Consider the following 144,179-nt stretch of genomic DNA (forward strand, 5'->3'; position numbering starts at 1 on the left):
GAGGCAACCACTGATTATTTAGTAGATTTTAAAGAAGATTCAAATGGTGGTCTCACAATCATTTTTATAAAATCTAAACAGTGATAAGCTGTTTCAAGTTGGCTGCATGATCAGCCCGGTTGGTGTTAAGCCCAAGACAACACCCAAAGAGTTTGACAATTATGCTTACAAAATTGTTGATACCAGATCCTGGTGATGGGGGCCCAACACCTAATCAAATCCTCTCATCGGAATACCAGATGGTAAGAACTTTTGAAGCAATTTCTGCTTCAAAGCCCTTTCTTGGATTAAGTACTACATATAGGCATATGACTAAAGTTTGGGAGGAGTGCACAAGAAATCTTAATTTTTGCTATTTTATGAAAACTGCATGTTTTTTCCCCTCAAGATGTATAAAAAGGAAAATTTTCAGTCTCCATATGGGACCACCTTTGATATAAAGGAATCAGGGAGAATGATGCTCTGAGCTATCTACATTTGTTAGGATTTAAGTAGAATGAGAATGAAAAGCCTAAGGGAGACAGATTTTTCATTTATAATTTCTAACATGAAACATTTTTAAAAGATAAATAGTTCCTCTTAATAGGGTCACCAATCTCAATAATCGTGCTTCCCTGAAATTCTTTTAAAATGTACTTTCCGGTTTGGATTTCCCTTTGTATGTAGTTCAGAACAAATTTTGGAACTTCAAAAATGAGACTGTATCCACAGTTTTAACCCAGTTCTTTCCTTTCACAGGTTAATGTGCTGAAACTCAGGGGGTTTGGTGATTTGCTCAGGGACACAGCAGAAATGTCAATTTAAAATTTGGGCTTATGACTTCTAGTCCAGCGTTTATTTGCATTAGATCCTTCTACTGCATTATGCTTCTTCAAGCCATGAGTTGTTGACAATGGAACTTGAAGAAGCCATATGAAACCTTGGTTTATACTTCAAGAAGTTAACATAGTTGCTCCCTACTTAAACATATCCAAGACTGCAACAATTCAAACACATAGACAGATTAACTAGTAATGACATTACACGCAATTATTACTTTCCATTTTGCATGTCACAGACTTAAATAGCTCTTTGGGTATACTACATGCAATTTTAGTATAAAATAATGTTTTATTCAGAACTTTCTAGAATTCACCTATATACGAAAATCAAACCCCTCAAAAAGTGTCCTTTGAAAAATCTAATGAAAGCTCCAACCCCCCGGAAGGACAGCATAGTAATGTAGGAAGTGTGAGCCCAGAGACCTATGTTCACTCTGTGCTAGCACAGACAGACATACAAGTTGGGGGTGTTCATAAGCTTTGGTGCTGTGTTAAAACAGTCACTGCAAGATGAACTCTCTTAACTGACATATCTCCTTCTTCTCCCTCTCCCATTGAATGAGATTCATGCAGGAGGATCAAGATGTCCTTGGAGAGTGCCACAGTCTGGCTGGGCACAATTCAGGAGCCACTTGTCAAAAGAAACTAACTTTATTTTTAGAACCACACAAGATAAACAAAACAGCTCCTCAGGAAAAAACCCTCAGAGCCCAACTGCCACCACCGGCTTCCCACAAGCCACACACCCCAACAACCTCTTCCTCCCACAATCCTCCTGCTCTTGAGGCCGATTGGCTGGGTCACATGGGCGGAGCCAAAAAAGTCCCCCAATGAGCAGCTCCGTGGTCTGAAAGGGCAGGGAAACAGCCCAATGAGCATCACCGCAGAGGAGACAATCAGCTAGATGTTGCTGGGGCTGCTGTGAGCCAATCATCAGCTGGCAGTCTGAAAGTTTGCTGGGGCCCCTTCAGCTGTGGCTCTCAACAGGAGAGAGCCTACAGTGCTAGCGTTTATGTTCATGATCCTCCATCATCCCTTGAAGCACACTGTTGGTGAACGAGGTCTTACATTCACACCACTCAGACATTTGTTCTTAGTGGTGTTGATATGGAGGACAAAGATTATTTTTAGAAATTCTAATAATGGAATTTGTTTCACTTAAGCACTTAGTAAATGTCATAATCTCCTTCCCCCCCCCCCCAAAAAAAAAAATTGAAAGCTAAATCTTAAACAACCGCTTACAAAAACATTTTTTCCCTCTCTCAACTGAATATAGAGTATTAGGTTTCTGGACATAAAATTCTATTTATAAACTTTCCAAGTTGTGGAAATATTAACTGTTGCTTTGGGCTTCTAGTGTTTTCTCAACTTTGTCCATCGACTGCATTGGTGTCTGGGGACTCTTTTACAGAACTTATGCTAACTCCTACTGTGTTTTTTCGCTTTTGGCTGAATCACATTTGCTAATATTATAAACAACTGCTTAGCTTTATCTCTATTCCAGCTTAACAGGCTACACAAAAATCTCATTCATTACAATGTGTTGAAGTGGAATTTTTATGGTTCACCTAAAATTGTTTGCAAGGATCTGGCAATATATTATTCTTGTCCATGCTACTTTCTTTTGAATCAAAATTTATTACACCTCTAGGGACAAATTTTAATGTTATTTTTTTGGCATGTTTCTAGATTTAACTTTTGGCCTACAGATTTAATTTTTTTTTTTTTTTTTTTTTTTTTTTTTTTTTGGTTAGCTTATACATTTCAGAAACAGAATTTGGATTATTTTTTTTTTATCTAACATATAATAGTCATTCTAGTATTTGTTGCATGGTCTCAGGAGGCTTACTTAGAATTTCTTTTTTTTTTAAATCAGGCAAATTATATTTCAAATGTATTGAATCTAAAAAAGGATTTGCCATACTGATGGTAAAGATTAAAAGGATTGTTTTCTTTCATTTTTTTTTTTACTGAAATGAGTGAAAAACAATTGTACTAAAGAGTAGCTGAATTTTAAAGGTAATCATTTTGTGTTTCATCCCATCAGAGAGAATGTTATTTATATTGATCCCAACTTTCCTTCTGTAATTCCCCTTGAATTTGTTTTTCTTTCTTTTGAAGAAATTTGAAGAACTCTTGTTAACTTTATTCTTCCTCCTTCCCTCCCCTTTCCTATCTTAAGTTTGAAAACTACCTAGACCTTAGTAAGTACATTGAATCTATAATACTTTAGAAGATTCAGAGTAATCTTTACTAAAAAATTGTAATAGTTCATAAATGTATAATTAGATAATTTTGGAAGACTGTTTTTTTTGTTTGTTTTCTAACACATGAAAAAGTCTGACTTCATGAATGGAATGTTGTATGGAGTATGTTACTGGAATTCTGCAAATACCACTTATATAATCTGTCTTAAAAGTTAGTATGGAAATTGCTCAGGATTATTTATAGGCATTGACCTCCTATTTATACATCTTGGTAAAACAACACACTTTTTTTTTAAACACAAAGATACTAATACTTTGTATTGCACTGATTAGTCATCCACACCAATTAATGATGTTTTGTATATTAATTTTGCTACCTTCTAGAGAGTTCTTTATATAAATTGAGTAAATTAATTTCTTTTTTAAGGACTAATTTTTTATATACAGCAGCTATGTCACACTAGTATGTAATTAATTCTCTGTCAACATACATATTACTTATTTGGATGTATTTTTGTAAGCAAAATATTTATCTCCACAGCAAAAAGTACTTCAATGAGATGCCCTTTTGGAAAAATGAAAACGTGCAGGCTATGTGGCTGAAATGTTTCCTTTTTAATATATATGAGTATTAAATTTTATTTCTAGTTTAGTTTAAATGTGTTCACCAGGAGCACTTCAGTTTGCAAAAAAAATATTTTAGCTGGTCAAAATAAATTAAATATTAAAAAGAAAAGATTCCTTTTGATTTTAAGGTAATTTTAAGATGTACTGAAGGATTTTATACCAAACTAACAGATTGAATGCTCCCACTGCACTAAATAACTATCAATCACACGGATAAGCTAAGCAGACTTATTTCATAAGATGTTCTGTGTTGATTCATTTAGTCCTATAAATTCAAAAGTTTAATGTGCTGAACTGTTTATAATTATTAATTATATTTAGATAAATTTAAACAAACTGTAATAGCATATTAGTGTCCCTCTGAAACTTTCTTTTACATTTTTTCATAGCTATCAAAATTTGATATCTGGTTATAGATAAGAACAAGGGCAGCAGAAGACCAATGTTCTCCTATCAGTTTGTGCTTTGAATGTATGATGGTAATGAACTGAACTTACCAACTTATAATACAATTTTCATTTTATTTTAAACATATTTTTGCATGTTATAAAAATATTGATCACAGTGAGCTTTACCAATTGTTATTGCTATAAAAATGAATGCAGAAACAATATTTTTAGTGGAAATAAATTATATAGTCATTCTTTTTTCTTTCTTTTTTTGTTTTTTTTAAATCACAAGAGAAGAACCTCAGGTGTTTGGTCATTGGCAGAAAACCAGTCTTTGAAAGAGGCATTTTACAGGTGAGTTCCAGTCTATTTCCGTGAAGTTATCCACTTGGTTCAGGAACACAGACTTCTGTCTTTGTCACCCCGGCCCCATAGGGTCTCTCTGTTCATAGACAGTTCTAACGTGAAGACAGTTTTTCATGATAGAAAAATGATGAGCTGGAAAACAGGACAGTCTTAGTTCATATGTGGTCTTTTCCAATATGAAGGGACACAGCGACACACTTCTTCACTAAATGACAGTCCCTGCTCACAGTGCTTCAGTCGGTTGCATGGCCTTCTGTAACAACTAGGAAAACAAAAAGGAAAACATTCATCAAAGACCAAGGCAATGAGTTCATTATGCTACTAATGTACTAATTTTTTTTTTGACTAAGTTTTCTAAATTTAAACAAGAAAAAAAAAAAAGCTTACTATTTTTTTTTTCCAAAAAGTCATTCATAGGTTGACAAATGTTTAAGTTTGTGCTTATAATCACAAAATTTTAGAGGAATGGAAAAGCCTTTAAAAGCATGTCTTGCTTGCTGAGGTAATAAATGGAAGGATGGGATATTGTAAGCATTAGTTCTTTTGAAGTGCCTTCTGCTTTGTGGATGAAAGTAACATAAGACAGAAATTATGAAAGTGAATATTTAAGGTCTGCTGATTTACTGTGATCATATAAGCATAGCAGAATTCACAAAAGTCTGGGACATGTATGGGACCCAGACTTCCAGGCAATTAAACCCAGCCATCTTGACAGAACTGAGGTCCTCAGTGAGCAGCCCACCCTCACTCTTATGTTTCTACTTGGCAGCTGGCTGCATGATGGTGGTTAACTCTCCTTTCTCCACCTGGGCTCCATGTGAAACAGATTAGCCCAAGGCAAAGGAGGAAGAGGGGAAATACTGACCGTTGGGGGTCCCTCTTTTTCCAGCCTAGATTTCCAAATTCTAGTGGTGGTGAAAGAACAAATTACCAATCCGTCAATCTGCTGGCAGCCCTGCTGCTCAAATAAACTGCACTGTCTTTGAAGAACTTTTTGGAATAAGAGTGTGCCTAATACGTGGAATGGGTACATAGGAAAAAAAATGCAAGACAACTTGAGGTGGAAATCAAAAGGGCACTCTACGAATATGTAGACACTTAATACTGAATTGCATCTCTTTTGTTGTAGAAAAGAAAGCATATCTAGTTAACATTTTAAAACACTTCTAAAACCCAAATTCATAATCATAAAATCACTGATATTCTTTTACTACAAAGTGATACAATTCTCAATGACTAGTGAATTTTGATGATTAAAGCTATAGATGAAAGAAAACAGGCTCTGCCCTCCACACTTTTGGAATGCATATGCTCCATTTGCTACCACAAAATCTGGAACGGTAGACTTAGAAAGAAAAATGAGCATATGAAATAGCTGCAGTAAACAGAAAGTCATCAGAAAGGATGCATCCTATTTAGAGAAATATGATGATAGAAATTTTTTCTACAAAATTAATATAAGAAATCTGCAGGAAAATATGATTGCTCGTTTTATAGACATAAAAACTGTAGGTTTTTTTTTTCAATATGTACTAGAACCACTTAGGAAGGATTCAATATAAAATATAGTTTAATAAGGTTAAAAAAGTCTTAGTATCTATATTCTTCTAGGATAGTAGTGTAATTTCAAAATCTCTTTCTGGTAATTAAAGTAGAAATATGCAAGTAAAATTGGAACATAATTATTGCTTAAGATAGTCTAAAGTGCCTTATAAAAGCCCCATAAGGCACTCTGTAACAATAAGAAAAGGTAAAATATGATCAGTGAGATACATAGATTCATTGAAGCCTCTTATTGCTGTAACTAAAATGCTGGGGTAGACAGATCTTCAGAAATGTAAATTAAAATGAGAGCACAAAACTCTTTTATCTGTTGAAAAGGCCATTATCAACCCATATTTAAAGAATGAATAGAAAAAAAAAGAATCCAGTGAAAGCAATTAAAAACAAATGGTCTGAAAATGTAGTGGACAACCAGGAAAGCACAAACCGCATGTCAGACAAAGAGGTGAGCTTAAGAAAGAGGTAACAGAAAGGCCGACTACAGAAAGACAAAATTATCCACTGGATCTGGCAACTAACAGGCTACTGGTGGCTTAAACATAACCTGAACACAGAGGGCGTTAATCAGACTGAATAAATGGGAGATAAAAGTGGTGAAAGCCAGGGCCACAAGCTTAGCTTCTGAGAAGCGCTGAAGTATGCTCAGCATGGCTGTAAGATGCTGGTAAAACAGAAGGAACTGCAGAAGTTTCACAAATGAGGGAAAAGGAAGATAGAGTTGAAGATATCAACATTATGGAAGCAAGAAGGCAGGACTAACGTGGCAAGGATGAAGGAATTTGGGAGAAAATGTCAAAAGTCTCAAGCCTTATTTAAACAGCAGTTCACCATGTTCTCTGAGACTAAAGAAGAATAAATTCATAGATTAACATTGAGTGCAGTAAGCTCATTTATTTCTTGATGAAGAAGAAAACAAAACCAAGGCTTAAGAAATGAGTCTTGAGTAACCATTAATAATATATTAATTCATTTCTCAAATTCTGTTAAATACTTAGTGTAAATATTTTCATTTCTGGATAAAATTCTATCCTAGATGGTACCATCATATCCCTTATGTGTAAGTTGTTTTCTTTTTCTTTCTTACTTTTTGGTACTTAAGTGACATATCTTTTTTAAAAAGACTTTTTTATTAGTGCATTATAGTTATACACATTAGTGGACGTTGTAATTACATACTCATAAATGCACACAACATAATTTACATCAAAACTGACTGTACCTAAAACAGTTTGTTCTAAATTACATCTTAAAGATTTCATAATTTCTGGCAGGGGCAGGTCTGGATGGCCCAGATACATTTTTAAAAAATACTACACAAGTCCTCCGACTCATGTTAAACAACACTACCTTATCCTCTGGGGCAAAGATTTAGTGTATTCTGAGCTTGGATCTGCTTTTGGTCCCCAACATAATGGTCTTCCTTTTTTTGGGAGCAAAGTTGGTCCTATGAAAGTTTAGCATTGGTTAAAAAATATTTTTATTTTATTTTTAGTTGTAACTCTGACAATATGTCTACCTAGAGGCCTGTTACCATTTCTGTCTTCAGTGAAACTTTTGTCCCCAATAAAGAATTACATTTTTTTTTAACAGATTGAGTTGCTGTTGTGTATTCCTGGTTATCAAAAATAGTCATGTAGCTTTGGGATTTTGAATTGGTGAATATTCATGACATGTGGAAAAGCATCATACACACACTATGATCTCAATCACACAAAATGGGATGTTGTATCTGTCTACACAGGACCTGGAGGGATATGTCCAACTAAGCTGCTTTTGACTACATAACTTTGTTCTTTGTTTGTGTTTTATTTTTCCTGTAATGCACACATTAACTTAAAAAAATCTATCTAAACATTTTTTTTTAAATCATAATTTGTCTTCCAGACCTTATTGGCTTCATTCTTATAAACAAGTGCTAGTTTGGTTAGGAAAGGTGCTCTTGGTTGAGAACATGTTTCTAGTTAAGAGGAATTCATGCTGTTTATGAAGATCTCTTACCTGCACGTCTGATGTTGGAACTTCTTTCCTTTTAAGAGGCATTTCTGGGGATTTTCTGTACATTCACAGGCACATTTTCCAGGATTTAGGGGTTGATTTCTTGGGCAGGTTCTTTTACATACACACTGGCATGTGTTTTCATCAAATTCTCTGTTGGCCCCACATGAGCTGGGGAAAAGTTTGTTTTTACAGACGCACTGGCAGGAGTCTCTGTCTAGTTCTTTATGGGGTCCACAGCTGGCCGGCTGAAGCCCCCCTTTGCAGACACACTGACAAGTCTCTTCATCCAGCTCCTTGTTGGGCCCACAGATGTCGTGGATTCCATCTGCTGAGTCTAGACAAACACAGGACATCTTCACTGTACCTTACTTGGTTTTGGGTGTGATGTGAAACAAGTGTATTTAAAAACATTTTCCTTTTTATGGTTTTCATTAAAAAAATGTGCACAAACATGAGCATGTTCCTTTACAAAGAAGCCAAAAATAATACTAATATGAAGTAAGAAGTGTCTTGTTTCATAGTCTCTTATTTCAAAGAATGATGATCTGAATATTGTACATGAGGTTTTAATACTAAAATGTGTTAATCAAAATATAAACCATATATGCACCAAAATAAGATTCTACTTACCATCTCCAGCATTTGAGGAAAAAATGAAATCTTGCTGAGCCAGGCATCTACAGATGTGATTATTCCATATATAATTTGTGGGGCAAGTCTTGTTGGTTGCTTGACACCTTTGGAAGAAAGAAGTTAGGGTAAGCAATAATCTAACCAGCTCATTGAAAGGATTATTGTATCTTTCTCACATACATATTGCTAATCAATACATGCTTATTAAAAAAGCTTTAAAATACATAAGAATATATAAAATGAAATTTGAATGTTCCCTCTCAAAAACTACCCCTAATGACATCTACTGTCAAATTCTAATACCAAAGGTGCTCATTGTTAGTTATGTAGTCTTAAATGCTTCCAAACTTTTATCTTTTTAAGACAGATACATTTATTTGCATAATCACACAGTACTTTGGCTTCTGAAAAAGCATGATAAAACCTTTTATATCATTCGGAATTCTCCCTTTTGTCCCACTAAACAATATGAAATGGACATCTTTATATCATTTCGTAAAGTCTTCTCCATTACTTTTAGTGGCTGCATAATAATCCATAAATAGGCTGCACTGTTTTTATTTAATTAATCTCTTAGGATAACTATTTAAGTTATTTCCAGTTTGGGGCAATCTCAATGCTGCAGGATGTAATACCCACACTCATACTTTCTTACTGATTTACTTGTGAAGCAGAGATCTCCACGGGTGTAAAAATTCCCTTTCTTACTTCCTTCTCTCTTATCTTACGTCTTTGTTTTAATAAAATTATGAACATGTGGGCTTCAACCAAGTACACCAGTCACTCCTTTGATGTTCCAGCTGTCCCACTGTTGGCTCATTGGGACCTCTGCAGGTAGGTGCCTGTATGACATGAGCCCTTCAGTTCCACAGGTCTGCTCTCTGGGATGAACAGGTATTACAAGCTCATCTCACTTATTTTTCCCCCCATCCCTGTAATCAACCATTCCTTCAGGGATCTCTTATTATTTTTCTTTGGAAAATAACATTTAGAGGCTATCCTTTGTGATTGGGTGTGTCCAGTGCCATCAGATGACATTACTTTTAGATCTTTTCAGGGAGGCGGAGCTAGAAAATGCAGGTATATTTCCAGAATGTTCCCCAAGTTAATGTTTATGCATTAGAAGGATTCTTGGCTTTTAATATTCTAATTTCAGAGTACATACAAACTTCTAACTACATTGTCATGAACGTTGGTGTAGATACCAAGTGGAAACATTTATTTATCCTCTTGAATCTTTCATCTCAATACAAAGTCATAAACAACATGATGTCATGGGGGAATGTTGAGTTGCCCTGCAAGTTGGCAGAACACAGGGTCACATGTAGACCTCTTACAAAGTGCACCGAGTGTAAACAAGCACACTACATGCTTTGGATGTTGCTAGGAAAATGTGCACAGAGTCAGATTCCATGTGATTATACGCCTTTCAAAAATAGATATCTCTTACAGCACAATACAAAGGAATTTTTGACGGAACTACTAAGCCAATCTGCCTTGTGTAACCTTGTCTTCCTTCTGTTTGAACACCACCTCTGACGGTTTATCAAAGTTTTATTGTTCATCAGTCTCTACAGCAGCTCTAAGATACACAGAATCTCCATTCATTCCTCTCAATTTCTATTTGCCTAAAACTGTCCCTTTGTCCTTCCTGCACATGGTCACCTACAGCAAATGGCAATTGCTGCTTTAATCCTCACTGCCTACTCCCTTCTTCACTTTCGTCAAGAGACATGTCTCCTTTGGTTTGGTAGTCTATAAGAGGGTGTTTTCTTGAATTTATTGCTTTGTGTTCTTTGCCATACTACATCATAAATAGCTTCTCATATGGCATTCAAACAGCATAAGTAACTACCTACAAAGCAACTGTGTTTTAGTAACAGTTATAACTGCTGGATGACTAGGAAACAATGTTTAAATATTTTAGATCCTACTGTGATAGTTTGTTACTTTTCTATAGATAATCATTGTTTTGTTGCTTAATAGAAAATCAGCACTGTTTGGAGTTAACTTACAATTTATTATAATTTTCCCATTTAAAATGTTAATAAATGTACTTGCAATGCATGTTTTTGGGAACAGATTATTGATTTTAAGCAAGAGATTGTGTATTATGTCCATCTACAACTAAAAATAAATAAATAGAATTTTCAGGTAATCCCAAAGGCAAGTGTCTATTCATTACAGGATTTTTCCTTTATTTTTCTGGGTTAATCGTGAACATATATTGTTTCAGATTAATTTACAAATACTTATCACTTTCCAAATGCAATGTCCACAGTTTAATATGTATATTCTTTATCATCCTTCCATCAAATATGAAGCAACTTACAATTAGTTTTATAACAGTAATTCAATGAATTCTGGTGGCAAAAAAGGTCCTATCATTCTCCTATAGATGGTGGTAAAACAATTTTGGCCATATTGCCTCCGTGTTGACCTCTACATGGCTTAGATAACACACTGCTGCACTTGCTTTGGGTGGGCACAATATTATGGTGGTGGCAGTGGCAAGACATTATTCATTTTGCCAATGCTTAATTTTATTGCCATTGCCTAAGGCAGTGTTTTTCAGTTGTTGGCTGTAACCCATTTAGTGGATCATGAAATCAATTACATGAGTTGGGAAATACATTTTTATTGTAATAGAATAACATATAATAAAACACAAGCTACTAGACTTTATGTGGTAAAGACTTCTCTGAAGTTTTTTTCAATTATACATAAACACACACACACAAATATGCATTGTAAACACTACATACACACCCTCCCTGCCTTCCACATGTTGTGCATGTGTATTTGGCACAAGATCAGATCCACTTATTTTTTAGTTGTAGTTTTGAAAATTGAGAAAACACAGATCTAAGCTATTCAAATGACAAAAAAGTGACGAGAATCATCTCAGTTGCTAGCCTATGTGATACTAGTGAATAATGAGATCCTCTACTTCAGGAATATTCATTAATATTCCCTGAGTTTAAATATGCATAATTTTTTCCTAAATAATATTGAAAATAAAACAATTTCCTGTCTCTTACACAGGAACAAATACCGAATTTCAACATCTTCAATAGCATAAATTCAAAAGCAAGAACTTTGTGTGTAGAAACAAATATAGGAATCTAATTCTAGAAGTGTTATACTAACCAGCAAGATGTCTAGTTTTATGGTATTAGATAATGATTTCATGGGGTTATACTAGCTCTTTTGCCTTTGCATGTTCATGTTGAATAGAAATACAGACCTCAGAGCAACACTTTCAATTATGACTCAAACGTTTTTGGCAACACAAACTTTACATTACCACCTAATTATAGTTTGCTCAAAGGGAAATAAATATTTTAGTCACTAATAGTCTTAAAACTTAATTTGAATTTCTAGAAAAGTATGACTCTAGTGGCTTTTCCAAAAATGGGAAACTCTTGCTCATCAATATTAATACATTTTAATGTTGAAATTGGAAACCCTGCTGAATTCTATTGAATTAAAGAAACATGTATTTATGTAGAATACATTTTCATAATTTCTAAATGAAGCTCTCTGCTTTAAGAGTAGCAATTTCTTAGCATTTATGCTTCTCGTGTTAAAAAAAGGAGTCAAAATTTCTAAAATATTGCTTTTTCAAAATGAAAGGAAATGTTTTCACGGTGGGTAGAAGGTTTAGCACAATGTGCTTATCGCTTGTGTGCTTTAATCTCCAAAGAATTCTCATGCTATTGAAATTTCTATTCAGAAGAAATTATTAATATGTTTATACATATCAACATTTTTTATAAATAAGTTGCTTTGTACATCATATTTATAAAAGTATACTGACTCAAAGATGCATTTTTGTTTGCAAAGCAAAGGGTTGCACAACTATTTGCAAAGTAGATCTATGCTGAAAATCATGTTAACAAATAAACTTTTGTATTTCTTCCCTCTGAAACATGATTGTGATTTTTATGAAGGATAAGTTACTATTAGAAGACTTATCTCAGTAATTATCTCAAAACTTTATTCAACTTTGGTTTGGTAGCTACTGATTTTGCTGATTAAAATCAGAGGACAAGAATTTAAGGGTATATGTATTTCTCAACATGGAGAACAATGCATTCAATAATAAAGTCAATCTTATTTTGCCATTTATCTCTCTTTTGTTAGATCATTTTATAAACGTTGGATAATAATTGCTAGTGTTTATCCTTTGAACCTTGCAGTAGACTATTTCTTGCATGATATTTTTATGACTTTCATATTCTCTACTTTCGTCACTGGGGTTTTTAGATACTTGGAGATTCTCTGGCTCCCCAAATCCACATCTAAGGAACAAAAACACACTACCACCTTTTGATTGGCACTGATTAACACTGAGATGGAATGTTACTCTTTTTGAAACAACTATAATCTTTGCAATATAGTTCCTTTTAAATGAATATGTTTTTTCCAACTTTGTTGAAGCACAATTGACAAACTGTATGTACTGAAGTGATGGTTTGATATGTATATACAATGTGAAATGATGACCACAAATGAGGTCATTAATATATACCTATCACCTTATATATTTGGCTTTTTATTTTGGGGGATGAGAATGATGAGATCTACTCCTTTAGCAAATTTTATTATCAATACATTATTATTACCTGTCATTATCATGTGGGTGATAACTGGCCTCTAGAGCTTATTTGTCTTATAGCTAATTGCAAGTTTGTACCTACTGATTAATATCTCCTTATTTTCCCCATTCCCTGAACCCTGGGAACCACTCTTTAATTATTTTTTTCTCTAAAGGAAATAAGGTCTACTCTTTTAAATTCATATATAAACAATATCATGTAATATTGGTCTTTCTGTGTTGGCTTATTTGACAAAGCATTACATTATGTAATAGCATTAACAGGATGTGGCAAGATCTTTTTAATATTTCTAATTTAAAATATTAACTGCAAGTTGATTTATGTTAAAGTACTTATTGATCTATGTTACTAAATTGCTCCTTAACATACATCATTAGATCATCAAAATGAATGGTAACATAAATTTAATATGAATTTAACCTGTAACACATAATGACTTCAATAAGAAAATGATTTCTCTGGATATGAACTGTATTATTAATCAAGTACTTTCTATTGTGGTTCTTTTAATAATGTATTTTCATAAGAACCCAACAGATTAAAATTTTACTGTGTCACTATAATCCAGTTATGATCCTCAAGTAGCTATACTACCCTAAAGCTTATGAAATGTGGGAGGTAATCCATTAACATTAATGAAACCATGTTTGAAAGCAGCTACTACTCTTGAGCTCTGACACCCTCCTTCAAAGCATCCTCACATCAATCTAATAGGATATTAAAGATGCTCTGTATTTCATCAAGAAAACACATATAGGGAACAACAGCTTTGTTCAAAATGTCTTTGAATTATTCTGTGCATTTTGAATTTGTTATGCATGGCTTTTAAACACATACTGATTTGCTTATATTTTTGCAATATTCATTATCAGTGAATAGAAAGTAGTTAAGCAAAAGCTGCCTTTAATTAGGGGCTTTAGGTTTAGTAGCTCAGTGGTAGAGCATGTGCTTCAGATGCTTGAAGTCCTGGGTTCAATCCCTAGCACCAAACCAAACCAAAGAACAACAACAAAAACCTTTACGGTACTAGGCATAGAAATCAGAAATACATTAATCTTTTAGTTCTGTATAAATAGTTAAAAATAAAAAGGTACAATTTTAACAGAAATTTACCAAAATAAAATGCATATACTTTTCTTGACTTGCATTTAATTTTATTAATTTTAAGGAGCTTGTGCTTATATGTTTATGCTACTGTTAGCTGTGTATCATTAGTCTATGAACAGAAAAAATGTCATTAGTCTATGATAGAGCTGGGCTTGTTTGGATTAAAAGGAAGAGATGGGGGTTAAGACTAATTATGAAAATTCTGTTTTTAGCAATTTCACTAGACTTTATACTAAAATGTCTAATGAAAAAGTTACACTAGTTTTAAAAAGTTGATTGACATATCTAATATTTTCCTTTTTGTATGTTTCTAAATGACTGTTTTTAAGCAGCAAGCTGCCACTGAGAAGCTCACCCACTGTCTGAAACTTGGATACAAAACATGAGTCACTATGGGGTCATCAATTTGTCAAGTACAGAACTGCCTGAGTTTTTAACTGGATGGCCACCAAAACTGGGGCATGGGAGAACAAGAAGAGCAGGACAAATATCAAAGTCTATATTTTTTCTGCTTTTTAAAAATTTGCTTAGATATATAAGGTTAAGAGAAGTGTTATTTGGTTTAAACAAATAAATCTAGTAATTACTGTATTATCAGCTTGTTAGTTTTTGTTTCTGCATTTTAATTCAAGCTAACGGTTTTAGACCAGCAGAGTTGTCTTTACTACATCAAAGCCACACCTCATGAAGAGGAAAACAAACCTGAAATGACAACAAAAAACATTAGAGGGCATCAGAGTGTTGACCTGACATTTAAATAACTGGTTGGTGTCAGGAATATGGGCAGAGGAGAAATGAAGAGGTGAATGCAGGATTTTTACAATAGTGAAATGATTCTTTATGATACCTTGAGGGTGGATATACATTATTAGACATTTGTCCAAAATTTATAGAATGCATAACAAAATAAGAAACTTTAATGTGACCACATCAGTACTGGCTCATCAACAGTACAAAACATACTAAACTAATGCAAGATGTCAATAAAAATGGTGAATATATTATTAGACCAATTCCAGCAGTCATTTTCTAAATGTTTTAGTAGACATTATTTTTTGAGCAGTTTCAGATTTATGGAAAAATTGAGTGGAAAGTACAGCGCACACCATTATAGACGGTGCACACCATTATAGACTCACTGCTCCCAGTTTCCTAGAACTTTGTTGTCCTTTCTCCAGTCTATCAGCAAGCCATAGGACTGTTGAGATCTTAATGATCATCTTTTGAAGGTAGAAACCAGACAAGCCAAAGGTAGGCACACGGCATTGCAATTACAAAACAATATAATGCTTCAGGGTCTAAAATCTCTTGCATAAGTTCCACTGGTAAATCTATTTATATCAGAGAATTGATAAGTGTGAGACAATATTTACAAAAAGAGCTTTGTGGAAAAGAAGATGAACAGACACCAAGTAAGATTTCAAAAATAACTGCACATGAACTTAAGGATTTTAAATTTGCAATGAAGATATTTTAGGACCAGAATTAAATGCACATTACAAAGTGCTGGAAGTGAAATCTTTTCTGATCAACAGGAGTGGGCCCATCTCCTGATTTAGTTATGGCAGCTCTGTTCTTTCTACATTTGTGTTCTGATATGCCTCAGTGAATTAATGTTATCAAGCTATTCTGTTCATTTCTATTTTAAGAAAAACAACACTGTATCATCTTCAAATTGAAAGAATGGAAAATTGAAATGGGCAAAAGAAAACTTATAGATATTCAAGCTTCTAAGCATTTGGAATGAGAACCCTTTACAGATTGACAGACACTGAACACTCAGTTCCAAACCTAAGGTTGGCTATAAATCCACTCTAGTTCTGGGAAGAGAGATGCACCTTATAAGAACAATGATTTCCTTAAATCTCAGTCAGTATAACTTCTTATAAGCAAATATTTTTTACTTAAAATTTTAGTAAATAGTGTGCACATTGTTATAAGAAAATGAAAATCAGTAAACAAAACCACAAATTAACCTTCAGGACAGATTTACCCATTTTCCTCATCTTTCTTCACCCCTCTCTTTTCTCTTTCTCACCAATATGACTCTTCCCTAGAGACAGACCTAATTCATTATCAAGTTGAAATAACATATCTTCTGTTTTTATATCAGTAAGTTGGATTGTTAAAAATAATCCAAGACACTGTAGCTGTGCTGAAACTTGTCTCTCCTCCACCCGCAAAACTTCTTAAGCTACCAAATCCTCTGCAAAAAAGTTAAATTTCCCAGGCTGGTGCTCAAAGCTTCAGAAGCATAGTCTTAGCCTTTTAAAATTTAACACCCTATTGATTTTGCAAATTAAAACTCAATTATATTATGCTGTCCTGTTAATTGTTCTTAGAATGTATTATTTTCTTAGTTTTTAGTGACATTGTCCATGCTAACAAATGAACCCATCAATAAATTTACCACCATTAGTTTCAAGGCACTTGTCTCCCATTCCTATGTGATAAGACTGTCTATCTGTCTATTGTTCCCTCTCTCCTTTGACTGCACTCGTTTAATGTGCAGCAGACAGACTTCTGTACAGTATATTCTCATAGCAAAAATAAATAAATAAATAAATAAATAAATACTTATTTAGTTAATGGAATATTAATAGCCACCAAATGAACAAACTAGATCTACAAATAGCAATATGATTACATCTCAAAAACATAATGTCAAGAGAAGAAAAGCAATGGAGATATTTTAGCATATAATTTGGAACATGCAAGTCCCTACTGTATAATCTCTTGTGTTAGGATAATTCACTCCTCTGTCATAAACACAGAAAAGAAAGAAGGAGTGTAATATTATTTCAGTTTAGGGGTGACTTCTGGGAATAGATGAATGATGACTTGGGGTTTGGGTTATATGTTAAATAAATATGAGGAAATATTTCTCTTTTAAAAAGTTTTATTCTAATTTATTACATACATAGAATGCACTACAATTCATATTATACATATAAAGCACATAAATATGATGAAATACTTCTTAAATTTCAATTTGGGATGTAACGATCCTTTTTTTTTTTGTCTCTTTGTATTTTCCTATATGTTCATTTTTTTTTTTTAATTTAAAGAAGTTAAAAATGCAGTAATGACCAAATCTCCCCACCAAATGGATTATATGTAAAAAAAACTTAGTCTGAATCTCTGCTTTGCTACTTTTTTAGTTGTGTGTTGTTGGGGGATATTTACTTTCTCCCTCGGATACAGTTAATTATGTAATAGGAATAAATAGAAATTTATCTCTGCCTCTCTACTTTGCCTCCTTCCCAAAATGCGTTCTTCCTCTCTGAACCTAGTGTGGCGGGTTATTAATAAGTAAACATCATCTGCATTTCATGCCCTTCAACTAATGGAGATGGTCCTTGTCCTTCTTGAACTTTCTGAATATCTGACCCCCCTCACCACTTCCTCCTTCACGGATAGTCTAGCTTTTTTGCCTCAATTGGCTTTCATAGGATCTTCTTTCCCAGTCTTTATCCTGTCTGCTCTTTCTCCGTCTCCTATCACTCTTTCTCAGTCTCCTGCATAGAACACTGCTTCTATTTCTTGAATATTGATTTCCTCATAGCCTCCTCTGCTGCTGTTCCTCTTTTCTTACTTCCCCTATTCCCCTCTACCATTCAGATTTCTTACAGATACTGCAAGCACTCAAACTATGCATGTAACAACTTAATTCTTTTTTTTTCAAACTGTTTTTTCCTACTGCTACTGGTGAGTTGTGTTCCCTGTTATTTTGATGGTCACCTATATGGCTTCATCTTCAGCTTATGCCCTTTGAGTACTCCCCATATGTAGCTCCTAAGTCACGGGCTCTCTTACATTTGAAATGTCTTTTCATCCTCAATCCAACTGGCTAGGCCCATGGCTTTTTTACTTCTCTCTTGTAGTATTATTTTAAAAGTGTCCTCACTAATTTTCCTAATTCCTGTTTAGTTCCCTCTAGTCCATATATCACACTGCTAGCAAGTTGTCCTTTTTCAAATAGTAAAGTGCCGATTCCACACTCTGACATGTATTTTTTAGCAGTTCTCACAAGACTTGAAGGAAAGGCATGCCCTTAGAGTGGCACATGTGATTGTGAAGACGTCTTTATACTCAGGTACATCTTCTCTCTCTCATTTTACTATGGTAGCAAATCCAGCATGCTTCCTTTACCTCACTCATTTCAGTTGTATGTTTATATGGCTGAGTTGTGTGTGGGATTCCTGAGTGGCCATCTTACCTTTCTATTTTCCTTTTCTACAGTCTTGCACACCATTATCCTCCAGCAGGCTCACAAACATTGTGTGTTGAATGACTGAATGAAACACAGCCTAGGGTTTTATACACTGATTATGCTAGAAATATTTGTGTGTTTGTACTCTGGTACATGAGTTCTGTTAGCTAATCAATTGCATGACTCATTTTTCAACACCCACAGTTCCTAGTACGATTTTAGAAGGATGGAAGGCTCATCATAAATATCTAATGAACAAATGAATGTAACTACTTCTATCAAGTAGAAAAATTCAGGGTATTACTGCTTAATCATACATGGCTCACTCTTAAAAGGAGAGTCTGTGTAGAAGGGGCCATGGAAATACATGGAATTCTATTCAAAGAAAAACATGAGGAAAGAATTGGAAAGAGAATTACCTGTGAGAATCTCCATATGAATATTGATATCTAACTGCTATATTAGAGATAATCTCTACTACTATGAAATTCATGATACATTTTGGTGATACTATGGAGATTTGAAAGTTTTGCTGTTAATACCAAAAATGCTATGAGATATTGGGGGGAAAAGATGGGCTTTAGAGGTAGAATGACTTGAAATTTTATCTTTCACTGACAATGTTTTATCTGATTAGCATTATGCATTTTAAGTAACACACCTGAGATTTAAATTTCTAATTTGTAAAATGAGAATAACTATAGCAGGTATCATTATTCAGTGCTTACTGTATGTCACACACTGTACCAACAGCATGGATTACTGATTGTGAGGATTAAGTCAGACTAAACTGTATAATGTTATATATAACATTTGCAATTATATACAGTTTTATTGGTGAAGAAAATTTAGTCACAAAAAGTGTTATAGGACTTATTAAAATCTGAAGATCTAGTAATCCAAGAATGAATTGTCCAAACAGGGAGTTGCTACAGTGTCTATGCACTTAAAATGTGCGCTGTGGTGTGTATCATGCATGAAGCCACTGCCAGGACTTATATGAACATGAGACAATATGTGGAAGAAGCTTGGTGCTTACCAATATTTGGCAAAATACAACAGTTATAACATAAATATAATACTTATCATCCACGTTTGACTGTGAGTGCTCTGAAATTAGAGGCAGCCCAACACATGTTAGTTTTCTCACAGTATCTAGTATATTTGTCTATTTCAGTGACTCTACAAATATATGATTAACTAATTTTATTAATGATTCTTTTAATTATATAATTTCGCTTCATAAATAATGCTAAACAAAAGGTGTGCTACTCATTTAATTTCATAATAATGCAATTAATATTCCATACACTTGAAAAGGCATGTTTTGTCTGGTAAGAGCAAAGGATGTTGCAGAACTAGGACTCTGTCTATACAGCATGGAATTTCAAACATACAGAAGGGAATTCTGGGAAACCCTACACACACCAAAGGAATCCCGAGTCTTAAAGATTTGACTTAATGTCTTAAATATGTTTGATATGAAGATTTTACAAAATCTATAATATAGACCTAAATTAACTTCAAAATTATAGTTAATAAAAGGGGACTTTTGCTGGGTGCAGTGGTGCATGCCTGTGATCCCAGCATCTCAGGTGGCTGAGACAGGAAGACTGCAAATTTGAAGTCAGCCTCAGCAGCTTAGCAAAGCCCTAACCAACTTAATGAGACCCTGTCTCAAAACAAAACAAAAAGGGCTTGGGATGTTCCTCAGTGGTTAAGCACCCCTGGGTTCCATCCCTGGTACCAAAAGCGGGGGGTGGGGGTGGGAGTTCCTCTTGGTTTTTAAAAATCAAATTTATTTTTGATAAATAATTCTTACATATTAAAATGCTCCAGTTTTAATTTCACAGTTTAATTAAATTCATGTAGCCATATAATGATGGTCACAATCAAAATACAGAACACTTCTGTCATCCCTCAATGTTCCTGGCACCTTCTAGTCATACCCATTATCCTAGTCATACCCACTGAATTTCTGTCAACCTAGATTATATTTGTCTTTTCTAGCATTTCATGTAATTTAAATCATGTAGCATATACTCCTTTTAGTCTATCTTATTTTACTAAACTTCATATAATTGAGGTCCATATTATGCATGTCAACAGTTCATTCTTTTTTATTGCTTAGCAATGTTCTACTATATGGATATACTGTAATTTGTTTATCTATTCATTTTTATAGACATTTGGGTTACTCTTATTACTGAAAATAAAGATCTGTGTACAATTTAAATTTTTAATAGTGGAGCTATTAGGAAAAATTCTAAAAAATTAAAAAAAAAACAAAAAAGAATCCTTAGGGGTTGATTATGAAAAAGGTTGAGCAATATCACAATAAGAGAAAATAATTTCAAACAATATATTGTTTTATATTTATGTAACTAACTACATGTACAATTATATAGTTATCTATTTTAAAACATTATATACTATATATGTTACATATAAACTACTTGTTTGCATATGTATATATTTATACACATCTACATATTTATTTACATACTTGTAATATTACATGTATTTCTGACTGTAGGTGGGGCTAAACACACACACACACACACACACACACACACACACACACAGGAAAACACAGGAACCAAGAGATAAATCAGACCTGGATCATAATGATTACAATAAATCTGCTCTTTATGACTGCCATTTGGATGCCAGACACTATGCTAAGCACTGCATAAGCATTCAGTATTTCACTCAATCCTAGCTACATTTTTAGATCAACAATCTGGAGTTCAGAGATATGAACAGTCATCAAAAGCCAATTAGTGGCAGACCTGATTTCTGATTTCTACCTGGCTTACTCTAGAGTCTTCTTGCTAAAACTTTCTATCTCTTCTTGAACTCAAATAGTGCCTAGCATAGTAGTTATATGAACAAATGATGATGAAAGCATGAGTAACACTTGCTCAATGTTTAAAATGAATATAGACAAATAAGTTTTTTTTCCAACTAACAAGCATTTATTGGTCAATATAGAACACTGTTAATTTCACAGCTTTGGAGGGTGCTGCCTGTTTCATCTGTCAAATAAGATGATACTACTGACTTCACAGATAATTTTTGAGAGATCATGCATATAAAGGTCTCAGAACACTGCCACAACTCAGTTATTCCTGAGTATTATTAGCTGGTTATTAGTGGGATATAAACCTACCTGAAAGGTTCTCACAATCCAGTTTCCCATGCAACATTCATAGACCCTGATACAGTCATGTGAGGACAAAGTAAATCCAGTAATTGCTATGGGTATTCAAGAAGCAAAGGTGGCTGCGGTATTTTGATGAGACAAATGCAGGAGAAAAGACCTTGACCTGAACTCTGCAAAACAGATTGGGCTTTGGAAAGGCAGAAAAGAAAGGGGACTCATTTGAAGCCAGGGCCAGAATAGAAACAAGATACAGAGCAGGAAATGAGCTTGGTATTCAGGGAATCGGGACTTTGTGAAACACAGACTTGGTGAATAACATAAGACAAAATGAGGAGGAAAGGCCTTTAGCAGGAAAGGATGGTGCAAAATTTGTATTCAATTCTTTGAGTAGTGGACAATCACTGTTTCTGGTCAGATGAATGAAACAATGCCTTTAAAAGTTTACTTATGGTATCATATAAGAATGGGAGAAAGTCTTGGTACTAAAAACTGGTAACAACACTGCTGCATTAAATTAGACATACACGCAGAAAAAAGTGGATGCAGAATGAAAATGATATATGTTTCCCTTCAAATAATCAATCATGTTTGGAGGGATAAAAGAAGTCACCAATGACCAGAGTGTATTTCAAGACCTCAATGAATATGAGAGAGAACACTGCTATGAATAACAGAGAAATAAAAGGAATTTAATAAATCTTTAATTTTGTACTTGCAGCTCGTATAACTATAGAGCAATATAAGGTAAGTTTAGATAAAGTTACAGAAGTCAAGAATATGGCCAGAGCTTCAAGTGCAACTTTGGAAAACATGAGCACAAAGATAAAGGCCCAAGCTCTCAGAATAAATGAGCTGCCAAGGGAAACAGGGCCAAGGCAATTAAACAGAAGTCTTAGGATTTCAAGGATGAAATCACACGTAAAACATCTGCTTTAGTTCAGGTGGTAGTGGTTCCTGCTTGTATCAGCATGAATTTATTCACAAATATCTATAAGATCTTTTCTTACATGTCAAGGAGGACAAAGATCTGTTAATCAAAGGAGGCTACCCTAAAGTGTCCCTAGACAGGGCCTCTTATCTGGCACACTAAGACCTGAAAAGAGATTCAGTGGGGAAGATTCCTCTTAGCATATTATGATTGCTGTTGAGTCACCTTCGGTTCAAGGTTTTCTGAGATTATTTGTAATATATATGTTTGTCCATTGATTTACTTATCCTCTTGTTACCAATGTCAGAAATATGTAAGATTTATTTATATGCATGTTCCCCATGCCCTAGAAATCCTAAAGAACAAAGAGCCACATTCCTATTTTGGGGTGGAGAGTCTCTAGGTTTCAAATGGCAGTGCATAAACTATTCAACATAAACTATTGACAGAGTCAGGAGTGATGCTCTCTCCAGATCCTTCTGTATGATGAAATACTGCTATTTGCCAAATTTAAAAATAAGATGGAAGGTAACTTGAATAATAAATAATAGTCTGAATGTTAATTTGAACAATATGATGAAAAAATTCTTTCAATTAATCCAGCACTATTTCAGTCAATCTTTCCTGGAATAAGAAATTGGAATTACATATTTCAACTGAATTATAACCATATATAAGAAATTATAAGAAAGGTAACTGAATGTAAATAGATGTTCACTTATTTTTTATAATTATCCTTTGCTTTGGACGTAAGTTTTATCAGGGATTAAATGATTTGAATTTTAACATCATGTATGAATTAGTGCAGTTGATTTCATGAACATTAAATCAGTTCAGCTACCTTACTCCTAGAATGAACAATTGTGAGATGCATGTTATTCTATGGAACTATTTCTTTATATTGTGAACTATTTTGCCTATAAAATGAGATTCCCTGTTTCTACTTAATTTTATTTTCAGAGCATATTATAGAAATTTTGTCTTTGTTTTGTATTTGATGAAGAGTATAGCAAATTTCACAAAACTTCTTTTAATAAACTTGTGTTCACTTAAAAATAATTTTATATTAGTAGAGGATGCAAAAAATAGATTTAATTCATACTCACTGTGGTAATGTTGCTGGCAGGGAACGTCTAATAATTGAGTGAACTTGTCTGTAAACATCCAGTTTAGACATGCATCGGCAGGAAGTGTGATTGGCAAAACTGATTGTTACTGGTTTGGGGCCTTGAGAGAGAGGCACTGTAATTTCAAACAACTACAAAGAAGGGACAAAAAGAAGAAAAAATTATATAGATTGCTATAAAGCACTTTTATGGTAAATGTTGGTGTCCAAAAAAAAGAGTGAGATTAGCTCTTTATGATTAGGTGGTACTGCATAACATGCAGGACACCACTGCTTTTTATGATTACAAAGTACAAACTGTTTTGCTCCTAAAAAGTATCTTTTATCAGAATAATAAGTAGTTTATAGGTTTATCTCATGTTACTACTAGTTATGAAGCATATTAGAATTATGATAACCAATTAATGATTATAAAGCAGAGATGTGACAGACCAATGAATATGTTCAAGGAAAAAAATTATTCCAGAATCCAAGATTACTCAATATCCAAGTTCAAAATATTCTAGGGATTTAAAAAAAATGGCACAAATCAACTTTAGTAAATATCTTTGTGATTTAAGAGCAAAGTTATTGGCCACACTACCTAGAAATGCCTGGCTAAGTTCTATTTTATGTAAACTGAACACACAGACATAAACTACATAGATGTAAAATTAATTTTCATTCCATATTAAATTTCTCCCTCAAAGTAGATTTACGTGTCTCAGATCTCTTACTGAATTTATTATGTTTAAAAGAAAAACAAGCACATTTATTATTAAATAAAGCTGTGTTTCTGAAATCTTGACAAAGGTCTTATGAAAATCAGCTTACAATAAGGCAGGGAATTTATATGATTCCAGATTAGAGTCTTAAAGTTCAGTCTTATTTATAGGAACATCACTTGTTCTCCAAAGAAGAAAGAATTCTAACAACAAAAACACCCCAAAGTTTTTAAGTGAACACACTAATTATTAAGTAAAACTAGTGGACTTAAATTTCTAAGATTCTAAAATTCTAAATCATTATCAGTAAAAAATGGTAAAAGGGAAATCTTGTCCATGAAATGCTTGATGAGATCAATCTGTAGTAATGTAAGGATAGTTAAGCCAGGTATTATTTGGTGCCTCAATGGCAGTCTGAGCAGTGCTAAACAGGGGATATAGACTGAAGGGGTCTTGAACCTTGGCTCCTTGCTATAATTTCATACTATCAGTTGAGGATCATTGAAAATACTGAAGGGACAGAACTGGTTGTCGATTTTGTCCACACCAGTAGGGAGACTTTTTAGAAGAATATGACAGGAGGGAAGACTGTCATTTGCTACAACATGGATGGAATGGAGATCATGTTAAGGGAAATAAGCTAAGCAGAAGGACAAGTACCAAACGATTCCACATATCTGTGGAATATAAAATAGCTGAGCTCATTGATTACCAGAGACTGGGGAGGAGAGGGGAGAGGGAGGAATAGGGAAAAGCCCATCAATGGGATTAAGTTACAGTTAGGTAGGAGCAACAAGTCATGGCGTGACATGGCATAGTAAAGTGACTATAGATAGTGACGGTGTATTGTTTATCTCCAAAAGCTAGAAAAGGGGTTTTAAATGTTTTTGCCATAAAGAAATGATAAATGAGGAGAGAGATAGTTTAACATGATCACACAATGTATACTTGTATTAAAACATAACATGGTACAGCATTCATATGTGCAACTTTTGTTTTTACATACCATTTAAAAAAGTATAATAAGGGGCTGAGGTTGTGGCTCAGTGGTAGGTGCTTGCCTAGCATGCATGAAGCACTGGGTTTGATCTCCAGCACTACATAAAAAAATATACTAAAGAAAGGTGTTGTGTACATTTACAACTAAAAAAAAGTTTAAAAAATAAATATAATAAGTGGAAACACCTAAATCTTAAAAAGCACCACATTTTATTCATTTGAATTGTATTCATTACATATTCATTAAAAAATTCAATGACTTTATAAGCGTAAGGACAATAGGTTTCAGGAGAAATTGGCACAAGGTTGTACACAGGCAGGGTACTTTTATTAGCTCCCACACTTATAAATTTTTGAATTTGGAAAAGTGATTCAACTTTTTTTCTGCTGTATTTTCCCTTAATAATCAGTAAACCAAGGATAACAATCCTGATGCATTATTTCAAGGGATTATTATAAAGATTGTATAACCTACTGTATATGAATGCAATGTGTATATTGTTTGCTATAAAGATGAGAGTTGTTATTATTAACACAAATTCTCAAGATACTATGCATTTTCCAGAATACTGTCTGTCTATAATACACAGATAGTCTCAATGTATGACTGCAATCTATGCCAGAATTATGATTTTGATCAGTTTGTTCTAAAATAACATTTGTTCATGCGGTTTGGATGAAACCTTTTATTGGTGAAATGATGCAATGGCAGAAATCTTTTGCACTAAAAATAACTATTTTATGAGAAGGAACTCTGGAGGAATTATATAAACTGCAATTTTTCTGTGTCTTAGGACATCTACAGAACCTACATTAAGAACTAGTACTATAGTAGATATATAAAGCAACTTATAAGAAATTTCTAATATACTTATAAACTTGTTATTTATTCTTTTTTTTTTTTTGTTGTTGTTGTTGTTGTTGCAGAGCTAGGAATTTAACTCAGGGCCTTGCACATGCTAGGCAAGCATTCTAACACCAAGCCACATTCCAAGCCCTTAACTTTTGTATTCACATAATTTATGATTTGTGCTATTTATGCCTTGAAATAGTGTAAATGGCAGGAAGGTGTGCAGGTCGGCAAATAAAACCCCAAGGATTTGTCTACTAGGCAGTTAGATATATGTGTCTAGAGCTATAGGAGAGGTATGTAAGTGTCATAAACATTGTTAACTGAAGTCTTGGACATTGGTGAAACTACTTAGTGAATCTTTGGAATGAAAAGTGTCTAAGAATAGAAACCTGGGGCAGAGGAGCATTTAAAGGTTGAGAAGAGGCAAATGAACTGGTAAATATGTATGGGGGAGAACATGGAAGAGCAGGGTGGGTGCTGTTAAAGATACGGAAGGCAAAAAAGAGAGAGGAGGGCTTCAAAAAGGCGTCACAGGGTCAGCTGCCTCTGGGAAACCAAATATATAAAAAGCTGAATGGAGACAGGTCCCAGAAGTGGCCCTGAGGGTTGTGGCTGGGCCAAGAGTGCAGGAGAGGAGTGGCAGTGGGAAAGGAAGGATAAGGAGGGAGGCCCCATAATATGGGAGGGAAAGGGCTTAGATGGCTCAGACAATGAGGAACAGTTTTGCTTACAAGAATTCTTGCAATCACTGCAAGATCTGGCATTGTCTCCTGTGACAGAAGACCATGCAGGGCCTGAGAGTGACGGGTAAGGCATCATTTGAGATAACAGTGACTGCAGAAGAGTTGATGTTTTCCTATCCCTAACCCTGACAGCATTACTTCTGCTCCCAGGGATATCTCCCATTCTCAGTTCTACCCTGGCCTGTTTTCCAAAGAGGAAAGAGGTCACGATGAGTAGTATCAGTGATCTTGGGTAAACATCATCCATTATAGTGTGGATAACGTCTACAATTGGGATCTTCCCACAAGTATCAAGTATGTATGTAGGAACAAGAGCTTTGAAGAATGTTCTAGTGAGATGGAAAACAGTTAGCTGTATATCAAGAAAACATATTCCTGGAAACACAAGGCCATCCTTCACTTTTAAAGTTTGGAAGAGATTATATTGGTGAATTCACTGAAAAAAAAGGAGACAGAGAGAGATAAAGAGGAATTAAAAAGAAATCACTGTTCAGAGGTTAAGTTGAAGGGATTTTATAAGCTTAAAACTATAATACAGTTTGAGAGAAAAATTTACTTGTAGGCTAATTAAAATTAGGGAAAATGGTCTTAATTACTGATGTCTAATCTCTTATCTGGCTCTACACAGACAATTGTCCAACTCAGTTAATTTCATCCAAAGGAATAAATAGGCTGTTTTTTTTTTTCACCATTGAATTTTTTTTTTGTAAATAAAATTACTACTCTTTTTAATAAGCATAATAAATTCCATTTTGTTGTTGAAAGACCAATTTGTTGAATTTTGTATAGCTATAATTAAATACTAATGTTACTAAGAAAGTGTCCAGAGGTATTTTTTCCTAATCAGATAACATAAGATTAGGAAATATAAACTTTTTTAGAAGCCATAAAATAATTAATAATTAGGAGTGTCCCCCTTTCAAAAATAAAGATACATGCTTTTCAAATAACTGTCAACTTCTCTACTTGGTTATTCTCTACTACAGAAGAAGAACTAAGAACATAGTTTCAAGAAACAGATGACTTTACTTATGAGTCCTGGATCAGAAATTTTTCTAACTTCTCTAAGCTTCTGTCTAAAATTGGCATAATCATGGTGGTGACTTCAAAATGGTGATGTTGGGATCCCTCCTCTTCTACCTCTTCTTCCTCCTCTTTATCACAGGATCATCATCACAGGCCAAGATTAAGTTGAATCTTTGTTAAAGGAATTCTGAGGTTTTAAATTTGTTTAAAATCTTTCCTGTGTAGTTTTTCAATGATTATCTACAGAATACTTAGAATGTGCCAAGCTCCTTGCTAGAATCTGAATAATATTTATCAAGGACTCTTGCCCTTATGCAGCTCATAGTTTACAAGAATGACAATGACAGCAAGGGTGAATTAGATATGCATGCACACACTCATGCAAGCACACACATACACACAGATAGATATGATGTTAGAAATTTTAAAATACCACATAGTTTAAAATAAATGCTGTTTATTAAGCAAGAACCTGCAATTTAACTTCCATGTGAAATGTGTTCTTGCCATTATATGAAAATCTGAACCAAAACAATAACTAAATTTTCTCTCAAAAGAGTTAAGATCTACTCAAATATGTTGGTATTCAAAATAATAAGTAGATTCTTTTATATTTTAATGAAATATGAATCATTATGCTATTGTCAGACTGTCTTTCGCTTTAATGTGTGCACAACAGTATTTTCTATTGTACACTTAAGTTTATAGAGTACATAAATTATATTTTATTTTCAGCATTAACTAATAATCTCATATGTTTATTCAGTAAATACTGATGTCATAATTGACTTGATAAATCAATTATGATATTTTGAAATATTTTCCTAAAATGGTTTTATACTATAAAGTGAGTAGTTCTTAACCAATGCATGATATTCATTTAGGATTTAAGTAATAATAATATAATTTATTATGGAGACTAATTACATAGTTTTCTATTCTAAGAGTATATGTTTATTAAAATAATTTTTGCTTTGGGAGCAGATCAAAAAGATTTATATAAAGAGGGTACTTTCAGTTGGGTACACTGGCATATGACTCGGGAGGGTGAGGCAGGAGGATTACAAATTTAAAGCCAGCCTCAGCAATTTAGGGAGGCCCTAGGTAACTTAGCGAGATTCTGTCTCAAAAGAAAAAAAAAGGCTGGGGATGAAGGTCAGTGGTTAAGTGCCCCTGGGTTCAATTCCTGGTACCAGGAAAAAAAAAAAAAAAAGCACTTTCAATGAGGCTGGAAATTGAAAAAAGTCAGATTGTTTTCTCTGTAAAACTATTATAAAGAAGTGGAAATGGAAAGTATTTCCAACAGTAGTTTCCCAGTTGTTACCTACTGGCACTCTTTAATACGAATATTTAATAGTCAGTTCTCATCAACAAAAATGGACTTTAAATAAAATCGTGTTATAAAACAATAGGTTGTTTACCCCAGCATAGCAACAGCTATAAAACAACAATTCCTGTTTCTACTTATTTTATAGGCTATTCAAGAAAAAGGTGTACAACTCACTGAGAATATTCTAGGAAACAGTGTAACTACTAAATTCAAATGCTTGTGTGGAGACAAATATGACTACCAAATTCCTGCCTTTAAAACATCTTTATACCTAAAATACAATCAATTTATCTTCTATGATATTTAATTTTAACTTAAATCATCATAAATTAATTTAAAATCAATTTAAATATTCGATCTAATTTCCTAGATATCAATGAACAATGAAAAATATAAAATAAAAATAAATATCCCAACTTTGAGTTCATTAGATATAAAAATATATAGCCCTTGGAGGGTGTGATCAGTAATTGCATAATTTGATGAAAAGATTATAAAATGTTTAAAGAAATAATCCCTAAAAAATGGAGAAGGTAAAACCTGAGGGTTCATGTAGTATTTCAACTGGACAGCACATGGACAGCCATCAGGGGCCTATGGAACTCAGACTGGGCCTGGAAATGAACACGATTGTAGATAGTGTAACAAATTTACATCTGGCACTGAATTAATTTTAACACTGTTATGGTTAAAATGCATACACAGTGCTATAACTACAGTCAAAATCCCAATTCAGGAGTTTTAAAAATACTGAATAAAATGTGTGAACATCATCATACCTTCAGTTGGACAAAAGTGGCATTCTTTACAGAGGCCTTAATAATTTTCCTACGGCAAATGTTGTTCCTAAAGAAACTCCTGATGACTATTATTGCTGTAGAGTTCTTTATTCACATCAAAATGAAACCTGATGTCCAACCACTGTGCTTGCCAAATATAAATTTGCTAAGGATATAATACACATCACCTTCTACTTGCTGAACACATGTGAGCAGAATAAGTTAACGTTTCAGACTGTCACAACATTCTATCTAATTAACGGAATAGCTCTGACAACAGTGCAAAATAGTTATCTCCTAGTTTCGTTATATGGTAATGTATTTTACTGAGGTTTAAATATATTTTGCTATAAAATTTATGAAACATTAATTTCAAGTCCAACATAATCTGAAATGTCTTTGATAATATATGTGTTTACATTATTTCTTTAAAAAATAATGAAAAGTAGCTTGGGAGGTTAAGGCAAGAGGATTGCAAGTTCCAAGCCAGCCTCAGCAAATATGAAGCACTAAGTAAGACCTTGTCTTTAAATAAAATACAAAAGAGGGCTAGGGATGTGGCTCAGCGGTCAAGTGCCCCGAGTTCAATCCCTGGTACCAAAAAATAAAAATAAAAATAAAAAATCCCCAAAATGCCTTTTAATGTTTGAAACAGAATGTTAAATAATGCTGTTTCTGTATGTTAGAGTGAGCTTCTGGAGATGGCTAGCTTCTTTAGTCCAGCACCAATAACCATGTACTAACTCCAGGACCCAATGGACCCCATGGAGTTAGTTTTCCTTTATCCATCCCTATCTTCAACACAACATAAAAGTAAATATTATCATTCAGAGAATGTTTTAATCCAAATATGGGGCTGGAAAGCAGGTGACTTTTCTTTCGTTTCTACATTAATCACCAAATAATTTTCTTTCTACAAAATTTGCCATTTTTTTTTTTGGTTTTATCTCCTACAAATACAACTTCTCATAAGAAAATGCACTTACAACATGTGTTTATGGAAGAGGTCAAGAAGACAGCAATTTCAAAGTCCACTCATGAATTAGTTGTGGGAGACTTTGAAGCAGTTGTTATCGATTACTTCACTTAGGAATGCTTAGTGCATATGGTTTTACTTTTCAAATAATAGCTGGCTTCCTCACACAGTATGATAACTTGCCCTTCATTGAGCCCCCTGAAACATTTTTATGAAGCTTCTATTAAAAAACAACAACTTGAGTTTATCATTACTTAAAGTACAGTGTCCTTAAAATTTATTTGATTCCAATCGATGACTGTTGGTTAAAAAAATGTGTCTGGAACTTCTAACAACAACAACAAAAATAAATAAAACAACTATTTTTCATTGACTTCAGAAAATTTAATAGTAGGAAAATTCTTTTATAAATTTGAAGAAAATCCTCAAATACTCTCATTTAAACTACACTGATAATATAATAATTTGAAAAAAAAAAACTTAAGCATGAGCTTTTTTGAGTTGCTGAATTAGTAAAAATGGAAACATCAATGAACATTGCCTTTGGGAGTTTCCTACCTTGCTTTATAAATTTCCTTGAATGCAGTTCCATAAACCTTTGTATTTCTCTTTTACAAAACCTAGACTACTTTTAATTATTTTATTAATGTTTATTTTCTTGGATAATTTGCAAACTCTATTTACCTACTGCAAAACATAGTATGAAACGCTACTTAATCAAATTCAGGTTATAATTTTTCTTTTATTATTAACAAACACATCTGAGTTGATTGAAGAGAAGAACATGATATCACAAAATTCAAAGGAAGAAATGACTGATAAATATTGGCTCTCCCTTGGCATTAGCTTTTGCTGTTCTGAGGAATGACTTCTCTATTAACAAGCACACAAGGGCTTTGAATAACCTTTATCAATACGATGCTTCCTTCTAAATCGAAACTGAGAGACCCATTCACTTAGCCAAATTCTATAATTATGTGATCAACATTCTTCTGGGATCTATACCTAAATAGATTCCGATTCTCAAAATCAGCATATTCAAAACCCGACTTTTGATGTTGAATTAGTTGCCTTTCACTCAAGCATTAATTCTAAATTCTCCGAATCTTCACTATGTACCAACGATTGCTGTTGCTCACAACAATAACCAAACATAATGTTTTCTTTGATGTGATTTAGAGTCTAGGGAATAAAACTATCTGACAGATGAGATAATGATGCTAAAATGTGAGGAATAAAGGGTAATATATGAGCATGAATGACGACATGGAGGTGATGTTTATATCTAGGTCTAAGGATGAGGAGAAATTAACTGGATAAATGAAGATCTGGGGATCATTTCCACAGAGCAAAGCCTTTTAAGAATGTGAAAGTGAGAGGTGCTGACATAATATAAGAGCTAAGAATTTGGGTACTGATGAAAAGTAGCTTTTAAAGAGAAGAGCAGTAACAAATGAGGCTGGAATTTAGGGAGCAACTAAATCATGAACCACCCAATAAATATAATGTGAAGGAATTTTGACTTAGAGAGGGTGCCATTCAAAATGTTTAGCACCTAGTGTGTTTGCACCAATCAGAACAATCAGATTGCCTGAGCAATCCAATTAGCAAACACCAGCTAATCAATACACTGGCTGTGTGCTAGCTCAGTTCCAAGCAAGCAATGCTATGGAAAGTTTTAGAAAAAAAAATCACTATTAAAATATGGCTAACATGGATTGGAATAGAATGACATTAGGGACCAGTTATTAGACTGGTCCAGGTCTAGGTGAGGATTAACGTGGTCTATGTCACAGTGGGATCAGCAGAATGAAGACACGAGATGCATCCTAGAGATGTTTGGAAAGCTTTTTAAAAGAAGATCAAGTTGGTTTAACTAAATAGATGAATGACAATGTCATTTTCAGAAAGAGACTCTGGAAAAAATAAGATTCATTTACTTGTTTGTTTGTTTGAGGAGAAGGTGCTTGGATGTAACTCCGGTGTGAGACAGATTAGTGTCAAAACTGTTTAGGCAAAAGCCAAATCACAAATTCAAGTACGTAGTATGGTTATCTGGAGAGCAGTCTACTAAATAATACTTGAGAGTCTTCAAAATGAGTAGATGAAGACATATAATGTGAGTGTGCAGAATTGGATGAGAGGTGTCCTGGGAAAAATGTTAATTTCCACCCCTAGTATCTTTAATCTCCAAGTCCACAAATGCAAGGGAACTTGAAATGCCTCTGATGCTCCTTCCAACTGATGAAATAACATCCTCTCTGTTCTCTTTGCCTCTGTTTCTCCTCTTCCAAATCTGTCCTCAAAGCTGTCCCCAGCTTGATAGTGTAACAAATCTGAGTCGTCAGTTTCTACAAAACATCTATCCCAGCCTTGGATTGCTGGCCTCTTCCTTCCTCTCCAGTATCATCTAATGTACCTAGCCCTTGAAGTCACTTTTTGTGCTTCCAATACTATGAGCTTCTTTAATTGTTGGGAACCAACATGCATTCTCTGTCGCAGGGTCTTTGCATACACCTTTAAGTTAGTTTTAAAGACTAATTTGCAACTACATGGAAAAATGCAGTCAAAGGAACTGAGGCAGTAATTTTAACTTTCAGTCCCATTAATATTATATTAAAATAAGAGTAGCTTTAGCTAGCTATGATCAACTAAGATGTACATGAAATTAAAATGTGACTTGCTGTCATTCCACATCATACAATCAAATTTAACATCACATTTTTCAAAAATTCCATTTTTCATTTTAACCATCAAAACATAGTTTTGAATGTAATCAGAATACTGATGCTAGTCCACTTATCATAAGAATGGAAAAGTCTTTAAAGCAACTACAGTTTTGTCTTTCTGGGATACGCTTGCATCAGGCCAGCCCACAGTATTGCCTCTGTGCAGGCAGTCAGCACCCACATGACTTCAACCAACACTTTAACATCGTATTGGATGGCCTTTATGGATTATTCAAAATATTTGAGATTTAGTGTCAGAATTATCTTCCTTGCTTTTGAAAGGAACACAATAATTTTTTTAATGTAATGGCTTATTTCAACACTATGCCACTGTTTCACAGAACACATGGATATAAGTATACATTTTGGATATGTAATTTGTGTTATATACAACCAAAAGATATAACCATTTAAAAGAATTTTAGTTTTAAATGAAAATGCTTATTCTTGAAGGTCAACTCATGCACACACACATATCCATATATTGTACACACATGCATAAATATATACATATATATAATACATACACATACATATAATGCCCACACGAATACACACACACACACACATATATGTATATATATAGTGCACACATATATATCCACACACATATACACATTCTGTGTACACACACACACACATACACTGCTATTTATCATTTTCTTCACTAGGTTTTGATTCCACTATATATGAACAAAGTTCATACAGCATCAATTACTTTCTTCATGATACTGTTTTATCCCAAAACAAAATATTAGACCTTTACTTCATTCTCCTAAGAAATATTAAAAACTCTGACTTGAACAAAACTACTTCAGTGGGACCAGAAGTTTTAGTCCCACGTTCCCAGAGTCAAATGCTGTTCCTGAGAGGGCTCTCAGAGCTGAAATAGGAAATACCTACCGTCTTGCTGAGGTAGCCTGTGCTGGTGTTCATGCACTGTAGCCCCTCACTGTTGCAGCAGCCCCCACATCTGTAGACGGACACACATGGAGGTTTAAAGAAGGTGTTTGTTGCTGCTCCAAACTCCTTCCCCACATCTATACACACCTCACGTGGCATGCATTGAGTCTTTCTCCACTCATTATCAATACCTGTCGAGTCACAGGGAAGTCTGTAAGTTACACAGAAGCCACCAAGGGGGAAAAAGCCCACAGCAGTTGGAAGCTACTCACATTTGATTTCAGATTTTATGCTTTAAGTACAATATATAAATTTAGGGAAATAGCTGCCATGATCCTAAATTGCCCTGTAAATAGGAATATGATCTAGCTAATACCAGCTAAGGATATTTTCCTAAAAAAAATCATTTCTAAAGCCATGTAACAAGCAAAGTTAGGACTGCATTTTTTAAAAAACATTAAATCACTATTCCACAGCAATTATGTTTGATTTTTCTTATTTAAGAGAATGGGAATTTAATGTATGGATGCTTATAAGATTGCAGAAACAGAGTCATGTTCATTTGCTGTTATATACTGCTTTGTGGTCTTGAAGCAGATGTAAATGATATGATTTTATTTTCTTTTTAAAAGGAAATATAAAAGGAAATGTAAATGAGAAGTTGGCTATGGTTTTGGATTCAACTCAAAAATCATTTTCAGGCAGGCTACTTGACAATTTGGGGTAAAATCATGGCAATAGCTATGTGAAATGCAAGGTTAATTTCCACCCATCAGTCTTTGTATCTAAACTAACTTTATTTTTTTTTCCAGGAAAATCAAATTTCCTATTCCTTTCGTGCTTTTTCTTGGAATTTTTTATCATTTTTTTTAGTGGCTTCCTATAACACTGTTGACTCTTTTACTGTATTACAAATGATGTATTTCCTAAGTGATCTAGTTTATTTCTCCCATATTTTCCCTAAAATAAAATTTTGGGAAAAAAAAACTATAAAAAGACATAGACTATAGGTTATTCAACCATGAAGTCATTTTTGTTTGTTTTTGCTCTCAAAATACTTTGTAATATCAAACCTTTCAAGTAATGTCTAACAACTAAAGGGAGCTATTTTTTAAAATTAGCTCATCAATTGATAACATGCTCTTTTATGCAATATTGCAGTGTTTTGTGAGATGTATGCTATATATTCCATCAACTTCACAAAATCCAGCTCTGATCTAGCCATCTATCTACAAGGTGGGAGACAACAAATAACATTTGAAAAGGTGATCCAGGTTTGTTTTTAGAGAAATTAAGCATTTCTAAGTTCAAATCAGAAAGAAAACTTAGGTAGAGTTATTTTGTAAGATATAATATACTTTAAATGATTAAACTTGCCTAGTGTGTAAACTATATGTAAATGTTTTAAAATTTATTTTTTTATTTTTTGGTACCAGGGATTGAACTCAGGGGCACTTGGCACTGAGCTGCATGCCCCGCCCTATTTTGTATTTTAATTAGAGACAGGGTCTCACTGAGTTGCTTCATAGCTCACTGTTGCAGAAGCTGGCTCTGAACTCACAATCTCCTGCCTCAGCCTCCCAAGCTACTGGGACTACAGATATGTGAGACCACATCCAGCAGTTTTTATAATTTGACAATGGGATATTACCCCAATTTAAAAAAAAAAATGTGTTTTTTAATACACCTGTGCCTTTCTAGCTTTGAATTTCAAGAAAACTTAACACTCCAAGTGAAATTAAACAATGTTGTATATTTAAAGTATTTTTAATTTTCTATTTTCTTGACAATCATGCCATAAGGTATAAATGCTGAAATTAAAGGGCCATGCTGGCAGCCTTAAATAATTTGATATATGAGGCTCAGTATATAATTTCTTTCTCACACTTACTTTTCAGGATCTCTGCATTATAATGTGCTGCAGCAAATTTTTGTGTCTCTTCTGTCCTTGTGTTGAGGTTGGGTTGTTCTTTACTGTGTTGCCAGCCTCCTTTCCTTAACTGACACTTGTACATTTTCCAGTATTCTGGGTAGAGAACAGTCATGAGCTCATCTACACTCGACACAGACCGCAACTGTTCCTCCAGATCTTTGCCTGCATATGCCTGTCAAGGAAAAATGCAAGATTAATTACTTATCAGTCTCAGGATATGGAAACAGATACATTTAAAAAACCTTTAGGCTTAACGTTATCTATGCTATATTTGCTAATAAAAATATTGTCAATGACTCCTCACCTACTTTAATTTCTTGGTAAAATTATATTTATATTTTAATTAGTCTGAATTGCAATTAGCAATATATACTTTGTTTTTAAGACAAAATTTTTGATATGTGATGTTTTTGGGAAAGCATTACAATTCTTATTTCACATATAGGGCACAATTTTTCATATCTCTGTATATAAAGTATGTTCACACCAATTTATGCCTTTATACGTGTACTTTGTTGTTCTTTTGCGCATTAAAATTCTTAATTGATTTTAATGATTTTCAAAGTGGCTTATTTTATTTATCATTCTTTTACATAATTGGCAAATTTGTTAGCTTAAAAATGTATTCAAGTTTGTACTGCCCACTTACATAAAAACTACACTGAAATTTATTGTTTCCTTTTTAGTTATAAGCATTGATAAAATATAATTAAGTAGGATGCTAAAAACTTAGAGATCTTACTTTCATGGAAGCTTTTGAAGAATAAAAAAAATCACGTAAAATAAGATTTCAAGAGTAGTGCCACAATAAAATTTATATTTTAGCAAAACCTCCCAACATTTCAAAAAAATTTTATAAGCAAAATTAATTTTGCTGTGAAAAAAACATGAGATAGTTTAAAGCAGACTAAATCCACTTATAAATTGTTGCTTATTATAAGTATATCCAATTAGGGAGAAAATTCCATTGCATTTAATTAATTACCATATCTAAGAAAAAATTAATTTTTCTAACTTATGCTTTAAAATGAGAAAAAGTGGAACTTTTTTTGATTTATCTATCTTTGAAGTAAAATGCAACAGTAACTCTTTATTTTATATTGCAATGATCAGTCCATATTTTTTTAGCAAGCACAGGAATCCATTGGAGAATTGTTAAAATTGCAGTTAACTGCTTTCACCTCCCCATAAATTTCTGGGTAGGAATCAAGACTCTATGTTCATTTCAACAAGTTATAGTTCTCCTTCTCTAACTTTTGAAGAATAAAATTAACATATTTTTCTTAACAATTGAAATATTATTTAATTGAAAGTCTCTCACACTGCATTTTAAGTAATTCAAATTATCCTTATAATTTTTGTAATACATTTTCTTACATAATTACAAAACCTCCTAAAAATAAGGCAATAGATTATGAAATGTGTTCCTATTAGAGAATGAAGTTGGCAATTAATATTGGGTGTCCACTTTCTCTACCATTTACTGTGTGATTTGAGAATGTCATTTAATTTCTGTTAGTTCTACGTTATTTATATTATAAAAGTGCTGATATCAATCCATTACTTTCTGTCATATGTAGGAGGGCTCTTGATACACCATACAATTCTACAAAATAGTAAATGGAGAGGAGATCTTAGTAAGTAACATAATATCGTTATCAATTTCCCAATTAAATATTCATGAAATATTTGCCTGAAGAAAATCTTACATATTACATAAAACACAGGAATCAAAAGTGTTTCAGAATCTAAAAGAAGAACTACTTTAGAGAAAGATTATAAAAGTACAAGTTTATAAAAATAACACATGTAAGGGGATGAACATGTTGACTGTGGTGATCATTTCACTATATATAAAAATACCTACATTTATATATATGAACATCATATTGTACAGCTTGTCTTTAAAGGGTACATTTTTATTGTATAAATCACATCTTAAAGCTTATATTTAAGGCACGTAATTTTTTTTATCAATCATACCTCAGTAAAATGGGGTGGATGAGGGACAGCTATATTTGTGGTCACTGCTACCTTCTGTAAAACATCATGGCTGGGTTTTGTTAGCCTTTGCTTGTTCAATAGCCTCAAAACACAAGGAGCAACAGAGGACTGCGTGTAACTGGAGGGTGGCTGGAGCTCTTGCCTTTAATACTCAGCTAGGATTAAAGTTAGGCTGTGGCCTAAGATGATCACATCCATTTCCAGAGTAGGGCTGAGTGCTCCCTCCACCCAGAGGAGCTCCAACACAAAACCAGCACACAGCTCAGAGCAAGATAGCACGGAACATTAAGAAATGGGATGGTGATGAAGGATATTCAGCTAATTATTTCTTGAAGTTTTAAGACAGAGAAATTACTCTTGTACTTAAAAAATAAAGAAATGAAAAACACCACTGTAATATTTATATCTCTTATAGAGAAAACAATCTCCCTCAAAAGATCAACAGGAGAAAAATATGCACATAAAATTCATGAGAGAGACAAATGTAACAAAAAATGAAAAAAACAATAGAAGATAAACATTAGCATATCTATATTCTTGGGCTGAAAAAAGGTCTTCCTAAAGGTGGTTATTAAAAATGTATAATTTATGTATGGTGGAAAACATTGTTGAAAAAAAAACAAAGAAAATGAAATAAGAAAGCTTTGCAATATATATAATAGATAAAAAAAGATTAAGTTCTTAATATATCACAAAAACATGTTAATGAAAAAATTAACTAAAATTAATAGAAAAATGGGCAGAGAATTTGAACAGAATAATCATAAAGAAAAAAAGGTAAAAGTAATATATATTGGATAACAACAAAAGTGAAGGAGCTATAATTCTTTCCAACCCTTGTAGTAGTATACATGAGTAAAGTTATTCATAAAAAATACTGTATTGCAACTTAAAAGGACTTTAAACATTCCTGATTAAGATAAGAAATTCATTTTAGAATTAAACTTCCCATCCAAAGAAGTGATGAAATTCTTTTAGATATATGTACAAACTCATTGTGAGGCTGTCTATATGATGATGACTATGACAACAACCAATATAAACAATAAAAAGTGATTAAATAATTTATGGAAAAATATAAATTAGCAGAGAAATTAATATAACAGTATAAAATGATAATAACAGTTATATACTTTAGTCATGAAAAATTGTTCACAACAGATTCTTTGAAAAAGTAGGGAACACAACTTATAAATTACACACACAAACAAGGATCAGACATAGAGTTTTATATTGGTACAGTCTTTTCAAAAAATGAAATTTACATATGGATACATTGTCTTGAAAGAAAAGCTAGTTAGCAATAAAAATTATCGTCTTCAAATTGTAGGATGGAGGAAATTATGCTCTTTTTATGTACTTCTGTATTTAATTTTAAATATAATTTTATAATCATAATAAAATTTTTAAAGTAATCATCTTGCATGGAATTAAAGTAAGCATATTGCATGGAATTAGTTCTCATTTCACCCTTTCACACACATATATATTGTTTGCTGCTCTTATATTTGCATAGAGCAAGCATCTGACATATTATTTAAGTTATAACATTCATTGGCAAAAGCAGAGATTATGATATTGAATAAAAATGTCTTGAAGACTAAGTAATTCATTATTTTTTTCAAACTAGATGATAATTACTGTATTATATTTATGTGAAATAAAAACAAGTTTTAGTACCAAGAGACCCAGATTTCTATCGTGAATGAGAAGATCATATTTAATTGGGAAGCAACAGACGTCATATCTTCAAACCTTATTTTATTCTGTAAAATAGAAATAATGATATTTCTATCATATGAGTTTTTGTAATGATTCAAATATAAATTTGATATTGAAGTATAATGTATGTTTATTTGAGTTCTTTTGGATAAATATAAAGGAGTGAGACAGCTGGATCATATAATAGGTCCATTCCAGTCATTTGAGGAATCTCTATACTGCTTTCCACAGTGCTTGTATTTATTTGCAGTTCTACTAAAATGTATAAATACACCTTTTTCCCCCACATCCTTGCCAGCTTTTATTATTACTTGTATTCATTTTTAATTATTTTTTTATTTATATATGACAGTGGAATGTATTATAATTCTTATTACATATACAGAGCACAATTTTTCATATCCCTGGTTGTATACAAAGTATAGTCACACCAATTCATGTCTTCATACATGTACTTTGGATAATAATGTCCATCACATTCCACCATCATTTCTAACCCCAGCCCCCTCCCTTTCCCACAACTCCTCTGCCCTATCAAGAATTCCTCTATTCCTCCCATGCTCACCCTCACTACCCCACTATGAATGAGCCTCCTTATATCAGAGAAAACATTTGGCATTTATTTGAGATTGGCTAATTTCACTAAGCATTATCTTCTCCAACTTCATCCATTTACCTGAAAATGCCATGATTTTATTCTCTTTTATTGCTGAGTAATATTCCATTGTGTATATATGCCACTTTTTTTCCATTCATCTACTGAAGGGCATCTATGTTGGCTCTACAGTTTAGCTATTGTGAATTGTGCTGCTATAAATATTGATGTGGCTGTGTCCCTGTACTATGCTGTTTTTAAGTCCTTTGGGTATAGACTGAAGAGAGGAATAGCTGTGTCAAAAGGTAGTTCCATTCCCAATTTTCCAAGAAATCTCCATACTGCTTTCCATATTGGCTGCACCAGTGGGCAGTCCCACCAGCAATGTATGAATGTGCCTTTTCCCCCACATCCTCGCCAACACTTATTGTTGTTTGTATGTATAATAGCTGCCATTCTGACTGGAGTGAGATGAAATGTCAGAGAGTTTTGATTTGCATTTCTCTAATTGCTAGCAATGATGAACATTTTTTCATATATTTGTTGATTGGTTATATATCATCTTCTGAGAAGTATCTGTTCAAGTCCTTGGCCCATTTATTGATTGAGTTATTTGCTTTTTTGGTGTTTAGCTTTTTGAGTTCTTATATATCTTAGAGATTAGTGCTCTATCTGATCTGTGAAGGGTAAATATTTGCTCCCAAGATATAGGTTCTCTATTCACCTCATAGATTATTTCTTTTGCTGAGAAGAAACATTTTAGTTTGAGTCTATGTCATTTATTGATTCTTGATTTTAATTCTTGTGCCAAAGGAGTATTATTAAGGAAATTGGGACTTAATCCCACATGATGGAGATTAGAGCCAACTTTTTTTTTCCTATTTGACACAGGATCTCTGGTTTTATTCCTAGGTCTTTGATCCATTTTGAGCTGAGTTTTGTGCATGGTGAGAGACAGAGGTTTAATTTCATTTTGTTTCATATGGATTTCCAGTTTTCCCAGCACCATTTGTTGAAGAGGTTACCTTTCTCAATGAATGTTTTGGATGCCTTTGTCTAATATAAGATAATTATAATTTTGTGGGTTAGTCTCTCTGTCCTATATTCTGTACCATTGGTGTACCAGTCTGTTTTAGTGACAATTGCTTTGTAGTGCAGTTTAAGGTCTGGTATAGTGATGCCACCTGCTTCACTCTTCCTGCAAAGAATTGCTTTAGCTATTCTGGATCTCTTATTTTTCCAGATGAATTTCATGACTGCTTTTTCTATTTATATGAGGAATATCATTAGGATTTTGATTAGAATTGCATTAAATATGTGTAGTGCTTTTGATAATATGGTCATTTTGATAATATTAATTCTGTCTATCCAAGAGCAAGGTAGGTATTTCCATCTTCCAAGGTCTTCTCTGATTTCTTTCTTTAGGATTTTATTCTTGATGGCTGCTATTCTAACTGGAATGAGATGAAATTTCAATGTAGTTTTTATTTACATTTCCCTGATTGCTAAGGATGTTGAACTTTTTTTTATATATTGATTGGTCATTTGCATTTCTTCCTTTGTGAAATGTCTGTTTAGTTCTTTTGCTGGTTTATTAATTTGTGTGTGTGTTTGTATGTGAGCATGTGTGCATGTGTATTAAGCAAAAAAGAATAGCAGGTAGATTTTCTTCTGTTCTGTAGGTTCTCTCTTCATGCTCTTTTTTGTTTGTTTGTTTGCTGTGCAGGTGCTTTTTAGTTAGAAGTCAATCCACTTATTTATTCTTGATTTTATTTATTGGGCTTTAGGAGCCTTCTTAAAGAAGTCAGTGTTTGCACCAACATGTTGGAGAGTTGACCCTTTGAATTGAAGAACCAAAATCAACATACTATAGTGATACATGCATACTGCTCTTTATAGAAGCCCAATTCACAATAGCTAAGATGTGAAACCACCCTAGGTACCCTCAATAGACTGCTGGTTTAAGAATATGGAGTTTTACTCAGTCATAAAGAAGAATAAAATCATGACATTTGATGGTAAATACACACGGAACTGGAGAACAGCATGCTGAGTGAAATAAGCCAGATTCACAAAGTCAAGGGTCAAATGTTTTCTCTTAAATCTGTAATCCAGAGAGCAATATGGAATTAAAAAGGGCGGGGGATCCTCATGAAAATTCAAGGGAGAACAGTGGAGCAGAGAAACAAGAATGAAGAAGAGGAAGAAGAGATGGAAAGGGGAGAAGCAAACTAAAGAAATTAACCAAACTATGACATGTGTACGGGTGAACATCACAATGAATCCCACTTTTATGTATAATGCACCAATTGTAAAACTAAATCAATTAAAAACAAAAAAAATTACTACTTTCTGGGTAGGCAAAAATTAAGAGTGATAACAGACAGAAATGTGGAGACAGGTTTTTTTTTTTTTTAATGTGGAGAAAGGTGTACTTTCAAAAACTATTGTAGGAAATGCAATAAGGTGTTATTAACTCATTAAAGCAAAAATCAGCTAATGTTTATAACACACAATGATCAACCCCCCCGCCAAAAAAAAAAAGAAGTAGAATCTACTTTTGCAGTCAGAGAGGGAATTATTTGCCAGTATAACATCCTTTGAAAATAACAGCACAGTACAGAGGTTGTTTTTTTAAATAGCTGAAATTTTTACACCATTGTGAACTAAGTACTTCATATGTTCAGGTGTAATATTTCTTTAGATCTCTTTTCTGCATTTTCAAAAGACTAGTCACCTAGGAATTCATCATTGTCAGCTAAGTCATATGGCTGTGCAGTGAACAGCCATCCTAGAGAATAAAGCTAGAGCTGGTTAGGGATACACAGTAGTAGCAAGCCACAGCAAATTCACTTCATATTCTACTTTTCAGGAATTTGCAAAGGCTCTATTAATCCAGAAAGAGTTCTGACGAGGGACATATCAAAATCTTTCAAGTAGAAGAGCTTGCACATGAACGTCCAATTCCTTCTTAATGCACTTCTGAGTCTTTATCTTCAATAATGTTTTCTAAAATGGTGAGGTCCTTTGCTTGAATATTAAGAAGTATTCCTTTTATGTTCCAAAGGGGTTTGCTATAGTTCAAAAGAGAAAATGCCTTACAAATGGATATTCAACTGGCATAAAGCCTGGAGCAATCTAAAACTGAATCTAATTTTTATTCCAATGTGGATGAATCAATTAGGTGGTAATAAAAATAATTGTGACTTTTATGACAATCAGGAAAGATGCTATGGAAGGCAAAGATGAATGTGCAATGTCATCAGCCAGAAGATACAGAGATAATATTTGATACACGGTGATGTCTTGCATTCTCTAGTGAAAGCTACTTGTTTGGCTTTTATTCTGAAATTAAATTCTGTTGACTCTACTTTCTTGTACAATGGCAAAATGATCTCAGAAATATTAATGCTAACCTTTTTCCAGATATTATTGCAAAAAGGACACTGAACAATTGAGACCAAAATTAACAAAAGCAATTGTTCCACCCAGGGATGACTTTCCACTCCCTGACCCCCATTCCCCTGGGATGGGAACAAAAATTGTCACATTTTTTTGTTTTCATAACTGTGCCAGGCCTGCTGCTAAACACGCTGTAACACGCAGGACAGTCTAACATGTAATGGTGCTGCTGTTGGTAAACAGTGCAGTTGAGTAAGAGTGGGTTTTTCCAGGATAATTTAATTATATGTGTCATTTATTAGCCTCTGAAGAACAGGCCAGAAGGTTGAAAATTTGCAAGAATTTCACTCTGCAAAATACCTTACAGACATTAGAATGACTGTATGAATGAATTTAAAGTATCACTAGCAGTTGGACTTAGTAACTGTAATATTCTTGGTGAGATTTATGTATTGGTCAGGGTAATATATCATTTTCTTTTTATATAGGCATTTCTCAACAGTGTTTCATTGCTTCATGAGAATGTGATGCTTGATATGTAGTATTCCTAGGTAAGTAAAGTCAATGTGTTTCTCAATTATTTTCATTCCATGGTTTATTATTTCAAAACAAGTTTTACATGTTTTTAAAAATATATATTTATAAAATCATTTTGAAATTAAAATCTGTAAGGGATTATTAAAATATTTATGTTTTATCAAAATTGCTTTTCTTCTTGGACATTTTAAAGACCAACTGAAGCTTATGCTATTTTCTACTGAAAGTAATATGAATAACGTGATTTTAAAAAATTTAATTAATGAAAACTATTTATTTAAAAATGTGAGTAAATCCTACATATCCAGCTTATGACTTTTTACAAATTGAATTCTTATAATCAGACCCAGGTCAACGTATTGAATCCTGACTATATCCAAGCTTTCTTTATTCCCTGTCTCTTCTAACGCCCCACCAAAGGGGAGGGGGTAGCATTTTTTGATTTCTTCTCATGTAAGTCTTTAAAAAACAAAACAAAACAAAAAAAAAACTCCTTTTCTAATTCACACAGATGGAATTACAATATGCAGTCTTTAGATTTGGGCTCCATTTCTCAACCTTTTATTTCTGAAATGGATCCTTATTGAAGCAGTTAGATTTGCTGTTCTCTGGTTTTCCATTTTATGAACTACTGAAATTGATCTAGTCTAGGCATCATGTATCTTTTTCTGAAAATATCATGCATTTTAGGGTATTTATTATCACAAATGGAATTGATGGCTCATGGAAATAAGCATATACTTAGCTTATATGTATATGGCCAAACCATTTTTCAAAGTAATTTTGCCAATTTATATGCTGAGGGCTACAGAAGAATCCCCTTGTGCATATCTTTGCCTATTGCTGGTATTATTGTTTTTAATTTTCATTCATTCCAATAGGTACATTGTGATAATCATTGCGGTTTAATGCATAGCTCCTATATTGAATACTCTTTTATCTGTTATTTGGATATTGTCTCTTTTAAGAAGTGCCAACTAAAAGCTTTTCATTCATTCATTTCTGTTGTTTATTCTGTTATTGATTTGTTGAGAGTTCTTAATATAGTCTGGATTTAAGTTTTTCTCAGATGTGGGTATATAGGTTGAAAACACATTCCTCTGCTGTTAAGTTGTATCTTCACTCCACTCAGTAGTGGTTTTTGATGACCAAAAGTTCTTATTATTAATGATGTCTGAATATGTTCTTTATGGTTAATGTTTTTGGTATATTCTTTTAAAATCTTCAACTATCTCAAGGTAATGGGACATTCATCACAAGGTAAATATTATCCTACATTTTCATCTAGGAGCTTTATAATTTTACTTTTCATATTTGGGCCTACTATAAACTTAGAACTAATTTTCTTAGTATAGTGTGAGGTAGGGTTCAAGATCCTTCTTTTTCTCATATTTAACTCGTTCACCATCATTCACTGAAAATTCTCTCCTTTGGCCACAGCACTGAACTGGTCCCTTTGCTGTGAAACACATGCTGAATTTTTTTGGACTTTTAAATTTCTTTCTTTTATCTTTTTTTCTACCCTTATGCCAGTGTCACACTACAACAGATTTATAATTAACCTTGATATTAAACATATTATTCGGTTTACATCTGTAGTGCCTCAAGTTTTAATAACGTCACTGATTTACAAAATTTTGAAATTTCATTTCCTTTCTCTTATATGACTAATCTGTTATAGCTTCTGAAAAAAAAAAAACTTGAGGCACTTGTTGTTACTAATTAATATAAGTGAAATAAAAATCCTAGTGCCTTGTATATGCTGGGTGGTGGAGAACAGTTACACAGTAGTTTGTAATATAGTAATAGTAGTAAATACATGGACAATAATTACATTAAAGGAAATTCATTTGACTTTAATAATTACATTAAATGATATCCATAACAAGTTCAATTCTCTAGGTATAATTTATTATTAATTTTTAAAACCTATATTCCTTGTGAAATATTAATTTTTCCCAACCATGCGTACATGTTATTTAAAAATGACATCTAGCATACCCCAAAATACATTTCTAACACAATGTCTGTCTGAATTATGAGTTTTCTCAGAATACTACGAACATATATTTTGGGCATAGATACACCTGCATTTGAATCTTAGCTTTTTTTACTTACTCTATGTGTGTGAATTTTGAGGTTCATCTCACCTGAAATATGGGGAGAAATGTAACAGTTAAATGAGCTACTGTGAAATAAGGTATGGGAATAGCCAAATGCTTATTTATGGTAAGTCCATTTTTAAAGTTCTTTTCTAAATTTATTTGTATTTTAAGTTTGTCTTTTTCCTTTTTTTTTTTCTCCTCCTCTGGTTAAGGTTGAGCTGAATGTACCAAATCAACCACTTTTATATAGACAGTATTTTCTCCTCTAATGTTTCTATTTAAAAAAAAAAATTATCAGTCCTCAATTATTTTCATTTAATTATGTCCCTTTATACAGAAGAGCTGTGTCTACTTGCTGAAAAGATTCACACAGGAGACATGTAATAAATATGCCAAACACTTGAGCTTTTTCTCAGATGGGTATAATGTGATCAAAGACAAGGTAATTTCAAGAAATCATTGGGCTCCTCATTATCGCCAAAGGGTCTTCTTTGTGGGATCTAGAGACCTGGATACTCAGGGGCCATTACGACTATGAGGATGTAGGAGAAAGAATAGAGACAAAAAGATTAATAGAGAAAAAATATACTGGGAAAACATACCCTGACTTCTCAAGAGAATAAATAGACAGAATCAAAAGATTCAGAAACTGGAACTGCAGCTCCTGATTTTTAGTGATTTCTAAAGTGGTTGCCATACAAAAATGCAACAGCTTCCACTATTTCTGCAACTGTTACATTTTGGCAAAAGAATCAGATGCACCCTGAATTGAGACATTCCTAAGTCCTCTATAGTCCAGAGGGATTGATGTCATGATCATACATTTTTTTAAAAATAAAAATGACAACAGTAAATACCATCTTATACACTTAAATACAATGAATGCATTTTAGCCAAAAAGCAAGAGCCTCCTCAGGAGTTTTCCAGGGTTTACTGAGAGTGTCTTCAGTGGTGATTAAGATCAAAATAAGAGCTGTCATAAGACCTGGCATAAATGGTGATGGTGAGTGAGATTAGAAGCCTACACATTCTTGATGTTTACACTTTAATTACCTTGTAGGAATTTAAGGTGACACCTGTTTTTCTTATTATTCTCATTTCCAATGCATCCCTATGCCCACATTTCCAATGCATCCTATGTCACTGTTGTTAAAGAACAGTTATAACCATTTCCTTAATTCCTCTAAAGTCTCTCTTGTATCCCATTAACTAATGAACAAAGTCCATATACATTTTGTTGTTTTGGATTTTCTTTTTAAAATAATTTTTTAGTTGTTGATGTACCTTTATTTTTATGGAGTGCTAAGAACTGAACCCAGTGCCTCACACATGCCAGGCAAACACTCTACACCTGGGCCACAATCCCAGCCCTGGAAGTCTTAATAAGTTTTTTTAAAGTATAGATGATGATGATGATGATAATGATAACCCCAAGCTTAAGTTTCTTCATTAATAAAATGTAGATAATGAAATGTACCTTGAGAAGCTGCTGTTAAAATGTTTACAATGATATTTGTAAAGCATAAAAGAAGGTGGCAGCAAAATAATTAGTCACCTGCCTCTAATAAAATATTTTAATTAAATGCCAAAGGAGAGAAATATTATGATTTTATGACTTTTACTAAATGCCAATATGTGCCAAGGAATGTTCTAAGCATGTTATTTGGAAACACAGCCTTTTTTCTCATAAAGTTTATAAGTTAGGCATTATATGTTTATTTTGAAAATGATCAGTCCCTTGAATTCATTCTTTCCAAGGAATTTGCAAATTTTAAGGCATACCTGTTTTGTATGTTGCAATTAATTACAGATGAATTTCTTGTTGCTTATGTGCTTCTGTGTCTAAAGGATTCCAGATTAGTTACTAAAGTGGCAGAGAGGGGAACTTGTTGCTATGAAACAATGTTGAGTAAAACAAAGTTGAATTATTTAACCAGAAGTACTTTGTCTAAAAACATAAAAGTTCATTTTTGCTTTCTACTAACCACTGAGCTATGAAATTTCTCTGCAGATAAAATCCTTTTAGTAATTTTCTTTCGAAGTAACAAAAATATAAAGTCTATATATAATTTTCTCCATAAATTAATTTACGCATCTACTTATATTCTATAATACAGGCTTTGGACCACAATTATACTCTGGTTCTGGAAGGAATGTGTGTGTGTGTGTGTGTGTGTGTGTGTGTGTGTGTGTGTGTGATGTGCAGTGGTAGACTGCTGGAATATATTGAAGTTATATATTTAGTAAATAAGCAAGCTGGAAAAATTGAAGACTGCCACCATATCTAGCTCATTATTGAGAATTTTAAAAATTCTTTATTTTGTTTTGGGTAATGGGGCACTTCACCACTGAACTACATCCCCAGACCTTTATTTACCCCTGCGGTAAGTGTATCTTATTATTTTTAAATTCTTTTTAGTTATATATAACATCAGGATACATTTTGACATAATCACAATCACAGAAGCATGGAATGTAACTTGCTTTAATTCAGTTCCCAGCACTTCCCACTTCCTCCCTTCTCCCTCCCCTTACCCTCTTCCCTCTAATCTACTGTTCTATAATTCATAGTATTTTTATTAGATTTTTTTTTCCAAGCAGGATATTCCTAAGTTTCTGAGATTCTTGCTAAATTGTTGAGGCTGGTCTTGAACTTGCAATCTCCCTTGCCTTAGTCCCAAATCCTAGGATCACAGGAACTGGGAATACAGGTATGTGCCACCATGCCTGGTTTAAAAGGTTTTTGTTTGTTGTTGGGTTTTTTAAATCCCCCACCCCGATGTTCACCCCATGTCAGTATCACTTAGGCAGTTTTGGCTAAAGAAACTACCTTCGGGAAACCAGACACTCCTTCATCAAGCCAGGTTCTCCTAAATCCTTACCTGCTTACTTCAGGAACAGCTTCACAACCCTCTGTCTAGTGTCAAGATTGCTTTATGGAAACACCATGCCAGATGCATTTCTCAGTTTTGTGCTACTTCTAAGTTAACCATGATATCTCAGTTAGCAATGTTATTTAAGTTAATAATGATTCCTCTATGCAATTTGCCTTTTATATTTTCAGCAGGTATATCCTTGTAAATAACACTACAGATAGGGGGAGCATTAAGGAAGAAAAATTCCTCCTTAAAAAAAATGAAATGTTTAAAACCATGCTGATGAATTCTAGTAATAAGTATTTGCTGCAAATATCCTGGTACTGACAAATCATAATCTAGATAAATAAGTACTGGATTGAAGACTTAGCTCACCTTTAACACCCTCACCTACCTCTCAGAAGTATGTAGATGAACAAAAGTGTATTCACATTAATGAAACTTTTGATCAGTCTTCATAACCTGAAGCTTATATTTCAGTTTATGAACAGTGCAACTGTAGGCCAAATTTTATTCCAATTTTAAAGTAACCTCTGAATGTAAGAGTTAGAGTTAAATATTTGCATTCTATAACGCCGTGTATCAATAAATTGAACTCCTGATTAAAGTTTCACTAGAAGAAACTATCCATTTAAAGGATACAAAAACTTTAAACATTTGACTCTCTTCTACTTCTGTATGTAATTAGCTTTGTGACCCTAAAATATGACCACAGCATTAGCAAACTCGGTTAATCTAATTCAGGTAGTTACATTCAATGTTATTACTAATGTTTGTTGGAACCTTTCTGTATGGCAAGTGCACTTAACCAAACTCAATTTCATTTTATGATAAATGGAACTAATGTTCTTTACTTTTTCCCCTCCCTCAAAAACAAATATACTCTCAAAAAAATCAAGGGATCTAGTTGACTTCATTGAGAGAGGGGGTGGTGGTGATGGTGTGGGTGGTGGGCATCTGTCCAGGGGAAAGGCAAGCCAATCATATTTACTCACCAATGAAATTGGTATTTATTGGATGTTTAAATGGAAGACGTGCCATGAAAAGTCTAGAATGAAATGAGAAATACTTCCTCAGAAAGGACATGTGACATGCACAAAATATAAGCAGAGAGACGGCAGTAGGTACCATGAAGGAACGACAGTAAAGTTCTTTGGGATTTCTGAGGAAGGGCAGTATTTCTGGTGATGGCAGACAGGAAAGGCTCTTGAAGCAGCTCACTCTGGAGTTCTTCTAATACAACAGAGAGCAGCTGTGTGTAGGTGAGGAGCAGAGGTGCATACACCAAACAAAGCCATTTTCATACAAATGATATGACACTACTGTCAATTGCTCTGAAAATATATAATTTTTTGATTTTTCAAAATGGGTATATAAAAACTTAGAAATCTTGATTGTAGTTAGTTTCATGCTGACAATGTCTCTTTTCTGAGGCAAACTGTAGGCAGGCTCCTCTGAGGCCTTTTCTTTGGACTTCAGTGTCCATCTATGAAGAATCGAGTTGCTTCAGTTTAGATGCTGAATGTTCCCCAAAGGCCCATGTGCCAAAGGTCTGGTCCCTGGTGTGGTGTTCTTGGGAAGAAGTGGGCCGTTGAGAGAGGGGGAATCTAGTAGGAGGACTTTAGGTCATTTTGGGTATGCCCTTAAGGGGAATTGGGACCCTGTCCCCTTCTTCATCCTGTTTTGCTTCCTGGCTCATGATGAAGTAAGTAGGTTTCTTCTGCAAAGAGATTCTGCCATGATGTGCTGCCTCACTACAGGCCCAAAAGCAACGGAGCCATTTGGTCATGGACTGGGCACCTCTAAAACTACGACCCAAAATAAACCTTTTTTCTTTATGTTAACTTCCTCAGGCCTTTTGCTATAGTGATGAAAAGCTAATACGTCACTAATAGCATGAATCCTAATTCAGTTGAGAGAGACTCTTCCCATCCTTGATATTCGACCGCCCTGAATATCTGATCAAATCATGCAAATTTCTCAGCTCCCCAGCTTCCAGGTGATATGTGATACTGCTGACCTGCCTTCAGAAAGTCACTAGTTAAGTGCACTTATCAAGAATTCCCCTACTCTTAGTAATTTTCATCTGTATCCAAACTGCTTGTTGACTATAAATTCATTACTCTTACCGTATTCAGAGCTGAGCCTGGTCTTTCTCCCCTGTAGCCATCAATACTCTGACACATACTGCAGTAGTCCTGAATGAAGTCTTTGTTTCCATTATAATAAGTGTCAGAATTTTTTTTAATACTGCTCACCATCAGTTCATGAGTTTCTTGCCAATTTATGCTCATCCTAATTCCATACCATCTCCACTTGCTTTGATCTCCCATGTCTGCTTTCAGTGGACAAAGTTGCCTCATACATCATAGAGGGAATAGGAGATTAAATAGAGACTCCTATATACAAATCCTACCCCCCAAGCTCCTCCTCCTTTGAGGACAAATAATCAAATGCTTCTCCCCAACCTCTCCAAAGCCACTAATACCACAGGCACTTGGATCATGTCTGTTCTTGCTGTAGCAACACCTGACTCCTTCTGTTATTGCCCTCTCTTCAGCATTCTCTCTCTCTCCTCTCTCTCTCAAATATAGTATTCTATTGGCAGGGAGACTTGTATTTTCACAAATTAAAAAAAAAAGCCAGAATATGCAAATAAAATACCGACAACCAGAAGGAAAACTCTGTGTAAGTCCATATCCTCAATGAACTGCTACCATTTTTGTTTTCGGCTCTCCTTAAGAGCTTAAATTTTTGAATGGACAGCCTATACTTCCACTAGTCTCCATTTCCCAGCCCCTTCTCAGCTCCTGTTCCCACTACTCTACTGAAACTCGGTCCCCCAAACTTCCATTTGAAGTCTTCTTTGAACCACCCACCTTACCTCTATTCCATGGGGCACTGTGCTATTATTATTCTATTAAAACCATGTGTTCTTTCTCCCCCTAAGACCATGTCCCTCTACTATTTCTTCCCCTTTAGTGTCTATTATTATCAGCAATCCATGTTGATTTCTCCTATTCATGATCCCAAATTTGAATTCCAATAGTTCCTTTATTTTCACCTTATATTCATTTGTGAATACTCCCATTCATTCCTGACCCTCCCCAAATGATCAATCTGAGGACTAAAAGGTGTATATATGCAGCCCAACTCTTTCTTAAAATCATAAGCCATTATATTTCTCAAGAGCTCATTCCTAAAATCTAAATACAGAATTCATCAGTTTCCTCAGTCCACTTATGTCCAGTTTTTCCCATCTAATTAAATCTTACTAACCATTATTCAAAAGCCTGGGAATGACACCTACTATATCCTTTTCCCTTACTCCTAAATATATTGTATCATAAAATCTCAATAATCCTACTTCTAAAATATGGCGAAGCTCCCATCAGCTTTGGCCTGATTCAGTTGCTCTGTGGATCCCTCCAATTCTCTCTCTACACAGAAATCAGAGGATCCTAGATGGACACCCATTGAATGATGCCGCTTAGCGTCTAATCTGAGCTGGTGGGTTACTATCACAGGCCCTGGATGATCTGGCCCCTGATCAACCTCGAGGTGTCTCCAGTTTCATCTCACAACATTCCTACCCTCACTCATTGAACTTCTGTGTCTTAAAAAGTCCAAGTTTAAGAATTAAAACCTTATCAAAATCTGCTCCCTTTCTTGGAATTATATTGTCCTGGCACTGTGGCTGGTGCCTTCCTTAAGATTTCAACTTAAATGCCAAATAATCAGTACAGCATTCCTCCCACTGTAACCAAATGTCCTGATTCACCTTCTTGTTTCCTTCATATCATTTCAGACATTGTAATGCTAGCTCATTTATTTTTTATTTTATTTCCTCTTAATGACACTTCTGTGTGGCTGATTTGCTGCCTACTATAGACACACTCTCTTGCAGTACAACTGCCATATGATATTCACAGAAGGAATAAATGAAAGAAGGGTAGGTACAAGCAAATTCCCTTCATTTTAGATGTTATCAAGTAACTTTATAGCTAATACTTTCCTAAAAAAACAAAGTACAACAGAAAAAGGTTAATTTAATTCAAATTGTGTTAATTTGCCAAAAAAGTAACTATTTATAATGACATACTTATTTTTTTATTTATTTTTGTTCTTGTTGGGGGAACATCTACATTAGCATGTTTATAGTAGCACTATTCACAATAGCCAGGATTTAGAATCAACCCAGGTGTCCAAGACATATTTATTTTCTTAAAGTAAGGTTTCATTTTAGAAACTGTTCCCTATTTGGTCTGAATTGAGAAATAAAAACTAAATATTATTTACTTTTCAGAACAAATACTAAAAAATAGCAGCATATTTGCATTTTAGCTAATTTTTCCATCACGATAATACTGAAGCTCTTAAACTATTTAAATTCAAAGGTAGGGAAACAAATATATAAAATTTATATTCCTTTAATCTGATTTTTCTTTATTTTCAAACTCAAAATCAAATATAATAGTTGTGTATTAGAAGTTTTAAAATACTCTAATTAAATAGAATGAAATAAAGAAGAAAATAAAATGGATGGGAGAAAAGAGTACATGAAAGTCTGATTTAAAGATGCTTCATAGAAAGTAACAAAACAATATTTTTAAAATGTGAATATTAATTTATGAAAGTTATATTCATGAAAAAACCTTCATTTTACATTTTTTACATGTAAATTTCCAAAACACTTAATTTTTTCCTCTGTACAATACAAAGAGAATTAAATTAATAGATGGTCTAAGACATGTATTCTAAAAATCAGAAGTTTGGGGATAAATAGGAAAGATATAATTATATTGCACTAAAATATAACACATCTAGCTCCCTTTATCTCTCACCCCACAAAACATAAGGTTATCGAAATCATCACAGAGCTTTATAAAGCTGCCACTGATTCACTGTCAAAGAAAGCCCATGATATGAAAGAACTACCTTCTTTTGTACTACCTCTGTACCTCTGATACACAGAGCTTTGTTGGATTGTCACTTACCCAAGTGGTCCAAAACTCTTATTAGCTAAATAAAAAATAGTAATTTGTTCCTACTGCCATTTCATCTTAACGAAAAGCTGAGTATAGTAGAAGTAAAGGTGAAAAGAATATAAGGCAGTGATTGCAAAAGACCTAATGCAAAAATGTACCAAAACCAATAATCACAAAATCTCCCTGGAAGTAGGGAACATGAATTTAGCATCCACGAAGAATAATTTGTATAGACTCACCACGTAATGGCAGAACCACAGATACAATCTCCTTCTAAGGTGTTGATTCTTGCAACAGTCCATGTGCAATAGTAGTCATTGGTCATGACAAATACATAATGTTAAACCTTTTAGTTAGTTTTCTTTTTTGCCAGACAACTAATGTTTCTATACATATTTTTTAAGCTTGCTGGCCTCAGAGGTAAAACTAAGCCAATTATAGATAAAAAGTTAATCTTTCAATTCCTAGTTTAGCTTAGAAGATTGGAAGAGGTATATAGCTCTTCTTCCTTTCCTAACTGTACTAAAGTAAGAGTAATACATTATAACCAGAGACAAAAAGTAAGAAGACAGAGATATATGAAAGAAAGTGTGTAGTTTTATAGATGAAAAATCATTAATGTTACTCAAAGAGAAAAAGTTGAATTCCATGAGTCTGCAGATGGGGACAGCTTTAAAAGGCAAGCATGACCCTGATCCACAGATATTGACTCACCAGGTACTATGCAAAATGGAGATGAATAAACAGACAAAAAATGGGAAGTTTGATTAAAGTTTACACAGAGACTAATTTGGTCTTTGGATCCCTCATCTACCAACCCATCCAGTCAGACAACTACAATTCTACTCATTCATATACTTATTAGATATAAACAATAAATAAGCTGAACTGGCAAGTAAAATCTTCCTAAAGTGGGAAGTCCAAGCCCAGATGGACTTGACTGGTAAAAATATTTAGGGGAGAAATAATACCAGTTCTACACAACCACTTTCCAACAAATAGAATGGGATTAAAAACTCATCTTATTTTATGAGGTCATTATTAGCTTGACAGCAGTTAGAGAAATACATAGAGGGAAAAAAGAGACCTCAGAGGCATATGTTTTTAGAAACACTGGAGCAACAACTCGACTAGCAAAGCAGCAAAATTAATCTATAATATATAAATGTGGATTATAAACTATGAAAAAGTGGGATTTAGACCATAAGTGCAAGGTTATCTTAACATCTAAAAATCATTTTAAAAAATAAACCATATTAACAGAATAAGGAAAAATATCACATGAACTATTTAACAAAATACAATATTCAATCTTCATAAAAATTGCTCAGTAAGCTAGAAATATAATGGAATGCCCTCAATATTAATAAGGGACAGCTATGAAACACCCACAGTTAATATCATACTAGATGGAAGACTGAATGCTTTCCTCTGTAGTATGAAGCAAGGCACAGACATGTGCTTGCACTGTTTTGATCCAACATGGAGACTATAGATAATGCAATTATGCAAATGAATCAATGTAATGATACTATCTGTATCCATGGACTACTTGATCTTGCATATGGAAAATTTTAAGAAATTTACAAAAAAAATTCTAGAAATGATAAATATTTTAGCAAAGTCAGAAAATATGAGACCAATATACATTTCTATATACCAGCAATGAACAATCAAATTGTAATCAAGAAAACAATGAATTCATAGCAATGTACAAAAGAGTAAAAGTCTTTGGAATCAATACATCTAAAGATGTACACGACCTATACAGTGAAAACTATAAAAATTAACTCAAAGAAATTAAAAATCTAAATAAATGGACAGTTCTGTTCATGGATAGGAACACTCAATATCACTAAGTTGACATTTTTTTCCCAAAATTGATCAATGAATTAAATTCAGTCTCTATTAAAAATATCAATAGGAATTTTTGTAGAGATTGCAAACTGATTCCAAAATATGTTCAAAGAATCCAGAATAGCTGAATTAATTCTGAAAAAGAGCAAAGTTGGAGGACTCATATCTGGTCTCAAACTTTCTCTAAAGTAACATAAATCAGGACAATGTGAAATTGGCTTAAGGCCAGATAAGCAGAAAAGACTTAGAGAATGTAAAACAATCCCTTCTCCCCACTCAAACCTTATATTTATGGTTGACAGATTTTTGACAAAGGTACCAAGACAAACCAAAGGGCAATGGATAGTTTATTCAACAGATGATGCCAGGACAACTGGTCAATCATATGCAAAAGCAAAAGTAAGCAAGACAAAAACAAAAACACACCTTTACTTCTCACCATACTCAGAAATTAACTAAGACAGATCACATACTTAAATGCAAGAGTTCAATCTATAAAGCTGCAACAAAATGCAAATTTAATCTTTATAACCTTGGAATAGGTAAAAATTTCTTAGATATAACATTAAAAACATAATTTGAAAAAGAAATTGGACTTCATCAAATTTGAAGTTTTTTTCTTCAAATAAAACCATTACAAAAATTAAAAGACAATCCAAAATTGTGGATAAAATGTTTGCAAATTGTGTATCTGATAAAGAAATTATAGCTAGAATATATAAAGAACTTTTCCAAACCAATAAGATGACAAACTCAAGTTTTGAACAAAAAGCACAAAATATCTGGATGGCTATTTCACCAAAAATTATATCCAAATGGCAAATAGGCACATTAAAATATTCAATATTAATGATATTCTCAGACACCTCACCAAAGGATGTAAAGAGATGGCAAATAAATAAGAAATATGATTGATTATTAGGGAAACACTTATTAAAATCTTAGCAAGATACCACTTCATACCCACTAGAATGTATAAAATGAAAAATACAATGCTAAGTGCTAACAAGTATGTGCAGTGATCAGAATTCTCATATATTGCTGTGACAATGTAAAAATTGGCAGCAACTTTTTGCTAAAGCAGTTGGGTAGTTCCCTATAAAGTTAAACATTTACTTACCAAAAATTTCACTGGAGGTATTTATTCAAGTGAAATGACCATTTATGTTGACACAAAGAATTCACATAAATGCATTTATAAACTTTATTTATAATCATAAAAACCAAAAAAACCCATTTAATTGGACAAATAGGTAAAATATATTGGCACATAAATACAATGGAATACTATTCAGCAATAAAAAGCATCGTACTACTTAAATTTGCAACAGTATAGATGAATTTCAAATGCATTAATAATGAATTAAAGAAGCATGATTCAAAATGCTATATACTGTATGGTTTTCTTTATATACCTTCTGTAATAGGCAAATCTATAGGGAAAATAACTGAGAAGTGGCTGCTACATGCTGGAGGTGAAGAAAAACATCACTAAGTAGGACAAAGGGATTTTTTGGAGGAGAAAGTGCAGTGATTGAACTGTCCTATATCTTGATTTTGATGGTGGTTATACAACTTGGTGTATTTGTCAAAACTCACTGTAAAGGGTAAATTTAGCCATATATAATTATGCCTCAATTTTTAAAAAATGGTCTCCAAATCTAACTAAATTGAAATACATATAAACTGAGAGTTAAATGTAAGTTAAAATTTCATCTAAAAATTTAAACTAATAAAAACTAGGAGGAAAAATTTAAAGGGGAAATATAACCTTAACATTATCAATTTTTTTCTACAACATAAAGAACTTAAAGAAAAATAATGATTTTATCTTTTTTTCCTAAAAAAGATAAAATAAATTGCTTGGTACACAAAGTTTATGAAATTTCTCTTCTTCTTTTGAAATGGTAAGATATTATCTTCCACGTTGACTTTTGAATTGGAAGCAATATTGTGTTATGTTGAAAGATGAGAAAATCAGAAATCTGGGATCAAATTTGGGTTTTGCTTTTAATTACTAGCTAAGCACCTGTGGAACTGTTACTAAAATTTTCTGAGTCTCAGTTTCTCCATTTATAAGATAATGATTTTAACATCTATTTAAAAATATATTCTATTGTTTTGTGTTTATCCAAGCAAACTGTAATAAATATAATATTGAATAAGAAAGTTACACAACTACTTCAAGGAATCTACATGGTGGTCTGCTATATAATTATTTGTTATTTTAGCATATCTTATAAATAAAAGCACATCCAATGGTTATTTAAATAAATAAAAGAGTCACAAAAACTAACTCTTAGCATTGAATCTGGTTCACTACGAGTTCAGCAAATAGGAGGCACTATAACATTTTTTTATGATAGCTAGATAAGAAAAATAGACAAGAATTTCTAAAACAAATAATGCTCATATTTTATAACCCAAAGTTAACTTTTATGGATTATGCAAGCCAAATGTGAGTTCAGCATTGACTGTTTTCTTTTTAATAAGTGAAAGAATTTTGTAGACTTTAAGAAAACGCTAGAATTAGAAAAAGTTAAGTGGGAAAAAACTAAAGTAGTTTAAAACTTATTTGAAAAGAAAATGTTTAGAACACATGTGTGTGTTCATTTATGTTTATGTACATATTCATTACACATTACACAATTATATCCAGAAGTTAGGATTTAATTCATGAAATGGTTGTGGAGAAATGTTCACCCAATTTCTAGACAGGTGGCTTTATAATAATAATTTTAAGAACACATTTGAACACCAGTGTAACTTTACAAATTTGTATGAAAGCAAAAGTTTCATGTGTGATTTCAAAACAGTTTTATATTTGTGGGGTTTTGTTGTTGTTGTTGACGTTTTTTATTTTTATTTATTTATTTTTTGTTGTTGTTTTAGTTTAAATGGCTGACAAAGCAAGTATTTCTGATGTGGCTACAGATTTCATCTATAGCTGTTTTAAGGGCCAATTCTTGCTTTAATATCTATTTATTTTCTTTCCTTCTTTAGTTATTTCCCTGATTTTCAAATTTTTATTTTTATTTGGTATACAATGTTAACTAAATTTTATTTGGTTAATCTTTTTTTTCTTGTAAATCTTAGTTTACACAATTTCACTTAAAATTTCTAATATATTTTATCATTTTTATATTGGTATTCTTTCATTTAGCATTCCCTTCTTTCTTTTATTTTTTCCCTCCTTCTCTTGCTTCTACATTCCTTCCTCCCCTCTCCTCCTCCCCTCCTTCTTCTACTCCTCCTTCTTCTTGTCAGAAGGCATCTATTCTGAGTAGATTCCTGTCAGAATTTTATTGTTCTTAGTTTATTGGAAACTCCTTTTCTTTGATATCTACTATTCTATCTTCAAGTTGTTTTCTACATCATTTCCAAAATGTAAAATGATCCAAATAAAACTTTAAAGTCTCCAAGTTCTATTATAATTCGCCCGGAGCAGTCTTTCAGGTATAAATGAAAACTTATCTTCAGGTAACCAAATGACTTCAGATATTTTTTAACCATCAATTCTCTTTTACCTAGCTCTTTGATATAGGACTTTTATCAACACCATTAGAGTCAAATAGAAAACTGCTTTGTCTCTTCTTGTTCCACCAAGGAAGGTGAGTAATTGTGTTTTATTTTAAAAAACTTAAAATTGTGTTGTTGTTGGGAATATATCTCAGGGATAGAGTGCTTGCCTAGTATGCACAAGGCCTGAGCTACATCCCAGATTGAATGAATGAATGAATGAATGAACTGAAAAATGCATTGAATAAAAGATTGAAGTATTAAATAATTTACTATTCAGGAGGGAAAATTAGTTCCACTTTTGGATGTAAAAAGACAGCATTCTGATTCTTAGGTCTTTGAACCAGTCCTATTCTTTTCACACATAGAACAGAAAAGGAAAGAAAAAGAAACAAGATATCCATAGGTATATGCCACTACTGTCTTGTTTCAGCACTGTGTGTTTTGGACAGAGGCTCTTAGAGGAACTCCTCCCAGAAATTCAATGTCTACTTTTTCCTATTTGGGTGCATTAGAAGAGTTCAGTGTAGCAGGAAACAGTAAGACATAAAATTTAATAGATCACAAATGCTAGTTTCTGAACAGGGGCATTTTGACCAGAACACTGCAAGTGTTCCCTAGGACTGCAAGTGTGAGTGAAAACCAGGCCAAGCAACATCTGCCTACTGCTCGAAAGAGGTGTCTATCATTGAGGTCAATTGCAAAATTATCCTTTGAAAATACTGTTTGAATGGGGTATGCAACATTCTTTTTCACAATCTTTTGAATTTCATGTAAACTGTCACATACATAGCCTTCCATGATATCTAAATTAGCAAAAGCTTTGAAAACTAACTTACCTTAATGAAGACAGAAGTAACTGTTCATGAAAAATATGGATTTATATCCATTTTTTTTTGTAAAAGGGCTATCTCCCCCATAGAGTATGGAGACACCTATCTTATTCTGTAGCAGAGAATTTTGTGAGGGCATTGGGCCTGGAAAGTGTTCTGAGAATAAAGAGAAGAGTGGAAGTAATGTGCACTCAAATCATTAACACAAAATTAAAAGGATGTATGGTTTTCATGGTTTCAGACAATGAAAGCTTTGAATTTGGCTATTAAAGTTCACCTTTTTTTTCAGAGAAACTTTCATAATGATGAAGTGATCATTTTTATATAAATATTCTGTAGATAATTTTTGCATTGTTTTCTCTTCAATAACTTTAAGTAACTATTTGTCTATGCACCCATATATTATAGTCAAGAGACTAGATTTTAGCCCTAGCCTGAGAATTGTATTCACCTGCATTAATTCTCAGTTGTGGAACTTCAGTATATTATTAAGTCTCTCTGTGCTCCATTTGTTCTACTGCAAAGCAAATATAAAACATGCACCTACCTCATGATTTGTTAGGATGATTAAAAGAGATGATGTTTTTCTGAAATTCAGTATAATGCTTAGTTCACATAATGAAGTATTAAACCATGTTCCATAAGGTGCCAAGAAAATTATGTATTTCAAGTTGGAAATTGTACACAGAGGAGGTATGAAAGACTCTTAGATATAAACATTCATTTTAATGAGAGTGTTTCTTATAGTAATTTTTAGAGTTTGTTCTTTTGTAAAATTGCTAAATACTTCATAATTGCCTCAATGTTTTTCATATTCCTAAATAATGTACTGTTCACCAAAATAAAAAAAAAACATTCTTGAGTAAACACACAGAGATAGACAAAAACTATAGACTAAATATTTATCAATAAGTTGCACAGTGAAACATAACTCATTTTGTTTTTAAGAATACATTTTAAAATAATGATTTTTTCAGTTCAACAAATGATAACAATTTTTAAGTATTAAGCAAAATATCTAATGCAAAAGTGCATAAATTTTAAATAGTTAAACAAAACCTGCACTATTTGTAAACCTGAATGGTAACATTAATTAAAAGACCACCCACTTTGCCTCATGAACTAAAATACACTCTAAAGACAAATGTAAACCAACACTGAAAAAGAAATGTAAACTGTGTTGACTGATAATTGAGTTAATCGAGGCATAAGGGATATAAAATAAATTTATTTGAAAATACTGTGAAAAATATTTGTGCTTACTCATTTAATAGAGAAATGTTAAATTTAAGATGTTCCCATATCAATAAGAGATTAATCTAGAATTTATTCAATAGTTAAAAAATATTTTATGTGTTGTAGTGCTCATGCAGTTCATGTGATATTCATGACCAAAAATCATTTGAACAAAAAAATACCTTTCTTCATCTGATTAAAGAAAGTCCCCACATAACAATATAAACTCTAGTTTTGAAAAGAATAATTATATAACTTTCATACGATGTTTTTTTCCCCCAATAAAATCTTCCTTGGAAAAACACATGCATACTTCACAATTTATGTTAATATATTTCATTGCTTCTTAACTATATATAAATCATCAATGACTTCAGTTCATATTATATATGTCTGTAACATTTGTTTTAATATATATTCATATACCTAGGAAGGTGCAACAGCAGAAAGCAGATGAGCAAAATATGTTTTCCTAACTTATTTATTTATTGGCACTGGGGATTTAACCCAGGGCCTCCTGCAAACTAGGCAAGTGCTCTATCACTGAGCTAAAACTCCAGCCTCTTTTATTTTAGGACAAGGTCTCAGCTAAATTACTGGCCTGCCTCAAATCTGGGATCCCCTGGCCTTGGCCTCCAGAGTAGCTGGGATTACAGGTAAACACCACTATACCCAGTCTTGTTTTGGTAACTCAAAATTAGAGAGATACTGTATCATATTCCTTGTGGGAATATGATACAGTATCCTATTGTACCCTAACAATTGTACCCTAACAATTTATTGGTTATGATGTTGACAAAAATAAATTGAGCAAATTCTACTTGATGTCCACTTGAAAGAATGAAATGCTATCATGGGCAAAAGATAGAAATTAAAAATATGGCTTGAAATTATGAGAGGAAGGTTTTAAAAAATCTTTTAAGAAATAAGACAAAATAGTAATGGATTGATGCTTACAAGGCCAGGCTAACACCGAGCTTATGTTTTGTAATTTGGGCAATTTGCAATGGACAAGTAGCCCAGGAGAAATTTTGCACAAAATTTGCTCTGAGCCTAAGGGCCTCAAGCAAGTATCTAAAATTAAACTTGCAAGAGTTTAGAGTCACTTTGTGGATTACTTTATAAAACAAACCATACCACATGTGAAGTAAGTCATGACTTGGCAGTTTCCTGATGGCACTTACCTATTTGTTTATAGCTTGCTGATGGTAAGGCTAGTCCTGGAAGAAAGCAGCCTCCAGCCTACTTAATTTAGAGAAGGGAGATTAAGTGAGTGAGCCCTAGGGTTTCTCAGCTAAACTGTTGGGTAGTTTTGTAACTGGAGGCTGTGAAGAAAGCCTGGGAACATGCCCAAATCAGAAGTTTGAAATTGTTTCAGAACACAGAAGAAAAAACAATCTCATTATTTTATAGTTATATAGGCCCTCAGATCAAAACTAGCCTTCCCTAGTAACTGAAACACTAATGTATTACCCTTGGATCCAAATGACTGGTCATTTATGTATTTGGAATCATTTAGATTTTTCAGAAGAAAACACTGTGACAGATCATGAAACATTTTTAAAAGTAAATATTCCAAAACTGTGTTAAGCAAAGACAAACCTATTGCCTCCAAGTTCAGGTATTTTTTTTCACTGCATCTTAAACAGCTATTTATATACAATAGGATCTCACTGAAAACTTATTGATTGAAATGAATAACTCAATGTTCAAGGAACAAACAGCAAGTACTCAACAAAACTTGGCTGTATAAAGTCCAATAATTAATGAGGTTGATAAGAACTCAAATTTGAGAGACCAAACGAACAAACAAACAAAAAAGCTAGAGGACATGTAGGTGTATATTCTTAGTTTATCAATGTCATTGTCCAGTATTTTACGAATCATGTCGTTTTTGCCACATAGAACAGTTCAGGTACTTAGTTTTGTACTGTGTGCTCCATTTTGATTGTTTATCTTTCTGTAAAATCATCATCTTCTAATAAATTGGAAAGTTACAGAACACAGGGAAAGTTGTTTGTTTTACATAAATCCTAACATTGCAACAAGAAAAAAAAAATGCTTGTGCTAATTCCAGCTGATTTAATTGTTGGAATAATGACTTGCTTTATGTTAATCACTTTAGTGCCCAGGGCAGTGCCAGCTGGACAATCAACACTGATGAAGATTGTACTGGGACACTCCAAAGGCACATTAAAACTTGAGAAATCTGGGCCAGAGCTTCCATTTGGGGGCTTGATTTATTTGCTATGGTTGTCTTTAGTATCATAGCAATTGGAAAACGGCCAAACAGCTACTGAACTATGCTGTGTATGTGATGCCTTAAGACCTCTACTTCTGATGTTAAACTGATAGATTACATAGTGTCCAATATAATCTAAAATATATTATGCTGTAGGTAATAAAAAATGATAAAGGGTAACCTTCACTTGAAAAATCACTTAATATATATTGTAAATTGAAATGTTTCCTGCAACTGTTACCAATTGTATTGTTCATTAAGAAAAATAATCTGGACTGGAACCAAGATTTACATAAGGGAAGGGAAATGTGAATTAGAGAGACCCATATTCTACAATGTCTTGGCAGTTACCTTCTTTAGGAAGAAAACACTATAAATAATACTGTATTAAATTAATTCTTTTATTTGTTTCTTCTCCATTATATGGTGACATGAGTGCATAATTTAGGAGGACAATCATGAGTTTGGGATTACCTAAATCTTGACTCAAACCCTCATTCTTCTGCTTTCTTTTTTATTTACCTTCAAATAATTATTAATAAACATTCTGAGTCTCAGCTTTATTATATCTAAATGTTTCTCATTATAGGAATCCTTAGGGCTATTTTGAAGATTAAAATACTCAGTATGTTTCATAATGGACTATAACCATCTTTGTGTATTTCATTAGCACTGCATTTTAAGCTGTAAAATTTTAAATATCAACCCTATTCTTGACCAATTCTGTTCAAATCTCTCCATGGCTGGCAGCATGAGTCTTGCCTATAATTATGTGAAATGCCAAATATTAAGTTTATTCCAACAAATAATTTATTTGGCAAGAACTGAGCCAGGTGCTGAACATAGCAGAGAGATTATGTGCCCTAATCTGAGGCAATAGTGATGCTTATATTAAGGACTTGACACTATAGTGACAAGCAGTGTCAAGCAATACTACATACTGAGGTCAGCTAACTGTAAATGGAGCTCATGTTCATATGAGTTTTGAATCAAGAGGCCACAAAGAGGTAGATACTGAAAGATAGATATACTCAACAAAATAATGGTCACCTAGGGAAGTGAGGAGCTCAAGAACAAAGTCCAAAGTAGACACAGGCAACACTTCTATTGATTACTGCTGGCAATTTCTCCATATATATTTCCAATCTCTTGGTGTCTCTGAGAAGGCCACTTTATTCAAAAGACAAGATAGAACAGATAACAGAAACTTGTTTTCAGAATATGCATTTTCATATTATTAAAATAAAAATGGTGAAAATATTTGGATCAAGAAAATCTTTAATAATGTGTGTTTATAAATAATTGGTTTACAAATAAATTATTTGTTGGAATAAACTTAATGTTTGGCATTTCACATCATTGTATGTTTGGTATGTCCTGATTATTGATAAAAATTGAAATGGCCAATGAAAATAATATAATAGAATCGGAAAATAAGGTAAATGATTAAAAGTCTTATAATGACAATGGATTAAAGATTGGATATACTGTGTACAATTATGAACTCATTGTGCACGTAACAATACGTAACTAAAGTAATATAAATTATAATCTATTTAAACATAACGAAAATATGAATTATTAAAATAGTTTATATGTATGTGTGTGTGTGTGTGTGTGTGTGTCTGATGCACCAGGTTGTAAATATTTGGCTTAAATCTCTCTAGCAACAATCAAATGATTTATATTTTTATGCTTTTATTCATATGAATGACAGATGTGTCTAGACCTTTAATAAAATATACTATTCAGTGATTTTTTAAAACATTTATTCTGCATGCTAAATAAATTTCATTTTCTTAAACTCTTCATAACATTTCAGCAATGTAAATGTAGAACCAACACAGTTTCTGACTTGTGAACCGCAATCTCCAATCTATACTTAATTTACCTATACTTAAGTTCACACAAACTTACTCATATTTTGATTTCCTAAATTTCTGGAAAGGAAATATAGCCACAGTTCCAATAAACCTTTGTTCGGCAGTTGTTTTTGTTGTTTTAACTTTTGGTGCAATGGATCTACCCAAGGCCTGTGCATGCTAAGCACATGCTCCACCACTAAGCTATACCCCTGGTCTATGAATGTATTTGAAAAGAGCAGTGATCTATTCTCAAATTCATTACCCGGTCAAAACTTGTCAAGCTTACCACATTAGTCAAATTTGAATTTAATAAAAATCCCGTTCTAAGAATGAAATGTCACTTTGTGTTGAAAATGTTTGACAGGAATGAATCCTAAGCACTCATTCCTGTGATCTATTCATTCTGTCTGGTTGAGAAGTTACAGGTTATATAATCATTTTCATGAACTCAATTATACAATACCACTTTCTCCTCTAAGGAAATAATTTATTGTTAGTAATAGGAATAAATAAAGTTTTGAGTTGGAATATACAGAATGCTCAGACCATCCAGAGAATATGGGATAGACATCATATACAAAATTTAAGAAGAAATACCTTATATTCTTAGAAACCCTAAAGTTTCCAGTGCTAACATGTCCTTATAAAATATCAAGGCTCTTTTCTGCATGAGAAAATAACTCCTCCTTCCCTTTACAACTCAGGGTCCCAGGCAGTGTAATAGCCCTAAAGGGATAATGTTCAGTAAGGCTCCTTCAGGATCTCAAGATCCAATATGGTGATTAGCAGCAAAGATTTCAGCATTTCTAGCCCAGTGTTTTAGTAATGTTAATGTAACAATAGTAAAGTCATTGATGTGGCAGAGAATACCAACAAATAGAATGTGTTATAATAGTTATTAATATTTATTGTTCTTGATAAATAAATCTGTTAGTTTTATTGATAAATCTTGATCTGTTAGTTTGTTTTAAAGTACATTATTACTTCTACAATTCTTTGAGCTGCCTAATATTAACCTAATTAACTTAAAAAGGGTAGGCATTGAGTCCAAAGGGAAGATACAAACCAATGTTTCTATGACTTTTGCACGAGATTTCAGAGCCTGTGCTATTTATGCACCATATATTTCTATACTAATTCTCAAAAGTTCTAACTTTTACAATTTTATAATTCCTAGTTGTAATGCAGCCAGGATAACTGGGTGCCAGTTTTTCTCCTTCTGCCTGAATCAGCAACTTCTGATAACTAGCTTTCCAGTGACCCATATAAACAGGTAGATTAAGTGCTAGGAACACTGAACATGGTGTCCTGAGTCTAACACCAGACACTCATCCTTAGGGATTTCTGAAGGTCACCACTTCCCTTAGGAAGTTTCATCAATTCTGTTAGGAGTCAGTAGATTGCTGATTACTTGCCTGAACATCCACTGCTGCCACCCTCACTCTACAATGATGCTAAAACTTTTGGTAAAAAATGCACACACACACACACACACACACACAGAGAGAGAGAGAGAGAGAGAGAGAGAGAGAGAGAGAGTGTGTGTGTTGCTGTTAAAGAAATATTCAAATTCTCATGTTCATTTCCTGTAGATCTGGTTTATTAGTTCTAGGTCATTTGACAACCGTGTATTCCACGTGGGCTGCATCTCTGGACCACTCATTGCACAACATTCCATGTACAGTGTGTTCTGCCTGAACCTGCCAGAACTGTGGATTTATCTGCTGTTCCATTGCCTGCCTATCTAATGCCAGGAATGATCATGTTAGACTGTGTCCCCAAATAATGTGGCAAATATACTGGCTTAGTGAGAGTTCATGGGATAAAGCCTGGGGGCTACTTACAAGTTCATCACAAGCCAAATCTGTGATATCCTGCTAGAGCTGTACTGCAGCTGGTTTGGGTCTGTCTTGGACAGATGACAGATGTGGAACTGTGTTCAAGTGTAACTGACACATTTGCAGACAAAAAAAGGAATGCTGCAGATGGGGATAACAGGAACTGTATGAACACTGAAAGCCTGTATAAAACCACATTGTTAACAGCACTAGAGATATGGAAACTATAAACCTAAAAGAAAAAATCCTTTTGTAAACAGATATTGTATGTTGACCTGTGCAAACATGCATTCAGTTCCTTAGTGGGCATAGCCTGAACTAGTGTACAAAGGCAAAATTTAGGTTCATTGTAAGAAATAGTTTTCTAAGATCTAGGGCTTCCCAATAATGTAATGTAGAGGAATAAGATCAACATCAAACAGAATCCAGATAACATATGGGAGATGGTAAGGAAAATATCACCTAGGATGGTATAGAAAACATTAAGACCCAAAGATAGTACCATAGACCACTTTCTATTTATTAATAACCAGTAGTTTTCACAATTTTTATAAATAAGGCAAGAAAGGTGTCCTTTTGGCTCACAAATACCTTACTTCTACCCCAACTCAACCTGTCGTACCCCTGTGTTCTGTCCCCATATGATTGATATAGGAATAGAGGAAATTGACCCAGGATAGACGAGTAATAACCATCATCATAGGAATTCTAAACTTTTAAAGACAATTAGAGAGGTGGACAGTCTCTGTAACTAAACAACCTGAATACCAATACATATGAGAGAGAGAGAGAGAGAGAGAGAGAGAGAGTGTGTGTTTTACTGCTAAGGTGTCCAGAGGGTGGCCAGGAACTTTCCAGATCTGTGGCTGTGAAGTTTTACTTTGTTCTCTGCACTGTAACCATGTCAATTTTTAAGGGAAAACTATCCCTTATAATATACTTTAGAAAATTTCTCATTCCTCCTTATTTTTATATTGATTTACTGTCTCCCTTTGTGATTATATTTTGGGAAGCTATAAAAGTTAGGATATATGTGATAAAACTGAAAAACATATAGCCTTTTCTTGGTTGATACTGTGATTTCCAGTATGGGCAAAGAAGCCATGAGGAAGTTTGTTACAATATTAAAATTCACACTAGCACCTAAATAATTTAACTCTAAACCACTACTAAAATTCTAAGCAATCACAAAAATCATCAAAGGTCATCATGCATCAGTTGTTCATATAAAGCCACTAAAGTAAGGCAGATGCCAGATGTTGATAACATTTATTTGCTGAATTGATTAACTAGATGCAGAAATTGACTTAGTGCTTGAGTGCCTAGATGTCAAAGTGATACACACTTTAAAAATATGCAGATATGGAGATAAACAGTATCACTTCCCTGTGCACAGTACTGCATGACAATCCATACTGAATTAGTGGCATGCTTCTGCTTCCTGTTTTCCACTTATGTAATTCAAAGCTTTGACAGGATGAAAATATATTATGGTATTGTGTCCTGTTACACCATACATAAGACTTAACAGTGTGGTTATGTAAGCATTTAAAATAGAAGCATAGGGAAAGGAGATGGACTTTAAGACTAATCACAATGGATAAAAATTGACACTATAAATTAAAACATTCCTCGTTAGTAGGGCTACGCATTAAAATAAATTCACTTGAATTATTTACATATAAATGATGATGCCAATGTTATTTTGAATAATTAATAATGGAAATATAAAAGCAGAAATAAATTATATGAAAACAAATTCATTATTTTTTTAAAGAAATACCACAATCAAACTGCATTCAAAATTTTTAACAAATTTCATTGAAAATCCTGAGTCAGAAGCAAAGACTGGACTGCTTCAGTACACCATGTACTTAATTCAAGTTGTGCTTCATTAAGCAGCTTGTTAGGAGGGAGAATAAAATAAGAATCCCAAGCAAGGGAAAAGTTAGAACCAAGCTATAATTACTTTGCTTACATAAATCTTGAGTTTAGACTAATATTTTTAAGATTATTTAAAATGTATATGTTAAAACATATAAAGTTTAATATTTTAATATGTTAACACAATTCCTTTAGCATTGGCAAAACTTCTAAAATACGTACATATTAATATTTTAATATGTTAACACAATTCCTTTAGCATTGGCAAAAACTTCTAAAATACGTACTGAGTCATTTAAAGTGTTGAACAAAACTCCTGGAAAATTCAGACTGCACATAATTCCATTGTATGGACCCCACATTGGCCTATTACTATGTGATAACATAATTAGAATCTGATTTAAAATCAGAGTAAAATTTTCTGTGATTTATAAACAACTCACAGATAACTGTTGATATGAAGAACAATGACTGTAGCAAAAACATAGCTAACCAACACAGAATGACATAGAGCTTGGTTCTGGAATGAAGACCTGAATCCAAATCTGAGGTTTGCAGGGTCATAGGCAATAAAATCTTCTATACTTTCAGCTATCATCTAAACTCATTAAGTCTTTGTTTCTTTAACCATGAAATGAAAACAATAATATCCATATTACTGGACAGTTTTTGAAGAAAACACAGAAAAGTAATTGGTGTGTGGGTATTTTGGATACTAGGCAAATGACATAACTACACAAGGAAGGAAGGTGGGCTGCTTGATTCATCATTCATAAAGAAATATAATGGACATAAAACTGCACTCATTTCAAAGTAAATCATCCAGGAAAATAACTGGCTACAATAAATCCCTAAATCTAAAAGCAGACAGAGATGCTTTGTGAGCACTACTCACATATGTTGATCACAAACCTTTAGCACATTTAAGAGATATGAACTTTAAATGTAAATTTCTGAACATAATTACATATTTTTTGACATATTCTACTGGAAAATAAAAAGGTGCTCATATACTTTATAAAAATTATTTTTAAAACTATTTGAAGGACAATTGAATGAGAATTTAAAAACAGAAGACAGGAGAAATCTTGTTGGGAAAAAAATGGGCTCTGATGAAGAAAATCACATAAAATAAAAATTGATCTAAATAACTGGACTGTATTTTATCATCTAAAAAAAGGTATTGCTATTATTACAAAAGAGTTTATGATGCAAAACAATAATGTAATGATCCTAACCTAATCTAGTGGATGATGGAAAAGACTTAGGGTAGAAGAGAGGAGAAATCAGAAGATGACTGCAGACTTGGTCTCAATAGAGAAGACAAAGAGGGTAAGTCACCTTAGTTTGACACTAAAAAAAAGAAAGAAAAGAAAGAAAAATGTAGGAGAATGGATGCAATAGAAACCTTGGAAATACTCTGTTCCTCTCCCCACATTCACAATTAAAAGCTTTAAAACATGGAAGTTAAACTCAAAGAGAAGAATAACCCAATTGTTAATTAAATATACTTGGGTCAGTCTCTTTATTTGTTTATTTCCTACAGTAACATGGTAAATAGTAACTCAAGCAAAAATAAACTCTAGAATTTTTACCTAACTGATCCACCATGTGTCCATGTGTCCATAATGCAACATATTACTTATCTTTAAAAGCAAGTTTAAATAGTTCATATATTTTTAAAATATACTCTTAGCTTCATATTAAGTTGTTAAAAATTATAATATAAATATTTATGAAAATGTATGGCAAAAATGTAATATTAAAAGAAACTAGATCAGCAAGTAATGTATAATTAATGGGAAATCCGAAAAAAAAAAACAAAACAACTAGATTTTGACTTCTGAAATTAAATATTCAGTTTGGAAAAAAATCAAAAGTTAAATAAATATTTAATACTTTAAAACTAATCCTTACACAAACACTAAAAGTAAATAGCAGAAAGATCAGTAGAGAAAAGAATAGGAGAGGGAAGAGGGGAGAAAGTGAATTACTGGGAACTGAATTAGATCAAATTATAATCCAGGCTATTAAAATCATGTCAAAATGAATCCTAATGCTATGTATAACTCAAAAGAAACAATAACAAATAAAATAAAAGGATTTTATATAAAAATTAATCCTTATAGGAAGTCATCATAACACTAGGTGCATACATTAGTGTGACTTGTGAAACTAAGTTTATGTAGATACATATCTATGTTTATGTGGATAAATGAGGTCCACAGTCCTTATTATGTTCCAATATATCATTAATTCTAAGGTGAACTTAACAAACATTCATTCAAAATAGAAATGATAAATTTGATGAAAAAACAAAAACTATGTAGTGATTACAAGAATCATATCTAAACCAGGCAGAGTGGTGCATGCCTGTAATCCCAGAGGCTCAGGACACTGAGACAGGAGGATCACAAGTTCAAAGCCAGCCTCAGCAAAAGCAAGGCACTAAGCAACTTAATGAGACCCTACCTCTAAACAAAATACACAATAAGGCTGGAGATATGGCTCAGTGGCCAAGTGCTCTGGAGTACCATCTCACCCTACCCCCCGGGAAAAAAAAAGAAATCACACCTAAAACAAAATTATATTTGTTTTGAAAATTTGAAATAGAAAAATTGAAAAAGAAAAAAATAGAGATAATAACTATAAAAAAAGTTTACTCCGCAATATTAATGTCTGCAAGAAAAATTAGGACATGTATTAAGATGATCACAGTATAGTACTTATTAGCACATAGTCTACTAAGAGATCATTTTGATTATAAACCTATCATTACTGCTTCAAACTTTGAGGAATTGCAAGTCTAAAACCTTAATGAGAAGCAAAGAATCTATAACAACAAAAACATTCAACACAGAATTAACAAATTTCTTCTCATAGATATAGATAGATTTCTGCCTACAAATAAAAAATGACAACCTTTTCAGATACACACAAACTATTTATAAAAATCAACCATTACAAAGTCTTAAAAAGATGTCAAGCAATTTTAAAGAAAAAAATTTACAGAACAAATATTTTTCAGAACAAGTAGCTACAGTTCAACTAAAGTAAAAATAGTTCATTGAAAGTTACTGTAAAAAAATCTATATTTGTTTAAAAAACTGAGAGGAAAATCTCAATAGGACTGAGAAAGAAATAAAAACCAGAACTTTACAGAAGTTCCACTATTTCAAACTTGTGGGAAGAAGTAAGACAATGCATAAAAGCCATAAGACTGGAAATAATAAATTCGAGTTTACTTCAACTCAAGAATTTAAGAATAAGAATGTCTCAAGAAAAGAGGAAAGATATTATCAAACAACAACATCAAATAGTAAAATATAAACACAGAAATAATGAGGGGGAAAAAACCAAACAATGTTCTTTGAATGGTCTACAAAGTTGGAGAGTCTTCTAATGAGACGAAATAAGAATGAAGGAGAAAAGTCATAAAGAAAACCTTTTTAAGATAATGGTGGATGTGACTATATGTAAAGTGGATAGGAAAAAGTATAGGGATTATTATGTATCTATTCATACAAATAAATATTAAAACAGACAAAATCAATGACTTCGTAAAATTTAAGTGAGTAAAATTGAAGACATTTCAGCTTCATAATGGGCAAAGGATTTGTATAATACAGGATGACTGAAGAATCTCTAAAAACAAAAAAGCAAACATACAATCTTTCTAAGTTTCATATAGGAAACAAACAAAATGTATACTGAAGCAATGGTTGCAATAGAAAAATGTCTAAATCAAACTGAATATCCACCTCCCAGGGCAGTTAATCACAGATTACACAACAGATTTTCATATATGTTCTAAAGCTACAGGCCTCAATAATATTCAATTCCTAAAATATTAACCAAAAAAGTAAATAACATGTTGAAGAATGCATATTGAGTGTTACACAATTTACAAAAAGTTGTATAGAAAGATCAAGGAGGTGTGGTTAGAGTACAACACCTCAAGCACTAAATCTGAAACATTGGTTAAACCTGGTATAACGAAGGTGGATGAAATTCACCCAGACTCACACAGCACTCTTCAATGTTGTCTGTATTTTTTTTTCTTAAAAAGAATTGCTAGAAACATAAAGAAAACTGTTAGAAATTTGAGCTCGAGCATAGATGCATGAGGTTTTCAGGTACATTCAGAATATATAACAACAGAAAAAAAAAGCAATTAGATGGATAAACTTCACTAAGATATGACTCACAGGATAAGCCCTATTTAACTTACAAATTGTAAAGTTCAACCTAAAATTCTTACTAAAATATAATAACATGATTTTTAAAAATATTTTTATTAGACTGTTAAAATTGTTGACCTGCATCTTTCCTGGGATGGTTATATCAGTATCCTCAGTACTAGACTGGAGGTGTCCACAGGGATAATGGACATGTTTTTGAAATGTTAAGGACTAAACTAGTGGAAAATGTCAGATGAACTGCCCAGACTCCAGTAAGATGCCAGGAAAAATACAAGGCACAATTTATGGAAGACAGAAGTCTGAAGGTTGAATCCTCCTCCTTGGTGGCATGGCTTTACATACTTACTGGATCTCAAAAACAACCTCCTGACTTTTCATAACCTGAACCTAACAGATGAGACCTACTGACTCTAAAGGTACTAACAAAAATCCACTTCCATTCTTCAGTTTTCAAGAGGAGCATGATATCATTTAGACATAAAGGGATGAAATGTAAAGGTATGTGATCTGGCTAATGAAAAGGCAGGCCAAATACCCAAAAAGCCCAGACTCAGGTCCCCTGGCTAGGCCACTTGCTAGCAAGATGCATGACTATCAGAAGTCTCAGCTTGCTCATTTGTAAAATAACAATAGTACTTATATCCTGATGTATCTTTAAGGATCAAAACTATAGAGTATGGCATATACGATGTTCAAAAAATATTCAGTCTTGGTTTACTAATGAAGGGCAGGAAATAAATGCATGGAAACAGGTACAAAACAGCTCACTGACCTTGACAGCAATTAACTAAAATGAAGTTTTACATATCCTGGCATCCCCTGCCTCTCTCTTCTATCTCTAGCCTGATCCTGCTGAAGCACTGAGTGACAGGCTGCAGCTGTGGCATTCTAAAGGACTGTTTGATGATCGTACTGTCTAAAAATCAAAGAGAATTGTTTGTTATTGTCTTGTTGGGGCTTATTTGGGGAGGGGCAGGAAATGTCAATGTTGTCAAAGAATGATAGAGTCCACAGGGTAAAATGCTTGAGCACCAGTGCCTTATGCTTAGGGCTTAAGAAGAGAAGAGTCACCTTATGGAATTCATTAGCTGTGTGGATTCCTCACCCATGAGTCCCTGGCAGCCTGCGGTACTGCATGGAAGTTGCTCAGCAGGCAGCTCTTTTGGTCACTGGCAGCTAGGGTGACCCTCTCATCAGAGACCGTTTGTTCTTTTCTGTGACCCAAACAAGTCTTGGCTAGTATTAAGACAGATGTGAAAGGCAAAACAAAATACAGAATACTATTTTCCAAATATTATTTTTTAGGAAACCTAGAATTAGAACACAGATTTATGATTCCTCCCAAGTGCATGTTGCAGAGAAGTAATAGTTCGATATCTGATAGTGCATGGAAATGCTTCTATTCCCACACAATGAACCTGTTTAAAAATATTCCTCATTAAGGGATAGAAAAATGCAATTTAACAAAACATGGCATAAAAATAAAAATAGTATTCTCTACTGTCATGAAACAGTCAATCTTCTAAAAGAGTTATGACTTGCTCACTTTAAGTATAGTATATCTTAGTTTGATTTAGAAATACTCAGAAATCTATAAATTGACTAGAATTATGTGACTTAATTTGTGTCCTGAGTATTTGATTCTTTGCAATCAGCTCTTTTGCACTACTATTTTGTAAAAAATTCAAATAAGATTGTATATTATTATCTTGTAGGTTAGCATGTATTTTCATGTGATTCACCCAAATTGACACTTATAGCAAACTTCTGAAAGAAGCAAGAATATTATTACTGTTGTTACATACCTGATGATGAACTTAAAGCTAAGACAACTTAAAGTTACCTGAGATCAAATAGAAAGTAATTAGGCAGAAGTCCAAACCAGTTTTTCTTACTAAAATTTCAAATTCTTTCTAATGGGCCACAGCATTTATCACTATGTAGTTATATAGACATTTGAAATATTGCTATGATTATTTAAATATAGGACTTATCTTTTTTTAACTTGACATGATATTTAATCTGTCTTTGTTTAATCAGTATATTCATTTCCTATTGTTGCTGAAATAACCACAAATTTAGTTGCTTAAAACAACACAAATATACTAGGTTAACAGTGGTTGAGGTAAGAAGTTAAAAGTCTTTCTCATAGGGTAAAAACCAAGGTATCAATGGGGCCTTTACAGAGAGCAGAAAAAAAAAATCCATTTTCCTGCCTTTTCTAGCTTTTAGAACCTGCCCACCATTTGTTGGCTCATGGCCTCCCTCCATCTATAGAGCCAGTACTGACCAGATGAGACTTTACCAGATCTTGTCACTCTGAATCTGACTTGGCAGCATCTCTCTTATAAGGGCTCCTGTAATTATATCTGGCCCACCTCCATAATCCAGGATTATGATCTTCCCATTTTAAGATTCTTAACTGAACCACATCTGCAATATCCCTTTTATCATGTAATATTCACAATCATGGTTTCCAGGGAGGACATAGACATCTTTGAAGGCCACTATTCTGCTTATCAATATAGTTTGAATTATCAATGTTTACAGTAGTGCAATTTATAATAGCTAAGCTATGGAACCAACCTAGATACCCTTCAACAGATGAACAGATAAAGAAAATGTAGTAAATATACACAATGGAGTATTATTCAGTCATAAAGAAGGATTGAGAGTTCAAAGTCAGCTTCAGCTGAACTAACTAACTTAGTGAGACCCTGTCTCAAAAATAAAATATAAAAAGGACCAAGAATGTGGTTCAGTGGTTAAGTACTCCTGGGTTCAATCCCTGGTACCAAAAAAAAAAAAAAAAAGACTTTATATCATATGCTGGTAAGTGGATGGAAATAAAGCCTATACTGCAAAGTGAAATGAGTCAGACCAAGAAAGTTAAAGGTTGATAAAGTCTTCTCTGATATAAGATGTAAGCTATTTTAAAACAAGTGGGGAGTGTGGGGGAAGGAAAAAGAAAAGAAACAGTGGGGAAGAGTCCACGAAAATAAAAAAGAAAGATCAGGAGAGTAGAAGAAAGGGATTAAGGGGGAGTGAGGAGGAACAGAATAATGAAAAATCAGTGGAATGAATCAGACCTAAATTTCCCATGTACTACAGTGAATCTCACAATTATGTATAAGACACTAAAAACCAAACAAATGTAAGTAAATGGCAGAGAGATGTGCAAAGTACAGGAAAGGAAATGGGGAGGGAGGAAGAGAGGGTAAAGGGAATTCACTGGGGACTGAAATGGAGCCAATTATATTTTTTTCATTTATTATTCTATCAAAATTAATCCTAAATATTATGTAAAACTAATATGAACCAATAAAAAAGTGAAAACAATGTATAGCTGGGAGTGGTGGTATATACCTATAATCCCAGCTACTGAGACTGAGGAGGAGGACCAAGAGTTCCTGAGCAATTCAGCAAAACCCCACCAAAACAATACAACCCAACAAAACAAACATACAAGAAAGCGAATTAGTTATATGAGTGTGGGGTCAGGGTAAATAAACAGGGAAATGTAGAAAAGTTTCTCAGGTTATCTACTGATAAGTCCAGAAGAGGACTATTATGTATTACATTAAAATATAACTTTCTCAAACATGCCTACAATTCCTAAAGTGTAGACTGCCACACTGTCTACATCAATATAGGCATACAGATAGGAACCCATTTACCTGGAGTATTGTCTCCATGTTCTATCTCTGAAGTTATATCTAATCCACACTTATATTTCAGTTTTCATTTAGCTACTTTTCATCCTTTGCTACCAATTCATACACATCTTTACATTCAAAAATCCTTCACAAATCCATACATATTACCATACATGTATGGGCGGTTTAGAAAACCTGCCTATGTGTCCCTGACCTCCCAATTCCAGTAAACACAGATGACCTTCCATGTCTCAGCATCTGAATTTTGGTGTCAGAGCTCATAGTATTCACTTATGGCAGGAAGGACATGCTGGGAATTACACTCCCCAAAAGAGTCATCAGGCAAAAATTAACAAGAGTTTGTGTATAAATATAAATACCTCAGTTCCCTTGCCCCTCAGTTGGGGAACTGAGGTGCATGTTCTATACAATGTCTCATAAATCCCCAGTAGAACTAAACTCCAGAAATTGAACTCCATGGTTTTAGTTTCTGTAGAATTAAATCCATTGTAGGTAACAGATTGCTTGAGGATATACCATTTTGGAGTCCTTTCCTATTCTGTCTCGTTTTACCATTTCCCTGTCAGGTATCCTCAAATCCCCTCTCAAATAAACTCCTTGCCTTAAATATCTGTCTCAAAATCCACTTCTAGGTAAAGCTAAATTAATTAAGACTTTCAGAAATATTTATTGGTAATTCTTATTGCCTTTTGACATGCTAAGCAAGTACTAAACTACAATATATGTATGATCTCATTGATACACACGCATTCACATTCATATGCATGTTCATGTTTTAGTCCTTTTTCTGCTGCCATAACAAAATATCTGACATTCGGTATTGTATAAAGAAAAAAAAAATATTTATTTAGCTCGATGTTTTGAAGGCTGAATGTTCAAGATCAGGAGGCACTGATTAGACTCTGGAGAGGGTCTCCTGGTTATGCCACAATGAGGCAGATGGCATCACACATAGAGAGTGTGTGGGAGAGAGATTGGAAGAAGAGAGAGGAAGCAGGAGTGGGGAGGCACCAGGGCCACTCTTTCATAACAACTTGGTACAAGAACTAATCTATTCCTGGGAGAAGTACATAATCCCTTCTGAATGTGGTGCCCACATGGACTTTTATAATTTTATACTTTGACAGAGCTGAGTTCAAATACTGACTGACTTTAACAAGGAACTGATTAGATAAGCCTGGGCAAGATATTAACCCCCAAATCCTTGGCTTTTTTCATCTAGTAAATAACAATATTCAATTTAGGTTGATTTTCTCACAGTATATGAGAAAATGTTTTCTTATTTAACAAAAGTTCTAAAGGCTTATAGAAATTTTTTGAAGGTCAGATATTACTCTTTCTCAGCATTCAGCTGTAAGCAAACACTTCATAGCTTCTGGAGTTTCTAGTAGGGAAACAATCAATTAGGAAATAAACCCAAAAAGATATAAGAAAATAAAATGGTGACAATAAACTGGAGGTCATTATATAAGCTGAGTGGCCACTTTGGAAAAGATAAATAAAGCAGGTCACCAAAAATACTGGTATTGAAGCTAAGACCTCAACAACAACAAAAAAGTCAGCCATGTTCATTTAGGGAATATTCTGGGTTCTATGGAAAGAATGTGATTAGAAGGCAGAAAGAAAGGACTGAAATACTTTGAAAAGAGCAGATGTGACATAGCATGGTGGGGATGAAGTCAAAGTCTCGGGGCCTAGATCAGGATAGCTCTTAACCCTCCATGCCAGGATATTTGGGTTTAAGTCCAAATATGAAAGTACAGTGAGGTTCTGCTGCACTCAGGGGAACATGGGACGAGTACAGCTCCATCTAGGAGGAGTACCAGTTGAAATGCAGAGTAATAGGTGGATATGGGATATACTTTACAGGTTGAGAAGTTTTGCTGATAGATTGCGGAAGAGTTTGCGAAAGAGGTCAAATGAAAAAAATCAAAGATGTTTTGTAGATTCATATGATTTACACAAAAAGCACCATGCTGAATGCCTGGCATATATCAAATACTCAACAAATAGTATCCAGATGTGGAAGAAGAGAAATCAAATGTAGACTGGTAAATGGGGGGAGGGGTTGTACAGAGTATACAATAGGTAGTAAAAACAAGTATATGAATGAATAATTTCCTTGTTAACATTTTTTCCTGAGGACCATTTATAATTTAGACTTATATAACTAGTTGTGAATGTTAAAGGCTATGCCACACATTTGACACCTATCTTCAAGGTAATACATATTAAGTGCCAATTGAACTGAGTAGGTAGTGATTTCTATATAAGTTAGATGACAAAGGATCTCTGGATCTGTGATACATGAGCACAACATCATCCATCTCTTCGGAGAATGCACAGGGCATTCGAGTGCAATACATAGTTTGACTATTTGTTAACAATTATTGTAAATAGACAACAATAAAAAGCAACACTGCTAACACAATAACATTGGTACAATCATAGGCAATTATTTCCTAATGTAAGTTCTAAAGTATACCTTAGCAGGACTAAAGAACTGGAAAGGTTATGGAAAAACAGCTATTTCATGTCCTTTATTAACACGTCTTATGCTTACTCAGAATCTAGAGTTAAATTTTAAAATTTATTTCTTACATTCGGCTCCTTGTCTTCACTGTCTTCCTTGGGTTCTAATTCATTTTTTCACACATTTTATTACATATAAATATTCATATATTCAATGAGCAATAGTTGTCTTTAACCTACCTGAAATTATAATTATCTTAATGATTTGATATGTTTGGATCTTTTAGGAAAATGTACATTCAGAAAACTTATAGATTCAGTCTCTTTTAAGGAAACATTTATCATACTTATTTTATTACTTTGCCTTGATTTTCATAAATGCAAAAGTATAATTTTACTGGATATTTCCTGTATTTCAGAAGTTTCAAATTATGTATTGTACTTTTTGACACTTTCTTTGATAAATCACCCCAAAACTCATTTTTTAATCCTTTGGAGGAAAATAAATCATTTAGATATGATCCCATTAGAGTGGGAAATAAAAATATTCACAATTAAGTTAATAACAGAGAGAAGGAAAGATTGGTTAGAAGAAGCAGCAAAATAATATGCCATCATATGTATGAGGGCTCATTTCTGGAGGACAAATATGGTTAATTAGTTCAGTTTTTTAATAAGGTTTATTTCTAATCATTCTGAGGTTTGGCATACTTTAGTTACCTTGCTGGTCTTCTGAGCGAATATACAGAATTTTAATTTATTTTCCAGTAGTAAATGTATATTTAGATGAACAAGTACCAAGCATCAATCACACCAGACACTTCCTAGAGCTAGGGCATGCACATCCTTTTAGTCTTGGCAGATGGTGCCAGAAAACCTCCTTCATACTGACTAAAACTGAATTAAATGTGGTTATCAATCTTGATCCATGTCAGAAAGGATATAAGGTACATTAATAAGTAGTTTCCTAAATCAACACTATTCTGGACTTGAAGATTTTCTTGGTCTGGGTAACTTGTTTCCAGAAAAAAAGGCTCTTCTTTTAGCCCTAGTTATTAGTGACCACAGTTTAAATGCAGAGTCTCATACTGCACTTAAATATGATTTTATTTGTATCAATAATGCCAAACCTTCTTCTCATTAGATACCCCCAGGTTTGGTCCCTTTTCTGCACTCATGACATCATCCTAAAAAAGAACTATGGCTCTTCTGCATATTTAGCCTCACTTGGTATTTACTTGGTCTGTCCTAGACTTTGTGAGTTTATCCCACCACTATCCAAGCCCTGTGATACCTGAGCCAAAAGACGTTATCTGAAAATCCACTGTTACTAAGTTATATTTTAATTCCCTGAGAGAATTTCTTATTTTAAAAAAATGAGACTTTCTGAAAAGCTAAAAGCTCACTCTAGAAGTGATCTGTCACAGGATTATCTACTTTCCTAAAGGAAAATCAGTAAAAAAGTCACAAATAAATTGTAAAAATTATAAATACATAGCTAACATCTGACTGAAGTAAATATTCAAAACTGGAATTTAGAATTATCAGGATGAATTTCATTCAGTTTGTATTTAGAAATTAAATTCATTGGTTTACTTTTGAAAAGATTTCTTAATTCTGGAATTCTGGAAGTTGAGCCAATGTATTTGAAAGGGTAAAATGCAAAAGGGAACTGGCGGGAAAACAGATTAATGTTATTTAAATATGAGTGAAGTATACTAAAACAGTTCATGAATATGAATGCCATGTTTTGTATTTACTTTGCAATCTTATACATGTAAGTGGAGTACAAGTGCATATTTTTAACCATTCCTCCAAGATTTTCTCTGAGTTCAATACAAGGATAGAGTTATAATTGTATTTAAAAGAGGAGACCAAGCTAAAAGAATTTAAAATTGTTTCAACTATATTTAGACCCTAGAAGATTAAAACATGAACTCATGTATCAAATATAACAAAACCAACCTTAACTTCTATGAGGTAATTTTCATTCATTTATAAGGATGAAGATCAGAGAAAAACTGTTAGTTAAAAGAACACAATAGTTCAAAAACGGACTTTGAGAATTAGAATGACTTTTTGAAACGAAATTCCTAAAAACACAGGAGATTATCTATAAAATCCATGCTGAGTGTATTTTAAAAAAGGTAATAACACAAAGCCAAGAAATTTGATGAAACTAAAAAGCACAACAGTTACTATTATGGTATTATGTAAAAATGTGGATGTGTAACCGATGTGATTCTGCAATCTTTGTAATGTTTTGAATAACCAATAAAAAAAATAAATAAAATAAATAAATAAATAAATAAATAAATAAAATTTTACTGCTATTAAGGTTGAAGGGATCTTATGTTAATTCTACATCTAATAATTTTCAGAGCTCAGTAATTAATTCTAATATTTTTCTACTGATTTTCTTTTACTTTTTTTTGAAGTCTTTTCCAAAGACTGATAGTGTTGCTTCCATGTTTAATGTTTATATATTTTTGCACTTTTATTACTGCTTTGGCTTTTTCCAATCATTGTTGAATTGATTCGGTGATTATTAATTTTTTTTTCTGTTTTGTTCCTGGTATTGAAATAGAAGTGTTGAATATGATGTTTGCAAAAAAAAAAAAAAAAAAAAAAAAAACAATTAAAGGTATTCTTAACAAGTTGAAGCAGTTTCTTTTTTGTTTGCTATTTTATCTCGAATCAGAATTAAGTTTATATACTTATCTTATTAATTTCTTGATTGAATTGTAAAGTGCATATAATCCCAGTCCTGTAATTATCACCTAGCTCATAGAAAATTTACTGTATCCACAAAAGAAACCACTCACTTTGTTCTCCCCTCCCTTTCACACAAAAATGCTGACTGCTGTCACCTTCTAAAACATAAGTCAGTACTGCCTGTTTCTTAACTTTATATAAGTGGGAATACTTCAGAAGTCATCTTCTTCTTTAAGAATCTTTTATTCAGATATTTGTTATAATATATACATTGTAATGAGTAGTTGTAGTTATTTCAATAATTGTGGTCCCTGATAGTTTTCAGTGGTTTGAATGTTATGCATGTATCCATTCCAGTGATGATGAATATTGTTGTTTTTCTCCAGTTTTTATATCATGAATTCTACTTCTCTGCATTCCTGTGTATTTTTTATTGTAGAGAATACATGTGAAAATATAATGAATATGTATCTAAGAATAGAATTGTTGAAGAAAACATATGTACATATTCAACTTCCTTGGATATTACCAAATAGCGTTCCAAAGTGTTTGTCCCAAATTAAATCAGCTCTATGTGAGTAAAGATAGATTTATATTTTCCAAAAAAATAAATAAATAAATAAAAAGCACAACAGACTACTTAATTTAAAATTATTAAAGTGATACCCTTTAGTAAATTGTGCTGTGAAAAATGTCAGTGAAACAAAAGGTAAGTGTAGCAAATTCTTTCAAATTTCAGAAGCAAAAGTAAATATTAAAAATAATTCTCTATGAATCCATATATACCATAGGAAAGCCATACCAAAAAAAAGAGCTGCAGAAGAAATTAGTTTAAAGAACTAATACTAATGGTAATAAATAATATTAATAATAATTCAAAGTTAATTAAAACAATGAAGGTAAAATGTTTGCTTAGTGCCAATCTGAGCACCTGTGAAATTTTACAAAAGAATATGGTGATACATCCTGATGAAGTATTTAAACTTCAAGGATAAGAAGAGTTTTCCATAATTTGTAAACAGACAAAAATAAAGAAACAAAAACTGTCAAAAAAATACCCTAAAATAGATAAATACTTATATAGATAAAATTTTAACTTCAGACTTCACTACCATAACATAAGGACTAAAAGAATAATTTAAAAATGTTTATTGAATTTGTTGTTACTGTTGGCAGATGGTGGTAAAGAAAGGAAAAAAGAATAGCCTTACATGGGTAAGAATGGACAAATATAATCCATATTTCTATACTTTCTTAAACATTTGCTTCAAAGATATTGGTTAGCTGACTGTAAAATGAATGAAAATAATAACAAAATAATTGATAATGAGCTCAGAAATCATTACATAGAGAATTTACTCTAAATATATACATGTATCAATGTGGTTGTAAACATATGTACAATGTGGTTGGTGGGTAAATATAGGTACATAAAAATTACATGTGAACTACATGCAATGTAATTTATAAATATGTGCACCTACAAAATATGTGTGCAATGTGGTGTAAAACCTTATCCAATTTTTGATTAAAATGATTAAAAATGTAAGAACATAATAATTCAATTAAAATGATCTAAACTTAAATGTAACACCTATTGCTAGAAATACTAGAAGAATATATTAGGAAGAAACTTCTTGACATTGGTCTTGATAAAGAATCTTTTAATATGACTCCCAAAGCAGAGGCAACAGAAACAATTTAGTTGGATCAAATTAGTAAACTTCTGCATAGCAAAAGAAACAATGAGCAAAGTCAAGGAACAATCTATAGAATGTGAGTAAATATTTGCAAACCAATGATAATAGGTTACTATCCAAAATAAATAAGGAATGCAATAGCAATTCAATAGCAAAAATGAAGAACCTAATTGACAAATGAACAAAGTACCAAAGACATTCAAAGAGCCAATAAGTATATTAAAAGGTACTCAACCACAAGTCATAAAGAAAATGCATTTTAAAACCAAAGTGACACATTACTTCATGTTACAGTTTAGATGTAAGTTGTCCCCCAAAAGCTCATGTGTGAGACAATGTAAGAAAGCTTAGAAGTGAGAGGATTGGGTTATGAGAGTCTTATCCTAATAAGTACATTAATCCTCTACTAGGAATTAACAAGGTGGTAACTGTGGCTGGAGGAGGTGCATCATCAGGGGCATGACTTTGGGGTATATATTTTGTCCATGGTGTCCTGGTGTGATATCCTGAGCTACTGTCCTCTGTCACACTCTTTCACCATGATGCTCTGCCCAGAGCAATGGAGTCACCCATCTACAGACCGAAATTTCTGAAACCATGAGTCCCAAAATAAACATATCTTTCCCTAATTGTTCTTGTCAAGTCTTTTGGTCACAGCAGGTTTTAGAGCTTTGTTTGGAATTTGTGGGAGGAATTTTGAAAAGTTTAGCAATGCAAGATAGAAAAGCTTTAGAATTCTGTAAGTGGACCTTCAATGGCAATTCTGGTGGAAGCTCAGAAGATCATAATGCTGATAGGACTGTGGACAGTAAAGACTGGGCTCAAGAGGTTTCAAAAGAGAAGGAAGACTCTATTGGTAAATGGAAACAAAGGCAACTTGTGTTACATTCTGCCTAATAAGTTGTCTACAATTTGCCCATGTCCTGAGGCTTTCTGTGAGACAGAATTTAATGGTGATGGACTAATTAATCTGGTAGAGGAAATTTCAAGGCAGCACAACCTTCAGGGGGTAGCATAGGTATGACTGGCATCTTACCAAATTTATTGTCATCATCAGGAGCAGAAAACAAAGAAGAAAATCTTGAAAATCTTTCAGTTTGGCTAGAAAACTAAGTAAAACCTGGGCTAAGGAATGTGTGGTTGTTCAAGACATTCTAGTCACTAAAGAAACACTAAAAACTTTGCCCTAAAAGAACTAAACAGATACTTCTCTAAAAGAAACACAAATGGCCAAAACAAATACATGAAAATATGTTTAACATCATTAGCAACTGGGGAAATGCAAATCAAATTCTCACTGAGATTTTATCTCACACCAATTAGAATGGCAGTTATCAATAATACAAAGAATATTAAATGCTGGAGATGATGTGAAGAAAAAGAAACACTTTTACACTGTGATACTGCAAATTAGTACAATTGCTATGGAAGTCAGTATGGAGGCTCCCCCAAGGAGTAGGCATGGAACCACCATATGATTCAGCTATACCACTTCTTGGTATTTATCCTGAATAATTATAGTCATCTTACTATAGTGATACATGTATACCCATGTTTACAGGAGCACAATTCACAACAGCCAAATTATGAAACCAGCCTAGGTGTCCATCAACAGAAGAATGGATAAAGATAATGTGAGACACACACACACTCACACACAATGGAGTTTTATTAAGCTATAAAGAAAAATAAATTTATGGCTTTTACAGGAAAGTGGATGGAACTAGAGACTTTAATGTAAGCAAAATAAGTAAAACTCAGAAACTTAAGGGTCATATGTTTTCTCTAACATAGGGAAGATAGAGAGAAAAAAGGAAAAAATGGGAGTAGATATCCTAAAAATCAAAGGGAGATCCGTAGAGGAAAGGAACTAAGGGGTGGAAGGGAGGGAGGGAAGAGGAAAGTGTTTGGAGTGATACTGGTCAAATTATATTGTTATATTGTGTGCATATACAAATATGTAGCAACAAATCTCATCAATATGTACAAGTATAAAGCAGTAATAAAAATGTGGGCAGGGAAAAAAAAGACTTTACCCAGAGGAAACAGGGCATCTCAAGAACTGGCAAGACCACACTGGTCTCAGGCTCCAGGATGTGAAAGTAAAATTCCCCTGGGAAGAGAGCAGTGAGGCACCTGCTTGCACAGGAGGGTCTGGGAAGTTATTTCACCATGCTTAGCAAAATATTTTTAAGTGGATTTTACATGTATGTTCAATTAGCTTACAAAACTAACAAACAAAACAGATTTTTCCCTAATAGTTGTCCACAAAATAAAGAATCTATCCAGGCTAAGTCATCTTTTAGTGGTTTGACAATTTATCTTCTCAATCAAGCCTTGCCAAAATGTCTTCAGATGTTCTTAGGCTATACTGCTTACATATTTTTAAACAAATATTTATCATCAAACTAACTGAGAGTTCCTTGGAAAACAGGTAAGAAATATAACAAGAATTCCCCTCCACAACAGCTTTTACTGTTTTCTTTCCTCATCCAACACTCCCCCTCACAAATCTATTCCAGAATTTTTTGCATACGAGCTAAAACTGCTCTGTGAAACAAGGAAGGGAAGAATTAGTCCTTTCTCTGGCCAATTTTTTCCCATGCATGTGATTTTGCAAGTCCTATTTATCCCCCAGAAATACTCCACTCTTTAATGATTTGCTGATTCCAAAACAAAGCATTTTTTTTTTTTAAGAGCTGAACAAACACCATATTGAGGCAGTTTCAAACGGCATCGATCTCAGGATATATTCTACATTTGTAATTGCTCACTCTTCGTTGTTCTGGACATAGCAAAATCACACAAAATTCACATAAAGAAGTCTGGTACACAGCAAGTCTGGCCCAATGAACAAGGGGCAGGGATACATGAATTTGAAGTGATTAGTTCCTTGAAGCTAAAATGTTCTGTATTTTGTCGCTATTGATCTCATAAAAGCAAGGAACAAATTTTTTAAGGAAATAATCTAAATATCATATGATTACTGATATTATATGAAAGTGTTCTAACATTGCAAGAAAGTTAAATATGATTGATAAAAACAAAATCTATTTTCCTCTTCCTTCTATACTTTTCCTTTCAAGTATATTGAGACAGCATTCTAATGTATCTCTGTAAATAAAGCAGCTGATATATAAGCCATTTATTAACTATCACATGCATGTTTTTTTGAGTAAAAAAAAGGTATGGTTTTTATAGGTGCTTTCTAAAAAAAAAGAAGACAAATTATGACAAAGTTTTTTTTTAATTTTTTTTTTTTTAGTTGTTGATGGTCCTTTATTTTATTTTGCTTATTTATATGTGGTGCTGGGAATCGAACGCAGTGCTTCATGTGTACAAGGCAAGCGCTCTACCGCTGAGCTACAACTCCAGCCCCGTGACAAAGTTTTATTAAGGTTATAGTAATGTGTAATGTTGAATATTATACCAAGGACAATAAACTAATATCTGTGTATGTGTATTTTCTGTCTCTCACTGTCAGCCAGTTTCCCTACATGATGAATACATCTACATAACTCTCAAAAAATAAACACATACTTAGCACTTAGGTTAATTATACCTCATGGAGCACAAAAATAACAGAAAGGGAAGTGCTTCCTGGCAGATGGAGGGAATCGGAGTGGAGAGGAAGACATGCAGTGTAAAATGAAACTGCAGAGATACTGGAATTCATCCAGGGCTGGAAGAAGCCATCACAGCCCAGGAAAAAAATGGTCAGAGACTGAGAAAGGAAAGAAAATGATAGAAAGTGAGCTCAGCTATGTCTCTTTTATTACTACCATTGCTATTATTATAGTAATAATACTACTATTAATATTAATAACTATATAATAATGCCTCTGTGCCAGTCAAACCCAGGGAGGAAGAGAAAATCTTCTATTTCCCTCTATATCTGTGAATGAAGAGGACGCTCATGAGTCTATTGCACCATTGCAATTGGTATCAGATGCAGAGTCAGAACATGAGTCCTTAATATTACCTGGTCTTAAGGACAATCCTAATATGTCTTGTAAAAATAAATTAGTTGGTTTTTTATATGCTTTGAAGGTCTGTCCCCTACAAAACTCACCTGGAAATCTGACTGGAAGTATAAGGGTGTAAGGCAGAGGGTCTTTAAAGGGGTTGAGTACCATTTTTTTTTTTTTTTGAGAGAGAGAGAGAGAGAGAGAGAGAATTTCAATATTTATTTTTTTCGTTTTTTTCGGTGGACACAACATCTTTGTTTGTATGTGGGTGCTGAGGATCAAACCCTGGCCGCACGCATGCCAGGCGAGCGCGCTACCGCTTGAGCCATATCCCCAGCCTGAGTACCATTTTTAAAAGGCTTTCAGTAATGGGTTCCTTCTCTGCTCTTTTCCTCTTCTCCTGTGTAATGAACAGAGAGAGTTCCACTGCTCTGGAAGATGTGATGTTCAAGGAGCCATCTTACAAGTGGAGATACAACCCTCTCCAAACACCAAATCTGTTGACATCTTGATTTTGGATTTCTTGGTCTCCAGAAATCTAAGAAATAAATCTATTTTTTATATATATTATCCAGCCTTAAGTATTCCGTTTTAGGAACAAAACTCAAAGTAAGATATCTCTAACAGTTATAAAAGATATTATTTTAAAAATGTATATCGATATACATACATACCCTATGTACACATGTGTGTGCATGTGTGTGTATATGCATGCATCATATAAACATCTAATAAGAAAGTCCATGTTCCAAGGGGGCCAAAAATGAAATGAAAGATGGAATTTACAGACTAATCAAGCAATCAAGTCATATTCACCCTGAAGCAGGAGTTTTGGCTGGTGAGCTTAAGCTTTGAAGTTGACCATCTCATGGAATATAGAACCCAGAATTTCCTAACATTGAGACTTTAATAGAAGATCCTTGAATTAAACTAGAATCCCCAAAGATTACAGTGTTTGTGTTAGTCAGCTCCCCATTACTGTAGCAAAAATACCTGAGACAATCAATTTATAAAGAGACACTGATTTACGGTTTTGGAGGCTTCAGTGCATGACTGCCTGGCTCCAATGCTTTGGGCTCAGGATGAGGCAGCACATCATGGTAGGGAAGTAATGAAGAAACTATTCAGCTAATTGCCAGGCTGCAAAAAACAGAAAGAGAAAGAAACCAGGGTCTCTAATCCCCCTTAAGGAATGCCTCTCATATCTAAAACCTCCCACCAAGTCCCACCTCTTAAAGTTTTCACCAACTCTTAATAGCACCAAGCTGAGGACAAAGCCTTCATAACACATAGGCCTTTGTGGGTCATTTCAGATCCAAACTAGAAACAAACAAAAGCCAATAACAATTAAAATATAATAAAAGAAAAAATTAAAAACACATACTCACAGAAGGAGAAAACAAGGAAACTTGTAAAATAAGTTGCAAAGAAAAGAATGTAACATCAATTCAACTACATGGAGTTTAAACGCAAGTGAGTTCCCCAAAACACAAAATATTTATAAGGAACATAGGCATCTAAAGTAAAAAAAATAGTAATATTCTATTTATAACTTGAATGATGTTAAATTAGCATTTGTTTTATTGTTATAAATCTTAAATATGTGTTATATGTATTCTTTTACATGTAACCAACACTTATCAGAAATATCCTCAAATGACTTAATTAATATTAATCCACTGAGAATACAGGAAATGTTATTTCCATTTTCAGAAATGTATGGTTTAACCTCAAAGGTTTCATAGGCTGTCTGTATCATTTGAGGCATACTTATGAAACTTACTATGTGATGAATATGTCATGAATTCTGTATGTGTATACTTTCCAATTAACACCTTCAATAGTCAAAAAAGTATATATTTTCTGATTATAGAAGATAAAATAGAGCTTCAAATGGAAAAACATATATATCTCAAACACAATAAGAGAAATTTAAGCAAGGATCTATTCAAACATTTTGCCCCTTTAGTCAGTACTCATTCACAGCCACACAACAATTATTAAGATGGCCTACACAGTGACTTCCACTTCTGACCGTGATGGAATAGCTTCTAACAAGACAATGCACCCACTGAGAACAACAAGAAATTATAAGATGAAATTAGAGACAACAAATGCCTCTTTGAAGAGAGAACTGTAGAGGCAGCCAAGGTTTCAGTTGCCAAGATCTTGGGCAGAGAAAAAGCAAACAAAAACCCAGAGAGGTGAGCTGACATTTGGTGATACTTTTACCCTCTGATACTATGATTGTCCTTGTATGGTTAAGAGGTTGAGAATACAAGCAGAGAATAATACAGAGGTAGAAAAGTAAGATTTTTAAAATTTTCATAAGACTCCAAAGATAAAATTTTGGTGTTTGAGACTTCAAAGGCAGTCGGATATGAGGAGCTCAGATCATGGAAAGTAGATGAGATAAGAGATGTAAGTCTGCCTGATTCTGAAGATTTCATCTTGAGGAATTGGCTAAATTTTCAAACTCTCCAGGGCAAGATACAAAGATGTGAAGAAAAAAAATCTTCTAAAGAGCACAGGGATGTTTTTAACACACTAATAATGCTCAGACTAACAAGACTGGAGTTTACAACTCACCAAGTCAGAAGGATCTCATAATTCTGCTGACTCTGACTGGGTCTCCACAGTGGCAGACAATCACAGCACTATGTGACCTGACCTGCATAAAGCTACACTGACTTGCACAAAGCTACAGGAAATCTCCAGCCAACAAAAATAAAACTGCAGATGAGCTAAATATTAAAATGGATATCATTGAGCACTGCGATAATATGCTTATGAAAACAGAAAGCAATATAAATAATTTGATCAGAGAAATGAGATTTATCTTTTTAATAAAAAAAAGAAATTTGAGAAATATAAGTTGTAATAACCAAAAACAGATGTCAACATATTGAATCAATAGCATTACAGCTAAGAAGAGAATTAGTGAACTGGAAGGCAATTCTGTAGAAAAGATACAGAGGAAACAAAGAAAAAAAAGCACAATAGACATAAAGAATATCAAAACTGACAAAGATATAGAGGTGACAGTGAAAAGATTTACCACAGGAAGATAGAGTCCATAGGGCAGAAGGAAGGTATGAAGAAATGATTATCTAGAACTTGCCAAAATAATAAGAAGGGATTGTTGTAAATCCAACAATTGCTATAAACCGAAGAAGGTTATATACAAAACGCAGCTACAACTAAACATCTATAGCAAAATAATAGAGCTACTGAATTCCAAAGAGAGGAAGAAAATCTTAAAAGCCAATAGTGAAAATAATTTCTTATTCAAAAGAGCAGTAATAAATTGACAGTAAAGACATGAAAATCAGAAGAAAATGGGGGGGACTCTTAAACATATGAAAAGAAAATAAATGTCAATGAAGAGTGACACATCCAGAAAAAAAACTTTGACAATGAAATGCAAACACAAATATCATTTGCAAAAGCTTCAAAATTGTCACATACCTAGTTAACAATAAGGAAGATAGAAATTCTATATAATGAGAGAATATAGAAATATATGCTCACACAGAAAGCTCGTTATTTCTAATATGTTAGATTTTCTAAAATCATTTTTCTAGATTCAAGGCCATTCCAACATATATAGTCAAGGTGATGTTAAAGAGTCACACACTGGAAGTGTCTGTGCAATATAATAGGACTTAATATGAAACTACAGAATTTAAGACAGCATATGAACTCAAATAAATCTATTCTGTAATAAAATAGTCCAGAAGGAAACTATAGAGACATCATTTATGAAAAGGGTAATACTGCGGACAGGGAGAACAGTAAGAAGAGAAGATGCTCAATTAGCCAGATATCTAAATGAAAATGTAATCTCCATCCCCACCCTCTGCTCTGCACAAATATTGGTTCCAGGTAGAAAATAAATATAAATGTGAAACTTCAAACAATATGTCTTCTAGAAAACTATTTTCATGACTGAGGGTAGATAGAGATTTCTCATATAAAACATAAAAAGCATTAACAATAAAGTAAAAAAAAATAATTCTACCTTACAATTAAGAAATTCTCGCCATTAAAAAAAAAAAGTGGAAGATAATTGCAACCCACATATCTCACAAAATTCTGACATTCAAATCATGTTAAAGACTTTAAAAACATATATACAACCCAAAAGAAAAATGAGCAAAATACTTGAATAGGCATTTTATAAGTGAACAACCAAATGGCAATAAACTTAAAAAGAAAAAAAAAACAGTGTTAAACTTCATTAGTCTCCATGAAAAGGCAAAATAAAATCACAGTGTAATATCATTCCATAATCACCAGAATGGGTAAAATGAAAAAGACTAACAATATCAAGTGTTGGAGATGAAGAAAACATGGGTTGGGGTATTGTCATCCTTACTCTCTCCCTCCTCATCATAGTTATGGGAGTGTGCCCAGCAATTTCTAGGACTGATAACATCATTCCCTCCCTTTTCTCCTCAGGACTAGGGTGGTTCGGACTTCCACTGTTGCTGGTCCTTGGATGCTCTGTGTTCTGTTGGTTTCTGTTTCTGAACACTGCCCCTGCATCTATAAAATTCAGTAGTCATGAAATCATTTTCTGTTAAAACACTGCCAGAACTGCTAATAATTTACAAAAATATATTTTTTTAGTTGTGGATGGACACAATATCTTTATTTTTATTTGGTTATTTTTATGTGGGTCTCATGCATGTGAGGCAAACACTCTTCCAGCCCAGAACTGCTAACAATTTGTAGAAATTTTGGCTTTTACTTTTTGTGAAATAGGGAGATACTCGAGGGCCTTATATATAACAGGATAGGGATGTAATGTAACTTATATTCCAAAAAGATTATTCTGACTGCTTCTTGGTGACACTCTTGGGAGAGATTCAGAGTAGAACCAGTGAGAACAGTGAATAGCACTACTGTGATCCCAGTGAGAGGCAATGGTAGCTCAGACCAAGCAGGCAGCAGTGGATGAGGAGAGAAATGCTTAGATTCTCGATGTATTTTGAAGACTCAGTCAAAAAGACTGAACTGATAATTTTTTTTTTGTTTGCTTATTTAGTTGTCAATACACCTATATTTTATTTATTGATTTGTGGTGCTGAGAACCAAACCCAATGACACACACATGCTAGGCAAGTGCTCTACCACTGAGCCATGGCCCCAGTCCCTGGAATCCTCGGTAATTTGATGTGGATAGTTAAGAAATAAGCCAAGGATACCTTCATGGACTTGGATTTGAACAATTTGATTAGTTGCTGTGGACTGAGGAAGGGCTGTGTGTATGGCCAATCTGATTTGGGATGGGGAAGACCAGAAGTTTGGTTTTGAAGGTGTTATACTTGAAAAAAATCAGAGTGGAAACATGAGATACAGAGTTAAAAGGGGAGTTGTTTATGTTTTGAAGTTAAGAAGGGAGACTTGGATGGAAGATAAAGATTTGGGGATATTTAGAAACATGGGTCTAGGTTAAATTACTAAAAATAAGTGAGTAGAGATCAAATAAATGAATAAAAAAAGGACAGTTGGCACTGGACACTTCAATATTAAAATGTTTAAGAAGAAGAAAAGTAGCCAAAAATGGAGACTGAGAAAAAGTAACCAGTGAGATAAAGCATCTGCAGGAAGGCAGAGTCACAAGGCAAGATCAACTGTTAAAAATTTTCTCTGTATTGTATTATTATATTTTGAACTCTTTAAAAACCTTCTGGCTGGGGAGTGACTGCTCCTCCAGAGGCCAGCCAATTCTCAGGCATAGCATGGGACTCAGCAAGATGCCTTTGACAAGCAAAACCACCAACTCAAAGCCACCCCTCCTCCATCTGTCCCTACACCTCAAGAGGCAACTTCCTTGTCTTACTTTCCCAGGGCCATCAAGCAACCAGATATCAACTATAGAGTTTAGTGCCTGCTGAAATTATTCAAACTAGCCAATCCTAAACTATTTACCATATATTGCCTCACTCAGGCCTCCAGAACTTCCAATAAAAGTTATAGCCTAAACTCTCTTCACTCCTGTTTTCAAAACCTGGCACTTTCTCCATGCTATAGAGGGCCAAATGTACCCTTTCAAAACTCATACATTGAAATCTAAACTCCAACGTGTTGGCATTAAGACATGGAGCCCTTGGCAGATAGCTAGATCATAAGAATGGAGCCCTTGTGAACGGGGTTAGTGCCCTTATGAGACTGAGGAAGACTGTTTACCCTTTCTTTCCTTCCACTCTGAGAGGACACTGCAAAAGCTGAGTCTATGAGGGACAGGCACCTTGAATGTGGACTTTCCAGACCCTAGAATAGTGAAAAGTCTCTGTTGTTTATGGGTAAGTCTAAGGTAATTTGTTACAGCAACTTGAATGGACTAAGACACCATGTGACACTGTGTGATATGTAATCACCCCTCTATAGGACCTGGGAGTGTTATAACTTCACTCTCTTGTGCCTTTCCTGTGTTTCCTCTGTGGCCTCACCTTATTGGTCACTACATAAGAGAACATAGAACTAGAGTTCAAAGACTTATACACTATCTTTAGCAACGTGGAGGTTACTGGTGTCTTGAAAAGAGCAATTTGTTTATATTTAATGAATGTTCATTTACAAAATAGATATTAATAAATGGATGTTTGGATGAGCTTTATTCCATCTGTGGGCCTTTGATCACGAAAACTTATTTAGAACTCAGACAAGGACATGATCCACACTTACGGAGTTAACAATTTAGGCAGGCCCTGTTTTATGAGTAGCTAACATGAGGCATTACTTTAAATGAGCTCTCCTCCAATGTTGTAAGGTATACACTATTTCCCAGTTTATAGTCAGGGATGTCTTATTTAAAGGGGTTAGAGTCCTACGTCCTAAGATATTAAATTCAAGTCTAGTTCTGACTCCAAAGTCCATGTAGTTTCAACTACCCTATGCTCTCTAATAATACAGAATGATTAAAGAAGGTACACTTGAATTGTCTGAGAGTCAAATCTGGGCCCCTGCACTCCCTAAAAGAGTTATTTTCTTAATAACCCATACCAAAAAAAAAAAACCCACAGAAAAACAAAAAAGAAAGCCAATAAAACATTCTTACAAGGTTTGGAAGAAATCTCTATTAATTAGAAAGAAGTCCTGAGGCAACTTACAAAACACCCGAGAAATACACATAATCTTAAAAACAGTAATTTTGGAAAATAAAATTCAACCAGGTTAAAAATTCAGACTTCCTAGTTATAGCTGGATCTGATTCTTCTTTTCCAAATGAACTCAAGATATTTAGAAAAGTTATACTAGCAAAATCCAGGTCAGCTTCTCTCTGCAGCTACCTAATGATATCAATCAATATTATTGTTTAAAATTAATAAACCATGTCTTTAAAAATTTTTTGATTTTTAAAATGCTATCTAAAACACACTCAAGCCAGTATGTTTGGCTACTCATAAAGCCTTAAAATTTGGCAAGCTATTTCCAAATGAAGATTAAATCCTAACATTAACAAAACTGTTATTATGGAAAGATTTTAAGATATTAGTCACCAGAATGATTTTCTAAATATATTTAGCAGGTTTATTTGGCTACATATGAAGTAGCTTTTACAATCTGACATGGTATTTCCAGTGACCTAAATAAGGTATTCCTCTGATAAAACAGAACAGGAATAATGCAGACTTTCCAGACAGAATAAAAATAGTATCCAATATATTTTCAACTTTGAAATTATCTATTGCTATTAGAGTGTGATCTGACCACTGTCTCTGAAAAATAACCAAGCTCCTATTTTAGAAACTTACAGTCTCCTGAGGTGGTGTAAAGAGACAAGGGTACAGAATTCAACAAAAACTATGAGCATTCCACACATCTGTTTCACACTGAGGCTTGTCACACACTCTTCTTGATTTCTCATAGGATGAGCACATTCTCCACTGCCTCCATCAACCACAAAGTAGCCTCCTGACTTGACCTCCGAGGTACTCAGGAAAATAATATAGCCTATTCTGATCTTTCACCCAAATAAAGGTTCAAATAAGTGATAAACATGCAAAATTTACTTCTCCAAGGGGCATCTACTTAAAATTTAAAAAACAGGAATCATCCTTGAAATTTTAAAAAATTCTAACATGGACTCTATCGAAAACATCAACATATGCAACAATTATCCACCAGACATATTAAGACTAATGACAATGTGAAGGACAAATAATCCATAGCAGAGGAAATTTTAAAGTAAACTGCTCCAGTCCTAGTGATTCAGATGCTGACCTATGGAAATTAACAGAGCAAACATTCAAAGTTCAGATATACTAAGAGTAACTATTTTCCGATCTCTTTTAAGTATCTTTCCATGTCAAACTGCAATTAAATTTGATATAGTTTACTTAATAAAAAATTACATATATATACATATATATACATATTTATATATACATAAGATTACAAATTTGAATAAGATCAGTTAAGTAAAATATAAAGGGTAATAAAGAAATAACAGAAAAATAAGTTTGTGGTTTACATTAACATCATAAGCAAACTAAATATGTTTTTTACTTATTTTCTTATTTATATATGACAGTGGAATGCAATACAATTCATATTTCACATATAAAGCACAAACTTTTCATATAATTGGTTGTATAAAAAGTATATTCACACCAATTTGTGTCTTCATACATGTACTTTGGATAATGATGGCCATCACATTCCATATGTTTTTATATTTAGTCCATTTAGGATGTTATCTTTCCCTGTTTTCTTTCTTAGTAAATGTATGAGACACAGGAAGAGAGAAAGGCAGACACACTGTGACATACATGTAAGGATTTTGGGGTCTAATACAAATGCTGTGGATTTTCCACCTGGGCAAAAAACTCACTGTTCTCTTGGTGAAGATGATGTACTGCACCAGTACCAGATGTGTCATAGAAGGTATGAAGAAATGCTCATTATCCATCCCCATGGTACCTTAGCCTTTCATCAGGATCATATGCTGTGTCATCTTTCAACCAACATAGTAAAGTCAGGATTACTATATTCTCCATTATCAGAACTGCAAATAACCATCCCCCTCTTTTTGTGCATACAAGTGTGAAGAATGAGCATTTTGGCTCATGAGAACCTTATTATAGTTTACACATTAAGCAATGGAGAGGAAACCTTAAGAAAGAAATGAAGTAAAACTTGAAACTTTTCTGATTTCTAACTTCACAAAAGAACTATAGAGTAAAATTAAAAGTAATGCTGACATATCAAAGAAAAAATTTAATGTTACATTTATTCAGTTTAATATAATTTGTTTTAGACTGTAATCTACATTACTGAATACTTTTCAAAAGCTGTAGCCTTCCCAAGGTTTTCCCTTTTCTATTATACAGGTACTTTGAACAGTAAAATTAATAAGTTTAAATTCTCATGTTCTATCAATTTTTCACAGTAAACTCTCTTTCCAGACTGGGTTTTAAATCTTCTGGACAGTCAGAAGTCAACTAGAAGTCACTGTGACACAATGTTAGAAACACCACTAGTTGCCTACATAAAGTCCACTCAGCTTTTGTTCTTTACAGAAAAAAATTCAACTATGGTTTGAAATTATATGTACTTTGTTTCCCAGTTTCTCTTGTACTTAGAGGTGGCCAAATGACAGTTTTGTTCAGTAAGGGGCTTCCCCCACACCCCGTAACTGGGATTGAACCCTGGGGTGCTTAATCACTGAGCCATATCCCAGTCCTTTTTATTTTTTATTTTAATACAAGGTCTTACTAAATTGCTAAGGACCTTGCTAAGTTGCTGAGGCTGGCTTTGAACTTGTGATGCTCCTCCACAGCTGCTGTGATTACAGGCATGTGCCACCAGGCCAGGCTCAGTAAGGAGTTTCTGAGAAAGATATGCTTTCTTATTAAGGCACCAAATTCTCCTTTCCTTATTCTTCCTTCTTTGAATTCAGACATGGTGCTCTGGAGGAATCAGCTTTGCTGCAACCATGAAAAGAAAAGAACAAGGAAGAAAATGATCAAGTGAAACACACAGAAGTCCGGGACACTGATGATATAATGCAGCTCCTCTTTGCACCAGCCCTTAACTGCACACTGAGGTCTTTTGGTTATTGTAGAAAAATAAACTTCAATTTGCTTAAACCACTGCAGCTAGATTTTTGTTAGATACAAGCCAAATCCCATTTTAATGGATACTCTCAAAATAGTTGGTTAAATCACCAGAGGCTGAAATAAAATTCTTTTATGGTTTGGCTATAGCTATTAAAAATAATAATAAAAAAATCTTCCTGGCATCAAAGAACAGAAGTATAGAAGAAACTTGGAAAAAGGAGACCGAAGAGAGACAAATAAAAGCAAGTCTTTTTAAAGTGTTAAGGTAAATACAAGGGTAAACTATGACAGCACTAACATTAATGAGAAGCAGCAATAATTCCTGTTCTAATTTTGAGTCATTAAGATGAGGTTATGCTTCATATACTTTAATGAATACAATATAAATCTTGATTATTCACTTAAAATGATAATCTTCAGGAGTCCAGATCATTCACTTATAAAAACAACTTAATTTCTTTAGAATGTTGAATAAATTACAAGATAGTATTCTCTTCTTGTGAAGTCAATTTGTTCCCAGCAAATTGTTAGGAAAAATAAAAAATAAAAACAGAATCAAGAATACATATTATACAGCTGATTTGCACCACACCATTATTTGCAACTCTTAAATAATGTATATTGTAGGACCACTTCATACATATATCAGCATATGATTTTAATAGGATGAAATTGCATACCAAATAAAGGTCCCAATTGATGTCTGAGTTATTAAACTCAGCAATAATTATGAAAATTAATTTTGCTAGTTTTTAAATAGGATAGAAAGCAATATGCAGTTAATAACCTCAGCAGCTTCAGTGCCAAGTGAGAGAAACACTTCTGCCTGTCACTCAGCAACTGTGTTTAGTTGTGCCAATTAGTCAACAGGGGGTGGAGTCTGTTGAATGTTTATTTTTGTGGCAAGCAATTATCTTTGCATATAAATAAAGTGGAGAAACAGGTAAAGCAGAAGAATATAAAACTAACAATTTAAACTTCAAAAATTAGAAAATGGAAAAATACAACAACCAAACCTAGAGATGAAAAGGATCTCCCTAAGTAAACTCAATAAGGGTAAGTACAGTTCATGATCTGGAGTATGTCTTGAAGAAATGCATCAGGACATGTGCTTTGATGTTACTTCCTGCATGTGACATGTCTTGCTGTGTATCCTCTAAATTGTCAGGTGGGAATACCCTAGAAATCGACTAGTCCACTCTCAGAATAGAACTATCTTTTAGCATAATTTATCAGATTGAAATAACTGTCTGGTCAAAGTACCTGGAACGTAGAGAAGAGTCCTGCGTGAATATTGCTCATTCAGATATTCTAACAAACCATCAGATGGGAAATAATACAGCACAAGTGACTAGACATTTACCCTGGAGAGAAGAATCATAAATTCACAGCTCAAAGGTGAAGCAAATAACCTGCAGGGAGAAGGCTTGTCACATACAAAATCTTTAATTATTTCTGATATACTACAGCTTGGCCTGTGGACTCCAGTTCCCAAGTTTTATGACAAAGAAAACAACTAAATGAAAGAAAAATATGTTGGATTTATAAATAAATTATTATTAGGAAAAATAATTTAAACTAATATCATATATCTCTTATCTATTTTTTGATGTTAATCCCCCTCCCACACACACAAAAAAAAAGTTAACTAGAAACTCTTAAATGTAGAAGAGCTTGTACACATTTAAAATTATTTTGGATGAAGCATTTCTTAAGAATGAGTACTCTGTGTGTCAGCCAATCACATTTTTTAAATCACCTCTAAACATTCCACTGAGTTTTATAATTGCAGTTAAAACAGTTCATGTGACATCTGCAAGCAGTTGTTGACAGATGAGGAGATAAGCCATAAGCTGTGTTTCCAGCTGTTTTAAATTTAAATTAACATTCTTTTCTAATTTTCCATCTTGATGGCTATGATGACAAATCCAGACTTCCAAAGGACTAGAATCCAGCACAGTTTCTGAATAGTCCAGGTGTTTATTCATTAACTTGAATGAGGCACATAAAACTATTTTCTTCTTTGCACATATTTTCCTGTCAGTTCTGAGATTTCTCATCCAATTTCTCTCTAAATCCTGTAAAAAATAGTCTTTCTCTATCCTGTCTAATTTACCATTTTCCAAACAATTAGAGTTGGTCAGGGGTCATCCCCAGGCTATTAACACTTTTAACTATACAATGGGCAAAGGGTATACTCTCACCAATGGACAGAAACTTTTTATTTATTTGAAATATGGCAATTGAGAAAGCCTTTGTAACACATGTATGAAATATAAACATTTAAAAAGAACATTCTAAAAGAATCCATTAGCTAAGCTAAGAATGTTGAATTATAAAGATACAAATTATTTTAACTTTAACAACGTTAAAAGCTAGAAATTATTTTAACTTTAAGAAATTAAGAAAGTCACTCGGTAATCAAGGGCTTGCATTAATAATTATAAATGTCTTGGTCCACATATGTCTGAAAGTAGTTTTTTCAATAAGCAAAAAGTAAACTTTCCAAATTATAAAATACTTTCTACTTCTCAGGGAAGACAATAAGAGAATAGGAAGAAAGGTATTGGGCCTTGGCAGAAAACCAAAAGTTTTCCATAAATTCCTACTAAATTTTCTCTCATATTTTATTGCCCAGAACTATCCTATGATAATACTAGATTCAAAGGAAGATGGGGAAAGTAGTTATTTTAAACTGGGTACCATGACCTCAAGGACAGTTTGGTTCCAACTACATTTAAAATTTCCAATTAACACCTTGACTTACACTAAGAAAATTAATCTGAGCCCACACAGCCAAGGTGTAACATACAACATAAGACGTGTGTTTCTCTGTAAGGAGAAATAGCAAATCATCCGCGCCGCATGGTACTTCACGGCTGTTGCCAAAGCCTGCAGCAGACTCAATTTATAAATAAGGGAGCAAGGAGGAACATGGAAGGACAGAATGTTCTCCCATCCTGACCCCCAGCAGAGTAATTCCTAGCTCTAGAGCTGTCTTCTTTGAAATGATATATGATGCTATGGCCCAAAACTAGTGGAAAAAATAGAAATTTATTACTATGCACCCAAGTTTTAGGTTTGTTTGCTTTTGTCTTTATATATAGGTACATCAAGATGAATTTGAATGCTAAAGTGTAAAGCCTTATACTCTTATACTTACTCTTACACTTACTATTTATACTTAATGAAGTATTTATCTTTTAATTAATGTTTAAAAATTATGGATAACCTAGTTAGTCTTATTCTAATATTTCATAATAGAAAAATGATACTTATTATTTAGCATAAATGAAGGTGTGTTAACTTCACTGAATTTTTAAAAACACTGCATACCTGGGCTTCGTAATTGGCCATGTAACTAGGTTCTATTTTTTTTTATCTGAAATCCAACTTCTTACTTCTTGTCTATATTTATATCCCATAAAAAATGAATTATGAAACTTTTAGATACAAAAAACACTTTACATCTTGGGATCTTATAGAATGGTTTTGTACTGATGATTTAAGGGTACTTTACCATTGAGCTACATCCTCAGCCCTTTTTGTTTTTTACTACAAGACAGGTTCTCATTGATTTGTTTAGGGTCTTACTAAATTGCTAAGGCTGGCTTTGAACTTGTGGTCCTCCTGCTTCAGCATCCCTAGTTGCTAGGAGCACAGGCAAGTGCCTGGCTCAGATTTTATTTAATACCTAAACAATGACACATGGTGAGCAATGACTACTTGCTAAAAATTTAACAATGTTATACAGTGACAAATATAAAAGTGACTTTATAGTCAAACATGTGCCTAAAATCCTGGTTTTTCAGCTTATTTTACAGGAAGTTAATATCAAATTCTAAAATAATTCTTGAAAATCTAAGAATTTGATATTTTTCTGTGTATAGCTCAAGATGAAATAGTTTTCTATTTTTCCAAAATTAGAGTTACCAAAATGTTGAACTTTAATCAGAATAAAATATAAATGTAAAGAAAAAATGAATGTGCTAAAAGTTACAAACAATTTCTACTTTTATTTGCTCACAATTCTAATTGAAAGCAAGAAAGACAATGCCCAAAGTGAAGAAAATACATTTAGGATAAATGAAGTAAATAGAATGCTCTTCCAGGAAAAAAAAAAAAAAAAGTATTCCATAACATGACCTAATTTCTTTTCTCCAATAATCCAGAGCCAGAAATTCCAAATTACTTAGAACTACTACTTGTATTACAATCAAATGTTGAATCAAGTAGAAATTATTTAATTAAAAAATGTTAACTAAATTATTTGAGATAAGTCACTTTGTTGAACAACTACAAAGGCTTAGAAGCATAACAATCCTTTATTTATCTCTTAATTACCAGTTTCATTGAATACAAGTCAAGTTTTGATAACTAAACATGACCCAGATGTATTATCACATGTTTCAACCCCCTGCTGCTAAACATTTGCTCTGATCTAAAACACCCTCTGATCTGCACGCACAAGAACTAATCCCTCTTAATTTCTCTGTCTTCATAAACTCTAAATACCCCTAAAAATTTCTGGTTATTTGCAATATACACCATATATTTAATGTATACTTCTGTATTTATATATACAGTATGTACTAGATTCTTCCAATCATAAAACCAAAAAAAAACAGTACATTAAAATTAAAGCCATCCTAATAGAAAAGTATCATCTATAAACCAAAATAGTAGGAAGAAACATACTTAGAGAAGAAAAGACAACAGAGTCTGTGGAGTCTGATTTTCCCAAAGAATCAAAGTTCATATTTAAATTGAAGAGAACGCAGCTAAATAAAAGTTTTAATGTACTTAGTATGATGACACGTATATATTATAACATAAGGTGGCATCAACAATGAGTTAATTCCTGGCAGTGATGGATATAGTTATTTTATAATTAGTAAAAGTAGTTTGAAGACTAATAAAATAGTGTGTTATAGTAAAAGATGATATAAAAAGGAATAAAAGAATATGTAATTTATAAAGAAGATTACATATCATGTGGTGTGGTTTAGAAAAGGAAGACTACCATGTCTATGAGCATCCAGAGCACATCATCCCCTGAGATGCTTTGCTCAGAGGTACAAAGATATGCTCTAAATTAGGTGCCTTTTTAACTTTCAAGAGAAACCATTATCCTAGAATTTGTACACATTACTCCTCCTACACTTGGAAATGTCAGTAGGAAAAAACAAAGATTAGAAACAAAAATTATGGATTTAATGAACTAAAATGAAAAATATCTTAGGCTTAGAAAACCAGAAACTGTTCTGGAGAAGATCGAACTTAAATATGGAAAGGAAACAATATTCCAATGTCCTGCTGGACAACATGCAGCTTCAGAGAGATATGTGTGTCATTAAGATGGAATGAGACCCATAGTCACGCATATTAAAATCCATGTTTAAGATATTTTAGTGATGTTTTATTAAAAAATGAAAGGTTTTAAACATAAACATATTTCACTTGAACTCATTATAGTTCAGAGTAGGCAAATGACTGTTTGGTATTTTACAAAAGTGTCTATCAAAACTCACATCTATCTCATTCATCAAGCAAGTATTTAATACTTAGTTTGTGATACCCAGTCTACATAGTACAATGCATAGTTCACCTCAATATCAGAAATTTAATTTTAGCATATAAATATCTTAATTTATAGAATATCACTTCAATTTTCAATCCAAATTTGTTATAACTATATATTTATATTAAATTTATGTCCCAGGTTTAAAACTATAAAGAACCTCATTGTCAAACAATATATGGCACCAAAGTGCAATAATCATTTTAAAGTTTTTAATTTTTTCAAGTTATTTTTTTTTTAACTTTTGGCAGTACTGGGGATTGAATGTAGGGCCTCACACATGAGAGGCAAGCATGCTATCACCAATATGCATTACCACATTTAAATCTTATATTGAAGCAGAGTCCAGCTAACTTGCTTAGGTGGGCCTACACTTGTGATCTTCTTGCCTCAACCTCCCCAGTAGTTAAATATTTTATCTTTAATTCACTAAGTTATGTGTCACCATGTGTTACATTATAGTACTATAATAACCGCACTGTGCTCCTTTGGACGTGACACAAAGGTGCGTTTTCTAAAGTAAAATTGATTTGGTTTTCAGCAGAGTAGTCCTCACAGCTACCAACATTATGGAAGAAAACAAAATCTTGTATTAAAATCTATGACATCATTATTTGCTTAATCTGTATATCTAAAGCAGCTTCAAATTACTCAATGTGAAGTGTTATGGTCATGACTCACAAATAATTTTTGGCCTTGATAAAATTCTAATTTAACATGGATGAACACCAAAATTAAAAGAAAGAGAAAAGACTCAAGGAGAACAAACAGTGAATCACTATCATCTCAAATGTAAAATTTGGCTCTGAGACAAATGGATTAGTTTATTTTGGGGGGAAATCATAAATGTCATGACCCATAAGCAAACATGAATCTAAATAAGTGTTCCATTTTTTTCAGAACATAAACTTGGAAGAGGACTTTAAAAAGGATAAAGTAACTAAATACCCACAACAGACACAAACAAAGAGAAAGAATTAAAAATATTCCATGTAGGCAATGATACTGTAGTGAAGTAAACCACAGTGGTTTAAAACAGCCCCACATCTGGTATTTGATATTAACTGGCTACTTCCAAGTAACTTAGAGTGAGCGGAAACAGCAATGCCTCTTACAGATTATAGAAATTCAATTATAGGATCCATGGCAGCTGTGTGGTCACTCCAGTTAAAAGAAAATCAAGACCATCATCTTTTAAGATTTCAATCTAATCAATTTGCCAGATTCATTCACTCTTTGTGTGTGAGGTGAGGAACTCAGGGTGGGGGGAATAGAGCTGATCTAAGCATAAACAAAGAGAAAGGGAAGGAAGGATTTTCTTGATGAAAGTTTACAAGGCCATTACCAACACATCTTTTTTGAGTAATGTAATTGTTACCCATTTCAGAAAAGGCGCTAAATCTCTGAAAAGGCAGATAACAGTAAGCTCCCCAGACCCCTAGCCAGTTCCGGGGAGGGGGAAGCAGTACACTCATACATATTTGTTTGTTTTCTTTCCCCCATAAATTGCTCATCCTTTTCCAGTATCTTAGCAAGTTGGAACCAAACATATCGACCTCATGAATATTCCTTCTATGTACAAGATAGTATTAGATGAAAATGTTACTTTAATCTTGTTTCTAACCACTCCCCATACCCCTCCAAAGCACAGAATATTTATTTAAAAACGAAGTTTGTGTGAAAATGGAATATTACTGTGAAAAAAATTACTTCACATAAAAATTTAAATCTGAATACTCTATAACTAGGGAAATGTAATACCACTTCAATATAGAGTTTCATTTTTGTAATTATATATAGTTCTAATCTTGAAGTAAAACTATAAATTTTACTTTTTTAAAAAAAGATGATACCAGGATCTGCATGCCCATGTTATATGGATAGTGCAGGATTATCTAAATATTTATTCATGCACATATTGTCTGAGTGTCAGTCCTTTGTTCCAGATTTAGCGAGAAAAAAAAAATTCTCTGTTTAGAAATATGGTCAAAAGTTCCTAAAATACTCCAACTAACATGTACTGGAATTTAAGGAAGTGAAAACTTTCAAGATGTTATTCAATAAAAAAATATGTTATTCCAGAGCTGGGAATGTTGTACATCACTTATTTTTAATTCCTTTTTCCTGCACACTCATATCCCTCCAGTGCCCAGCACCATAAAGTGCTGAGGACATGGAGACCAAGAAGTTCATAGCACTGACTAGCAAAATGACAAAACAGAACCATCAAACAAAACCAACCACAGTAAATTAGAGAACCCAAGTAAACCAGATTTGCCCTCCAAGAAAGCATCTACTCCATGATTCACCTCCACATGTACTTTGCTAGGTGCCATGCAGAATAAGAGTACCAAAAGGGCGATACAATCACATTTTTCCAGACAAATTCACAAAAGTTTAACTCTTACATATAACTTTCTACTATTAAATCTTCTTTTTATTTTCTTCGGTGAAAGAATATTTGTAATGTTTTAAGTATTCTTCAATGCTTTCATTGTAGACTTGGAATGCACATGTTTCTGTTGACAAGACTTGAAATGTTTACAGAAGCAACATTAGCATGTTTCATTAATAGACATTTTAAGCCTGAAAAGTGCTTAAGCTTTGAATGTATTCAGGATGAGTTCATATGAAATTATCTGGCATTATAAAAATGGTCTGTGTAATAAGCAAATGACTTAAGCATGAACACTTTAGGTGATTAAGTGATGCCCATTATACAAGATTGCTTTGTTTGGTGTTCTACAGCCAGAGTTGTCACAGAAAAGAAAAAATCCAGGTACTCAGCATAAGTAAAATCATATAATAAACAACTATAATATGTATGTAGCCTCCATACACCGAATGATAAAACGTGCAATATTTCTTCCAGCTGCCTCAAAATGAAACATCAATACTACATTCTCTTATTTTAGAAATTATCAGTAAGCTTATATTAAAAATACGGAACAAGCTACTTTTGCAAAGTACTAGAAATTCAATTACTTCATGGAATGAGGACATAATACATGCTGATTTTTTTCCTAATCATGAATCCTATCCATGTAACAAAAATTTTGTAGAAAGATAAATATGCACCACCATAAATATAACCTTAGGAAGTAAGTACCAAAGAAGCACAAAGAAGCTAAATAATTTGTGTGCAATCACATGGGTAGTAAGCGGCACTGGCAGGATGTAAACATACATACCTAGATTGTGAATACAGAAAGTATTTCAGAGCCTGTGCTCTCAACCACTACACTGCATCTCTATCTCAATGTTATGTCACTGAAGTAAGCAACAGTTAGATAATTGAAACAAGCAAAAAATACTGACAGTTCTTCACAGCATTGTCGTAGGAAGTGCAAAACAAAGTACACAGAATCTGCAGTCAGGAAGAGGCTAGTTTTGACTACAGCCTTAACCACTCATGACTGAACACATGCTTTACTACTGCAGGAAAGGAAGTGGTAATAAAAGTATGCTTTTTTTGCGGGGGGGGGGGGGGGGCGGGGCAGGGGGGGTGGGGAGGGGGCAGTAATCAGGGATTGAACTCAGGGGCACTCAATCACTGAGCCACATCCCCAGCCCTATTTTGTATTTTATTTAGAGACAGGGTCTCACTGAGTTGTTTAGTACCTCACAGCTGCTGAGGCTGGCTTTGGACTCAGGATCCTTCTGGCTCAGCCTCCTGAGCTGCTGGGATTACAGGCGTGTACCACTGCACCTGGCTGAGATGTATGCCTTTTAAATGCTTCAATACCACTATTTGTACAAGGTTGCTCATCTGTATATTTCCTTTACCAATTATGTATTTTTTCCTACTAGATGTCTTGAGTTTAAATAAATTTTTTCTATGTTAAAAATCAGTTATAACAAGAGCTACAAAGTATTTATACTATTTATTTTGTTTATTCCCTACCCTGTCTTTCTAACCTTACTGTTAACAGGAATATTTGGTTTGGACATGAGGTGTCCCCCAAAAGCTCCTGTTAATGAAGGAATGTTTGGAGATGAAAAGATTGAAATATGAGAGCTGTAACCTAATCACTCCATCCTACTTAGAATGAACTGGCTGGTAACTAAAGGCAAGTGGGGCATGCCCAGGGGACGTAGGTCACTGGGGGCATGCTCTTGAAGGGTGTATCTTCCCTGTGGCTCTCCCCTCTGTCTCTGTCTCTCCTCTTCCTCACTAGGTCATGAGCTGAGCAGCTTTCCTCCACTGGGCCCTTGCACCATGATATTCTGTTTTACCTCAATCCCAGAGCAATAGTCAGCCATCGGTGGATGTGACCTCTGAAACTATAAGCCCCCAATAAACTTTTCCTCCTCCAAGGTGTTTCTGTTGGATATTTTGATCATATCAACACAAAAGCTGACTAAACAACATTTAAGCAAAATTTTCAAAGAAGGAATTTCTAAGACACTTTTGGATTATCTCTTTTTCTGATAAATTGCCAGCTGACCTACACCTACATGTGGTTAATACAGTCTCGAAAAATTATAAACTAAATTATAAATTATAAACTCTAAGTCTCATACACTTCAGAATTTTCTTTAAGGTTTTGTTTCAATGAATTGTCAAAAAATATTTAGCCATGCAAGAAACAATACATAACCCATGGTTGCCAGTTTAAACAATTCTTAAGAGGTGAAGTGTGTGTGTGTGTGTGTGTGTGTATCTAAGCATGACCACTGTTTACACTGCTTACTCTGTTTGGAATGCAAATCATGATAGCAAAGTTGTCTGTTATTAATATGTTTTATAAATGTATCCAGATCACACCATAATGGGTGTTTACATAAGTCAAAAGTAATCACCACTGTAATCATCAGAAATCAGAGGCATATAGAGGAGTTCAAATACCACACATGGGTGGTCATGGAATGAGAAAGATAGTCACTGCTAAACTCACGAAAGCCAGAGTTAAAATGGCTTCTAGTTGATTTCTTTAGAAACTTTTGAGCAAATTAGCCTTCTTATATCCCACTTTCAGAGTCACATTCAGGCTCTTATTGCTTTAACCCAAACTCAGAGTGGATCTTGCGTGTCTCATGTTCCATAATGCCATGCCCTCTTTTTCCCTTCAAGCTCTTGACTCTTCAATGAAAGAGTCCCTTCCCAGTTCCCAAACACCCCTGACCATTACTACTTTCATAATCTGTGGTCACACTTCAATATCCAAAATATTCCCCCTCCCAATTTCTGTAATCAGCATCTACTCTTTTTTTTTTCATTTAATCTCATATCATCTCAATTCTACAAGGCCTACCTAAGCAACAACCAGAAGCCTACCCTACAATTGGTGATAACTCATGAAACTCTCTCACAAAAATAGTTTATATTGCCTGTATTTATAGTTCAATTCATTTCTGTGCTGGGAATTGAACTCTGGGCCTTGTGCATTCTAGGTAACCACTCTTCCAACAGAGCTCTATCCCCAGTTCCCATTTCTGGTATTTTTAATGAGTAAATTTGGTGTTTCTCAAAAATAATCATAAACTTGCTATTGACAAGAATCAATCATTCCACATTTTTTACATTACTCATCACATTATAATCTCCTGCTTTGAATTGAAGCTGCCATTGATGAGAATTAATTATAGTGCCCCTGAATTAAAGGAGACTTACATATGAGAATATGGATTTGTAAGCACATAAACAACGTACTAATGGGTGAAGTTTCAGTGTTAGAAGCATCTATAGCACTTCCTTCATGAGTCTTCAATTTCCTTTCCCTGCCCCTTCCAGCCAGTCCCTAAGGAAGGCTTCTGAAAACAACAGGCCTACAATCCTCTCCCTAACCCTAAACCCTTGGAGGACATCAATCTCAGATGCCATATTTTTTTAAGAAACCCCGTGTATATGCATTTTAATACTCAACATCCCTCAACCAGCAGGATCTATAGCAACTTCTCATGAATAAATATGCTGCTGTTTCTTCAATAAAGTTTAGAAATATTTAAACTTATAGGATAAATAAAGACAGTAAACAGTACTATGTCAATTCAGGATAGTGTTAAAGTATCAAATTTATGGGAATGAGCTTTTGGATTTCACAATTACAAAAAAAAAAAAAAAAAAATGAACACTTGAAATCCCAAGGATAAGATCAGTATAAAGAAATAGTAGGAATCCATTAGCAAAAGATATTTTAAGATACCTATTGGATTTCTTCTATTATGGATGCCCAATAAAGCAAATCAACACAATCTCTACTCTCTTAAATTATAAACTCTGAAAAAAAATAAATAGATTTGGGATAGGAAGCACCCAAACAATTTACACAGGTAAATTTCAGAGGAAACAATTACACAGACATACTTGAAATAGTTATACTAAAATTTAGAATTACATTATATATAAAACTCCTTAGCATCCCTTTTTGTGCAAAATTCTCAGTTTTTTTTTCTAACTTGAAAAAAATCCATAATATCAGAATGTGAATTTACAAATGTGTACTTACCGATATGTATACTTAACAAATGGTAGGCCAATGTAGTGTCTACAGTATGCATGTCTGCCAGGAATTATTGTAACTGGCAAAAGATGAAACAGTATATGTTCAGAGGTTTGCAGAGGTATAATGGTTCTGCCAACTAAAGTTTGTTCTTTCCAAATCTACTTATTTGTGAAAGGTCATTTGGCATAGGTAAAATTACAGTCTTTCACTGAGGTTACATTAGCACAACTTAGAAAAACTGCTTATAACTGTCAGGAATTCACATTAGGCTCTTAGCTAAGTATTTATTCTTTCAATACTTCCATAAATTAGGTCATTCATGATCTATCTTTAGTCAAAGGGGTAGCATGTCTGGAAGAAAGTTCACGTTCATTGTAGTTTGTTCCATTATAGGGAATCTGGACCTAAGCAGTTTTCACAGGGCAGCCATAAATGTAGAGTGATACATTCTCTCTGCCTTCTTGCACATTACTGCCATGTGCAGGGGGGAGAGCCGCACAGATGCTGAAAGGAGAATAGATCATATGTCTTTCACCAACCCAAAAGACCCAAACCCATCACCACATTTCTCCAAGGTGTTCTCTAAATGTTGCAAAAATATTTTTCAAAGAAAAAAAAACTATTCTTGATCTTTGTTAAGTCATCTGAGTCTTAGATCCATCATTATTAATGAAACATAACGTATATCTCATGGAGGTGTAATAAAAAACAAAATATAATTAAGTTATAAGGCCCTAGCTAGGTGCATATAACAGGCAAGTGCTTAGGATGTCACAGCTAATTATTTAAATTCTGACTCTTAATATACAGAGGAATGGATGGCACCTGGAGGATTAGCTGAACCTTCATGGAAGAAGCCTGGAGGTGCTGAAGGCAAGTGTAGTGCTGGGGGTACAAGAGGCCCTCCATTCCTCTTCTCACACCAGCAACTGTGTCCCCAAGTTAACAGCTGAGAGAAGCTTCCAGACTGGCCCATGGTGAAAACAAGGAGGCCAAAAGCTCCTTCTCAAGAACCTCAAATCCTCTACTCTGCACTCTTCTGAAATCAATTTAGAAGGACAAGAATCCACCCAGTGCTCTTAAGGATATTCCACTGAGATCGATAATTAACTGCTTCCTGAAGCAGTTTTGATATTAACTCATGAAAAAAAAAATGACTAATAGTTCAGGAGAAGAAATACAACGAAGTGGAAACCAAAATGAAAGAACGGAGCTTTTTATGTCCATATTCGTATATGACCAGCATCACTCAGACTAATGTCAGAAATCTAAGAGAGGAGATTGACAAAAATTCTTAATCGTACACTCTGAGGAAAATTATAAACACAGCCGTTATAGGCCAGCTATTAAAGAATCAGGTACTCTGGATAAAGGGACATGAATCCAATTCTTCCATGATATAATCTTTTGCCCTACTCAGAGAGGGGCTCATAGGAAGTCAAACTCTGAGCCTGTAACATAAATTGTTGTCCAGTGAAGCAAAAAGAGTTTAAAGGTTTCCTCTTCCACAAATATTTTACGTTTCCTTAATCTTGAACCTCCTTTCTAAAGACTGATTGTGGGGGGAGAGAGATTCCTACCGAGATGTATGAGCACTACAAGACAGAGCTAAGAAAAGCCTCCTAGTAAATGACTAAAAATTACAGACACTTTTGTGGAATTCTACTTAGATAAAATTTACCTCTTAGTCTGGCGCCCTGACTCACACCTGTAATCCCAGTGGCTCTGGAGGCAGAGACAGGAGAATCACAAGTTCAAAGCTGGCCTCTGCAATTGTGAGGCACTTAGTAACTCAGTGAGATCTTGTCTCCAAATAAAATACAAAATAGGGCTAGGGATGTGGCTCAGTGATCGAGTGCCCTTGAGTTCGATCCTCAGTACCAAAAATAAAAATAAAAAATAAAATTTACCTCCTCATCTTTAATGAAGGGTAACAGGATAGGCATACTCTTAATTTTCCCATAGGAATTGTCCTTAACACCTGTTAAATGCCCAAATATATTAAGTATATTATGCAGTTCACATCCTGTTGACCCTAGACAGTTATTTCCCTTCAATGGAATGTAAATTTGTAAAGTTTACTTTGTTTCTGCAAAGATGTCCTATTGTCTACTAAATACATTTTTTTTAACAGAAGAATGCTGTCATCATCAAATATCCATCCATGAATACTAGTCTCTTCTCTGAAATACTCTAATCCTACAAGTAGAACCAATATGTTCCTATGATTCAAACATTGAGACCAGGGTGAATTCCCCCCTTCCCTTAACTCTCACATCGATCAGTCACCAGACCTATGGGTTCTTTGCTGTTAGAAGCTCCTCAATCTGTTCCCTCTGCCAACACTCAGACTCTTCATCATTTCCTATCTAGATTATTTCTGTTGCTTCTTCAATGGATCATCTCCCCAGTAAAAGTCCTGATGACCACTAATCAAGCCCAGGAATAATTTCAATAGTCTTCTTACTATGTTTTTCAGTTGCTTGGGTCATAAATAACCCTCTCTGATCCATAGCATGAAGTTTAGACTGCTTAAACTGGCTCAGGCCATAAACAGTAATGATCCTAATTATCTCTTAACTTCTTCTTACTGAGGAGTCTTCACTGTTACCCTATACAATCCTCCAGTCAAAGTGTCCTGCTTGTATTCTCATTTTCTCATCCCATTCAAGAGATCAAATAGACTTCTGGTTTTGATGAACTGTCTGCTGGAAATTCACATCCAAGTTACAACTCAAGCTCTGTTCTCAGGTCAAGGTTCCCAGATAATCCAGACCACCATGATGAGTCTCTCATCCAAACTTTAGAACACAGACAATGCTTTAGTGCCAATTCCCTCACAAAAGGGCAATGTATCTCATAGTATTTTTGTTCATAGATCTTAATTTTTTTAACCTGAGTTATTAACTCCTCAAAGAGAGGAAAAATGGCATATGTCTTTTACTATGCCCCATGGCTGACAGATTATTCTTCAGACTCAACAATTATATAAGGAAGATGATATAACCACCGAAATTAGTCATTGAGACACATTATAGATAAGTGCAGATAATACTTTCATTGTGAATGAGAATGACTGAGGATGCTATTTTAAATGTATATTCCTAGTTCCAAGGCAAGAGTTACAGTTGGTATAAGGATAAGGAGAGAAAAAAAAAAAAAAACACCTTAGGGAATTCTGGTGTAGTTGGCACACAGACACTATTTTGAGAAATGCTGCTCCTGATCTAGATATCTAGATCCCACTACAATCCACTATATTTATGGAGTAAAAGTTCCATAAATATACTTCATATGAAGTAATTCTTCCTTTTTTTTCCTTTCCTTTTTGGTCATAAACCAACTTCTTCCTTAACTCAACTCCTACCACCCAGAGTGAACTCTATCTAAACTCTTGTTGTAAATTCCTAGATTTAGAGAATTAACGTGTTTTCTAGGTTTTGCAGTTTTGTTAGTTGGATAACAATTTAGATACTTCTTCTTTTAACCCATTATATTCAGTTAATTTCACTTTTAACCAACATACTATTCTGACATTGATAGTTTGTACAAAGATCCTTCAGAGAAACATTTTAGAACTTTTCATGAAATCATACAACACCAATAATTAGAAATGGGAACCTACTAAATGAAAATATAAGTCAAGAAAAAAAAGATCTTGATTCCTTTTCTGATTTCACTTCCAATATTTTGTATGGCTTTGGGGACCACACAAGGATTGGACAGCTAGATTTGGTTCATAGTTTGTGAGTAGCTTCATATTAGTTATATAATTTTAAATTACTATGTTAAGTGTTAATTACCAAAAATTTCCATCTATTGGGATTAGGTATATAAGGCATCTTTTATTTACTTTCTGAAATATCATGCTGGATTTTACTGTTCATAGAAAATTAACAATTGGTTCCTCCCTGGTTCTTGCATGCCTTCATCTAAATGAGGTGATTACATAGACAGACCACTAGGGAGAGACAGGGAGTCTTTGGAGCAGTTGCATCCAAGTTTCACAGCAAGGACAGAACAGTTTTACTGAAGTCATTAATGACATATATCCTGTCAAGGTTATATTCACCACTGGGGAAAAGTTTAGTGTAGCAATAATATACTGCTGTGTAAAACTCAAGAGATTTAAAATAATGTTTTACCGTGTGAGGAAAGAATTCACATCACATACAGAATATCAATCCATATTCACTGTACAGAACAGAAAAGATGGTTAACTATGAAAAGCACATTTACCAACAAAAATGAATAGAGTTTCAGAGAAGGCAAATTTTTATTACTCACCACCAATAAAGACAATTTTGAAAATTAAAATAAATTTACTATTTTTACCCTCCCATTCCATACCAAGACATAACATCCCTCCTCCCTCCATCTTCACCCACTTCTGCAGAACATTCATTCATGACTGACCCAGAGTTAGCAAATCTCATCTAGGATATTGTCTTATCCGGAAGTGCTTCTCATTTTACTTAAAGCATCACACTTTCTTATTGTAAATCAAAGTTACCATAGGCAATGGAGAGGTGTTGTCTTACTAAGTTATACTTAAATTAGTTTGAGTTTCCAGACACAGAAAGTGAACAGATGTGGTAAAATTCAAGGACTCAAATTACAGATGGCATTACTGGGTCCAATGCTACATTTTTGTGGTATTTAAAAACAGAAGACATTTTCATTACTATAGCTATAGTGATGTATTTGTGTTGAATTGTAATGCACATAATGTACACTGTTTGTTTTGCAACTTAATGTATATAGATAATACTTACATTGTGAATGAAACTGAGAATTTCATTTTTTTGTTGACTTCAATTGTCAAACTACAAATTCTGATATATTTTAATTTTTCCCAAAATTTAAAATGCAAAAGTAGTTAATTTTAAACCTTAGTCTTCTTAGTGTTAAAGTGCATCTCAAAATATAACTGGGAAGACAACTTAATTTCTACACATTCAGTATATGTTCATGAATAAAGTCACTTGAAAGTTGAGAGCAACATATCACTGGCACTTCTCATTTGCCATCAGTTGAAATAAACCACTGCAGTGTAGTTTCAGCCAGAGGCACTGCAAGTGTTTGAAGTAAGATATCTCATAGTATGTTGAGTATAAAATTTCAGGAGTTCAAGAACTCTATAAAGCATACTCCACTATTATGAACTTTTTAGGTTAAAAACATACTCTTCAGAAGAGCCCAGTAAGAACAGACACAAACACCATAATGCCGTTATTTGAAAATCAGAATGCCTTCAAAAGCAACACTTTTAGGCAAAAGATAAACTCCTCTTATTTAAAAGCAAAATAAATAAAATAACTCAAACAAGAAAAATACAACTTAATTTTAATATTTCATGACCAGATTTTCGGAAAGAAGAATTTATAAAGTTGGAATAAAAAAAAAAAAAAAAAAGCTTTGTTTGATTCTGATCTAAATGAGCCTAACCTCCGGTTACATTCCAAGTTTGACCAACTTCAAGTGAACTCTTAAGTCTCAAGCCCTCAAGCCCAGTTCCTAAATTCCCTTACACTTTTTCCAAAATAGCGCAAGGCGCCGTCTGAATGCTCCACATACTATGAACACTTCAGGAAAATCAGACTCGCTCGACTGGTCATCCTTGCCCCAGAAGCTGTTTGGAGTCCCACAGATCAGCCAGGGAAAGAAAGAGCATTTCTCCACCAGAATTAAATGCTCTCCTGAGCCACTCCACCTGGCAGGGTTCCAGATGCCCTTGTTGTGCCAGCGGAGACCACTTTGAAACAGACTCTGATCTCTATTACTGGACACCTCTCCGGGGCCTCCGCTTCTGTAAATTGCTTTCCTTTCCAGTAACAACTTCCTATTTAAAAAAGAAAAACTTTTCTCCAAGGAAGCGTGCACTGGGCTCAGTAACTTTGACTCCACGAAGCTAAAGGGGTACACACTTAGCTCTTGTGCGCAGGTTCTTAGCCAACTGAGCCGGCAGCCGGACTTGGGCCCCGTCCCGGCCCCAGACAGGCACCCTCCGCGCTCTTACCTTGACCTCGCCCCCGTCCGGCTCCGCGTCGGAGAAGCCGAGGCCGGACTCGAAGGCGGCGGCGGCGGGTGCCTCTCGCGGACCCGGGAGCAGCGCAGCGGCGAGCAGGGAACACGCCAGAGAGAAGAAGCCCAGCAAGTGCATGGTGGAAGGACCGGTCCGCTAGCGGGGCCAGGGGTGGGGGCGCGGGCGCCCCTGCGATGCAGAAGTCCCCTCCTCGTCCCCTTTCCCCCCGATTTCCTCTCCGTGACCCCCCGCTGGGCGAGCCGGAGGCGGCGGGAGCGAGTCCGGGGCTCCGAGTTCCCAACTTTGCAAGTCGCTCTCCCAGCCAGTGCCGGGGAAAGGCGACGGGTGTCAGGTAAAAGCCTCACGGGAAACCGGACATCCGAGCTCCCCTCATTCGGAGCCGGCGAGGTGAAGCGAGGGCGAGGAAGGACAGCTCCTCTGTTCGCGTTTTTGTTTTTGCCTTTTGGGAAGAGGAGGGGAAAGCCCAAACACCCCGCAATGTTCTACTCCTCCAGAGCCACCAGAGCCTCCGTCCCCCTCCTCCCTCCCCTTCCCCGAAGTGAAGCGAGCCGGGCACCCGGAGCGGCGTGAGGGGTGGCGGTGGCGGTGCGGGTGGCGCGAGCAGGGCGGCGGGGCGCCCGGCGGCGGCGGCGGCGAGGCCCGGGAGCACCACGGCGCACGAGCCTCCAGTGCGCGCGGGGCTGAGCAGCGGCGGCGGCGGCGGCGGCGGGCGCAGGGGCAGGGCATGACTGATGCGCCCTCTGCCTGCGCTTATGTGAGAGAAAGCGGCCGAGGGAGGGAGCGTGCCGAGCCCGGGCTGCCCTCCCCTCTCACTTTCCCTCGGAAGCTCTCTCCCAGCGGCTCCCCACTTCCCTCGCCTCCGCCCCAGCGGCCCCACCTCCTTCCCGCTCCCCAGCTTTTCTTCCCCTCCCCTTCCCTCCCTGGAGTGGGCGGCTGGAGGTGCAAGTTCATCCCTGGGGCGGGTGATCCGCAGGACCAGCCTTAGAGGTTACGTTACTACTCTGGGCAAGTTGGAGCAAGGAGAAAGCAGGTACCGTGGGTAGAAAACAGCCGCCGACCCTTTGTCCTTGTCAGCCCCCGGGGCTCTCATCCTATTCCAGCCACGCCTGGGCCTCAGGACCGGAGCACATTTCCAAGAGAGTTCTAAAAGTTTCAAGAGAAAGTCATCACTATGGCAGAGACCCAACTGGACCTTGGAAAACGCATTCCCCTCCCCCCTTGCCTTTTTCTGGGTAACTTGGTGAAGCCAGAACAACAAAGGGAGTTCACAGAATGCAGTGTAGCCTGTTGGGATAGATGCTAATGGCCATTTTGGAACCCCAAACTTCTGGCAGATGGAGATAAAGGCTAGAATTTTTATGAAGAACTAAAAGACACAGTCTACTTCCGCAGCAACAAATTTGGTTAACAAGAGAAACTGGATGATGAAGAGGAGCTCCTGATAAACCTATGCTAGAAGGACATGACATCTTCAGAAAAGTGCTACATTCCCCATTAGAAAAGCACGCAGGGGCTGTAATGCCTGTGGCACCAGCAGTCCCCAAGCAGTAGAGGATGTAGCTAAGGAGTTTTGACAGCATGCAGAACATGAAAAGTCTCACTTTTGCTCCCAAACCACTCTAAATATGCTGATCTTTTAGGTTCATAAAATCCTAGATGTGATTCAGACCTTTAGGACACTTAGAACTCTCCTTACCCATCGTTTATTTGAAGGCTTAAATACCTCCAGCAACGGGAACCCTCTGCTTTGTGTGCTTGTCCATTCCCTGTTTTGAAGGTCAACATTATGGAAGTGTTTCCTTGTGTCTATTACTTTCGACTTCTGGAGTTTTTACATGATAATTCTAATCTACCACATGTAAGTTCCTCAGATATTTTCAACATACCTATCATGTTCTCACAGTGCTAGCCTTCCTCCCAGCTAAATTTCCTTTTCCACTATATGACAGCTCCACTTTCTCATAAAGCATACTGCTCAGACCATGGCTCAGTACTTAAAGTGTTCCAATAAACATGCAGAAAAGGCTCTTCCGTGTGCAGATGGAACATATTTGTTGATACAGTCTTGGATCAAATTTACTTTCTGGCAGCCAAATCCGAGTCCTGACTCAAACTGAAAAATTAGGGCTTTGAAGGAGGACCCAGTCTTGTCCTGACTCCATTTTGCTCCTCATTGTCTGTTCTTCCTGTCAGTCATTGCTCCTCCCCAGAAATTCCAAGAACAATAAGCCTTGAAGAAACATCACCCCATCATATGAACAGAAGCTGCCCCTCAAGCAGGAGCAATCATCTCATGAGGGACCAAATTGCTCCCTCCCTGGGTAACAAGGATTTTCCCAGCTCCAATAAGACTCCATATAACCAGCCTTGAAATTGATCAGCTAGGCCACAGCTTTGCAAATACTACTTGATTGTGCATCCTCCTTGCTTCCTGCACTAGTTCTTCACTTATATCCTCTTGGTACTTTGAGTACCAAGAAGACATGGATTTGGAGATTAGTCCCCATTTCTTCCCAGTATAACCGTACTGAATAAACCTCTTCCCTTCTTCACAACCATTTATCTCTGATGGAACTCTTGTGTCCACAGGTGACTGAATCTGGTGTGTTGGGATCCCCAGACTTAGGTCTCTGCCCTAGGATTCAGGTAGCAAAACTACTTAAAATCAATTAAGTTCCTCTATAATTTTTCATGCCTACTGCTATATACTCACATCTGCATTTCCTTGCATCCCGCATTCATGGGGTCAGTTTATCATGCCCAAGTTTGAGTTTTGTTCTTTGTCTTTATGAAAATTTTTCCTGTTAAAGTAAGTTTATCACAACTTGTTGAGCTATTTTGGGATCTTTACAGGGTCAATCTTTTAGTCTTCTTGCCATATACATATTTGACCAATTTGCTATATTTGTCTTTAGAAATTGGTGAAGCTATGAAAAGAGAAGAGCTAAGGACAGACTAGGATAAGATTTAAATAGAAATTGGAGTTGCTTTATAAACTTGCCTGAGTACAGTGAGTCTCCATGTTGATTGCTTTGGAATCACAGATGATTTCAGAAATTCATATTCTTGAGTCCATCATCAGAATCATAGTTAAACTGTTCTGGGGTAAGACTCAGACAGAAGCATTCTAATAGGCAAACAAAATTGAGAAGCTCAAGCAGTTCCAACATTGGGCTTAGCATTGTATAAATACTGCAAGATCCACAATTTAAAAGTATCAAAATGTATTATATTTATAGGATAGAACAGTAGCTCATACTAACTTTTCTCCTCTGAAAAATTTTATTTTCCTACTACTATTCTGTCAAGTGAAATGTGGGCAAAAGGTGAATGTGAGTGGAAAATAAATAATTGCAGTCTTTGAAAACAATATTGCATTAGGTTTTCAAGAATGTTTCAAAAAGTCAAAAGGGGGCAGTTGCTCAGGACTTTTGTTTTTCTTAACACCTAGAGAAATCTTTATCCCACCTGCATATTTTGAAGTTTAAGAAGGAGGCTGAGGTTGTGGCTAAGCAGTAGAGCACTTGCCTGGCACATGTGAGGCACTGGGTTCGATCCTCAGCACCACATTAAAAAAAGAAAAAAAAAAATATATATATATATACAAAAAAAAAATAAAAACAACTTTAAGAAGGCTCTTTGTACTGATTGTGAGTCCATCACTAGCTTAGTGCAAGACCTATTTTACAACAGTGCTTCTAAAACAGTATTGGGGTTTTGTTGTTGTTGTTATTGTTGTTGTTTTATTTGGGAGGGGGCTTTTTGTTGTTGTTTTATTTTTTTATTTTTTCCAGAAAATATTCTTCAGTCAGTGGAAACTGAGAAAAGAGAGTTGGGTAGCAGGGGGCCAGCCAGAATAATACCTCTTTTCTGTTTTACTTACTGCTTTCTTTGAAGATAATGTTTGATGACAAGTGACAATACTATGCCCACTGTACATTCTCTAATAGCCATTCTGGTCATCTCTCTCATTTATTTTCTGATATCAGTTATTTCATTATTTCTTTATTTTTTGCTTCTCTAGGTTTGCTTTATTGCTCTAATTCAGTTTTTTTCTTATTGAATGATCAGATCCCTTGCTTTGCATCTTTTTAGCTGATGATGAATATATTTTTTGAAAAGTTTTGTTTTACATTCTGCCTTACTTATTTTTTTAAAATTTTTATCTATACTGTCATGTTTGACAGTCAGTTGTAAATATATCCTAAATGATTTATGATTATTTTATCTAAATGAGAACATTAGGTAATTGTATTTTTTCTTGTTAGTTTACAGACATAGAATTTTCCTTATTAATTTGTAATTTTTTTATTTAGTCATACGACAAATGATATTGATTTTAAAAATGCCTCAAGGCTTTCTTTGTGGCCAAGTACATGGTGGATCATTTCAACTAATTCTGTGTGTTCTTCCTTGTTGGGTACCAATTTTGAGTTTATTTTTTGTATAAAACAAAAAATTTTAAAAGTCACTCCCACAAAAGATTTCATTTCAACAAATGATTTCTTTTGTGGGAGTGACTTTTAAAATTTTTCAATTAAAATTGTTAATCTCTTTTTCCATTTCTGTAGGTTTTTGCCTTATTTTTTAAAAAATTTGGTGGTGTTTCATTTTGATCTAATTTTCCATTTCAAGCATATATCTCCAGTTTTGAAAGTCTACTTTTTATATAGTGTAGACTTTGAGAATTGAGACGATTTCTGAACAAGACTTAGGTAAAACTATGGACCATTTGTGTCAGCATGACTTAGTTGTTTCTTCTGGGAAGCTTTAGCCTGAGAAAGATAATATTGCAAACAGGTAATTAAATGCACTGTTTGCTTTGGGAAATGTCAGCGAATCAGTATATTGAAGAAAACAATAATTTTACTCTGAACAACAGCCTGTATATCAATAACAATTTACCTATCAAGACCTTTACTTAACTGTGTGGACCAAACCTAAACTGCTATATTGTTAACTTTGCCCAGTCCTTTTCAGTTTCCAATTTGAAAGATCCACCTTAAAACTACTTGAGTCCAGACCTGAAAGCCCTTAAATTTTCTACCTCTGACTTAGCCCAAGACAGGGCTAAGACTCTGTTAAAGTGATATTCTCCATTACTGTGATCAGTTCTGCTAAATGTAGCTTTTTTATTATTAAAATGTTTTCTCTGATATTTTGGGTAGTTCAAACAACCTGGAAGTCCCAGTGAGATTATTTTTTTTTAATTTTTTTTATTGGTTGTTCAAAACATTACAAAGCTGTGAGATTATGTTGATACCTACCTTACTGCTCAAGCCCAAGACCCTTCATACAGAAATAATGCAAACCAATAGTGCCATTGAGTGTTCTTGCTCAGGGTGTATCTGTGACTACAATGATGGAATATGTCTCATATTAGATTTCAGTTACAATTTCTTTTCACCAAGCTATCACTGGCCGTCTATTTTGTTCCTTAAGATTTATTTCCTTTGAGAAATCCTTCAATCATTTGATCAGATTTGAAAGTATTTATCCCTAGTAGAAATTTTCTACATTATCAACAACATTGCTTTTTGTCAATGCTCTTTTCATTATTTTTTTTCCTAAGGGAATGGACAACAGGAAATTCATAAGCAAGAGGTTATGAAAAAAATCCTGTTAAGTGAATTCATTGAGCCAACCCTGAGTGGTAGATGCTCAGAAGGTGGCTCATCATACTGACATTCACTGGATGAACAGTGTCATAAACTTTACCAAAAGCTTATTAAAATTTCTGAAGTCTTGTTTTGTCTATGAGATGCTGATTTTGAAAGAGATCTGTTGTCCAAACTTTTTTCCTTCCAAGAACTGCAGATTTACCAGGTTTGCCATTGGAGATTGAATAGCCATTTGGTTGGGGAGTCCAGCATATGAGGTGCACAAACAACTCATCTGACCAACCTTTGACAAACTTTTATGTATTTGTTTCAAACTAAACCATGTTTACATCTCCTCCAAGACAAATTCCTGCTTCCTACATATATTTATACTGTAACTAAAACATGCAACTGTCTTTTAATGGCAAAATCTTACCAATGGTAATTTAAAATTTCAATGACAATTTTGGACTGAGAAAAAGAATAAAATAATTCATTTGAGAGATGCTTTAGACTCAAAAGGGAGTGAAATTACACACATTGTTTGACCTGTATTTTATGATTAGTCTGAGAAAGCTTACAATAGAAATCCAAATTCTCAAATGACTTTAGGGTTTTTTCCATGAAAGAGAACTTTAAGAATGTGAAAGACATATTCTACTGAAGATCTGCTGAAGTCACAACTTTAATCTTTAAAACTTTTATCTTACTGTTCCTCTTCTCCCATCCTATGGTCCTTCATTGTCATAATACTCCTTCTGACTAGCTTCCCTTTCTGCTGGTCAACCAGAAACTCTGAAAGTTTAAATGGCTTGTAAATTTAGCCAAGTCAGAATAAGCGTCTAAAGATGGATTTTAAGCCTGTCATTTTCAAAGACTTTCTAAAGCCTAATTGGAGAAGGCATACATTTACAGAGAATTGTCAATGGTTCTAGGAACTTAGAATTCAGGATTCCCCTATCCTATCTCAATCAATTGATTTATGTGAGATTAGGACCTTCATATAAAATAAAATAGAATGGAAAAGGCAGTGTAAAAACCTTAAGTATTATGGACGAGATCCCAAATCCCATAGTAAAACCAGAGGAATTTAGAAAATCCATTAAAAGACAAAACTTTTGGAGGACCTCCACCAAAACAAAGGGATGGCTGTGTGGGAATATGTAGGGCAATACTTTTACATACCTTTAGAACTCACTAAGGACTAGATCTTGAAGTAGATGGAACCCCGACTTTTGTCTTGCTTTCTCCCAATGACCCTAAGTCAGAGAAATAGGAGACTTAATATACAGGTGGAAACTAGAATGGAAAAGAGACCTCCTGCCAGTCCAACACTCACTGAGCAAAACTAAACAGAAAATGAAGCAAGGAAACATTGAAGCTGCTCCAATGGGTAACAAGCACTCAGTTTCCCATTTACCCAGAAACTCCCCAGGAAAGCCTAAATATTAAAGGGTGTCTCTTCACATTTTTGTTTGATACTGGCACAATAATACCAACCAAAAGCACAACCTCCTCTCCAGAGTTAATCTTCTCACATGACAGCTATCTCTAATAATCCAGAATCTCCCCTTGTTTCATCCTGTGATTGTAGAACTGTCACTGGGGAATATTTTTTGTGGCACTGCCCCCATATTTCAGTACAGAGAGATGTGTTGGGGGAAAAAAAATGCATGAGGATAATCTGTTTCAGAATGACTCTTTGCTGTCAGTAGAGGTCCTCAATTGAATCTTTGTAAACAGTTTACATGAATTACCTATCCAAAGGAAGACAAAATAATCATGGCACATTTATCAACATTGGTGGGAAAATTTTACCAAGGTTGCTGAAAACTTCTCTGGTGACATGTTCTATCTGCACCAGCATACTTCTATAAAGGTAAGATGTGAATAAGAGCTCACTTGTCAGAACACCTTTGGACACTTAAAGTGGGTTTCATACAATATTCTCCTTGCTGTGGATTTTGGATAAATAATCAATGTTTGTTAATTTTCAAAGTATAGTGAAGCTTTTTTTTTTTCTGGAATGCTATAATCTGGCTGTAATAAAAATATTACTTGATTTGGGGCTCTCAACTTAGAGAATTCCAGCCTCTTTCTCCAGCACTGGCTTAGTTACTAGAGACCTTAGCAAAGCCTTACTGTTTACTCAGAAGTTTTATTGTCCCTATCACCCTTAATCCTCCAGAAAAGTACAGAAAGCTAGTAGGATTTTAAGACTAAAATTAGTAACCCATTGACTTGCCACAAGAACACATCACAAGTTTCCCTTTGATGTTGAATATTTTCCCCCAATATTGGGATCTTAAACAAAGACTTTGTCATATGGAAAAATGGCATAGAAAAAATCCCTGGGAACAACATTGGGATGAAAGAGAAGGAAATTTTGACTAGAACAGTTATTAAATTGGAAGGAATAGATACCTGGACTCATTTCCCAACTAAAAAGAAACAAGGTTTAACCCACTGACAACAGGATTGACATTCTGGGAAGAAGGTTTAAAATGAGGAATTACTGAGAATTGCTTAGAAGCAGATGGCCTTTGGATGAAGGCATCTTCTGCCACAAAGTATGTTTCCAGATGGCAGCTACAGGACATGGACAGCTTCTACCCAACACCTACAGATCTAGGTCTAAATTACTGGGGCCACCATGGCCATACTTGAATGTACATTTTTTTTCTTCAATTTTCTCCATAAGCTCTTTCCTTTCACCATTATAGACTTGAGGTTCTGGATAGTTAGACCATGATTATTATTTCTTCCCCAGTCAAAATTTAAGGTCTCTAACATTATTTTCTGTATTTTTAGTCATTCCTTGGGATGACTCAGACACTGAGAGCAATGTGTACAATTTGGCCAACACAAATAGCTGAGCTCTGTGTTGTGCACACACTTCCCTGAGATTGCCAACTAGCAAATGCCAATCATTTGTTACAAAATATTTTGTTGTACTCATAATTGGAACCAGTAACTGACTTTTTAATGTGGAAAAGGACACAACAGTATAAATAACCAAAACCAAAACTCTCTAGAAAGAAAGGTTTCTGCCTCCACTGAAACCACGCTCAAGGACCCTTTCTCAGAGATAACATCTGTAAACAAACTTTCATAGAGGAAAGACTCAAAAGGGGAACAAGGAACAGATGGTTTTTATTTAGGACCTGCCTCACATTCACAAATCTTACAAAGGCTTACTATATAGGTAGCTGATGGCCTATCAGATCTCCCCAGGGTGACCTTTGGTGAACCCTATCTTGCCACATGGGGCTTGTGTGAATCCTAAATAAGTAAATATGGGTAAAGATTTTAAAATAACATTTGACATTCAATTGTATTTCAATAAATTTTGGACGGAACATTAATGATAATTACTAATAAATATTTAGTTGTGCTATTAATGTCCTCTCTGATATATTAGTCCTTATTTCTTTCTTATATTTAATATTTTTCTATTATTTTACCCATTTTTAATGATTATTCAAGTGGATATAAAATACCAATATCACATTTTTTTTTCTTAAACACTTTAAAAGTGTTCTTTCATTGTATTCCTCTATCAAGTATCATTCCCAAGAAATCTAAGCATAATAATATTTTATAGGCATATAATGCTTGTCACATGTCTAGCCATATTTTAATGGGATTTACCATATTTAATGGGATTTACATATTCTCTATATTTTTTACTCCTAAAATCCTATGATATAGAAATTATGATGATCTATTGTTGGGAGCTTCGCTGAAAATACATGCCCTTAAGTCCTGAGTAAGAGATACTGAACAATTATTGTGCCCCGCAATAACTTGGGCTTTACCTCCACTGGGATAATGAAGCATGGCTCCAGGAGAAGGAGTCACCCAGTGGGGTTGAGGTACACTCACCTGTTCCTTTGTAATCCTACCCCTATACCCTTTTTGGGATAGTATGTTCCAATGGGACTTCCCTTTATGTCTCCCCTATATAAGAATAAAGAGTTCCAGTGGCTTTCCCTCTTTCCACGGATCCCTAAGATCAGAGGCAGTCCTGGATTTTGAAAAGGTACTTCTGTGTGTTTGCATGCTTTCTTTGCCATTTTCTTAAGTTATTGGAAGAGTCAGATTTGTGAATCCAGCATAGGTCGCCAGCTAGGATAGATGGCAATAATCTACGCTATATAGATGCAAAGACTGAGCTATGGAGAAGTTAAATGTATTGCTGTATGTTCTAGAGCTGTTTCACAGAGCCTCGATTCAGGAGATTGAAGTACTACATTGGACAGCCTCTTTAAGAATAGTAAGATGATTCATCCCTCTCTCTCTCTCTCTCTCTCTCTCTCTCTCTCTCTCTCTTACCTGATCTGTAATTTCTTTGGGGGGACATTTTAGAGGTTTTCCCTGTGGTTTTGGTGTTATTAAATATTACTTTTATCTGTCCATTGTGATTTATTTGTAACCTCTGGCACACTTTTGCACTTTCAATCTGAGCACATGCTGTGATGAATGTGTGTGTGTGTGTGTATGTGTGTGTGTGCGCATGCAAGTGTGCCATTTCTATGGAATCATTAGTGAAATATCTTCAAATAATATATACAAACTTCTTCATATTATTATTTTCCTAAAATCTTGTATATAGATAATTCACATTTTAATATTGTTTTCATATGTGTTAACTTTTTCTTGTATTTTTTCATCTCTTCCTCTGTACTTAATACATCCTAGAATTTTTCACCTGATTTGAACTTACTTTCAGTTACTTATATCAAAGATGTCTCTCTTTTTCTCTATGTACATATACACATATAATTTCCCTGAAATAGTTTACATAATGTCAAATAAATCATTTTGACACATCCATGTGATTATTCCAAGGATTACTGAAATTGTCCAACTCACCATAGTGACTTCACACCCAACTCGCATACTCAAGAAAGAATATTGGAAAAATGATTTACTAAGCTTGATATTGTTACAGAAAAGCCCTGATCAAAAATTTTTAAGTATATTATTTACAAATATAGGTAGTATAATCATTATGATTAAATTACTTGTGACCCATCTTATAATTAATTGGAACAAGTGGTAGTCAGGTTACTGTTTAAAATGTCCTTTTGCTTAGAGAATCAATTCCAAACTGTTTATTAAGGCCTTCAGTTTCTTTTCACAATATGATCACAACCCATAGCATTTTATTTTTGGATTTAGTGTGGAGGATAACTTTACATTGTTATTTTTGAATTTCACATTTTTTTTACAATTAGTGCACATTGCCTTCATATTTATAAAAATATTTTTCTCTGAGCCGGGTGTGGTGGCACAGACCTGTAATCCCAGTGGCTCAGGAGGCTGAGGCAGGAGGATTTTGAGTTCAAAGCCCTCAGCAATTTAGTGAGGCCCTAAGCAACTCAGCAAGCCCTGTCTCTAAATAAAATACAAAAAAAAAGGGCTGGGGATGTGGCTCAGGGTTAAGTGCCCCTGGGTTTAATCACCAGTACTAAAATAAATAAATAAATAGGTGTGAGTGTGTGTGTGTGTGTGTGTGTGTGTGTGTGTGTATCACAATATTGCAGTATTCAGGGGAACAGAAAACCAAATTAGAAGTAGACAAACTTAAAGTCACTAGAGCTTGAGTGTAAGTTTGGTTATGATCTTGTTTGTAATGAGTCAAACTGATACATTTTCAACAGTGAAGTATCCATGATAAGAAGAATCATTGGAAAGCCTATTTTTTTTATCATAATATGGGCCAGAAAAGAGGTATGTTAGGACATAGAGAAAATGGAATTGAAAGTGGAGAAGTAGAATAATAATTCCCCTCTGCAACTTAGGAGGCAGATGACAAGAAACTAAACCAGGTTGATTATGTAAGTTTGAACTTAAAAATGATATTCAAGTGACTTAAGGGTAAACACAAGTATGTTTGTTTATTGAAGATCTACTGAGTGAAAGAAAGATCCACTGGATAAAATAGAATTTTTACATGTGTCATCTTAGTGTATCCTAACAGTCTGATGGGGAGGGGTGTGGCACAGAGTTATTATTTCATTTTTTATGGATGAGAAGACAGAGTGGAAATATTATATTATTGAAGCTCACACTGTTCTTTAAAATTCATATGTATATTTATAAAGATGTGTCTTATTTTTCTACTCACCACATTATGTAGGAGACTGTGAAGTCAGAAGAAACAGATGAAAAATAGGGAAGTAGAAAAAACAAATTAAATTTAGGTTCTGTTGCAATTGGAGTAGCAGCAGGATACATAATGGAGTACAGGAATACTTTTGGGGTCTTGTCCAAGTCATTTTTATTGTTTTGGTTTGCTTTGGTTTTTTGGTTTTTCCAGAATCCAATCCAAACATTTCATTACCCAGAAATATTGATAGGAATTCCTTCTTTCCTTTCCTCTTTTTTTCTTCTCTCACTTTCTTCTCTCCTCCTTCCCTTTCTTCTTTGTTACTCTCCATTTCCCTCCTTTCCATGTTCTTTCTTTTTGTAGAACTCATCTTGTCTTATCTGTGCACAACCCACCAACAAGACAGACACCCATCTATCCATCTATTACCCATTTTTCTCAATTTTTTTCCCTAGGGAATTTATGGCCATTTACTACATATAAACAGTGCATAAATTAGAATCAACTAATTGTAAGAAAATATGGTTAAGAAAATAAGATGAAGAATGAATATGGAGGAAGGATTAAAAAGCTTGTGAAATAAATATCAAATATTCTTGAATGAGTTACTTTATCAATGATCTTTTTTTGAAGTCAACTAAACAATTTATTTATTCGTGTTTAAATACAATTGTAAGTTCTTGACAGAGTGCAGGCATTAAAAATACAAAGTTTTTATAGGAATTTCATTATAACAAAATAGTTGTTTTAAAATTAGAATGATTTCATCCATCCTTATTTTATTTTAGGATGTAGATAAGCTGTAAGAGTAATAACAGGAAATGCCTCTTTTCTGAAAGAACACCACAAAATACTATAGATAACATCGCTTGCTATTTGTGTTGAATAGGTCATTTAGAGTTGAAAGCATGCATGAATAATTACAGTTTATCTTATATTTTCTACAGTAATCTATTGTTTAGTACAAATAACTTTCAGAGAAATTCACACAACATTATAGTGTAAAAATGATGGTCATATTCTAAGAAGGCTCTAGTGATTCTAAATGTTTATAACAGTGTGAAAAAAATCACACTGGCAAAGATTTTGATTTTAAAATATGCTGTGAATATTATAATTTTAAATTATTTTTTAGCAGAGGCTGTCTCACTTCATTTCCCTATATGATATCAGCCTCTAAATTTATTTAGATATAACAAAAGAGCAAGCAGTGGGAAAAATATAAGAGGAAAATGTAGATGTCACATACACAAATTATGGAAAGTCTATATTAAAGCCATTCTAGAATTAAGATATGTAAATATCCTGCTTCCAAACCAACACAGGTAAGCTTAAATACCACCATCTTGAAAAGAATTATTTATATTTGCCTAATTTATATTGGTTTTATATTTGCCTAATCCAATCATATACATTTAAAATAAATTTTACCTCAAACTGCCCTCTTTTTTGTGTTTGTGTTTCAGTATTCACTTTTTAAAAATTCTAATTTGTTATGTATGACAGCAAAATGCATTACAATTCATATTATACATATATAGCACAAATTTTCATATACCTTATTGTACACAAGGAAGAATCACACCATTCATATCTTCATACATGCACTTAGGTTAATGATGTCCATCTTATTCCACCATCTTTCTTTCCACCATGTCCCCTCCCTTCCCCTCCCTCCCCTTTGTTCTATCTAGAGTTCTTCTAATCCACCCATGCTCTCCATCCCAACCCTATTATGAATTATAATCTTTATATCAGACCAAACATTCAGCATTTGGTATTTTGGGATTGGCTAACTTCATGTAATATTATATTCTCCAATTCCATCCATTTACCTGCAAAAGCTATTATTTTATTCTCTTTTAATTCTGAATAGTATTCTATTGTGCATATAGACCACATTTTTATTATCCATTCATCAACTGAAGGGGATTTATGTTGGTTCCACAGTTTGGCTATTGTGAATTGTTGTTCTATAAACATTGATATGGCTGTGTCCCTGTAGTATGCTGTTTTTAATCCTTTGGGTATAGACCAAGGAGTTGGATAGCTGGGTCAAATAATGATTCCATTCTCAGTTTTCCAAGGAATCTTCATACTACTTTTCCATATTGGATGCACCAATTTGCAGTCCCACCAGCAATGTATGAGTGTACCTTTCTCCCCACATCCTCGCCAATACTTATTTATATTCTTAATAGCTGTCATTTTGACTGGAGTAGGATGAAATCTGAGAGTGGTTTTTGACTTGCATTTCTCTAAATGCTAGAGATGTTGAAATTTTTTCATATATTCGTGGATTGATTGTATATAATATTCTGAGAAGTGTCTGTTCAGTTCCTTCACCCATTTATTGATTGGGTTATTTGATTGTTTTTGGTGTTAAAATTTTTGAGTTCTTTTTATATCCTAGAGATTAGTGCTCTATCTGATATGTGTGTGATAAAAATTTGCCCCCAAAGTATAGACTTTCTACTCACCTGATTGTTTCTTTTGCTGAAATTTTTTTAGTTTGAATCTATCCCATTTAATGATTCTTGATATTAATTCTTGCACTATAGGAGTCTTATTAAGGAAGCCTGGGCTTAATTCAACATGATTTTCTTCTATTAGGCAGACTATCTCTGGTTTAATTCCTAGGTCCTTGATCCACTTTGAGCTGAGTTTTGTGCATGGTGAAGGATAGGGGTTTAATTTCATTTTGTTGCATATGGATTTCCAGTTTTCCCAGCACTATCTGTTGAAGAGGCTATCATTTCTCCAATGTATACTTTTGGCACCTCTTTCTAATATAAGATAACTGTAGTTATGTGAGTTTGTCTCTGTGTCCTCTATTCTGTACCATTGGTCTACAAGTCTATTTTGGTGCCAATACCATGCTGTTTTTGTTACTCATGCTCTGTAGTATAGTTTTAGGTCTTGTATACTGATGCCATCTACTTCACTCTTCTGCTAAGGATAGCTTTTGCTATTCTGGGTCTCTTATTTTTCCAGATGAATTTCCTGTCTTCTTTTTCTATTTCTATGAGGAATGTCATTGGGATTTTGATTGAAATTGCATTAAATATGTATAGTGCTTTTGGTAGTATGGTTATTTTGACAATATCAATTCTGCCTACCAAGAAAAAGGGAGATCTTCCCATCTTCTAAAGTCTTCTTTAATTTTTTTCTTTAGCATTCTGTAGTTTTATTTGTAGAGGTCTTTCACCTTTTTTGTTAAGTTGATTCCCAAAGTTTTTTTTAGGCTATTTTAAATGGGACAGTTTTCCCCATTTCCCTTTCAGAGGATTTGTTACTGATATACAGAAATGTCTTTCATTTATGGGTGTTGATTTTAAATCCTGGTACTTTGCTAAATTCATTTACCAGTGTAGAAGTTTTCTGGTAGAATTTTTTGGATCTTCTAGGTATAGAATCATATCATTGGCAAATAGTGCTAATTTGAGTTCTTTCCCTATTCATAGCCCTTTAATTTCTTTCCTCTAATTGCTCTGGCCAGTGTTTCAAGAACTATGGTAAATAGAAGTGGTGAAAGAGGGCATCCCTGTCTTGTTCCAATTTTTAGAGGGAATGCTTTCAATTTTTCTCCATTTAGAATGATGTTGGCCTGGGGTTTAGCATAGATAGATTTTATGATGTTGAGATATGTTCCTGTTATCCCTAGTTTTTCTAGATTTTTGAACATGAATGGGTGCTGTATTTTGTTGAATGCTTTTTCTGCATCAATTGAGATTATAATATATATGATTCTTACCTTTAAGTCTATTGATGTGATGAATTACATTATTGATTTTAATATGTTGTAACAACCTTGCCTCCCTGGGATGAACATCACTTGATCATCGTGAATTATCTGTTTGATATGTTTTTGTATTTGATTTGCCAGAATTTTATTGAGAATTTTTGCATCTATGTTCATTAGAGATATTGGTCTGAAGTTTTCTTTCTTTGATGTGTCTTTGCCTGGTTTTGGAATCAGCGTGATACTGGCCTCATACAATGAGTTTGGAAGTGCTCCCTCTTTTTTTATTTCACAAACTAATTTGAGGAGTATTGGTATTAGTTATTTGTTAAAGGTCCTGTAGAACTTAGCTGTGTATTCATCCAGTCCTGGGCTTTTTTTGGTAGGCTTCTGATGGCATCTTCTATTTCATCACTTGAAATGGAACTGTTTAAATTTTCTATATCATCCTGATTCAATTTGGGCAAATCATATGACTAGAAAATTTTCAATGCCTTCAATATTTTCTATTTTATTGGAGTACAAGTTTTCAAAATAATTTCTAATTATCTCCTGTATTTCTGTAGTGTCTGATGTGATATTTCCTTTTTCATCATGTATGTTAGTAATTTGAGTTTTCTCTATCCTTCTCTTCATTAGTATGGCTAAGGATTTGTCAATTTTATTTCTTTTTTTCAAAGGACCAATTTTTTGCTTTGTCAATTTTTTCAATTGTTTCCTTTGTTTCAATTTCATTGATTTCAGCTAAGATTTTAATTATTTCCTGTCTTTTACTAATTTGAGTGTTGGTTTGTTCTTCTTTTTCTAGGTGTTTGAGATGTAACATTAGGTCATTTATTTGTTGACTTTTTCTTCTTTTAAGGAATGAACTCCATGAAATGAACTTTCCTCTTAGTACTGCCTTCATAGTGTCCCAGAGATTTCAACATGTTTTATCAGTGTTCTAATTTACCTCTAAGAATTTTTTAGTCTCTCCTTGATGTCTTTTGCAACCCATTGTTCATTCAGTAGCATATTATTTAGTCTCGAGGTGTTGTAGTAGCTTTTATTTTTAATTTTATCCTTGTTTTTTAGTTTCGTTCCATTATGATGTAATAGAATACAGGGTAGTATCTCTACATTTTTTGTATTTGCTAAGTGTTGCTTTGTGGCATAATATATGGTCTATTTATAGAAGTTTCCATGTGCTGCTGAGAAGAATGTGTATTCATTCCTTGAAGATGAAATATTCTATGTATGTCCATTAAGCCTAAGTTATTGATTGTGTTATTGAGTTCTATAGTTTCTTTGTTCAGCTTTTGTTTGGAAGATTTATCCAGTGGTGAATTAAGTGTGTTAAAGTCGCCCAGAATTATTGTGTTGTGGTTTATTTGACTCTTGAACTTGAGAAGAGTTTTTTTGATGAAAGCAGATGCTCCATTGTTTGGGGCATATATATTAACAATTGTTAGGTCTTGTTGGTGTATGTTTCCCTTGGTCAGTACGTAGTGTCCTTCTTTATCTGTTTTGATTAACTTTACTTTACTTTTTGTTTTTTTCTTTTCTTTTTTTTTTTTTTTTTTAGAGAGAGAGAGAGAGGAGAGAGAGAGATTTTTTTTTAATATTTATTTTTTAGTTTTCGGCGGACACAACATCTTTGTTTGTATGTGGTGCTCAGGATCGGACCCGGGCCACATGCATGCCAGGCGAGCGCACTACTGCTTGAGCCACATCCTCAGTCCCGATTAACTTTATCTTGAAGTCTCCTTTATTTGATATAAGGATGGAGACCCCTGCTTGCTTCCGCAGTCCATGTGAGTGGTATGATTTTTCCCAACATTTTACCTTCAGTTTGTGGATGTCTTTTCTTATGAGATGAGACTCTTGGAGGCAGCATGATGTTGGGTCTTTTTTATTATTATTATTCAATCTGCTAATCTATGTCTATTGATTGGTGAGTTTAGGCCATTAATATTCAGGGTTATTATTGAGAGATGATTTGTATTCTCAGCTATTTTTGTTTATTTTTGATACTTAACTTTACTCGGTTTCTCCTTTGATTAGTCTTTCCCTTAGTGTAATACCTCCCTCTGGTGATATTCATTCTTGTTTTTCATTTCCTCTCTTTGGTATATTTTGATGAGGATGTCCTTTCATGCTTTCCAGTTGTAAATTCTTTTAACTTTTGTTTATCATGGATAGTTTTTATTTTATCATCAAATATAAAGCTTAATTTTGTTTGATATAATATTCTTGGTTGGTGTCCATTTTCTTTCAGAGCTTAGTATATATTTTCCATGATCTCCTGGCTTTGGGGGTCTGGGTTGAAAAATCTGCTGAGATATGAATTGGCCTCCCTGTATATGTGATCTGATTCCTCTCTTATGCAGCCTTTAAGATTCTATCCTTATTCTGTTTGCTAGGCATTTTCATTATAATGTGCCTTGCTGTGTATCTGTTGTAGTTTTGTACATTTGGTGTCTTTTAAGACTCTTGTATTTGATTTTTCATTTCATTTTTTATGCTTGGGAAATTTTCTGATATTATCTCATTGAAGAGAATGTGCATTCCTTTGTTTGAAACTCTGTACCTTCCTCTATTCCAATAATTCTTATATTTGGTCTTTTGATTCTATCCCAAAATTTTTGGAATGTTCTATTCATGGTTTCTTACTGTCTTCACTGTGTGGTCAACTTTCTTTTCCAGAGTGTATACTTTGTCTTCGTTATCTGATGTTCTTTCTTCCTAGTGAGCTAGTCTGTTGGTTATGCTTTCTATTGAGTTTTTTGCTTTATTTTTTCTTCATTTCAAGGATTTATGATTTTTTTTCCAGAGTCTCTTTCTTGCTACCTATGTTTGTTCTCTTATCTCTTTGTTGGAGTGATCAGTTTTTGCCTGTGTTTGCTCATTTAGGTCATTCTTTAATTCACAGATCATTTTAATTATGAACATTCTGAACTCCTTCTCTGACATTTCATCAATTTTGCTCTCCATGGGTTCTGTTATTGTATATCCTGGTTTGTTTGGGGCACTTTCCTCCCTTGTTTTTTCATGTTGTTTATGTGTTTTCCTTTCTTGCAGTGTGGATCTGAGATATTATAGTTTCTACCTTATAATCTTAGAGTATCCTAACCTTGATGTTAGGCTTCTAGACCCTGCAGCTATCTCTCAATGTATGATACTGCAATTAAAGATGGTGGCAGCAATAATGGATGCATCCCAAGATAGCACTGAATGTATCCCAAGATGGATGCAATGTCTTTCAGAGATGGAGTTGAAAGGGTGGGCCATATGCTACCTTTGGGATGACTGCTCTGTGATTCAGCTGCTTTTAGATTCTCTCTGTTGTCAAAAGGTAGAGGCTACTGTGTGGGGAAGGCTATGGCAATGTTTGCAGTATCCCAAGATGAAAGTGGGTTAGGTCTGGACTTCCAGTCGGGGGTGAGGTGGGGGATGTGTACCTACCCTGGGCCTGGGTCCTGCGCATGTTGGTGGATGTGGTCCTGTGCCAGAGCCTGTGCTCTGTTGGTTGTCTGTTGGTGGCAGATGGACCCGGACCTACCCTGGGCCTGGGTAATGCTCCTGAAACTGCACTCTTTAGAAGATAAAAGCACTATCACTTTTTAAAGGATGGATAGATTACATTCAACTCTTTATTTATTAAGCTGTCTTGAATTTATCATTTAGTCAAATGTCCTGTTCTTATTGAGCCTTTATTTTTTGTCCTTTTTCCTTGTATCACTTGAACTTTTATCAACTGAATTCAAAAGTGTTTCTTTATATTGTCACCTCAATCAAAGCAATCTTTATTTCTAATATTTTGCCACCTGTGGCATTATTTCATGCTTAACTGTCTATTGGGACTTATTTTCTCTAGGACATTGGTTCTCAAAATGTGGTCCCAAAGCAGCATCGGCACCTGAGATCTTATTAGAAATACAAGTTTTCAGGCACTGCTCACAGACTATTAGATTAGAAACCCTGAGAGTAACAATTCTGGTGCAGACTGAAGTTTGAGAACTAGAGGAAAAATTCCAATATCTGAGCTCAACTTCACACCAATTATATCAGAATTTCTAAGGATGCGGCATTTTAATTTCTAAAACCTCCCTTGGGGTTTATGTGTATCCATGATTAAGAAACACTATGACAGGTAATAGTGATTCATGCAATTTCTGAAGTCTGTGATTCTGGACTTCTGATCTAGTGATATTTCTGACTCCTATTTATTTTGTATCTTCTGTCCAAAACAGGTGAAAGGAATTTGTGCTATATATGTCAAGGAATTGCCCTAGCATGTTTACAATTCTATCAGGAAATATTGCAAAAATTTAGGATTAAGTTGACTTTTTAATGGTCGAACTTGGGATCAATACCATCATCAAATCACCTTTATTTACTCTGAAAAACTAAATCAGTCCCCAACTTCTCCATTGTGTCCCTCATTTCCCCTCTTCCCCAAACCCACGTGAATAGTGCAAAATCAGAGCTCATCTTCCTACTGATAGGCTTTACCCTGCACTTCTTGATCCATATCATTGGCCTTTCTAAAATCCATATCTGATTTCTTTTTTGCTTAAATCCATTCAACAGTTCCTTATCACCCACAAGATAAAATACAAGCATGTTTGCATACCTGTTTTCTTCATGAACCATTTACTCTTCCTTATCCCCATAACCGTTCTTTTCCTCCTTCTTATTCTTCTTTTCTAGTTTTTCAAATTATGGCCAAATATATATAACATTAAATTTACCATCTTAACCATTTTAAGTGTACAGTTCAGTGGTATTAAATACACTCATAATGTGCAACAATTCATCTTCATAATGCTGCTTATCTGGTAAATCCCAAACTCTATACGTTTGAAACAATAATACCACTTTCTTCCTCTATCCATGTTATGCTTTAGATATGAGGCGTCCTCCAAATCTCATGTGTGACACAATGCAAGAAAGTTCAGGTGTGAAATGATTGGGTTATAAGAGTTTTAACCTAATCAACACATTGATCTCTGGTAGGGATTAAATAGGTGGTAACTATAGGAAAATAGGGTGTGGCTGGAAGAGATGCTTCATTGGGGTGTGCCTCTGAGGTAAATATTTTGTCCCTGGTAAATGGAGAACTCCCTCTCTCTCCCTCCCTTCATCTATCTGTCTGTCTCTCCTTCCTGGTGTGATGTCCTGAGAGCTTCCTTCCACCACACTCTTCCACCATGATGTTTCATTCTCACTTTGAGCCCCCAACAAATGGAGCCTGCCCTCTACAGACAGAGACCTGTGATTGCCAAATTTTTCTTCTCTAAAATTGTTCTTGTCAAGTCTTTTGGTTATAGTGATGAAAAGGCTGACTAAAACAGTCCCCATTTCCCTTCCTTGACAACCACCATTATATTTTCTGTCTCTCTGATTCTTACCTCATGTGTGGGGAAACAATCAGTATTTGTTTTGTTTATGATTAGCTCATTTCTCTTAGCATAATGTCTTTAAGGTTCATCTAGGGTACATTATATATCAGAATTTCCTTCCTTTTCAAGGTTTAGTAATGTTCTATGAGCCATTATATGTGCACATACATAGATATACATATGTATATGTGTATATGTGTGTATATACACACATTTAACCATTTTGCTTATCAGTTCATCAGTTGATGTACACTTGGGTGACTTCCACATTTCAGCTATTGTGAATAATGCTATTTTGCACACCGTTATACAAATGTCATTAAGATCCAGCTTTAAATTGGAGGGTTGGGGGACTGTATATTCTGTAAGTGGAATTACTGGATTATATAGTAATTCTATTTTTGTGTTTTAGAGGAACAGCCTTAGTCACACTGAGTTGCTCAGAGCTTCACTGTTGCTAAGGTTGGCTTTGATCTATTGATCCTCCTATCTCAGCTTTTGGAGCTGCTGGATCTTGCTAAGTTGCTTAGGGGTTCACCAATTGGCTGAGACTTGCCTTGGACTAGCGCTCCTTCTGCCTCAGACTCCTGAGCTGCTAAGATTATAGGTGTGTAAGCCTGTGCCTGGCCTTATGTTAATTTTTAATATGGTACTATGTAAGGGTCCAGCCTCCTGCTTCATTTGTGTGGATATCCAGTTTTTCTAGCACCAGTAATAGAAAAGTCTGTCCATTTCCCATTAAATGTCTTTGCAGTCTTCTCAAAATACACATGACCATATATGCAAGAGTTTATTTCTGGGCTCTCTATTTTATTGCATGTGTTATATTTATGCTAGTACCACATTGCTTTGATTACTGTAGTTTTATAGTAAATTTTGAAATAAAAAAATTGAATCCTCCAACTTCCTTCCTCTTTTTCAATATCTCTTGGTAATTTAGGGTCCCTTGTTCCACCCGAATTAATAGATGCACTTTTCTATTTCAGCAAAAATAAAATGTTCTCAGGATTTTAATAGGGATTTATTAAATTGGTAGATCATTTTAGGTAGTACCGACATCTTAATATTAAGTCTTTCTATCTATAAACATTTATGTCTTCTTACTTCTTTTAACAATGTGCTGTACTTTTAGTGTAAAAGTCTTTGATTTCCTTGATTAATAATTCATTGTACATTTATTCTTTATTGTATTAGAAATTGAATTGGATTTTTAATTTCCTTTTTAGGGTCTTCAGTTTTGCACAGAAATGCAACAGTTTTTAAGTGTTAACTTTGTACTCTGCAATCTTGCTGAGTTCATTTATTGGTTTTAAGAGTTTTGGTGGAAACTTAGGGGTTTTCTACAAGATCATATCATCTCTGAATCCAGATCATTTTACTTCTTCGTTTCCAATTTGGATGCCTCTTATTTCTTTTCTTGCCTAATTGCTCTGGATAGAACTTCCAGCATTAAGTTGAATAGAAGTGGCAAAAAATGGGCATCCTTGCCTTTTCCCAGATCTTATAAGGAAGAAAAATCTTCAGTCTTTAGTCATTGAGTATGATGTTCACTGTGAACTTTTAATATATATAGTTTTCAGTATAATGAAGTAGTTTCTTTCTTGTTTTAGTTTGCTGAATGTTTTTATCATAAAAGGCTGATGATTTGTGACCATAATTCTTTGTTTTGTTTTCTTTTCCTGTGTAACAATGGACTACAAAATCGAAGTACAGAGGTGGAGGAGAGATATACCTCTTAGTGTAGAGAATCCGGGGGCCAGTAGAAGGACACGCCTCACAAGAGGGGGTGGAGAGTGTCATTAATACATCAAAATATTCTCTGAAAAATCTAGAAGAGTCCCCACAGCCTCAGAGAGGAAGGCAGAGGTCGCCTTCTCCGTGGAGTCCTCTCTACTTAAGTGTCCCAAAGAAAGAAAATGGTAGCTTTTTTTCCTTCTGTGACAGTCACTCCATAGCCCATTCAGATCATTTTCTTCCTTGTATAACTAGAGTGCTGGGGGCTAAGAGGACAGAAATTCATTTGGGTGAGTTAAAAGTCAGCATTTCCAGCAGCAGCTAAGCACCAGACTTCTGCATCCATGGCAAGACCAAATGGGCCAGGCAAGGAGACCCTCTGTGGGGAGAGGTTCCTAAGGGCCAGTCATCCTCCAGAGGCAGCACAATCAGGTCAAATATTTTGCCCCACTGGTCAGTTTCAGGGCATCCACAGAAGATAGGCCTTCAATAAAACAGCTCTGCAAGGAGACAACCAACACTCCACATGTAGGGTTGCATATGTAGAGAGCAAAAGAACTTTGGCAGTGCAGTAGGAGAGTGTAAGAGCCACAAGTGCGAGGGCCATCTGGTAGCTATAAATTCTGACCAGGTCTAAGTCAGCCAGCTTGAGTAGCCCAGCACTTGTCACCAGAATGTTCTTTGGCTTTAGGAGTTGGTAAATGATGGCATCGGCCTCAAGAAAATCTAGGCCTCTTAAAAACTGGTGCATCAGCCAAAAAGCCTGGTGGAGATGCCTTGTCTAGATAGGTCCTTAGGTCTTGGATCTACACGATCAAACACTAGGGGCACCTAAATTTCCAGGTCAGTCTAGGAAGTGGCAGAGATGCCCATCAGCCATACCATACTGGGATGTTTAAAAACCTCCAGTCACCTCAGGAAGGCCACCTCATGGAGTGTGCTCAAGTCCCCTCCAACTCCACCCCCTCTAGGGACTCTCACAGTCTTGAAAGTCACAAAGTGGGTGACTCCCACTGTGGGGATCACAGGCCTTGTACATCCCATAGGCACCAACAGTTTCAGCCACTAGCACATAAGGAGAGGCAGCCATTCTCAGATCAGAGGAGAAATGTCTTTTGGGGTCTGTTACCCATTTTTTATATTGAATGGTTTGGTTTTTCTACCATTCAGCTATGTGAGTTAATGGTGTATTTTAGGTATTACTCCTGTATTTTCTCCCATTCTGTAGCTTGCCTATTCAATTTGTTAATTGTTTCCTTTGCTGTACATAAGCTTTTCAGTAAAATATATTCGAAGTTGTCTATTTTTTTCTTTCTTGCCTATGATTTTTGGTGTCATATGCCAAAAAAATTGCCAAGATGAACATCAAAGAGGTTTTCACTTTTTCCCAAAGAATTTTATGGTTTCATGTTTTACATTTAGGACTTTAATCCAAGTCCTTAACTTTTGTATATGTTATAAGACAAGGACCCAATTTCATTTTTTGCATATGGATATCCAGTCTTCCCAACATTATTTTTGGAGAAACTTTCCTTTTCTCATTGTACATTCAAAGGTTAGTTGACTTTATATGCCTGTGTTTACTTCTGGACTCTCTATTCTGTTCCATTGGTCTTTATGTCTGTTTTTATGCCAGTAGGTATTCCATTACAGAGTTTTTAAAATTTAAATTCCCTCTTGAACTCAAGAAACAATATCACATAGTACGTTTTCTTAAAGAACCACAACAGGAATTTTTCTTTAGCCTCATTATTAGGAAAAGACATAGTTTGCCAAAGTAACTGGTTTATTCTTATCTTATGGTCACTATGAATATTTCATCAAAATGTGTTTCCTTCTTTTTCTCTGACTGCTGTGAAGCTCATTGCCAAATATTTGGCCTGGCTCTAGCCACAGTGAAATAAATTATGTATCATTAACTAGGCTTTTCCTTAGCTTCATAGTGTTTCACTTTTCTCTTTGGCCTGCTCTTAAACTGCTGCCCTCTTTCATTGTAGGTTTTTAGCCTGCATTACTATATCAGTATTTTTCTGTAAAGGCAGTGTCATCACAAAGAAAAGGGTGACTTCTTTAAAGGAAATATTCTATGAGATTATTTTTAGAAAATACAGCCTTGTTTTTGATGTGGGAAAGAATGTGAAAAGAAAAAAAAAAGAGTCCTGTGATTAAAAAAGGAGGACTGTTTTATCCCTCTTGAACATGAGCCATAACTAATCATTGTGAGTTGTTTATTGTTTGAAAAGATGTGTTGGAGGGTTGGAGGTGGCGGCTTAAAGTCAGCTGGTGCCCTAAATCACTGATCATCAATTCTGTTACCTTAGAGTACATGGGGAATGTATATGTTTAATGTATATTTTTAAAAATTTAATATGTAATATAACCTGTAACATGATTTATGGCCCAGCCTGACATTCTCTTTCTAGGTGAGAAAGAATCTCAGTTGGAACTTCTTTGGGGAGGTAGGGGCAAGACTAAAGGTTAATAGAATAGTGCCAGTTATTGTTGCGCTTCCACATTTTATAATTTTAACCAATCTAAATTCAGAATCTGGTAATAAGTGGAGCTGAAATTTATTCGCAATATTATGTTCTACCCAGCACTTATCTACCTTAAATAACTTTACTTATGTTACTATATTATCCAGTTACATATCAAAACCATAAAAATATATGACCCTGAATTTTTTATGTATCAATGTTCAGTAGGAAGAAAGGACAAAGTAATTATCTGAAATCATTTAAGCTTTTTGACAGTCCTGTCCACAGAAATAGAAATCACAAATTGCAGGCCACAAAGGTAATTTTAAATTTTCTCATAACCTTCTTAAAAGTAAATAGAAGCAGGCAAAAATAATCTTAATGATGTATTTTTATTTTACCTATCATACCCAAAATATTTAGATTTCAGCTTGAAACCAATATAAAACTGAGATACTTGTAGTCATTCTGATTATTCTACTTTTTAATACCTGGTGTGTATTTTACATTTATAGCACATCTCAATTCAGACTCTATACATGTCAAGTATTCCATAGCCATGTGAAGCTAGTGGCCACCATAGAGGACTTCACAGTTCTGGATCACTATTCTACCCCCTGCCCAGGTAGTGCATCCCCTGCCATCTCGCCATATTTCTTTTTTTCACTGATCTACACTGTTTCTTAATGCGGCCCACTTTAATTGACAACTTTGCATACTCAGATCACTGTTTTATCTTTCACCCTAATTCTGATTTAGCTACATGATTTCAATGTTTATGTATATAAGCAACTCATGTCCAGAATTTCTCAGTTCCTTGATCTTTTCAGTTCAAAGGAATTTCATATCTGTTTGGCTTCAGTTATTCTCTTTTAGGACCATACTATACACTGTTCAAATGAATTCATTTTACCCTGAAGTCTTTTACTTTGGATATGATTCTCCTGGACCACAGCCTTCCATGATTTCAACTTCATCAATCCCCAATCCTTGTTCCTCATCCACATTGAAGCCACAGTCCCTCTAGCCCTCCATTTCCTCTTGTCAGACCTTTTCTTCTGTCTGACCACATTTACTGAGCATAGATGGCTAGGTTGGAGGATGGTCTAAGGGACTGAAGTCATGCAGAACAAAAATTACCTCTAGTATAAGGGGCTTTGCAGTCTTTGTTTCCTCTTGTAGTACACCTCTAATAGACCTGTCCCATACCATGCTACTTGAAAGGTGCTCACACACATCTGTGTGCTAGGAATAGGTCTATTACTGGTACTCAGGAATGAGGTCCCTGGTCCAGGTTCTTGGCATCTCCAACAAAGAATTGAGTAATACACATAGGAGAAGCAGCCATGGCATCGATTTTTTTGAAAGTGAAAGTACAGTCTGGGAGAGCCCAGTGGGTAGAACTAGCAAAGTAGCTCAAGGGCCCATGAAGTGGAGCTTGCTTTTATTGGGTGTGCTAGTGCTCCCCCTTCTCCCCTGAGTGGATCTGGGGTTGATTGACAGCTGAATTTGACATAATTTCTTTTCTATTGTGCCTGTGCATGCCTTTCCCCCCACCCAGAGAATGCACAGAAGGAGAGCAAACTGTGATGTTAATGATATGTTAACTAGCTGGCAGCAAATTAACTTAAGGTGCCCCAGATCAAGTGGAGGCTTTCTCTTTAGTGTCTTGTATTTCCCTTGCAGTCATCTAGCTTCCCCGCTTTAACTACAAAATGTCCCAGTTTCCCCTTACAGGGGTTTCAGGTGGAGTGTTAGGTGAGGCTGAGTGACCCCAAGGGTAATACCCTACCCTGCAAATTTTCTGTTCCTTCCCCATGCTCTATCTTCTGCTTAACAGGTCCATTTAGTTTCAGACTTCATCACCACCAAATGCCTCCGATACCCTTCTTGGGTGATTCATCAGCTTCCAGGATTTGAGGTAATGTTCATCATGCTAGCTCCAGTACCAACATTTTCAATCCTTTCCTATCTCTTTAAGCTCACATATGTCTGGTCTCTGACTT

General features: G+C 34.3%; 1 protein-coding gene and 1 pseudogene across 1 annotated transcript; both read right to left on the minus strand.

Moving 5' to 3' along the window:
* Positions 1–4,156: 4,156 nt before the first annotated feature.
* Vegfc (vascular endothelial growth factor C) lies at positions 4,157–117,766 on the minus strand. The gene is made up of 7 exons (XM_076852382.1): positions 117,095–117,766; positions 36,700–36,913; positions 34,809–34,999; positions 23,747–23,898; positions 8,602–8,708; positions 7,972–8,305; positions 4,157–4,672 (listed from the first exon to the last, which is right to left on the minus strand). The coding sequence occupies exons 1-7, from the start codon at positions 117,236–117,238 to the stop codon at positions 4,561–4,563; spliced, it is 1,254 nt and encodes a 417-aa protein (XP_076708497.1). The 5' UTR covers positions 117,239–117,766; the 3' UTR covers positions 4,157–4,560.
* Positions 117,767–139,978: 22,212 nt separating this feature from the next.
* On the minus strand, positions 139,979–140,786 carry LOC143398187 (cyclin-dependent kinase 4 pseudogene; annotated as a pseudogene).
* Positions 140,787–144,179: the final 3,393 nt, after the last annotated feature.

The sequence above is a fragment of the Callospermophilus lateralis genome, chromosome 4 (genome assembly GCF_048772815.1).
Source record: "Callospermophilus lateralis isolate mCalLat2 chromosome 4, mCalLat2.hap1, whole genome shotgun sequence".
NCBI lineage: Eukaryota > Metazoa > Chordata > Mammalia > Rodentia > Sciuridae > Callospermophilus > Callospermophilus lateralis.

Coding starts and splice junctions, on each gene's coding strand:
- Vegfc (XM_076852382.1), bottom strand. CDS start 117,238: ATGCACTTGCTGGGCTTCTTCTCTCTGGCGTGTTCCCTGCTCGCCGCT. Junction 36,914..117,094: donor CGGACGGGGGCGAGGTCAAG/GTAAGAGCGCGG, acceptor TTTCCTTGACAG/GCATATGCAGGCAAAGATCT. Junction 8,709..23,746: donor CTGCCAGCAACATTACCACA/GTGAGTATGAAT, acceptor TTTCTTCCAAAG/GTGTCAAGCAACCAACAAGA.